The sequence below is a fragment of the Oryza glaberrima genome, chromosome 2, assembly GCF_000147395.1.
Source record: "Oryza glaberrima chromosome 2, OglaRS2, whole genome shotgun sequence".
Classification (NCBI taxonomy): domain Eukaryota; kingdom Viridiplantae; phylum Streptophyta; class Magnoliopsida; order Poales; family Poaceae; genus Oryza; species Oryza glaberrima.
Genome location: NC_068327.1, coordinates 7580331 through 7723832, shown reverse-complemented (window position 1 = coordinate 7723832; position 143502 = coordinate 7580331). Strand labels below are relative to the sequence as shown.

At 43.0% G+C, this 143502-nt stretch overlaps 10 protein-coding genes across 10 annotated transcripts; 4 read left to right on the top strand and 6 right to left on the bottom strand.

The window, feature by feature from the left end:
- Window positions 1-31864: 31864 nt before the first annotated feature.
- On the top strand, window positions 31865-35742 carry LOC127761668 (thermospermine synthase ACAULIS5). The gene is made up of 10 exons (XM_052285993.1): window positions 31865-32243; window positions 32770-32836; window positions 33089-33183; window positions 33352-33454; window positions 33693-33781; window positions 34166-34322; window positions 34429-34504; window positions 34617-34675; window positions 34820-34956; window positions 35125-35742. The coding sequence occupies exons 1-10, from the start codon at window positions 32071-32073 to the stop codon at window positions 35201-35203; spliced, it is 1035 nt and encodes a 344-aa protein (XP_052141953.1). The 5' UTR covers window positions 31865-32070; the 3' UTR covers window positions 35204-35742.
- Window positions 35743-36737: 995 nt separating this feature from the next.
- LOC127762886 (peroxidase P7-like) lies at window positions 36738-37880 on the bottom strand. Its single transcript, XM_052287414.1, has one exon. The coding sequence runs from the start codon at window positions 37853-37855 to the stop codon at window positions 36839-36841; it is 1017 nt and encodes a 338-aa protein (XP_052143374.1). The 5' UTR covers window positions 37856-37880; the 3' UTR covers window positions 36738-36838.
- An 8204-nt stretch (window positions 37881-46084) lies between these two features.
- Window positions 46085-47538, bottom strand: LOC127762887 (peroxidase P7-like). The gene is made up of 3 exons (XM_052287415.1): window positions 47167-47538; window positions 46872-47066; window positions 46085-46779 (listed from the first exon to the last, which is right to left on the bottom strand). The coding sequence occupies exons 1-3, from the start codon at window positions 47395-47397 to the stop codon at window positions 46225-46227; spliced, it is 981 nt and encodes a 326-aa protein (XP_052143375.1). The 5' UTR covers window positions 47398-47538; the 3' UTR covers window positions 46085-46224.
- A 7532-nt stretch (window positions 47539-55070) lies between these two features.
- On the bottom strand, window positions 55071-57506 carry LOC127762888 (peroxidase P7-like). The gene is made up of 3 exons (XM_052287416.1): window positions 57169-57506; window positions 56850-57041; window positions 55071-56117 (listed from the first exon to the last, which is right to left on the bottom strand). The coding sequence occupies exons 1-3, from the start codon at window positions 57388-57390 to the stop codon at window positions 55566-55568; spliced, it is 966 nt and encodes a 321-aa protein (XP_052143376.1). The 5' UTR covers window positions 57391-57506; the 3' UTR covers window positions 55071-55565.
- A 17583-nt stretch (window positions 57507-75089) lies between these two features.
- LOC127761154 (uncharacterized) lies at window positions 75090-75636 on the top strand. The gene has a single exon (XM_052285396.1). The coding sequence runs from the start codon at window positions 75280-75282 to the stop codon at window positions 75634-75636; it is 357 nt and encodes a 118-aa protein (XP_052141356.1). The 5' UTR covers window positions 75090-75279.
- A 9282-nt stretch (window positions 75637-84918) lies between these two features.
- Window positions 84919-89391, top strand: LOC127762796 (shaggy-related protein kinase GSK4-like). Its single transcript, XM_052287288.1, has 12 exons — window positions 84919-85191; window positions 86091-86180; window positions 86270-86329; window positions 86406-86678; window positions 86773-86847; window positions 86938-86994; window positions 87399-87539; window positions 87636-87686; window positions 87786-87881; window positions 87976-88059; window positions 88688-88789; window positions 88883-89391. Exons 1-12 carry the CDS (start codon window positions 85072-85074, stop codon window positions 88976-88978), a joined length of 1245 nt encoding a protein of 414 aa, XP_052143248.1. The 5' UTR covers window positions 84919-85071; the 3' UTR covers window positions 88979-89391.
- Window positions 89392-92889: 3498 nt separating this feature from the next.
- On the top strand, window positions 92890-97494 carry LOC127762342 (probable LRR receptor-like serine/threonine-protein kinase At5g45780). The gene is made up of 11 exons (XM_052286821.1): window positions 92890-93148; window positions 93238-93370; window positions 93484-93555; window positions 94792-94935; window positions 95023-95094; window positions 95194-95253; window positions 95454-95527; window positions 95596-95748; window positions 95841-96176; window positions 96419-96810; window positions 96913-97494. Exons 1-11 carry the CDS (start codon window positions 93040-93042, stop codon window positions 97228-97230), a joined length of 1863 nt encoding a protein of 620 aa, XP_052142781.1. The 5' UTR covers window positions 92890-93039; the 3' UTR covers window positions 97231-97494.
- A 219-nt stretch (window positions 97495-97713) lies between these two features.
- LOC127762344 (aspartate aminotransferase, mitochondrial-like) lies at window positions 97714-101948 on the bottom strand. The gene is made up of 10 exons (XM_052286822.1): window positions 101610-101948; window positions 101440-101525; window positions 100670-100876; window positions 100348-100453; window positions 99982-100086; window positions 99727-99899; window positions 99124-99283; window positions 98940-99035; window positions 98190-98284; window positions 97714-98103 (listed from the first exon to the last, which is right to left on the bottom strand). The coding sequence occupies exons 1-10, from the start codon at window positions 101805-101807 to the stop codon at window positions 98031-98033; spliced, it is 1299 nt and encodes a 432-aa protein (XP_052142782.1). The 5' UTR covers window positions 101808-101948; the 3' UTR covers window positions 97714-98030.
- A 14427-nt stretch (window positions 101949-116375) lies between these two features.
- On the bottom strand, window positions 116376-118304 carry LOC127764776 (berberine bridge enzyme-like Cyn d 4). The gene has a single exon (XM_052289689.1). It carries the CDS (start codon window positions 118191-118193, stop codon window positions 116493-116495), a length of 1701 nt encoding a protein of 566 aa, XP_052145649.1. The 5' UTR covers window positions 118194-118304; the 3' UTR covers window positions 116376-116492.
- Window positions 118305-121110: 2806 nt separating this feature from the next.
- LOC127762972 (60S ribosomal protein L11-like) lies at window positions 121111-131580 on the bottom strand. The gene is made up of 5 exons (XM_052287517.1): window positions 131458-131580; window positions 131256-131363; window positions 131125-131167; window positions 130830-131025; window positions 121111-121461 (listed from the first exon to the last, which is right to left on the bottom strand). The coding sequence occupies exons 1-5, from the start codon at window positions 131458-131460 to the stop codon at window positions 121263-121265; spliced, it is 549 nt and encodes a 182-aa protein (XP_052143477.1). The 5' UTR covers window positions 131461-131580; the 3' UTR covers window positions 121111-121262.
- Between the last annotated feature and the right edge of the window lie 11922 nt (window positions 131581-143502).

The following is a 143502-nucleotide window of genomic DNA, read 5'->3' as shown; positions in this document are numbered from 1 at the left end:
CCAACTCTGAACAGAATTATAAGGTAACGAAGAAAACCATCTAAATGCCGATCCAGATAAAGATAAAGGAAATAATCTAACCCTCAAAGCATCAACAGCCAACGCCTCACCACACTGAGCCAAAAATCGGCTAACGTGCTCATAAGTTGATACATTATCCTGTCCTGAAAACTTTGAAAAATCTAGAACTTTGTACCGATTTGGTAATGGAACCCTCTCGAACCACTCAGGATATGGATGCCGACACAAGTTTCTAGTATCCTTTTCTAAGACCAAACTGGTCCTTCATTACATCTGCAATCATATCGGCCCATGGCTTCTGTTGAGGCATTCCCTGCATCTGTTGCTGGACTTGCTCAAACTGATTGTACTGGGGCAGGATCTGAGGCTGTGGTGATCCTCCTGGCCGATATTGTATTTGAGGTGAATGAGGCTGATATTGAAAATTAATATTACCACCAGGATATTGCTGAGGAGATTGATACACATTATGAATTGGTTGTTCAGGAACCAATTGAGTACCAATCGGCTAATGTTGCTGGTTGATAGGAGTTTGCTGCCCAAGTGGTATCTGCTGAACTGGCTCAACAACCGGCTGAGTTGGTTTACTAAACATTGCTGCGATTTGCTCTTGAGTCAGCCGATTAATGTTCTGCCCCGTATGTTGAGGTTGCTCTCTGCTCAACATATAAGGATTAACTGGTTGCTATTGAGCCGATGACGATGCACCTGGTTTCCCAAAAACTGAAGTAGATGCCATCGGTTGTTCTGGAATTATACCGGAAACAGGCTGTTGCTTACCGGTTACCAAATTCCTATATTGTGGAAATACTCCCTTAGGAAGGATAATTGGTCCTTTAGCTTGATGCTCAGCAATTGTACCATCAACCACAGACTTGATCATATTAGTCAAAGTATTATTGACTTGCACTCCTGATTGGTTAATCAAAGCATGATAGATAGCATAGTCAATCTGATCTTGCAGATTCTTGGCCTCTTGAGAATCTCCCCCTTCTGATTTGTCATCCTTAGGTTCATCATCCTTGGCCTTATCACCTTTAGCTTTACCATCTTTAGACGTGCCTGATTCCGAATCATTACTAGGAACAACCTTTAATTTATACCTCTGGATAACTGTGCCGGAACGCGTTTGCTTGAACGAATGTAAGTGCTGACTCTTCAAATTGTTCATCATCTGCTCGTACTCTAACATCTGCTCTGGTGTCAGCTTATCCAGTGTTACTGGGATGATGTTTTCAGGGTTAACGTCAGATGGTGGCTTAGATGTCTGCTTATTGTCCACCATGATGAAAAATGTCACAACTCGGTCCCACCGGGCGTGCCAAAAGCGTGTTGATGCGAAAAACACACACTGGCCTGGGAGATCTGCTTAACTCTAGTGCAGGTCCTAAGTCTTGCTCTTGGGTTCAAAGCCGTGCCAGTTGATTTAATCCTGTAACCAACAAGAAACAAAAAAAGAAATAAACAAGGTTAAATCCATAAACGATAGCCGATCGGCTAGTAACCGATGACATATCGTTTATCCTTGAGCCGATATCATCTTGAGATCGATCGGCAATGAATAATAAAAGCAAAATAAGATTAAATCTATCTGATCGGCTGTAGATAACAGTAATATATAATCTATATCTTGAAGTATGTTTAAATCAAATGATTGGGATAGATCGGACAGCATGCCGAGACAGTATAAATCACTTAATATCTAAAAGTATCTCAAGATAAAGATTATATATACTCATAGCTTAGCCGATGAAACTAGATCTAATATGTATTGGCTAGTACTCCGATACCACTTTATATTAAGATATTAAAACAAGCAAAATATACTAAACAGTAAGCTTAATATATTTTAACGCACTAAGATCTTAATATAAAGGGCAGATTTAATATATCAAGTAAATATAAAGATAACAAGATAACTAAATCAGGTAAGATCGGCTAAAACCCCGATACTATCTCTATCGATAATCATAAAACAGGTTAGATATTAAGGTTCTAAATATTACTTAATAGATCGAACGTAACCGATGCAGCATTAAGCATAAAGAGTAACAAAAGATCTAAACAAGCCAGTGAAAACCTCTTAGAGATGACGGATATGCTATATAACCTAGATCAACGTTGGCATCTAACCCTATCGGCTACTTTCTAATAGTAGATGGCAACCGATTCAGGGTTACATGAAAATATTGATAGAGATTATATAACATATATGATAACTTGACGATTTACATAAACAAGATTAGAGTGTCATGAAGATGTAAGCACTAATCCCAAGAACACAAGTCGCCATAACAAGTTTTATCTCTTACTGGAGATCGAAACCGATGCAGCCCAACTCGAAGCAAGAACTCGTCGAAAGTAGCGAAAAGAGAAAAGGTGGCGATGCGCCGAAAGTGTTATTGAACTGTGTGTGTCTAATTACATAGGATCGGGTTATATTTATACTCAAGATACATGACTAGTCCTTGCCGGACACGACTCTAAAATGGTTACAATCGTTAAGATACAAACAAGTCTTTTAGGCAGACTCTTGCCGAAACATATCTTTAAAGAAACTATTTAAAATACCCTAATTAATATATACAATTGCCTATCCGTGAGCTTATCTCTATCATGGCAATCCTTGCACAGCACGTCGATCAATTCCGGACACGATTATATAACCATCTTCGCGATATCGGCTACATCAGCTATCTTCTATCCGATCCATCTCAGCCGATGCAGTCTCCAGCCGATTCCCTCGTAGCCGATGCGCACTCTGTTTTCTTTGAAGATGATTTCCTGCTAAATCTGTTTCGATTCCGATGTTGAACCTAGTTCATAGCTTACCAAATATGGTCGCTAACAATATTAATATTAGGTCACTTGGTTGACTACAATTATAAAAACCACTTGGTTGGTTGGATTATTTATTCCTTGACTATATACTTAGTTTGTTCAACTAACCACATAGTCGGGGGGCTACACCTATTAGGTGCATCTAGTCGATGCACCTAACTTTATTTTTCAGCGCTCCACAGTCTTCTGATTTGGTAAAAGTAGTTGGAAGATCAGGCAAAGATGATTGAAGCACTTGGCTTTGGAGTAATCTAGTTTGAGAGAAGATTATTTTATCGACTGTGAAGGTCTCAGGGGCTACTGTGGAGATTATGGGTACTCCATACCCACACGGCATAGTTATCCGACTAGTTACAGAGAATAACTTATATCTATGAAATATATAATGGATCATGACTTGGGTATTACGTTTCCTTGTATATTACGGAACGGCCTAAAGTCCTGGTTTGATAATATTTTAAAGTAGATTTAGGAAACCGATACCGTATTGTTAAGGTCTCCATATTGTAATCCTGCCCCCATCCTATATAAGGTAGGCAGGAGGCCCTCTAGGGGGCATATGATTCACAACTAGATTGACAGATCAATATACGCTTGGTGGATTCAAATCCCTAAACAGGAGTAGGGTATTACCTCTCATTGAGAGGGCCTGCATCTGTCTAAATCCTTGTCTCCACATCCATCCACTTTTAAATCTCGTGCACTACCCCTCTATATTGCCGAATTCTTGTTTCGACAAACATCACACAAATTATTGAAAAAATAAAGATGTTTACATTAGAGTAATCATAAACATCCCTAATCATATTTCTAACCCAGTTAAATAAGATTCCCGCGTATATGCGCGGGCTACCTTCCTAGTTAATTAAACTGGAGTGCAGTTATACGGGCTTGATCGATCGACCAACGAAATACTTAGCTTCTGACGTGATTCAGGCTGGAAAATAGTGGGGCAGCTGGTGCTGATGGTGATCGATTTTGTGTTTGGTCGTTGACGCTTTATTAATACAAAACATGCATGCATATATAGCAGGGAAACTATATGTCAAATTGTCAATCGTTCCTACTACGAGCACATGCATAACTCGCGCAATATGTGCAATAATTAATACTCCCTCCCTCCATCTATTTTTGATAGTCATATTTCATCTTGACACATAGACCAAAAATAAGTAATTTCACTTATCATCCATTTAAACATGCTCCTAATTATTTCTCGTAAACAAGCGATTCATTAATATTTATATTTCTCGATGCCCATGCAACCAATCTTATGTGGAAGAATAGAGAGTCATACATTAAATCTGAAAAAGTCATTAAGATGATAGGTTATTGGATTAAAATATACCTATCAAAAATAGATTTTTTATATTTGAAAATATGACTATCGTAAGTACTACCAACCACTTCTTCAGACGTTTAGGCGTACTGATAACTGAACCCCCAACTGAATTATATACGCATATATCGTCTTCGACGGCGCCCATTGCAGAGTGCCAAGTCCAAGCTAGCTAGCCAGCCAGCCAGATCAGTGACACTGACACAGCCAGAGACGCATACGGAACTATTTTGATTTCTCGAGGCAATGTTTCGTCGTTTAATTGCTTAAAAATCATCTAAACGGTTATAAAATACTCTAGAAAATTTTAATAGGACTTATGCAACATATCTATACAACTTTATAAAATCTTAGATTCAAACTCAATTCATATGTTGAGATATAAAAAAGATAAATTTATATATAAACAGTAGCGCACGCGGCTCACATTTGAATTGGTCAAATTTGAACTTGATTTTTAAGTAGATCGATAGAAATCACTGTACTCTATTATTTTCTTTTTAAATTTATCACATACTACTATTTGTATCGAATTTAGAAAAAGAAAAGTACACTAGGAGACATCCCCGAGTGATTAAAATCACTCCCCACGCAGATATTATATATGTCATGCATGTACAGATACAAACAGAACGAGTATATGGACAGATATGCAGGTCCTACTCTCCGTCGTCAGAGCTACACCCTCCGTCTCAAAAAAAAATTCAATTTAAGGGTTTCCGTGCCTAACGTTTAACCGTTCGTCTTATTTGAAAAGTTATAAAAAAATTTAAAAAGATAAGTCATGCATAAAGTATTATTTATGTTTTATCATCTAACAATAATAAAAATACTAATCATAAAAAAAATTATATAAGACAGACGGTTAAACGTTGAACACCAAAACCTAGAAATTCAGTCTTTATAGGACGGAGGAAGTTTATAGGACGGAGGGAGTAGTTGCCATCGATCAATGGATTATCTCAGCTACAAGTAGCTAGCTAGGGTTTTGTCGTCGTTCACGGCCTTCCGCGAACGAGCTTATTTCTGGTCGATCGGCCAGCCGCCGCCGCTCGTCGATCGCCTCGTTTCCTACTAGCACATACGCATGCCGGCTGCAAATATATCAGCATAAAATTGGGTGGGGCATATGCCGCTCTGCAAAACGGTCGCTTTGGCCATTTAATTGCATGTCACCTTCCGAGTCCGACGATGGTTGTCTGTTGCTTTGCAGAGAGGTAGCTCTCCTTCCAGCTGGATGCCACGTCGACTAGTTCTAGCTAGCTACTACTAGTTCGTCTTGCTTCTCACCTTCGTATATGTAGTACTAGCCTGTATTGCTCTTATTTTCAAATGTATACCCTACATTCTAAATTAAACCAACGCTACTACGAAGTGATTTTTTTTAGACGGATAAACCGACCGCCTAGATACGATTGACAAGCCACATCATTTTTTTTCCACAAAATACACATGAGTATGATGTGGAGGATTTAAACTCTAGATCGGTCTCATAGTCCACACGCATCCATTATTACCGTCACACTATTAAGTACTCGTTGTTTAGAGTTAGGATATGCTATTTTTTTGAACATCACATCTCTGAAACTTAAAGTGCTTATTTGCTCCTCTAAACAATCTTAAACGAAGTGGTCATCAATTACAAGAGGTTGTAGATTTCATTGAGCTCTAAAACATTGACGTAGAGCATGTTTTAATCATGGATCGTTTGAAACATAAATCTGAGATGTTGTAATAAGTGGGCAGCATAAGCTAGCGAGCGCATGTGAAAATCGACCTTCATATACGGACCGTGACCGGTGACTCCCCCGGTATTTTCACATGAGGGTCTTCTTTTGACCCACTTATAAATATAAATAGGGTGTTCACAAAAATTATTTTTTACAGTGTAACTTTTGTACACATTAATATAAACAACTATGTAAAAAGTCACTTCTAGAGAAATGATTTTGGCAGACGACCAAAACATTTTTTTTTCAGGTCGCCATCTACTATGTCTATAGTTCAAGGCCTGCAAAAATACACGGTCAAAATGGTTTTCGCAGATGCTACATTCACCCTCTTGTGAAAATATTCACGGCGGACGAAAAAAATAAATCACCCCCACCCCACCCCACCCCATCCACACCGCCACCATCCTACCACCACCCATCCCAACCCGTTCAGACCCCTTGCTAATAACAAATCACAAGTTCTTCATTCATTCAACAAATTCATGTTATCTAGTGTTTAATACTATGAACCGGTTTTTGCAAGCCGGACCTCATCATGCAGGGGTAGCATTATGGGGTATGCCTGCGATAATATATGTATCTTCGCAGCCATCCGAGAAAATGTATTTTCGCAGGAGGACAGCCATCATATCCCCCGTCCACAACAATGCAGGCGGCATTTTTGGTACGAAAATTTGATCTGCCTATATATAGTGAAATGGGTGTTGCCTACGTGATGTGACCATCAAGTATATGCATACAACGAAACATAAGAAATATAAAATATTGCCAAAGAATACATCGAGTGAATGGAGTATCTATAACATATTAAAGTCCAATAAGTTTTGGAATACAGTTCGGCCTCCGGAGACAGCACTGACTTTAAACGGACCTAGCGTCTTCACGCCAACTCCGATTTGGGTGATCTTGGACTTCATGGAAATCTTATCTCGCTACCTTTCAAACGCATCTAGTCCCATATCCAAATTAATTTCAAGTCAACAGGAATCGTCAAAACAAGGCAGTGTTGTTGCTGAAACCGAACTTGGGCCTTGGACCTTGTAATAGACTAGGCCCATCTCGGAAGTGTCTTCCCTCCACCTCCACGACTTAACACTTAACCCTAGATTTATTTTCCTCTATAAATGTCTATATACACCCTCTAGAACAATTGGGTTTTGTTTAATTGAATTTTGCTAAGTACCATTCACCTTGTCTCTAGTCCTCGCTCGATTAGCCGGCGACTATAGATTCAAAGCCCCCAATAGTTGGTGTGTTGATTTGCCAGGTCGATTAGATCTACCACTTCAATCGCAACTATTACTTTATGCTTCATCACCTATTCGCAATATTTATATTGCATTTATCTTGTTCTTACAGTGTTCTCTCGTTTGTATTGCAGGGATCATCAACCGCGCGTCACGGTTGGTACAATATCATTTGTGGTGTAGCGATTGCACGGTGTCCTGGACTTGTTCTAGTTAGTAGCCACGTCTCAAACGTCACACTCGATCAAAGCGAGAGTTATTCTCCTCACCAGAAGATCGGGCCACGAGAGAGAGCGTCATCACTGCGAAAATTGTTTTTTATAGTAGTTTGTTAAAAGTTGATTTATTTTGGGATGTAAAGAGTATAACATTATTAACTTTTAAAATTTATCTTATTAAAGAAAAATATATAAATATTATTTGTTTTTTTTCAGATGAAAGTTTTTTTAATTATTTTGATGTGACTTAATGGTACTATAAGTCTACTTTAACTATGCCATGCACATTTGCACTAAATCTTAGAGAAGATGTACGAATATTTTAATGTTATGTTTAAAAGTCAAAATTGTTGTACTCCCTCCGTTTCGTTTTGTTTGTCGCTGTAGCTCATTTCAAAAAGAGTCAAAATGTTTGACGTCGTAGTACACCGGCCGATACCGTTTCCATCTTTACCCCTCAGTCGGCGGCGCGGAGAAGCAGGAGGAGCTCCTCCGCCGGCGGTCCTCCTGCCCCTGCCACGGCGAGGCCCTCCACGCATGGCGCTCAAGTCCGGCGCCGCCTCCCACGCGCATAGTCCCCTTCCGCCGACGAAGCGCCGCCGCGGCACCATGGCCGGAGGAGGAGCCACGCTGGCGGCGGCGGCGTGGGAGATCGCTGTCGTCTTCCGTCCTCCGGCCGCTCCTCGCCTTCGCCTTCGTCCTCTCCATCATCGCCCTCAGTACGGCTGCCCTCTCCTCCTCTCGATTCGGCTTTGGCTCGAGGGCTTTTCCCTGATTCTTTCGTTCGCTGCTCGCGGCGGCGGCTGGTTCGCAGGCTGATACATAGCGTGGAGGACGGTGCTGGTGCACGTCTCGTTGGTGCAGGAGATCGCCGGGCTTCGAAAAGCTCCATTGCCACAAGTCTCCTCCTTTCTTTTTTCTTTCTTCAGCTGGATGTCCAGAATTTACCTGATTATTTCATCCGGTTAAGATAGCTGTGCACTTGATTGCAGATTAAGCTACTGAACGGCCTGCAGATTGTCTGATTTGGTTAGCCGTATGTTGATTGTTGATGTTCGTTTTTTAGAGAATGCACATTGCATTTGCTTGGCTATTTGATGTTCATCGAAGGGGAAATTTTTCTGTTTCTGGGAAATTCTGGTCGTGTTCACTGGGGACTGATTGTTGTGTATTTGATTAGATGATTAGTGCTTAGTACTGTCAGTGATGTAATATGCGTGGGAATTTTGGATGTTATAATGAGAAATTGGAAACAAAAATTGGAACTTGAGATACAGATTCAGAGTAGACAGAAATGGGATACTGTTTTGCTGTAAACAGAGTAAACAGAAATGGAGTACTTTATTTTGGATAATGCACTAGTGATCTTTATTGGTTCAATATTATGATTTCGTAATGACATGATTTGCCTATTATCCTGCTCAAGTGCTTTAATTGAATATGACCCTGTTTCATCTAGAAAAAGAATATGGTTCATCCTAAAGGTAATATGGCTTCTGTTATTCATCTATTGTGCATGCATTTGGTCATAACACCTGGTTTTCTTCATTGCTACAGGAAACTTTTTGACATTTACAATTGCCAAGTTGATTTTGATACAAGTTTGAATCTGTAGTCTGCTACTTGAAAGTAACAATGCCTGGTGCTGGTGCTGCTTGCAAAAAGACTAACCTGATTTCTCCTAGGCGATCTCCTAGGCTCAAGAATATCCATGTTACTGAAACGAACCGAACAATGGACAAACCAACATCTCTAAATGATGTAAAATTGCAAGATACTCCCACTTGAGAGTAAAGTGGCTGCTGCCATCCCAGCTGCTGTTTATAAAACCTGTCCAGAAGACATCCAGGAGAAGTATGTATGCTTCAAAGATGCACACCAAGCTTGTAAAGTGGCTGCTGCCATCCCAGCTGATGTTTCTTGTAAATTGAGATAGCTAGTCTGTAAACAGAGTATTCAAACACAGAGCTTGTAAAGTGGCTGCTGCCATCCCAGCTGATGTTTCTTGTAAATTGAGATAGCTAGTCTGTAATTATATCAAAGGACCATTGACAGTTCACACCATTGATCTTAGATAAGCTTAGCTAATGTGTTCATGTGAAATAAAAATACTAATAAAAAATCAGACATATTCAGGTCCATATATCCTCCTGCTTTCTCAAAAATCAAAGGACATGTTCTGCACAGAATGACTGCACACATGGACTACTTTCTAGAAAAAGAGAGAAAAAAAAGAAAGCCTCCAATTCATTCTGTTCAGATCAACAACAGCACCAACAATTTCAGATATCAGCAACAGCAGTAACACCAACAATTTCAGATATCAACAACAGCAGCAACAGCAACAGCAGCAACACCAAAAATTTCAGATTAGCTTAGCAGCAATTTCATATCAGCACCCTGCTGCAGCAACAAACAAATTCATATCAGGTATCTGCCATGGTCCTGAAAAGGAGTAAAAAGAATGCCACTAATTAGCACACATCAAACTAGTTAGGCACATGAAGCGATTTTCATGAAAATAAAATATAACCAAAGTAGTTTACCTGAGATAATTGTTAGCATTATTTACTGACTTAGCATCACACCTTAGTTGCAAAGGAAGGCGACCTTGCCTTTCAAGCACTCCTTTTTTGATGTGTGGAAGATCATAGGAGTTGTCACCGAGTACTTCTATGACTTCCCTCATGCATGCGTGAAGAGACAAGAAAATCCTGTTTGATAGCCTCACTGGATAATCTTCAAATGCTCGATCGATGGCGGCTACAAGTTCTTCTGTTGTTGCTGAGGCTGATTTGTACTGGATGGATTGAATGGAGTTGAAGAAACCCAGATCCAAGACATTCAAATCTGGGGAATTTGCCGGCTGGCAAACAAGTTTGATGTTAAAGCCGTCTTGCTTCGCGGCCTCACAAAACATTCTGTCGTCCGGTGCAATATGAGGCCGAGCATTATCCTGCTGGATGTATATAGGTTTGCCAGCGTCTTCACGAGGCCACTTAGCCCGAACAGCTGGCAATGCCTTTTCTATCATGAAGCTTCGGATTACCTCCTTTGTGATTGACTCAATGGGCTTCATCTCGATTGTCCCTGCAGGACGGTTCACACTTGACCTCTTTGCAGCTGTGTATGTCACAAAAGGAAAACATCCAATTTTTCCATCAAAGATGCAGTTTCCATTTGAGTCAAACCTTGGTCTGGCGAGAGCTGTTAAGATCATTATTTTTGGGATGAAGTTTTTGTTTTGAATTGTCCTGATGCGACGCGAGGCAGTTGAAGCTGCGTAATATCGCACAGTCTTCCTCGTAATGTTGAACCACTTCTCATCTATGAAAATGAAATCAAACAATGGTTTGAAGACAAGATTGTGAGGCACACTCCTTGGGTCAAGCATTTCAATACACCACTTCAGCCGATCAATTTTGTTTTGGTCTGTCAAGTGGGGATCCAATGAGCTAGATACACGCTTTATAGCACCCTCTTTTTTCATTCTGTAGACCTTACTTGTGCTAACACCAAGTTGAGTAGCTACATCCTGTATTGTGGTGTGGCTCAATATTGAAATATCTTCGAGACGGGACACATCCACCACCTTCTTCTTTCTGCCACACCTAGATCTTCCACTCGCAACATCAACTGAAATACCTTGATCCAAACAGCTTTTGCCTTTTTTCCATATCCGCTGTACTGTCCTGATAGGCACCGAGAATTTAGCTGAAACCTCCTTGCTCTCATGGCCCTTCAAATATCCTTTTCTTGCCTTTACAAGCATGGCGTCAAAGATTGCTCTCCGTTTGTCATTATCAAGCACGACATTCTTGTGTGTATTCTCCTGAGGAACTAGGATAGCATCATCAACATCAGAATCAAAGAAAGGATCAAACTGAGGCTGTACATTCTCCTGGCCAGGGTCAACACCTATCTCCTCTAGAGTGACTAGGACATCATCATCAGCATTTGAATCGAAGGGATCAAATCTAGCCTCTCCATTGCCTTGAGCATCTGTGGCAGCACTGTGATCGAATCCAGCCTCTCCATTGCCTTGAGCATATGTGGCAGCACTGTGATCGAATCCAGCCTCTCCATTGCCTTGAGCATCTGTGGCAGCACTGTGATCAAATCCAGCCTCTCCGGGATCTGTGGCAGAATATGTATCTCCCGGTTCCAAATTTAAATTAATATCCATTGTTCTTTGCTCTCGACCTTGACAAATTCCATGGGTTGTAGCAGAAGGTGATGTTCGTTGTTGTATAGAAGGAGACCTTATCCGTATGCTAGGGGACAGTAACATTCTGCTCAACGGGGTTCTAAAGAATGGCATTGCCACGCAGGGAGACTTCCTTTTTTTGCCTCTTTTCCCTCCAACATTGGACCCATCTAGTGTAACCCTGCAAAAGGTGTTGCAACGAAGTTGTCATGAATGCACATTTTGGATTATAAGTTGCATCAAATGTTAAGAGTGAAAAGCATAGTAAGGTTCTGAGAAAAGGTAAAAGCATCCATTCTGTAAGACATCTAGTACTGGTTGTATAGCATAACTGGACAGACAACCATGTGATCTAACAAGAAATTATACAATAACAAGAACTCCAATTTATGAAGCAATAAGATAAGGAAAAGACTTATGCTAAATGTTTGCATAAACTAGAACAACCAGCAACAGCTCCCTGTAAATAGAAATACAGTGCTATTTCCTTGCTATAATTAATCGAATTTTGCACAAGCAGTAGCCATGAACTGAACTATGTGAGGTTAGATGTGAAAATTCATTTAACCTCGCAATAGTGAGCATCTATAGAGTTTTCCTGAAAATAACACATTTTAGGAACACAAAATACATCATTGAAAAAAAATCGAATACGAACCTTGGAGAGAGAGCAGTTGAGGACGAAGCCGCGGCGGCAAGGCGCTCGACACGATCCTCTGCACCGCCGTCGCCGACCTCCTGAGCCGCTTTCTTCCATGGTGTGACAAATTTACGACGTCTACCTACCCTGCCCTCCTCCTTCGTCATGACCAACAGCGTCCAGGAAGAACACCCAGTATCTTCCATACAAAATCAAGAACGGACAAGAAATGAACAACCAAATAAACATGGTAAAAAATACCAGAATACAAGAAACACATGGTAAACAACAACCGATCAATTCAAAGAAACTACTCCGTAAACCATACACTGTTGTCCAGGAATCAGATAGAATTTATCATTTTAATTTAGTTCTGCTGGTGTAGCTCAACTATAGTGTCAGCATTACATTAGGCACAAATAATATTCAGATAATATCTACTTTATCCACTGATCTAGCTCAACTGTGGTGTCAGCATTGCATTAGTCACAGATTACCTAGGTAAACTGCTAATTACAAGTGAAATATTGGTGCCATGATGGTCATTGTCACACTAAGCATTTTATTAGAAGCAAATCGTTCCTGCAAAATGAAGAATTATCTGCAACACACCTTGCAAAAATTCAGAGCAAATCTACAAGTTATATTGCGAATAATCAAAAGATCAAAAGCTACTGCCACATGAACAATTCAAGATCAAACCTTAATCACCACCCACTAAAACCTTATTAAACCAACGTCAATTCATTATCATCATCATCATCATCTTGAACGTGATCAGCATCATCTAAACCCAATATGCTAAACCTCCAACGAGCCGCCGGACTTGGCAGTGCCGCAGTGTGAGTACTACCCTGACCAAAATCTCAGTACGCCAGCTTCTTGCTGGGCTCCGGCGATGGCGAGCCGGCGGCGCTGCCCGGTGGTGGCAAATCGCAAAGAACGCCACCTGCCACTTAGCCACTACACTACTCTACAGCTTCGGAGGAGAGGATGCGTCGGCCAGATACCCCTAGTAGCCGGAGAGCGGCGGCGGGATGCGGTGGCCGGCGACTTCGCCGGCGGCGGTGGGCGCGGGCTCACGAAGAGACGGGAGGGAGGTGAGAGAAGGTGTGGGAAGAGGGGAAAGAGAAGGGTGTGCTCACCGGTGGGGGGAAGCAGGATGCCGGCGCCGCTGCCCGTGGGAAGGGGAAGCCGCGACAAGGGTGGTGGGGAAGAGCACCGCCGTCCCCACCGTCGGCCCTGCCACGACGCTCGGGATCGGGATGGGGCGCCGCCGCCATCACGCGTAGAAGGGAAGGGGAATGAATCAGTGGAGAGGAAGGGCAAAAGGGTAAATTCACGTCAACCTTAATCTCGCCGAAGCTGTCGGAAACGACAAACAAAACGAAACGGAGGGAGTATATGCATTCAAAAACGGATGGAGCTTGTCTATCTGTCAAGCTTGCCCGGTGTCCAGGATCGGTCGCTCCCCCCCCCCTTCCCACGTATCCATGTCCACCTGTTTGTCGCCACCACATACTCCATTGTAACAAATCACTCATATATTTTGGAAACCCTCTATTAAGAAATTCGTTTTATTTTTTTCCACAAAAAAGTTTTACCTAATGTAGTCATAATGTTTCACTATGTATAGATCTAATGTTGCAGTGAATTGAAACATTCTTTTGCAACAAATCACCCACGTATTTTGGAAACCCACTATTAAGGAAATTCATTTCATTTTTTTTGTTCCACCAAAAATATTTCACTTAGTATACTCACAATGTTTCACTATGTATGGATCTAATATTGTAGTGAATTGAAACATTCTTTCGCTATTTGCTGAAACATTGTTTTTATATAAGGTGAAACAGTGTCCGATTTAAACGATTGAAACATTTACGATCTACTTAGTGAAACAATTCCGATATACTTGGTAGAGAACAACGTGTAATATTTAAAAATAATTTAATAATAAGCTAAATTTTTTTTCATCGGAATATATCCATGTGTGATCTTGTTTTAAAGATTTAATTGCAACGAATTTAATAATGCAATCAGATCATGATTTGGATAAATAATTTAAGAGAAAAAATAGTTTAAAGCGGTTCATGCATACTGACATCAGCGGCCTATTTTTCCACGGCTGATCGAGCGCCCATCGGTAGTATCGTCCGTATATATGTCGCCACAAGGTAACAACAATGTTAATGTGTGGATAGTTAGCTATACGTGCACGTGTACTAAATATACAGTATTACTATACTTGCCTCAATTAGTGGCATTTATATACATACACCAGTATATACGTATGCATCAAATGAATGCGTATATATCGAACTAATCTACGTACCAATTTTAAATCGTCCTAGCTATATTCATTTTTTTTTTTTGGAAACCTCACCGGGGGCAAGGTGCAGCTATATTCGTATATTAAATATGTGGATGTGACTGTGCGTGGTCTACATTAGCGAATTTTGTTCCTTGCCACCGCGTATATTCCAACGCGATGTGCCGTTGAATTTGCGAATTCATATGTGATATTCTTTTTCCGCAAACACGGAAAAAAAGAATTATACATTAATATATTAAAAAAATCATATTTTCAGTTACACAACACAAATGACAAGAGAACCATTGCCGGAGGACAAAGAAAGAAAAAACCAGCAAATAAACCGAAATGCAAAATATAGGACTTCTAAGGTAAAAAAAATGTTGCTCCTATATAGAGGGAGGGTGATGGCATAAGAACCTCCCTACACTTCCAATAGGCCCCCAAAAGCAACAGTGCCAGTAGAAGAAAAGCTGAAAAGCTTTGTAATAGATACAATCGCAAACACAAAGTGACCCTGCGTTAGGTGCAACATGTAAGGATGAAAACTGGTAGAGAAACAAATATTATTTTTTAGAAGATCATTATTGGTTGGTCAAAAATTTACATACTTATCTATTTATTTATTTAATGTTGACTGTAATACAATGTTAAAAGAAATTAGAAAGCTCAAAATTTATATTTAGATAAATAAAAACGACGATAGGTCGATTAGGAATTTCGCTGTTTTCACGTTTGTAGGAGGCCTTGACCTGAGCAAGTTGAGCTTGAGCCCTTCACAGCAGAGAGGAGGAGCAGCGCATTCCTGGTGGGCCTACTCATGGGCCTACTGGCCAACCTCCTATGGACCACAAACTGAAAAGACCGGCCCATCATCTCCGCTACGGATCGTCCCAAACTCATCCCGGCCCGTAAACTCAAACCCCTCCCTTTTAAAGGGAATAAGTTCACTTTAGGTCCCTCTATTTGTCGGTCAGTCTGATTTTCATCCCTCGACCGCAAAACCGGGTATGACCCGTCCCCCAACTTATGAAAACCGGGCAAACGAGGTCCCTCGGCAGTATGAAGGGCGCTATTGGCCGACGTGGCGCCTAAGTGGCTCCTTTGACTAGGCCTTCGTCCCACGTGGCATTGACGTGGCACTTTCGTAGCAATTTTATCCGAAAAAATAATAAAAATAGTGGGACCCATATGTCAGCTAAAAAATAATTAAAACAAGGTGGGGCCTATGTGGTCCTACCTGTCAGCCTCCCTCCTCTCTATCCCCCTCTTTGTCCCTTATACTACACGAAGGCGAGCGGCGGCGGCGCAGAGGGGGTGACGGGCAGCGGGCGGTGGACGGAGCGACGGCGGGCGGAGCAGAGGAGTGGCGGGAGCGGTGGCGAGCGGTGGGCGGAGCGGTGACGGGCGGAGCGGTGGCAGGCGTGCTCACCGGCCGAGGTCGCCGCCTGCCTCGCTCGCTCGTTCTCGACATGAACTCGAGGAGGATCAACGTCAAGGCAGCGGAAGAGGGGCGGAGCAAGCGTCCGCGGGTAGTGGTCGGCGAGGACGGGCGGGTAGGATGGCGAGCTCGAGCTCGCCGGCTCCCCTCCCCTCTCCCTCTCCACTCTCGGATCTTCCTCTTCTTCCTCTCGGCTCTCCCTCGTCCTCGCGGCGGAGCGGCGGCGGCGGCAGGCCGCGGGCAGAGTGGAGGGGCGGACGCGACCTCGCCAAGGACGCCGCGCGCACCTTTGACGCGAGAGGAGCGGCGGTGCGCACCGGCCGACGGGAGAGAGGGAGAGGAGCGGCGGTGTGTTTGGATCGGCGGCCGGCGGGAGGGCGAGAAAGGAACAGCGGCGCGCGGCTGCCGGCGGGAGAGGGTCGGCGGCGCAAGCCGGCTGACGTGTGAGAGGGAGAGAAGCGGCGGCACGCGCAGCGCCGGCGGAGAAGGCAGCCAATGGGAGGGTGGAAGAGGAGCGGTGGCTCGCCGGCCTCTCCAGTCTCCACCCTTGTTGCTCTGTCCACCACCCTTGTAGGGGAGAGAGAGAGGGGGATAGAGAGGAGGGAGGCTGACAGGTGGGACCACATGGGCCCCACCTTTTTTTAATTATTTTTTTGTGTAGCTGACATATGGGTCCCACTATTTTTATTATTTTTTCGGATAAAATTGCCACGAAAGCGCCACGTCAATGCCACGTAATCACCACATCAATGCCACGTGGGACGAAGACCTAGTCAAAGGAGCCACGTAGGCGCCACGTCGGCTAAAACCGCCCTCCATACTGCCGAGGGACCTCGTTTGCCCGGTTTTCGTAAGTTGGGGATGGGTCATACCCGGTTTTGCGGTCAAGAGACGAAAATCAGACTGACCGACAAATAGAGGGACCTAAAGTGAACTTATTACCTTTTAAAGAGGACGCCGCTGCAGCGACACTGTTCTAGGGCTCTCCCCTTTCTCTCCTGCTCCTCGCATCCGCGGCGGCCAGCTGCGGCGACGGCGGCTTGGATGGGTCGCCTTCCTCCCTTGCTGCTCGGATGAACCCTCGCCGCATGCATCGCGATCTTGATATTCTTGGCATGGAATTAATAGCGTCTCTTTTTTATCCCCCTTACGGTTCTTGATCTCCAGCGCTTCTCTGAATTCTCTGGTTCTTCTTGCTCGCTCAATTTACTTGTTTTGTTTTCTCGATTGATTGGTTGCCTGATCAGCTGTGCTGTGGATGCATGCGATGTTGCAAAACCGAGCGCGCTGTTGATTAATCTTATCTCCCTCGGGCACGGTTGATCATGTGCTTGGAGGGGGCACGATGGAGCTCGGATATGAACCCTTCCATGGAGTTTGTCAGGCTTCCTGCGTCCTCCCTTGTACGCTTGGAGTTTGGAATACTCTCCAACATTTCTTCCTCCCTTTATTTCTATGTTTTTTATTCTCCTTTCAAATGTATTATTATATTGTGTGTTTGAGGAAGTAAGAACACTGCCTCGATCAGGGAGGAGCAGATCTTCAGGTTAACAGATTACTGAATGAGTTAGGTTTGTGAACATATTTGGTTTCAGCTAAATTTTATCCAAAACCATGCAAGTTCAATCGAATATTAGTACCTCGCAATGTTCTTTGTCCACGATGTCGTTATCTTGATCAACAAATCTGATAACATTGCAAGAAAATAGCTTTACACTTTTTGCAGAAGAACTGAACGATGGATGCACGTCCGTGGACTGAAATAGACATTCAGTTTCAGTATGCTGAATGTAAGATGGCATGTTTAGTCAGTTTCCACTGTCAAATTAACCGATCGATCGAGCAGACTTGATTCGATTTTAAGCGATTCCGTTTCGAGCTGGACAACCCATCGCTCTCGCTTTTGGCGATCTGCACTTTTGCAGTTCTTGCACAGCTTCGCTTTGCCTTTGGTGATCTGCAGCTCTGCACGTTTATTTATTTCTTACAGATTATTGCTAGTCAAGCAGCATATTTCAGCACCGAATTTTAAGCGAGGCACCATTCTTTTTCTTTCCTGCGTTGATTCCCGCCACCTTCTCGTTGCACACAAATTGTACATGTGACATGTCCATCAGTCCATGTCTCCAACTCTGAATGCAACTCATATATGTGGCCCAAAGAGACCATGAACATGCTTAATAATCTAGGAAAGCATTTGGCACTGCATATGGCACGTTCTAAACAGCTAATGGAAGGTATGGATTATTCATGGCCTGTTTTCAGAGTACTTTCTCAAAAAACTTTTTATGTCAGTATTGCTTAGTTTTTTTTTGGGGGGGGTAAGCTGTCGGCAGCTTTATATATTTATTCTACATATATGCCATTTAACAGAACAAATACTTTGGAATCTTACAAATTTTAGATCGGCCGATAGCTTTAAGATTCGTGCCAACACCAAACCCATTCTTCCTCTCTCCCTAGTCTGGTGCCACCAGTAGACCAGCCGCGAGTCACAATTGATCCTTGCCTCCTTCGTCGCCACTGCGTCATTGCCTGGCCTCAACAGTTGGCCAAACAGCGCCAACGAGCCCCCTGCTGGCTTCCTCCCCCTTCTCCCCCCCCCCCCCCCACACCCTCCCCCCTTCACTTTCCCAAGCTGGTGCTAGCAAGTGCCCCGCTCGCCAACTTCTCCGTCTTTGGTAGCCCCCCGCTATTGGATCTACCACCACCGACCGGTACATCCTAACCACAAGCCTTGACTTTGCCCTCGTTGCCAGCACCCGCCCACCACCCTCCTCCATCTCCATAGCTCTGGCACCACCACCGCCTCACCGCCCGCCCATGTCCACCACCTATCATGGGGCCACCTATATCTCTAAGCCCGACGATCTCCCCTCTATTCCAGCTCTCCTCACCCCCACCACAACTTAGCACTCTAAACTGTAAATCGTCGGACCGCCCTTAGTTGCTAGAACTGGAGGAGGAGAAAAAGCTAGGATTATCGAATCACGAAACAAAGCTTAAGGTCAGAAATTTACAAGATTTTGGACTTAATATTTTGTTGAATGTGATTTATCAATTCCAATATTTATTAATTCATTCATCATTTTCTTTGTCTGTAATTGTCGGAGATATGGGCCCGGGGGTATGTGAGGTAGAGGAGAATTACTCTTCCTCCGGCCACGTGGCTTGGCCAGATAGGCCCACTCACACGCCACGCGTATCATAGAAGCAGCGGGGGGGGGTGTCCTCGGGGTACGACGTCACCCCCTCGGGGTATGATATCGCCTCCTCGGGGTATGGCATCGCCCCCTCGAGCCCTACCGCACCTTCGCCCCGAGGCCCTCGCCTGGCCGCCACGCGGCAGAGGGGAGCACAGGCTGAACAGCCGTAAATGCGCAGCGCCTCAACTGTCCCTCGCTGCATTTAATGCAGCGAGGGCAGACGTGCGGCGCGTCTGGCTAACCCCTGCCAGTCGGATGTGACCGGTCTGTAACCGGCCAGTTTCCGTCACATCCGACGGATAGGGTAATCATATCATCACGTCACCCTTGAACCCGGCGGAGTAGGGGTAGGTGTGACCCGTCACGTCCGGGTGATGCTCGAGGAAGGGCTATTGCATGTCTTCGATCATTTATGAGGGAATGACTAGGCTGACCACCGTGTCAGGCGAGGGACGACGTCGGGTTCCGCTCAAGGATCGGTTATGGCTTAGCTTCCGAGAGAAGGCACGTCTTGAAGGCCAAAAAGGTGAAGTGGGGTCTTTTGCCCCCCTTTCCCCGGTGGAGAGTAGGTAGAATCGGCGCGTGTGGTATCCTCTTAAAACTATAAAAGGAGGACCCTGCCCACAGTGCAAGGGTGTGGAACCAGAGAAAACCCAAACTTCGGAAGAGAGGAGGCAAGAGTGCTCCCCGAAGAAAAGGAACTCTTGTAACTTCATCCATAATCCCAAACACAGGAGTAGGGTGTTATGCTCTATTGCGGCCCGAACCTGTATAATCCGTTTGTGTACTAGCTCACTGAGAGTCTTAGGGACGAGCAAACGAATTCCGAGGGACGAGCCTCCGCCCCCGGCCGAACTCACGAAAGGGGGGTCTCACGACTCCCTGTTATTGAGGGTTCTCCCTCGACAGCTGGCGCGCCAGGTAGGGGGCGGTTGTGCGTCCCGGGAGAAAGTTGTTTTCTTCCGTCCTAAGTTTTTCCAGGACTTGGCCGAATATGGTCGAGGTCCTGGAAATGGAGGAGGAGGTGGTGGCATTCACCCCCACCCCATCGGGGAGTGAGGATTCCGGCGAGAGCCGAGGTCCTCGTCACCATCGCCATGTCTTCGTGTCCGGCGACAGCCTCCTCGCGTCTCGCGAGTTGCTCGCTCAGCCAGCGCGAGGCTATCTCGCGGCGGCTCACTTCAGCTTCACGCTCGGCAAGCGCGGCATCTCGTTCCCGGAATGCCTCCTCCCGCAGCCGTAGTTCTTCCGCGCGGCGATCCGCGGAAGCTTTCGCGGCAAGGGTGATCTGGTCACGCTCGGCCGCAGCCTCTTCACGGAGGTGAAGGGAAGCCTCGACCTCCGCCGCTGTTCTCTCGTGAGCGGCCAGGGTGGACTCCCGCTGGTCTAGCAGGCGTGCTCGCTCCTCCATCTCCTGGGCCCGCCGTGCCTGTTCTTCACCGCGCGCATTTTGCTCGCGCTGATTTCGATCGAGAACTTCGATCCGCCGACGGATCGTGGCTTCAAACTACTGCGCGGAGTGAGCACGATCATCCAAGGCTTTGCGCTCAGCCTCGAGCGCCGTCGTCCGAGCCTGCAGAGAGGCATTAGCCTCTGACGCCCGCCGCTCTTGGGCGGCAGCTTCGTCGAGGATGCCACGGGCATCCCGAATCCTCTTCTCCAGGTCCTCGGCGTGAGCCTCATATTGGAGGCGGATGTCGCCCAGCGCCTCGTCCAGGACGCTCGAGGCGATCAGTGCCGCCTGCCGCTCTTCTTCCGTGTCCCGCATGATGGAGTCCAGGACTTTCTCGCGCGCCTGGATTTTGGCGAGTTGAGCTTGGCGCATTTTACGCCCCACCCTCACCATGTCATCCACAGCGTGTCGCCCCTCTTCGACCCACATGCGGTCCGTGGCAAGTTGGGCTCATTCTACGTCCAGGGCCGTCCGCTCTTTCGCTAGGGCCTGAACTTGGGTGTTCAGCCCCTCTCATACAGTGGAGTCGGCGGCGGCGAGTACCAGCAGAAGCGGCTCCATGCTCGCCGGAGTCGGGGAGGAAAAGTCCGCGGTCCGCCCCCGGGACGACGGGGTACTGCTAGATCCTCCACGAGACCGGGGGCTGCTCTCGGCCCCCCTTCCGCGAGACCAGCCCCGAGGGTGCCCCAAGCGCTAGGAGGAACGGCTGTTCCTCTTACCCCCCACTTCGGGGCCTCGGGTGAATTCGGCCTCGGCCTCAGCCTCTGGTTCCGGGCCGCCCTCGGCCTCAGCCTCGGCCTCGGACTCAGGACCGCCCTCGGCCTCAGCCTCGGGCTCGAGGCCACTCCTGGTTTCAGCGCTTGGGCTGCGTCCTCCTTCGCCCCCTGATTTTGGGGGACGCTCCGCGTGGGCTCCGGTCCCAGGGCCGCCCTCGGGAGGAGCGTCGCCACCCCTGTCGCCCGCGATAGATTGGGTCCCGCCTGAGGGCCGCTCGGGGTCGGGCCCAGGGTGTGACTTCTGGGCCCCACCGCGAGGCTGTGAAGACCCCGCGGCCTTAGATTGGCCGAGCCCAGACTGTCCGTGCGAGGGGTCAGACCCTGGGATTCTCTGGGAAGGAATCTCGCTACAAAGGAACCCAGATCATGTTAGCAAAAGAAAATGAAGAGACAAGAGCACCAAGGTGAGCGCCAACGTTCGTACCTACGGCGCTGCCACCGGCACCGCCTCGGCTGGACCGGCTCCAGCCGGCACCAATGACGGACATCACGGCCAGGAGGCTCTCCCGGTCGCGGTCGCAGCAGAGGGGAAGAATCCCGTCAGGGATTAGTGTTGGCTCGGCGGAGTCCAGGCCCAGCACCCACCGAATCACCCTCTTTGCGTCTTCCTCGCCCCAGTCCCAGCACTCGCCCACATGGGTCCGCATGGGGTCGTTGGGACCGGTGTATTCCCACGCTCCACGGGATCGTTCCTGAAGAGGTGCGATGCGGCGACGGAAGTAATCGCCAAAGACCATCGCCCCTGTGAGGCCCAGGCTCCGCAAGCCCCTAAGGCGATCCCACACTGCGTCATATTCCTCGCCTAGCTCCGACGTCGCCAGCCATGCGGCAGACCTTTCGGGAGGGCCAGCGGGAACACGAAGTCGCGGATGGTCCGGCAAGGCGGTGTAGAACCAGTCCTTCTTCCAATCCTCCCATTTCTTGCGGAGGTGGCTCTTGATGTATTGGCCCGCTGTGCCCGGTCGGGGCTGGAAGTAGCATCCCCCCACCACTGCGCCTTGCAGCAGCTGCGGGATGAAGAAGGCTTGGAACAGCCGCATCGTCGGTCGCACCCCAATGAACATCTCGCACAAATGCGCGAAGATGGCCAGCATCATCACGGCATTAGGCGCGAGATGCAAGGCGTGAATCTCGTAGAAATCCAGGACTTCATGGAAGAATCTGGAGAACGGCGGGATCAAGCCCACCATGGCAAAGGACAAGAGGTATACGGATCGCTCTGGATATCGCGGCCATGGCAGCGACTCTCCCGCCCGCACGACGGCCCCTTCCAGCATAATCTTGCGAGGAAGGCTAAGGTGCCTGTCTGCCATGATGCGGGAGGAAGGGAGCACTGCGTCGCCGGCGTCTTGGGCCATAGCAACTGGCGGAGAGATGGCACAGGATGAGGGGTCTGAGACAATGTGAGGAGGCGGGAGTGTTAGGGCTCGAGAGGCGAAAGGATGAGTGAGCGATTGGCGAAAGGAAGAAGGCAGAGTTTCCTTCTCCGCCCCCTTCTATCCTCGCCTCATCCGCGTTCGCCTCCTCGTTTCGCGCCCCCATAACTGCCCTCATGATCTTCGCGCCCGCGTCTGCCTCTCCGCATCTCGCGCCCAATCATTGCGTCGCCCGTTGCGTCCGCCTCCGCCTTTTGTGCGCCTGTCAGTGACACGCTCGAGGTGGAGTGTGCAACGGCCATAAGCGCAAGTTGGACAAACTGTCGCCGCTTCCGTCGCGGGTGTAGCGGGCGAGAGAATCGAGGCGCGGTTTGAGTGATCCCCCAGTTATCGCGCCCCAAGCATCTTTGTCATGAGCGCAGTCTAAGGCGGTCAAATTACTGCCATGGTAAGTGCGCTAACCTAGCCACGCGACGATATCCTTTTAGATTCCCTGCCGGGCCCACAACCCCAGTTTGAGGAGTCATGAGGCGCCATGTCAGGACAATCCTAGGAGATCAACACCTGATACGGCGCCGGGGGCTACTGTCGGAGATATGGGCCCGGGGGTATATGAGGTAGAGGAGAATTACTCTTCCTCCGGCCACGTGGCTTGGCCGGATAGCCCCACTCACACGCCACGCGTATCATAGAAGCAGCGCGGGGGGGGGGGGGGCCTCGGGGTACGATGTCACCCCCTCAGGGTATGACATCGCCCCCTCGGGGTATGGCATCGCCCCCTCGAGCCCTACCGCACTTTCGCCCCGAGGCCCTCGCCTGGCCGCCACGCGGCAGAGGGGAGCACAGGCTGAACAGCCGTAAATGCACAGCGCCCCAACTGTCCCTCGCTGCATTAAATGGGCAGACGTGCGGCGCGTGTGGCTAACCCCTGCCAGTCGGATGTGACCGGTCTGTAACCGACCCGTTTCCGTCACATCCGATGGATAGGGTAATCATATCATCACGTCACCCTTGACCCCGGCGGAGTGGGGGTAGGTGTGACCCGTCACATCCGGGTGATGCTCGAGGAAGGGCTGTTGCATGTCTTCGATCATTTATGAGGGAATGACCGGGCTGACCACCGTGTCAGGCGGGGGACGGCGCCGGGTTCCGCTCAAGGATCGGTTATGGCTTAGCTTCCGAGAGAAGGCACGTCTTGAAGGCCAAAAAGGTGAAGTGGGGTCTTTCCCCCCCCCCCCTTTCCCCGGTGGAGAGTAGGTAGAACCGGCGCGTGTGGTATCCCCTTAAAACTATAAAAGGAGGACCCTGCCCACAGTGCAAGGGTGTGGAACCAGAGAAAACCCAAACTTCGGAAGAGAGGAGGCAAGAGTGCTCTCCGAAGAAAAGGAACCCTTGTAACTTCATCCATAATCCCAAACACAGGAGTAGGGTGTTACGTTCTATTGCGGCCCAAACCTGTATAATCCGTTTGTGTACTAGCTCACTGAGAGTCTTAGGGACGAGCAAACGAATTCCGAGGGACGAGCCTCCGCCCCCGGCCGAACTCACGAAAGGGGGTCTCACGACTCCCTGTTATTGAGGGTTCTCCCTCGACAGTAATCTATCCATTCAACCAGTTAAAAACCTCTAAATTTTTCTATTAAGCACGGCTTTTTATCCTCTATTTTTTTTCTATTAAGCATTGACTTTGATGTATGACAGTATGAGGTGGTGACGGATCAACTCAATTCCATTCTACAAACCAAATAAAACCAATATACAATCGAGCAATCAATTCACCCATCCTATTTCTCAACCCAAACATAATCTATAAGTGATAATGTCCTAAGATCAAGAATGCATTTCAGTTGCAGACTTTCAGTACACCACAAAGTGCTGCGAAAATAATGGGGCCAGCACTGGGGGCATGTACAATACAACTACCTTCATGTATATATGCAGAGAGATCTGAAGTGGTGTGGAGTAATGTGTGGGTTAAAAGTGGCGGCCGGGCGCATATATCATACCGGGCGTGCATGCGCAAAACTGAAAGTATGCATACTCTTGCATATATGCTGCACCTTCTTCCCAATTGCTGCCAAATTGCATGCATGCCGACATCGAGCAATTCTTTCTCTTTTCTTTTCTTTTCTTTTTTCCCTCTCTGCATCTTCCTCTTTCCAATACGCCGAGGATTGTCTTTCTAGGCGTGCACTAGTGCGTCCATGGAAGCACTATCTACTGTGCCTAGTATATACTAGTACAATAATGTGCTACCACAGGAGATCCAACTCCAACTACAACTGGTGGAACTTTCATTCATTCATATCTGCATGCATCTTCATGCTTAGCTTTCTTGTGAATTTTTGAGCATATATATTCAGGCATTTATCCATTGCTTGGGCATGCAATTGGCAATTGGGATAGAAGGTGGTTGCTTGATGCTAATTGGCATCATAGCCCAGTGCCCCCAGTGGTGCCAGCCATGGTGGTGGTGGTGCCCATCGATTAGGAGAGAAAAGAAAATGGAAGAGACAGGATACATAGTTGTTTTTGTTTGTTGCAAGTACCTGACAGGCAGGGCACAATGAGTACTGATGAGCCCATGATGCAGGGCCTGGATTGGCCAGTTCCTGCAAAATCAACATAGAAAAATGCAACATCCAACAGCATAGGCCGTGTTTATTTCCTTCTCCAAAATTTTTTTATGTATACGGACACATATTTTAAGTATTAAACATAGACTAATAACAAAACAAATTATAAATTCCTCCTGTAAACTGCGCAGATGAATTTATTAAGCCTAATTAATCCGTCATTAGCAAATGTTAACTGTAGCATCACATTGTTAAATCATGGTGTAATTAGGCTCAAAAGATTCCTCTCACAATTTACATGTAAACTGTACAATTAATTTTTTTTCATATTTAATGCTCTATGCATGTGTCTAAATATTTTATGTGACGAAATTTTTAGAAGTTTGAAGGGAACACAGCCATAGTAGCGCCTCTCGGCAACAATCTCTGCATGCGAACTTTCAAAGGCAGGAGACGTGCTCACCTGCCATTATGCTACGAGACAAACTCAACAAGCAGAGCAGGAGAGGATAGCTAGGTTAGGTGCCCACTAGATAGATTTTCGATCGAAAAGGCGATGGATGCATGATTGCGGCGAGTGGCAGCGACTGTTGGTGCCTCTGCCATCTGGAGCGGCAAGGCGGCGACACAGGGGTGAGGCGGCGATCATTGTGGCTCTCCCCGGAGGGGGCAGCCCACGCATAATCCAAAATCCTCTCTTGATCTCATGTCACTAGCTAACCTAAGTTTTTTTTTGGATTTGCACAACCCCCCTAGTGCTAGTTATCTCCTTTCTTTGGAGAAAAAATGAAAAGAAGGTTGCACGGCACTAGATACATTTTGAGGTGCTGTTTGGAACATAGTCATCCAATCCATATCTTCAATATAGATGTTCTTAGAGATTGAAAACTGGTGCATACATTGCGTTGTTCTTGTCTTCGATGAGATTTTAAGTGAAATTGTTGCTATGGCTATAATGACTCAGGTCATGATATTAATGGGTTCTGATGAAAAAAATATGACCAAACAACTGCATGGTGATCAATACAAAGAGTCAATCTAACTTACAGTGCTGCGGCATATGTAGCACAAGCCATTAAATGGTTTTGTCCGATATCATGGATGTTTTGTCCTTTTAAAGTATTAATTACTATACGCATGAGAATCGATTAAAATATGAGCATCATTGATTTTTTTTTTTTGTTTGTGATGTTAATATGGTATTTTACTGAAGCACTCGATGTGGGTTGTTTCAGTTGGGGTGACTCACCATCATGATGCTAAGAGGAAAATGCTTTGACCTGATTGGGGGTTAATGATGGCTATTATTAAAGAGATAATAAGGTCTTGGTCAGAAGGGCTTAGTGGAAATGGGAAGCCAATGGATAGGGGTTAACTCAGAAGTGGGAGCTGTGCCCAAGTTTGGCTCTGCCAATGTGGCCAAGAACGGCTATATGTGCTATAACATTGCTTTTTCACTTTAATTTCTTTTAGTTGACACGAGATCATGGGCTGTAGGGTAGTCTCATGGAAAGAGCTAGTGTATGTCTTTATTTCACTGAACAATTTGGCATGTGCACTTATATGTAATCTTAACTTTAGAACAAAATCAAATGGCATATATAACCTGTTACACAACACACGCAACCCATCAGTATGGTCTTTTGACTAGTCATTGGATGAATATTACAGGTGACAGATGCAATAGCCACAATAATGCAATTAATATGTCCAAGAATTGCCTATATCTAACAAATTCTACTTTGGGTTAAGCCAATAATTATTCATATTAGCGATATTAAGATCCATAGCATATACAAATAAATGTAATAGAGGGCTTGGATATTTCAATACAGGGCATATGTTGTGTGGTGTGTTTTGTTTTGACGATGATAAACTGCCTATGGAAAATGCACTATCAATTTCAGAAAGTATGTTTTCTACACCTAGCTATATGCATGTGATTCAAATTATTGCATAGAAATTCGACCAAATTTCTGGTAAGAAATGAAAACCCAAAACTATTATCAGGTGCATATATTATCTTAAAAGCTTCCTGTATATTCTGACATACTATTCTTTTTCTTTTGCAATAGCTTTGTTATATATCTAGAAATAAAAATATATGTATATATGATTGATTGTACCTTAAAAAGAGACAATCTGTTTTCTACAGTACTCTCCTAGTCTCCTCCATATACTCTCTTTGAACTAATATATGGCGCCATTGATTTTTTAACAAACATTTGACTATTCATCTTATTTAATTTTTTTGCAAATATAAAAATATTTAAGTCATGCTTGAAAAATATTTAATGATAAATCAAGCCAAAATAAAATAAATAATAATTACATATTTTTTTAATAAGAGAAATGGTTAGAAAAACAGAGTATGTTCAGGGAAGGAGGCAGTGTATATACCTTCACCTGGAGATAGAGATGAAGAGCTAGTAGGAGCGTATAGTACGGATCTTTTTGCATGTGTATACATGGTGATGTGTTAATTAATCGAAAGAAAAACCACACGTTGGGAGTGGATTGGCCTTGTGTGCACATTCCATTCGCAGAGACGGCAGCGGCCGGTGCAGCACTGGGATGGATGGATCGACCTGGTGGTGGCTGCTGGGTGCTTCTGTTATGCGCGCGCGTGCTCAAGTGCATAAAACCCCCGCACTCGCGCCGCGATCGACTTGGATTTACACAACATCTGCACGCGCGCGCGGAGGTGCTCATCCAGCCGGTGATACTCTGCGACCTGCCCTGCATGTGTTCCCTAGCTGTCACTACTAGAAAAATCATTTTACCACGGTCAAAAACAGTTTTCACAAGTGAAGGAAAGGACTGCCTAGACGCAAAGGCCTGTGAAAATAGTTGAATTTTGCAGGCGGCATCACCATCTTCGCAGACGGTAGATTCACCCGCCATCAAAAACACATTTCAGCGAATAAAAAAAAGCCGTACCACCCACGAGCGCCGCCGCGGGCCTCCCCCTCCGACCGATGGCTCTCCTCCATCCGCCACCGCCCCTACAGGTGTCGTCCTTGTCGCAGCAGTTTTCGTTGTCGTCGTCGCGTCGACGCCATCATCGCGGCGGTTGTTGTCGTCATTGTCGTCGCGTCGGCGCCACCGCCGTCGCGCGTCTCCTCCCCTACCCACAGGCGGCGCCGTCGTCGTCACACGTCGCCGGGAGAGGAAGGAGCCAAGTCGCCGTCGCTGAGAGAGGCCGGATCCGCGTGCCCGGGCTAGCTGGCGGTGGATCCACAGGCGTCGGTGCCATCCGTTACAGCTGGTGGCGGAGGCGGCGAGCTGCGGGGGATCCGCACTCCTAGGGCGAGCCAGCGGCGGATCCCCAGGCATCGGCGCCGTCATGGACGGCGGCGGAGGCGGCGCCGCGGCCGGCAGCTGAGGCAGCGACGAGCTGAGCCTGCGGTGGATTTGTGCTATGAACAAATGAGAGAGAGATAGAGAGGATGGGGAGGGAAATGAGTGGTGGGGAGAGGATAAGGATGGTGGAGAAAAAGATAAGGATGAAACTTAGATATTTTTCTTGGTAGCATGATTTTTGCAGGCGCACTATATAAGGTAATCCCTCATGTCATAAATATTTAACATTTAGGGTAAAATTTCTGTCAAGCTTTCGAGGCTTTATCTGTTAATTTTATGTAAGAACAAATTTAAAAAAAATAGTAAGTTTACGATATTATCACCTCGGATGTTGTGGAACTTGACTCCCATGTCACTCTCTGGAGAGATTTAGGAGAGGCAACTGCCCCTAAACTCCCACACTCCACCCCAAGACCTCCACAACTTGACACTTCTAGTGATGGGCGATGGTGCCTTCCACCCTCCTCCATCTTCACCTTATTGTTTTCTCTTTCCTCCTCCATTTCCCTTCCTCATTTTTTACCCGGATCTAGAATCAAGTAGGGTGTTGGCGGTCAAAATACAATTCGTTGCACAAGGGCTTCCCAGCAAAGCTACATGAAGAGGTTGGACAAACGATGCTTGTTCGGCGGTACTGACAGTACTACGCGGAATCACAGAAACACTCTGTGTGGGATAACACCATGTGGTGGCATGGGCTAGTGGGATGACACTCTATGCCGGGGTTGTTGCCACTCTTCGCTCATTCCACTTCCTCCATGAAGCTCTTCCTCTTCTAAGGTTGGTCTGCTTCCAGCAGGGTTGGAAATTTCTGTCATTTCGGTCCCCTCCGATACGATATTACTTCGGCCAAAATTTTTCAATTTTTTCATGAATTTGGGTAATATTTGTTCAAATTCAACTAAATTTTGTTCAAAATTTCAAAAATTTTGGACCGAAATTTTCAAAATTTCGGGATTTCGGTGACCCCCGATCAAAAGCCCTAAGCCGATACAGTGAACCCTGGCTTCCAGATCCGGATGTGGGGAGCTCCGTGACATGGTACGGTGGTGGATGTCAACTTGGACAAGAATAGTCAAACATTTACATCAGTGGTTTAGCGACTAGTGGCTAGGAACAAACCTGACCCCTAGTGCGCAAATAGTGTCAAGTGGTGTGGCTACACAACAATTAGTAAGGGATATGTTGTTTCATTCTATGATTGTGCATGGTTGCAAATGATGCCTTGTGTTGGGTGTGACCTGCTACGAGGAGTCGGAGTTGTTGCATTGGTCATTGAGCTTAGCAACAATGACATTTGTGAAGCCAATGTTGTTGTGGTGATATAGAAGCTGTGGTCGTGGTTGTTAATGCTCTTCTAGCGTGGTGTTGACAGTGGTGGCCATGTTAACCAACATGGGGTGTGAGACAAAAAATTGGTGACTTTCCTCATGGGTTTGGTGGTTGGGTAAGCGTCTTAGACAAAAGCATTGTTTGGCTTGTTGGTACCAGTATGATTTTTGTGGGCACTGTTCATCTCATTGGACACGTTGCTATGGCGTTTTTACCTCCTTCCGACTTAGGGGAGTTGTTTGGGTGTGTACCTAGATCTATTTTAGATCACAAAATGTCATTTTGTTGGAGTTTTCTACTTACATGTATCACCTTGGCCCATCCTAATTCGCTTGCTTAGGGTATTTGGTGATGTGCGGGAGAAACCCGTGACATCTTTTGATGGAGTTGGTGTTTTCATTTGTTGGTGGAGGTTTTCGTTAATTAATCATGCTACTAGTAAGTTTTTTTTCCTAATTTTCCTTATGAACTCTATAATGAAATGCATTAACTTTCTGCCCTTTTATAAAAGATTCTTTGATAAAGATAATAACTTTCGAGGCAAATATATGCATGATGTTTTTGTTTTATGAAAAATTAGCATTTGAGAGGCTACTGATGGTCAAAGGCTTGAAAAGTTTAACCGAATCATTTGTGAACGCCAAATATTTACGACCAAGGAGATCAGCAGTTACCAAAAGTTAAGAAACAATTTGAGAGAGTGTATATATATATATATAGGACACCTATTTCCTACTACCGGGAGTAGTTACTCCCTCCTCTTAATGGGTCAGGTTATGATCCAATAACCAGTTCTTAGCTTGGTTATTTTATTTAAACAATTAACTAAATTGTTTATTTGTTGAAATTATTTATTATTCGTTAGTTGCATGCAAACGAACTTAGTTAGTTGACATTAACATGCTAGCAAAAGAAACATACAAGTGATATACTAATTTTAGTTAGTTGATGGTGACATCTTCTGCTCGTTTTTAATTAGCTAGTTTAAGTAGCATGCATTCAAAAAGATTTGTATCCCACGAAAATACCGGACGGCACCTAAACTCTGAATTAGTGAGCTGGATAAGGTGGGAGTAGTTACTCCCGGTAGTAGCATATAATTTTCCTATATATATATATATATATATATATTATATATATATATATATATATATATATATATATATATATATATATATAAAGATTGTCCAAGACAATCTTTCATCTGATGTTAATGCCATAATGTAGCTAAGAGCAAGGTTAACAGTATAGCCAACTGCTAGCTCCAAACCATTTATAGCCAATTTAATAGCCAACTCATACAATAGTTGTTTACTATACTATTAATACATGGTCCCACCTGTCATACACACATTACGTCTTAGAGTCCGTGCTGCAGCTGACTACAGATCTGTAGCCTGCTGCTCTTCTCTCTTTTATTTTAACTCTTTAAAATATGTTTATAGCTGGCTTATAGTCTGCTTATTGTACCTGCTCTAAGGAGCTCTTCAGTTAATCCGAGATGCAGAAGCAGAAGCTGGTCAGGTCAGAAAAGAAGCTCTATGGGACTGTGGCTACTCAACCTGGAGTAAGCTAGGAGGATTTCGAGGCAGAGGATCTGAGCACTGCCGTCGCCATCATGCCGCATGCGACTCCTTTATTAGTATTTGTTTCTGTCATCACTGTGCTTCCCCAGCCGGATTTGTTTTTGTCGCCTCCTGTGTCCACTTCCTCCACAGCAGCTTGCCGGCCTCCTTGCTTTGCATTGCATTGCATTGCCCCTATATATATACTCCTATGAACCATTGAGCCTCACTGCCACACATATCGCTATCTCTGCTAGATACCAAGTGCAACTGTGCAAGTGCAAGTCCAAGTTCAGAGAGAGAGAGATCGAGCTAGCCTGACTAAACTTGAAAATATTGCATTTGCGTCTTTGATCTTAGCTATAGCTTGCTGCTGCTGCTGCTGATAGTTTAGCTTGAGAGAGCTAGCGGCAAGAGCAAAGATGGTTGGGGCCGTGCAGGAAGGGATAGTGCGTGAGATGAACGGAGGATTCGAGGTTATGAGCGGGTATAACAGGTCGTCCATGGCGCCGAAGCAGCAGCAGAGGGAGGAGGAGAGCAAGTGGTACGAGGAGGAGATCGACGACGACCTCAAGCTCTGCTACGCTCTCAACAGGTAAATTAATTTATACTACTCCCTCCGTTTTATATTATAAATCGTTTTGATTTTTATCAAAGTCAAACTGCTTCAACTTTAATTAAGTTTATAGAAAAAAGTAGTAACATTTTTAACTCAAGACAAGTATATTATGAAAATATATTTAATTGTTGATTTAATGAAACTAATTTGATATTGTAAATATTACTATATTTGTCTACAAACCTAGTTAAACTTGAAGTAGCTTGATTTTAACCAAAGTTGAAATGACTTATAATCTAAAACGATGGAGTACCTGTATATTAATTATTACTATCATGCATGCATCACAAAGAGTTTGTGTTATCGTTGACTGTCAAAATAAAGCAAAAATTTCAGATAGAGGTCCCAGGACAATGCCTACAAATGTAGAAACTTATAATTTCAGTAATCGGAGTACTAAATTGAGTAATTAACGAGATATATAGGTGTCTCTTTCAATCTATGCATTTTGTTGCCATGTGAGAGATGATGTGCTTTGCCTAATTTTCTGGTGATGTGAAAGTGTGTTGCACCGGGGAGCAAGCAAGTACCAGGAGATCGCTCTCATTGATACAAAGCATTTTGGCAAGGTATCTGTCCATTTCTGCCTCTCTTTTTTCTTTCTTTTTTTTTAAAAAAAAGAAACACAGAAGTCCTATATATATCATTTCTATTCTTGTTTCGTAACATCAACTTGTGTGGTGTAATTTAGTACTCCCTTCGTTTTAAAATATATTAACCTAGTACTAGTTAGAAAAATATATTTTAGTACTAGTTTGCTATTTTTAAAAATGGAGAGAGTATGTAACTAGAACACTGATATGACACCCTTTTTCTACCAGGCTCTAATAATCGATGGGAAGATGCAGAGCACAGAGGTGGACGAGTTCATCTACCATGAGTCCCTCATACACCCTCCCCTCCTCTTCCATCCCAAGTACGTCAAATTACCATTGCGCAATCAATGATCTCACAGCTACTTCCTTCATCTCGAAATATATTAACGACTACCTCCGATTCTAGTCAAACACTAATCCAGATTCTTTAGACATGCAAGTATATATAATAAAATGGATTCTAATCTCTCGAAGGTGCGTACGTGCAGCCCAAAGACGGTGTTCATCATGGGAGGCGGCGAGGGTTCCGCGGCGAGGGAGGTGCTCCGGCACAACACCGTCCACAGGGTCGTCATGTGCGACATCGACCAGGTACTCGATGATCGATCTAGATTGCACCGTTGATTGATATATATGCAGTACTATTTCCGTTTCAGATTATAAGACTTTATATGTCTAGATTCGTTAATATATATATAAATATTGACAATGCTAAAAAGTCTTATAATATGAATATGGAGGAAGTAATAGATTCATAAATTAAACTGTTGTTTTGTTTCTCTGAATGAACGCATATGCGTGGGTGCGTGATGATAATTATATTAAGCAGGAGGTGGTGGACTTCTGCCGGACGTACCTGACCGTCAACTGGGACGCCTTCGCCAGCGACAAGCTCTGCCTCATCATCAACGACGCCAGGTATGTACCAAATCATATATAGAAGGTGGTCAGGTGGTGGACATACTAGTGTTCTCTATTAAAGATGACGATAAAATTAGAGTATGAAACAAACTATATTAACATTAACATGTGATTACTTGAGTTTTAAATATTATAAAGTTAGAAAATAGATTTATCTGATATTTTAAAATAATTTCTACGTATAAAGTTTTCGTACAAAATATAGCAGTTAACAATTTAAAAGCGTGTTAATGAAAATCGAGATAAAATCTGTATCTTAATCTGAAAAAAAAAAAAAGAACGACCATATTAATGCTGCAAACTGAAAATGAATCAGCATCATGTATTCATGTGTATGTATGTTTTCTTGATCGGTGTGTGCTTATATGCATTTGCATGCAGGGCGGAGCTGGAGAAGAGTAGGGAGAAGTTCGACGTGATAGTGGGAGACTTGGCTGACCCAGTGGAGGGGGGCCCCTGCTACCAGCTCTACACCAAGTCATTCTACCAACACATCGTCAAGCCCAAGCTCAACGACCGCGGCGTCTTCGTCACCCAGGTACGTATATAATTTTTCATCAACTCTTTGCCTAGTTATTTGACTGAACTCTGAACTTCTCTGAATTTTTAGCGTTTTTACTGACAGTTGTTTTGGCTGTTGACAGGCAGGGCCAGCCGGCGTTCTGACCCACAAGGAGGTCTTCTCCTCCATCTACAACACCCTCAGGCATGTCTTCAAGTGTGAGTAGCCCAGCAATTAAAGACTCCCTTAATTATATTTTTTGCTATATGCATGGGGTGATTTTGTTTTTGTGATTCTGATGATGCATTTGTTAATCATATCATACCACAGATGTCAAAGCATACACTGCTCATGTGCCATCCTTTGCTGACACCTGGGGCTGGGTCATGGTATGTAGCTAGCCACCTTATTACAATATTACTTACTGAAAAGTTCAGTTCCCTTTCTATTCTTTTTAGATGGTTTTCCTTTCTGCTAGCATCAATTAATTAATCCGTTGCTATTCTTCTTCCTATTATTCCTTTTGTATGTAGGCATCAGATTATCCATTTAGCATGAATGCTCAGCAAATCAATGAGAGGATCAAGGAGAGGATAGATGGGGAGCTGGTGTACTTGAGTGGGGAGTCCCTCATTTCCTCTACCATATTGAACAAGAGCGTTTACCAGTCGTAAGTAACTATCAGTAAAGATCACTGTAAAAAAAACTACTATACTTATTTTCAGCAACACGTGAAAGATGCAGGTGGCATCGATGCTTAAGTGAAAAGATATTCAGAACATTGCACTGACTGAACTGTAATTTCTTTTCTTTTTCCTTGTAAAAATAATACTCGCAGGCTGTTGAATGAGACGCATGTGTACACCGAGGATGATGCAAGGTTCATCTACGGACATGGAAGGGCACGTTGTGCTTGAATCCCATATCTTACACGCATAAACACCTGAGCAAAATGGTGATAAATTAGTAGCTATTTTCCAACTTAAGAGGTCGAGATGCACAAGTGTGGATAGCAAGTCTGAGATTGATCAGTTAGCTACTAGATCTCCAGATCAACCGATCGAGAACAGAAAAAAGAACAAGTGATCGATGCAACTTTGTGAAGAACTTTTTTCGCCTTTGTTTTCCTACGTGAGGCGAGGAAAGAACTGAAAAAGAACTAGAATGGAATAAAAACTATATAATGCTCTCCATGCATGTGCATGTTTCACTCTTTTTGTTCAGCGTAAATGAATGGTAGCTCTCTTGACAAGCAGACCGCATATATCTATCTGGTGGCATGATTGTTAACTTTTGGGAATTGGGAGAAGAGATGACTTTTTGGAGATTGAACTTGTTCACTGCTAGGCTGTACAAGAGGGTAAGAAAAGACTGAAAAGGTCTTGATACATTAACACACATATATATTAGGCTGCGTTTGGCAGGGCAGAGAGAAATGGAGCCATCGTTTCGCTTATTCTATTTGCAAACGAAAAATAATTTGTGAATAAAACTTTTATATACGTGTTCTTAGCGATCTAAAAGCGAACGCTGAAAAATAAACTTCGATAAAAAAAAAACCTCAAAATCAGCTTCGTATTTAAGGTTGAAAATTCAAGATTTGGCTGATAAGTATAAGCATAAGCGAAAATATGAGGCCCAAAAACTCTTTTGTATTTCACGCACACACTACCTGAACTGTTAAATGATATTTTTAAAAAATATATACATATAAAAGATGTTTTGAGAAATCACATTAATCTATTTTTCAAGTTAAAAATAGTTAATACTCAATTAATCACAATAATGGTTCATCTTGTTTTACCTATCTTCTCAAGCTTCTTCTTTCCCCCACTCTCAAACACACACACCCAAATACAATGTACTTAAATACAATGTGTGTACAGTAACATTGCATTTGAAGCTACAACTATATAAATCCAAACTCGTTCCTTTTGCACGATTTTAATAGTGAATCAGATTTGGCTCCTATATGAATTCAAAATGGACTTTTTCTTCCAGGCAAGAAACTCCCTGACCGGGCCGTAATCTCCCGGCCCATGGACAAACCCCAACCTATTTTGATCCAGCCGCGCGCGTACTCCCCCTTCACGCGGTTTTCCCTTGCCGTGGCCGACCGACCTCAACCCCTCCCACCGCCCAGCCGCCCGCACCCGCGACAGCCGTGTGATGCGATGCGATGCGCTGCGAGCCTGCGACACGGGCCACGACGTACGTGTGGTGTCTCCGTGATGCCATGCAGATCGATGCATTCCCCCGTACGCCGCCGACATTAGCTGTCCGCGAGCCGCAACGCGCGACCCTGTAGTAGTGGTACGTGTCTAATTGCAGAATGCAGACCCAAGCTTTGGCCCCCCACGCGACCGACGCGTCCCGATCAAAAGTTGATGTCAAGTACAAACAACAAATCAACAGAATATATATAAATTTACGTATACAAATTAACGACGAACTATATGTTTGTAGTGTATATATATATATATATATGATGGTTTAATTTAATCGTAACCATGTCCTAGTGTACTGTTTAGTAACATGTAATTAGTGTGTGTCTAGTTGGGCTTCCGGCAGTTGAGCCTGACCTCCACCGGCGTCCCGGCGGCCGGCGCGAGGTTCCCCATCTTAACCATCGCCTTGGCGAAGTCCCTCGCGAACTCCGCCCCGTTGCCGGCGTACTTCCGCACCAGCGCGTCCTGCGACGACGACCTGCCGCCGCCGCCGGCGGCGAACAGCTCCTGGTCCGAGTGCAGCAGCCCGCGCTGCTTCGTCAGCTCGCGGAAGTAGCCGTTGTCGAACACGTTGGGCGTCTCGGCGTCCAGCGGCGCGAGGTTGCCGTCGCCGCCGGTGCCCGCGGGGCACAGGCGCCGGAGCTGGGCGGCGAAGGTGGCGTTCACGTTGGCGTCGCCGCCGTTGACGCGGCCGCGGAACGTGGCGCACCGGGCGCGCCCCACCGTGTGCGCACCCGACAGCGCCGTCATGTCGCGCGCCGAAAGGCCCTTGGCGGCGAACGTGGCGAGCAGCGAGGTGAGGCTTGACACCGGACCGGGGAGGTTGCCGTTCGCCGCGGCCTGGCTCGCCGTGCGGGCGTCCTTCCGTCCCAGCCTCACGGGCCACGTCGGCCCGCCGAGGAGCGCCACGGCGTCGCGCGCGGCGAGCGCGAGCACGTCGGCGCACGACACGGTGGCGCGGCACGCCGCCTCCACCCGCGCCTTCGCCGCGTCCACCACCTCGAACCCGCGCGCGGAGCCGGCGTTCGCGCCGGCGCCCTTCTCCCCGGTGAACCCCGGCGGCGCGTCGTCGAGCAGGACGGACCCGTCGCAGCCGTTCACGAAGCAGTCGTGGAAGAAGAGCCTGAGCACGGACGCGCCCATGCGCCGGTCCGCCGCCACCGCCCGCGCCATCACCGACCGAACGACGGACTCCACGGCGGGGCACGTCTTAGCATAGTACCTCGTCGACAAACCCTCCGCCACGCCGACGCCGCCAAAGCCGCCATGGCAAGAGACGGCGACGAGCAGAAGGGCACCGAGCAAGAAGACCCTCCGGCCCGAAGCAGACATTGCCGCCATTGTCGCGGAGAACTTGGCGTGCCGCGTCGGGGTGGCGCGCGGCGGCGACGATCGAGGTGGTGGTATTTGTAGTGGCGGGAAAGCATTTATTGTAGGGAGGGATGGGAGGAGGGAAGGAGGCAGCGGGCCATGGCTGCGGTCGGTTGACCGCACGCGGAATGGGTCGCGTCGTGGGCTGCTCTTGTGCTCGGTTGATCGATGGATGGATCGATCTGGCGTCCGACGCGAGCGAGCCAAGCTGCTGACCTACATAGGAGTGTACATGTTGATGAGGTGTGGTGTAGTAATAACTTGGGGTTGGGACGTGAACGTGACGAGCTGAGCTAAGGCTAAGAGATCGAGTGGTGTTTTCTTTGCTTCTACTCCATTTCCGGCTCTATCTGCTTTTGTCGTAGTAGTAACAAGTTAGCACTAGTGCTGCTGTTGCGTTTTCCATGTGGCGACTCATCAAGTGTAGGTTCGAGAGAACACATGCCGTGTGCCAGTGCCAATCAACTATGTTTGAGCATCTCCATCTGACTTCTTCAAATATCTATTTAACTAGCTCGCTAAAAAATAGAGAGTTAAATTTACCTTTCACGTCAACAACCTTTCTATTACACTTCTCAATTTAACAACATCTATATGCTTCTTCCTCCTTCTCTCCCTACCCATCCCACCCACCTCTCTCCACGTTTGGACAGGCACAGCGACGACGACAGACACTAGGGTACTAGCCAGGAGGTGGGGCGATTGCAACACCGGCGAGCCGACTAATGGGGATCACCACCGTTGGTGGATGGGCCATCCTCATCAAACAGTTAGATCCTCGTTTCCCCCCCCCCTAGGGTTGCCGATTTGGCACCTTGCGCCAACTGCTACTCCGTTATCGCCCTTTGCTCCGCATTTGAATATGGGCACCGCATCAATGGGAAGGTGAGGCAGACGCGCCAGAGAGTGAGGTGTAGTTGATGAATGGCGCTAGAGGTATGTTGGTCGATGCTAAAGGTCAACAACAATGAAGGATTCTGGAGGAGAGAGAGAAGGAATTAGGAACGAAGATGTATGGGGCCACCTGTTACTCAGCGAGTGTGCAATTGTCAGATTTGGCCAGCCGAATGGCTTGGCCAACCGGTTGGAGGGGCTGTTAAAGGATTTTTTTTGTACTTATTAAAATTTAGCTTAGAGAGCTATTTAACTACTCTTTTGAAGATACTCTAACCTCCAAGGCAACCTCATTTCAAAAAAAAAAAACATCCAAGGCAACCATGGTCTCTTGCACTAGAGATGAGGCTTAGAGCCTATTTGAGAAGCTTAAGATTATGAGATGTGAGATGCAGCTGGTTGGTAGCCACCTTCTGAGAATCAGCTTATGAGAATATGAAAAAGCTGGGTTTCCCAGCTTCTGTCTTCTAATTTATTTTCTGGATTTTATAACTACAGCTTCTTAAAATTTGGACCAAAAGCTAAACCGTTTACGGGAGCTTTTGATTTTTAGGAGAAGCTGCACCGGCTAAAAGCTCTCAAAAGGCCCTTAAATATGGTCATGGCATCGTCACGCCATGTCCAGGTAAAGTGGGCTTGTTTGGACCATAAAACTCGATCAGTATTTGGGCCTTTGGTCACGGCCTCATGGAGTTACGTCATGGGTCAGCCGGTGCAGAACGGCAACATATGTAGTTGGCAGTTTGGCATTCACAATTGCACAAGCCCCTGATAATGTAGGCGCAAACAGAGGGTTTGTTTGTTTGTTGCAGCAGCCTGTGACCGTGACGATCCATCTCATATTCTCATTATTGCGTTGCGCATGGGATTCGCTCATGAACGAACCGATGAACCGTCGTGGCTGGCTGCGCAGCCGCAGCGCGAGCAAGTTCCGGCACGTACGACGCGCCGACGTCGCGAGAGGCTGCGCGCGAGCGAAGGTTTCCTCCTCATCCACCGATCCACGACGACGACTGTGCGGCTGTGCGCGCACGAGACGAGATGGCCGGAAGGCGGCCGATCGAGCTGTGGCTACGCGCCGCGCAGGGGGATGGATGGATGGATGCCTGGATGGTGGCGTTGGCGCGCCGAGGCGGAGATATCCCAAGAGTTGATCATGGCGTCCGTATTCCGTTGGGGCTCGCTCGGTAGTCGAGACGCGGTTTACGCGCGCGAAGCTGTTGCGCCAACCGCCAATATGCATCAATCCGGGCAGCCGCATACCCGCGCCGGTTTTGCTATCCCGGCCCACAAGGCCCACGCGCGCGCTAGAATTTTTTTTCCGCTGGCGCCAGTTTTTCCGTTTTCTCTTCTGTGTTTTTTCTTTTCGTGTTTTCTTTTCTTTTTTTTTGCGCTTTTTTCATATTACTTTTTTTAATCTTTTAGCACACGTGTTTTTTATATGTTTTGAGTTGAAAGTTTTTAAATATTGACTTGAAAATTTTCAAATCTAGCAAATTTTCAAATCTCGAGTGAAAATTTTCGAATCTAAGTTGAAAATTTTCATTTTTTTTCAAATCTAGACTTGAAAGTTTTCGAATCTCGAGTTGAAAGTTTTCAAATCTCGAGTTGAAAATTTTCAAATCTCAAGTTGAAAGTTTTCAAAATTTTCAAATCCGGACTTGAAAGTTTTCGAATCTCGAGTTGAAAGTTTTCAAATCTCGAGTTGAAAATTTTCAAATCTCAAGTTCAAAGTTTTCAAAATTTTCAAATCCGGATTTGAAAGTTTTCAAATATCGATTCTCGAGTTAAAAGTTTTCAAATCTCAAGTTGAAGTTTTCGAATCTGAGTTGAAAGTTTTTAAAATTTGACTTTAAAATTTGAAACTTAAATCGAAAGTTTTCAAATCTAACTTCAAAAATTTTCAATTTGTTAGTAAAAAAATCTTCCAAAAAAATTTTCAGAATCTTTTCTAATTACTATATAAGTATATTAACTAATATAATTACTTAAGACTAACAAGAGGGAGTGCTCGCCAGCTCTTTTTCCTTGGCGCGTACGCCGCTGTAGCAATTCCCCACCCGCGCGTGCAGATCAGCATATGGACATGGGCTTTGCTTGGTCGACTGCCCGATCTGCTCATACCTCTCTGATTCTCAGTTTGGGTTTGCCCTGGCTAGCTCGATACAATTGGGTCTGTTTGGCTGTCCGTACCTAGATCAACCAAGACCAGACTGAATAGCATGAGACGTCCGTTGGCTGGTATAGCGTAAATTTTATTTAGATAATAGAAATATATAAAACCCGGCTTCTACACCGTGTATACAGCCACAGTGGTATAGTGTAAATGCTCCTATGTATATAAGGTATTATTTGGTTGGTTCTGAATCATATGTGTAGTTACTTTTTCATTTGATTGTGAGGTTACCTCTTTGACGTATAAAACTATTGTTAAGTTTTAAGCATTTTAAATTATAGTAACCAGTATAGTGGCCTGCGCTAGCATCATTATATTTTCTCTTATATAATAAGATATATGTTTTCTCAACGTATTATTCAAATATATTAAATGACAACATAATTTTAAATTTTGTACTAACTTTACGAAACTACTAATGTGTAATATTCATATTGTATTTTATATACGTGTTAGTTATTAATTATTTTTAATATCAAATTTTAGTTATTTGTAAATTATATTCCTATATGGACTCGGACTCGTCATTCAATATTTCTTTTTTTAATTCCAAATTTTTGTTAGCTGTAAATTGTATTTCTATATAGACTCTAGGCTCTTCTTCCAATATTATTTATTTTTAATTCTGAATTTTTATTATTTCTAATTGGATTTCTATGTAGAATCCAAACTCATCTTTCAATATTCTTTAATTTTTAATTTCGAATTTCAGTTACTTCTAAATTGTATTCCTATATTGACTTTAGACACTTCTTTCCATGTATTTTTTTAATTTCAAATTTTAGTTATTTGTAAATTGTATTTTTATACGAACTCTAAACTTTACTTTTAATTTTATTATGTTTATTCCGAATTTTAGTTAGTTTTAAATTCATATATAGACTCTATACTCTACTTCTAATATTTCTTATTTTTAATTTCGAATTTCTATTAATTCTTAATTGTATTTCTATATGGACTCTATACTCTACTTCTAATATTCCTTAATTTTAATTCCGAATTTCTATATGGACTCTATACTCTACTTCTAATGTTCCTTATTTTTAATTTCGAATTTCTATTATTTCTTAATTGTATTTCTATATGGACTATGTTTTTCTTTTTCTTCGATTAATATGAGAATTTTAGGCCGTGCGAGCGAACGCGGAGACTCCTTTTTACTCTAATTCTAATATTCCTTATTTTTAATTCTGAATTTCTATTAATTCTTAATTGTATTTCTATATGGACACTATACTCTACTTCTAATATTCCTTATTTTTAATTCCGAATTTCTATTATTTCTTAATTGTATTTCTATATGGACACTATACTCTACTTCTAATATTCCTTATTTTTAATTCTGAATTTCTATTATTTCTTAATTGTATTTCTATATGGACTCTATACTCTACTTGTAATATTCCTTATTTTTAATTTCGAATTTCTATTATTTCTTAATTGTATTTCTATATGGACACTATACTCTACTTCTAATATTTCTTATTTTTAATTCCGAATTTCTATTATTTTTTAATTGTATTTCTATATGGACTCTATACTATACTTCTAATATTCCTTATTTTTAATTACGAATTTCTATTATTTCTTAATTGTATTTCTATATGGACTCTATACTCTGCTTCTAATATTCCTTATTTTTATTTCCAAATTTCTATTATTTGTTAATTGTATTTTTATATGGACTTCTCCTCTTCCAATATTCCTTGTTTTTTAATTCCGAATTTCAACTATTTCTAAATTGTATTTCTATATGGACTCTGTTTTTCTTTTTCTCCGATTAATATGAGAATTTCTAAACCGTGAGAACGAACATGGAGGTTCTTTTTTCTATTCCATTAATAAGTTAATAGATTTTATATTACTAGAAAGAGTGCCCGTGCTTTTGTAACGAAAAAAACTACTACTTAGTTACAATCGTGACATTTTGTATGTTTAATCTTTGAGCGTTATGGCTCGTGACATTGGTTGCTATTACATCACGATCGCCTCACCCCGATTTCTAGAATCGCATAACACTAAATGGTGGAATTAAGGGAATATACATTGGAATCCTAGAAACAAAACAGACACGGTCTCATAAAAAACATAATAGCACTTGTCGTGCAGGAAGCGCGAACAAAATAGGATTCCGAATTCACAAACGATAGTACTAACTGGGATAAGAACGGGCCCACGTGTGTTTATGCAGTGGCCTTTGAAATAATGTTGGGGTTGAACCAAATAAATTTCAATGTTCAAAACAACAATTCACCAACTGATAAATATATTTCACACAATCAACCTTTCATCTTGCCACGAACTTTGAGGATATATAGTTTCAACTAGCAAATCAGTAGCGAAACAACAATAAACACATGTACACAAAACACGATGATTTACGAGGAAAAAACTCCTCGATGTGAGGAGTAAAACACCATGGAACCAACGATCCACTCTAGGCTTCTACTATAATAAACAATGGGTACAAATGAAGTCTTCTGTAAAACATCTAGAGGCAAATCATAACAACAGTTGTATCATCAAATTACATACTTGGCATCACCAATATCAACCATGACAACTAATAAGAGGTATAACAGCAGGAAGAAGAGAAATAATGGATTATGTCCCCTTCGGTTCTCAGCTGATATCTTCCAAACCATAGAAGCAAATTGCATGAAACATGGCAAAAATGAGCTGTCCTAAACTTAGCCCAATCGAACATCGTTTGACCCCTCAAACTTACATTCTACCAAATGCAGCACAAGCTGAAACTGCAGGCACTCGACCTGACAAGCCACTACTCAAATCAGGTGCTCCAAGTTAGGAACAAACTCACCAAGTTTGGTGCAAATCCGACCACATTTGAGCCTCTAATCGTTGACTCAACGAAGATAGGGTAAAAGCAGAACAAAATGCAACTCTTCATCTCAAGTCTCCTCTTCCTCTCTTGTGTTTTGCTAGTTGCTTCTCATATCCAATGGATGTTGCAGCTCACACACACTCTCTTGGGTTTTTCTTTCCATCACAAAAGGATGAGATCTCCACCATTGATCAACTCATTGTTCAATGGCTCACATTTGTTAGACTTTTGAGCTGTAATAGGCTGGGAATAATGGTACATGAGGAGGGAACTTAGCCCAACAAATAAAGATGTTTCTTCTAGTCTGTATTTCAATTGGTTGTTATAATTCTTCTACACGTATAAATCCAATTTGGTCGTGCATGCTAAAAGAAATCGGGGAGATAACATAAGCTGTGGTTTTTCTAACCATTTACCTCTTGTTCTACTTTTCGTGATGCATGGTCAATTGAAAATTTTGGAACGGATTATTCGTAGAATTATTACCGCTGATTTTCTGATTGTATGGATAAATCAAATATTTTAAGAAATAAAGTGAACTAATAGTCTAAACAATTCGATAGAAGAAAGTAGTTAAGAAAAATATATTTTTAGAGGTGTGGACCCAATAATTCGATAAAGTAGTTGAAAAGAATTGTACCAAAATTTGGTTAATTGGGTAACTAGTAATTCAGTAATTTATTTTGCAAATGCAAGTGTTGGTAGTGGTTGCACATTGTTTACTTTGATTCGATTGGTCATATAATAATATCAGTGTTTTTTATAAAGTAAAAGTTAATAAGTAATATGTTGATGTGATGTACCTGACTTTGGTATTTGTAATGTAGTGGGGACATTGGTATGAAGGCATACATGAGATTGCGACAAAAAGACGGGAAACAGGGATTTAACGGGTAATAGCCCAACTCCTATTGATTAAAACCGGTGTTATCATTATATAATCAATCTCTCATAAGTACAATAGAGAGGAGAATCTAATCGAGTCTCTGTAGCTGCGTAAAGCTCGAGTAGGTGGTCGATGGCTAGCTAGTAGCCATTGGCTTTCTCAAATAAGAACTCGACGAGATTGAGAGGCTGTTATAGATCCCTATTGGCTTTTTTTTGGCACTTGTGGATCGTGTAGGCTTTGTTTGGGTTTGTCTTGGTATATCTTTTGGTATTTGCTTGCGGGTCTTTTATATCCTCAGATGTTTTCTTATCCAAGTAGAATTAGGGAGATAAATATAGAGATGATCCCTTGTAATGCTTGAGTAGAAATTTGCTGATCTTTTCTTATCCAGGATTTTTTTTTTGCCATACCGGACTTGGTACATGATGGATCCTACCAAATCTTAGTATATAATTATACGACATCTCATATGAACATCGACATAATCCATCGTAGGCCAACTTCATGTGCTCCAATTGTCTGCAATTTTGGTCATTGCTTTAGCAATTAGCAGAGGGGCTTTCGATTTTATCCGTTGGTAGGAGCCACTCTTTAGAGCAAGTGGTATCATGGAGCTCTTCAACGCATATATATGGATAACAACTAGCTTTTTTTTTTATCATTGAGGTCATCTTCTATTTTATAAAATAATATCATAAGCTGCAACTGAAAATATTGTAAAGAAGGATACATGCGCACCACCGATAAGTTGAGCGCAGAGAATGTTCTTCAACTATTAAAATGGAAAAGAACATGTTCAAAATTCAGATGCATTAGAGAAACCACTTTATGAGAAACAGGTCATGCCTCCTCATGATTTCGAAAATTTTTCTTTCTCCAATCAAGCCCAGGTAAGCTACACAGACAAGCTCACCAAGTTGGTTGGTTGATTAGTCCCTTTCGTAACATCTTCAGATCCATCCACAAAACCACATCGTTCCGGACGGAGTCGACGTATGCATTTTTGCCGGATTTTTTGGTCGCTCTTGCTATTGTATCCATCGAATTCCTTTCTGTATCTTCCCAAAACGACATATAGTAGGCCAATATTCTTCCATCACGAGCAGAAACTGATCACTCACGAGTCACGACCACACCGCTCACTATTCAGGACTACACAAAACACATCATGTGAATTTTTTTCCAGTGATTTGTTGCTACGCATTTGTCAAGTCTACTGATACTACTGTGATAGTGATCAGCAGTAGTACTATCACAGTAACATCACTACTAGTAACAATCGGGTAAAGTTCTTGTGTTCATTGCAAAAATCATAGCCGTCGCAATAGTTACATGGTAGCTGAATTAAGCAAGGTTTAAATTAATTGAACAAACTGAAGAATTATCCACTAGTGATTGATGTCTAAAATTGGGACATTTCTATTGCATTCTTATGTCATAATTCACTTAATACATGAAATTGACAGCTGATTATATAACTTTAAACTTTGTACTATGAACAATTTGCGCGCGGCAATGCTATCTAGTAGTATCGATCAGGAATTCACTTTCCTGCAGTTGAGCCTGACCTCGCCGGTTGACCCGGTCAACGGGCCGATGTTCCCGAGCCTGATCATGGACGCGGCGAAGTCCGACGAGAAGGCGGCGGCGTTGGAGCTGTACAGCTGCACCACCGAGTCCACCGGCCCGTTGTTGAACAGCTCCTGGTCGGAGTGCAGCAGCCCGGCGCCGGCGACGAGGTTGCGGTAGTAGCCATTGTCGAACGCGTCGGGGGTCAGGGAGTCCAGCGGCGCCAGCGCGGCGTCGCCGCCGGACGCCGGGCAGGACTGCCGCTGGTGCGACGCGAACGCCGGGCTCACGTTGGCGTCGCAGTAGACGCGGGTGCGGAAGTTGACGCAGCTGGCGCGGCCGACGGTGTGCGCGCCGGACAGCGCGGCGAGGTCGCGCGAGCTCAGGCCCTTGGCGGCGAAGGCGGAGACGAGCGCGGAGATGTCGGCCTCGGGGCCCGGGAGGTCGGTCGACACCGCGCTCCGACTCGGCGACAGCGCGTCGCGGCGGCCGAGCGGCACCGCCCAGCTCGGCCCGCCGAGCTGCACACGTGCGCACAACAGGGTTTGCGTCATTGCGTCGAACACATGGCGCGCGCGCGCGCGCGTGTGTGTGTGGAGTGTGTGTGACTGACCAGGTTGACGCTGTCGCGCGCGGCGATGGCGAGGACGTCGGCGCAGGAGACGGTGGCGGGGCAGACGGCCTCGACCTGGGCCTTGATGGTGTCGACGAGGTCGAAGACGGTCGTCGAGCCGACGGCGTTGGGGCCGACGCCCTTCTCGCCGGGCGCCGCGGGGGTGTCGTCGAGGAGCACCGACGCGTCGCAGCCCTGTGAACCCCAACCCCACAACACAAAATCAAAGCTTAGCAGTGCGCGGAGCAGAGGCAGCATGTGTTCGTCCGGACGGCGGCGAGGGCGCGGTCCTTACGCCGACGAAGCAGTCGTGGTAGAAGAGGCGGAGGACGGCGGCGCCGGCGCGCGTGTCGTTCATGACGGCCTGCGACATGACCTGCCGCACGACGCCGTGCACGGTGGGGCAGCTCGCCGAGTAGAACCCCGGCGACAGCTGCGCCCGCGCGCGCGCCGCCAGCGCCAGCGCCACGGCGAGGAGGAGCAGGAGCAGGAGCAGCGGCCGTCTCCCTCTCCCGCCGACAGCCATGGCGCAGGCTCAAACTCCACCGACCGACGAACCAGCAAGAGAAGCAAGCAGAAGGAACCAAAGACGATAAGGGTGATTAATCGATACCGTTGATAGAGGCTCAAAAGCCGGTGTGTGCCGGTTGCTGCCAAGGGGCTCCTGTTCCTGGCAAAAATTTTGGCAATATTGTTTGGTTTTTCGGCAAAAGATTCCCTATCCTTTGTACTAATGTTTTTTGCCCAAGCCACATGTTGCTAATTAGTTTATCTATTAGGTGCAATTATTTCGCTTTACGAACTTTTAAGGCCCCTTTGATTTGGAGGAAAATCATAGGAATTTTGAAGGATTTCAATTCTATAGGAAAATTTCCTATGAAGCCCTTTGAAACAAAGGATTGAATCCAATCCAATCCTCTGAAATTCCTATGGAATGGACAATCCTATAGAGATTTTGGAGGAAATTTAGCAAGAGCTTCAACCTCTTGGAAACTTTCCTTTGAGTCTATCTCTCATCCAATTCCTGCGTTTTTCCTGTGGTTCAATCAAACGTTCATTCCTATGTTTTTCCTGCATTTTGCAATCCTCTGTTTTACACTTGCATTCCTATCAAAATCCTGTGTTTTTCCTATTCCTACGTTTTCTCACGATTCAAAGGAGCCCTTAAGCATCGAAACAAGTTGTGAACTTGTGAAACAGTAACCAATCAATCTATATCACCCGACTCCGTCGGGTCCAGCGTCAGCGTCGTGTGCCCTCCGAGGGCCGTGGTGGATGGACGAACGCTCGTCCGTAGTCTTGGCGGGCCGGCGTTGGGTTGTGCGCCGTGCGCAGGTGTTGGGAGAATTTAACCGCGAGAGCTGCGCGCGGCGCGCCCACCGGTTGTTGCATCGCATGGTGGTGTGGTGGAAGTGGGCGGCGAATTCGGCGCGCGTGGCGGTGGCGGTGGCGATGATGGGTGCGGGAGGGAGCCCACGATGGGGTGGCAGCGGCATGGTGGTGGGGTTCGGCGGAGAGTGGCTGTCAGTCAAGTGCGTGCGAGATGGTTGCGCGCACGCTCTACAGTTGCGCTACGCGCCACATTGGGTTAGCTGGATTCTTTCGCGGTGGGTTATGGTTACGCTGAAAAAGGAGGATTTGCTTGGGCCCATTTTGGCCCATATAACAATTGGATCTAACAGGGTCTTCGATGGGCTGGACGGAGATAGCAGTCAATAACATTCAGATTAAGTCTATTATTTCTCCTCAGTCTTGGTCATGACTGAATCGCCTCCGTCTAACACAAAACCAGGTATAACACCTCCCCGTGTTTAAACATCGGTGCAAATCATCTCCTTAGATGTTTTAGAAGGTGGTTTTAGCTGACGTGATATATTGACCGCAATTGACTAGCTAAGTCAGCGGGTGGGATCCACGTATCATCCAAATCTTATCTTCTTCCTCACCTCGCCTCCCTCCCCACTCTCTCCCCTCTCTCTCACCAGGATGCACCAATGACGACATGTCCCACGGCAGCGATAAACTGGTCACCTGGATGTCATTGTCGAATGCGCGCACACACCCACACATACTTGGACCAAGTCAACGTGCTACGTCAACAAAAACCACTTTTAAAACTACCAAAGAAATTAATTTGTACCTTGTTTTACGGTTGAGGGATATGATTTGACCAACAACAAGACATGAGGGAGGCCAAATAGACTTATTCCATTACATTCATGCATTCTGTACAATATACGTACATGAGTCCGTGACGCCGACAACAATATGAAAAGTGTGGCAGAGTTTGCCACACTTCAGAACGACCTTTGTGAGTGTTTGTTTGTTAACCATATTTTACCATAGTTTGATAAGTTTGATCACCTTGTTGGCTGTTTAGTTGTACTTATAGTTATCACAAGATTATCTTTCCAATAAATTAGATCTCACATATTAATGAATTTAAAAAAATATGACAAGATTTTCTTAGTCTTTGTAAGGTATGGCTAATAATATTTATAACAAATAATGATCAGGTATGACCAGAAAACGTACATACTCCAAGTACAGGGCTACAGCTAAGATTACGCGAAGATATGCAAAATGCGATGGAATGGATCCACCAAACGCCTGTCCGGCCAGCGTTCCGGCGATCGGGAGTTCGCCACCAACCTTGGAATTCATGGAACTGCACTGCTATTCGATCGCTGCAGCCTACGGTGCGGGTGCTACTGCATGTGTGTGTTCGCGTACTGCTGCTTCGCAACCTAATGCTGTCCTGGGCGAGGGAATTATGCGCATGAGCTGTACCGATCTCTCTTCGTGTCGATCGCAGGAGAAGCGGCTGCTTCATTGGTTTGGTGCGTGTCTGTACTTCCTTTCTGCTGTTTGGGTGCTCTGTTCCGCTGTTTGCAGAGAGGAATCTGTTCCAAGTGCTTTAGTTTTGCAAGGCAGACTGGCAGAGTTATGTAGATGGAGTATTATTCTTCCGGAAAGAGGCCGAAAGATAATTAAGGGGCTGTTCACTTTAATGTCTAAATCAATGTTATCAACTATTGATATTGTATTTGGTAAAGTTGAGAAGTGGAAGTTATGTTTAGTTTGTTACCATTATTAAGATTTTGTGAGAGGAACTTTTAGAATTATCAAAACTTGATAATGGAGGTAAATTTTGGCAATGTTTTAGATTACCTCGTCAAATTTTGATAAAGTCATTACTTAATTGATAGGGTTAGTTTTGAAACAAAGTTTACCATTTCCCGGATCGTGTCGGCTGGGAAGCCCTGTACGGCTGCAGCCTGCAGCTGGGACATTGGGTGCAGCCGTGCATGCTGTACCGCCAGTACGTGTCCAGACCCTAGAACCTGCACTACCTAGCTAGAGTAGTAGCTAGTGCTGGTTCATTTTGATTTTCATAATAAGAGGGTGTTTACATTCAGGGTTAAGGTTTTGGCAAATCCACTAGGATGGGTTTTGTTTATTTTAATACCTAAAAATACAAAAATTGTCATATCGAGTACTATATAGGGTGTTATATGGGGTTTCGGGCTCTAACAAAAAACTAATTACATAATCTGTGAGAAAACCGCGAGACGAATTTATTGAACCTAATTAGTCCGTTATTAGCAAATATTTACTGTAGCACCACATTATCAAATCATGGAGCAATTAGGCTTAAAAGATTCGTCTCGCAAAATAATCGCAAACTGTGCAATTAGTTATTTTTAGCCTATATTTAATACTTCATGAAGATGTTCAAACGTTTGATGTGACAGGGTGAAAAATTTTAGGGTTGGATCTAAACAGGGGCATAGATCTATGGGTGTAAAGTTTTGGCGTGTCACATCGGACATAAAAAATACATTTGAAGGATTAAACATAGACTAATAACATAACAAATTACATATTCCGCCTGTGAACCGCGAGACGAATTTATTAAGCCTAGTTAATCCGTCACTAGCAAATGTTTACTATAGCACCACATTGTCAAATCATGACGCAATTAGACTTAAAAGATTCGTATCGCAATTTATACGCAATCTGTGTAATTAATTATTTTATTCGTTTAATTTAATACTCCATGCATGCGTCCAAATATTCAATGTGACAGGGTGAAAAATTTTGCCGAGGGATCTAAACACACCCTAAGACGTCGATCACTGGATTTAATTTGCAAATATCGGTCAAAAACACGTGCAGCCACAGTATTGGACAGCTTGCAATCTAGCCCCGTTCATTATTTTTTATTAAATTAATATATATATTTTATCATAATTTTCGTTAGCACACTTTTCAAACTGGTAAACGGTGTGTTTCATTTGAAAACTTTCTATATAAAAATTATTTAGAATAATAAATAAACCTATTTTCTAAAATTATAATAATTAGAACTCATTTAATAATACACTATTACTTTTCCGTTTTGTGTGCTTTATTTTTTTAAGTTTAGTCTTGATCTTTATCTATCTCAAACGAGAGAAGGTTTGCCATATATATATATGCATGGATTGAAGTCACTGTTAAGGTGCCCATTTGGCACCTCTCCAATGTACGGTGGTTTTAAAGGGCCCTCGTAATATTATATTTCAACCCTCTTTTCTTCTGCCTATCATCAATTAATAAAAGCTCTACTCCTACCGATTTTTTTAGAATTTTGAATTTTTTTTGCTCCTCGGGATGGCTGCCACGTTGTCCTTTTATGCATAGGGGTTTCTCGATTGGGTGAGGGAAACCGGCAACACGCTCTTCCCCAGGCGGCATTGTTTTAATGCTTGCATATTTTTCTAATCTGTTATACTTCAGATTTTACAAAGCAAATTAACCCTAAATAATAAACTAAAACACATATATGCCCTTACCTGCATTGGATTCAATTCATCCTCTTTCACTTGATTTTCATCTTAATCGACCTCATTGCCACAATGCCATGTACCGCTCGGCGCGCGCTCTCCCTCTCTCTCACATCATCATCACTAGATGCTGCCTTCTGCTCCCTCCTCACTTGATACCACCACTACACCCTCCTCCCCATCTCCGACCACTGTCATGGTTGGTCTGTCATCCCTCGCATTGTTGCCTTCGATCTGCGATCGATGTCCTTCTGTCTATCGTCACTATCCGTGTGTTATCTTATATTAGGTCGTATTTATATATGTCTTTCGCCATTATCCGTGTGTTATCTGATATAATTAGGTGGTCTCGCAATGTTGCAAATTACAATCCGGATGGAGCATTGTAAATTTCTTTCTCTATAACTAGGTTGGGCTTTATCACAGCTTCCTTACCCATGTCTTAGGTTTACTGTGATTAAACGAATGTAGATATGTACTCTCTCTGATTTCAAATAACTATCGATATTGATAAGTATAATTTGAACATTGACCATCAATAAACTCTAATTGGTTAGCTTATGATGTACGAAAATTTCTTTGAAAAAAAAAATACATGCAAGATATTGTGCCAATTTCATTAAATAAGGAGAGTTTGAGTACAACACTAGAGACAAGTGTATCTATACAAGACTATACATTCATGTGGGCTAACTAGTTGAAGAGCTTTGCCCCTTATGAGTGACCATAACGTCCCTCTTCTTTGAATCTAGCAATAGGCTTATTGCTAAGAGCTTATTTTACTGAAAGACTTTTTGGTTTCACTCCCTCCAAATCTCCCAAGCCATTGTGCACTCTCCTTTTGGGTGTTCCTGGGCTGTTGGCTAACATTTCCCACCATTCATGCGTTGTGGCACTTGTCTTCCATTCGGCAGGGTTGAGTTGGTTCAGTTACACCCATATCATAAATAGGCTCCATATTCTTTTTTTATCTACAACTAACAAGGAGATGGAATGATGATTCATGCATATGGCGGTAGAGTGAGCATTAGAGGTTGTTTAGCCATCATGTACGGCGTCTAATCAATCTGCTATTCGATCGCACTTTGTGTTCCATCACCAACGAAGCTAAGAATTAATTTGTGTTTCCTTGAGTCCAAGGCTTCTAAATCATGTGCATGTGGTGTGTGCTGGTTGAACCTAGGAATTGAGCTTCAAGATATAATCTAGTCTAGCTAGGCCAGTTGAATGGATTGTACCGGCCGGGCTCCATAACATCAGAAAGTTTTATGACTACATATATAGGATGCAACATTCCTTCACTAATACGGAATACTTTGAAGTATTTATATGTTTTCTTTAAAAAAAAAAAGCAGTCAAAGTTTGAAAATGAACAGTACCCGGTGAAACTTATTAAAAACAGAGACAGACGACATGCACTATATTATCTATTATATTATTAAGACAGGTTTGAAAGAATGCACCATGTTCATTGTGGGTGCTAAAAATTCCCACATTAATAAAAGAAAAAGAAAAGAAGAATCTAAGTAGAAATACAGTTCAAAAATAGCTGAAATTCGGAATTAAAAATAAGCACTATTGAAAGAAGAGATCATATAAGAATTTAATATGAGATTAATTAATATTCAAAATAAAAAATAAAATAAAATATGAAATTAGCAAAAAAAAGAAGAGTTCAAGTAGAAATACAATTAAAAATAACTGAAATTCAGAATTAAAATTAAGAAATATTGAAATAAAAGTCTATATAAAAACCCAATACGAGATTAATTAAAATTTAAAATTAGAAAAAGAAAATAAAAAAAGTTCAAGTAGGAATACAATTTTGAAACAAGTGAAACTGAAAATAAAAAATAAAAAATAAAAATATTAAAAGAACACAATGCAATATTAATTAAAATTCAAAATAAAAAATAAAATAAATTCTGAAATTAGAAAAGAAAAATAAGATTTCAACTAGGAATACAATTTATAAATAACTAAAATCGGTGATAAGATAATAAAGACCATTGAAAGAAAGGACCATCTAAAACACATGATGAGAATAATTACTCCCTCCGTTTCACAATGTAAGTCATTCTAACATTTTCCACATTCATATTGATATTAATGAATCTAAATAGATATATATGTCTAGATTCATTAACATCAATACGGATGTAGGAAATGCTAGAATGACTTACATTGTAAAACGGAGGAAGTAAGTAATAGGCCTATAAAGGAGTAGAGTAGTGGTGGGACATCTAAAAACTATTGATAAAACACTAAATAGAATCCTAATTACAATTAAAATCCTAATTACAATTAAAAGGAGGAACGACAGGCAAGACGTGAAGCAACCAGTCAAGGCGGTTGGCGGGACTTCTAAAAAGTAAAAAAAACACTCATGATAATCATATTCGTTTTTAAAATTTCAAAGACAATAAAAAGCGGGCGTGTTGTACAGGGGTATAGTGGCAGAGCCGCCGACGGTTGGCGGGACATATAGAAAGTAAAAAATGAATTCCAACGATAGTTATGTTCGACTTTTAGAATCTCAATGATAATAAAGAGTAGACGACGGATAAGCCGTAGAGGAGTATAGTGGCAGCGTTTGAAGTGACTTCGAAATTTTATAGAAAAATGAAACCCCACGATACAATAAACTCTAAAAATTACAAGGTCCAATTTTTAAAGGTTCGAGACATCTAAAAATAAAAAAAAATCCCAATGATAATCATGTTTGATTTTAAATTCAATGATAATAAAGAAGGGAGACACCGGGCAAGCCGTAGAGGAGTATAATGGCAAAGCCGCTGACGGTTTGACGGGACTTTTAGAAAGTATAAAAAAACCCAAACAATAATTATGTCCGATTTTTAAAATCCCAATGACACGAAATAGAAGAGACAGTGGATAAGCCGTATAGAAGTATAAAAACTATAAAATTAGAAACATGGGGATGATAAGGTTTGGTCTTTCAAAGTCTTAAGACAACAAGATACCTATTTAATAAACTTTAAGTAAAACCATATTAAAAACTATATAATTTTGTATGGGTGCTAGCCACGCAGTTGCGCGGGCCACCCAGGCACCTAGCTAGTTTATATGATACACTAAAAGAATAATGGATCTTTGTATTTGAGTATACGTGTATATGATAAACGGTTAATTGGTCTAATAATTATGCACATGCGTTCGTTTTAGATTGAGTATAATTATTCAATATTACCTCTTCGTCCCGATATTAGGAAGGTAATAGCATTTTCCCCTAGTTACAGTAACATATTTGTCCCATATATAAGCGCATGCATGGATGATCATTATATACGACTTGTCTGCATCCTGAGGAAAACACACCACATGCACGATGCATGCATGAACTAGTGTCTCCATTATTCATATCTGCATGCCTTGCAAACTAATCAGTCATCTTCTCAATCATCATCATGGGTAGTACATATACAAAAAAAAAATTACAGCTCAAATTATTACCAAATGCATCGATCGATCGATCACCACCAATATTATGATACAGGAAAAGAATGCAATAATTAACCCCAAACCAAAATAACAAAAAAAAAAGGCAATGCATGCAGCCCTTTGTGTCACTGCAGCGTGGGCCCCACCTCCCTCTTGATCCTCCCCTTTTGACAGCGCCACTCCACCTAATTATTTCGGTCCCTTGGATTCTCGATCGCTTCCTTCCCACGCCAAAAAAAGCCACACGTCTCACTGATCCCTGGGCCCCACCTCCTCCATCCCCTAGTCCTAGCTGGCTGTTGACTAGCCATCCATCCAGACCGTCCGATCGATCGATCTCCGCACGAATCTCAAAGATCGATCGATCGATCGACCGGGCACGAATCTCAAAGATCGCCGGAGCTTAGTTGGGCTTCCGGCAGTTGGAGCGGACCTCGCCGCTGGAGCCGGTGAGCGGGCTGATGTTGCCCATCTTGACGACGGCGGTGACGAAGTCGCGGGAGAAGGCGGCGCCATTGGCGGCGTACTGCTGCGCGATGGAGTCGACGGGCCCGCCATTGAAGAGCTCCTGGTCAGAGTGGAGGAGGCCGAAGCGGCCCATGAGGTTGCGGAAGTAGCCGTTGTCGAAGCGGACGGAGCTGAGCGCGTCGAGCGGCGCCAGGTTGCCGTCGCCGCCGCTCGCCGGGCACACCTGCCGCCGGCGGACGGCGAACCCGGGGCTGATGTTGGTGTCGTTGTAGACGCGGGCGCGGAAGGTGGCGCACCGGGCGGCGCCGATGGTGTGGGCGCCCGACAGCGCCACCATGTCGCGGGAGTCGAGCCCCTTGGACGCGAACGCCGACACCAGCGCCGCCGCGCTCGACGACGGCGACGGCAGGTTGCTGTTCGCCGCCGACTGGCTCGCCGTCCGCGTGTCGCGCCGCCCCAGCTGCACCGCCCACGTCGGCCCACCCAACTGCAGCAAATCAAATTTACGCACCAAATTAGTTTTACTTCTCTCGAGTTGATTACCGCTGTAAAATTAGTTTAGTTACAATTTGGTGTGGTGATTAGGCAGGTCTTGACACCCCATGCACGACAAGATTGACAGGCTAAGGCGATCGGTCGATCCATCCATCAGCGTCAATCATTTTTCGTCATGCATGCAGCCGCAAGTAAAATCAACGCAAATCAACTGTACATGGACGTGGGAGGGGATGGCCCACATGGCAGTGAGATATTGGACAGGAAATTATTCTAAACTCTTGAGGGTATGTCCTTTCTTATTTACACATCACTCAAATAGTTCTAAAAAAATTAAAAAAAATTAAGCAGATGTATTAATATATGATATATCATCCCCACAAATATGTAAATCCAAATTTAACTTTTGCATTTCGCAATGAAAATATTTAGAGTTAAATTTTTTTATAACTATTTGAATTACATGTAAACAATATTTTGAGACTGAGGGGTACGGCATGTGCGGATGGCTCTAGATTGTAATTTGTCGCGCGGCGCGAGCATGCGTGCGTCATTAAAAATGTAGGTGGCTTTTTGACACGGGCATGATGCAGTGCGTTGCATTTGCAGCTTGAGTTGGCTGTACGGCCTGTCGGCGAGCGGCCGCACGGTAAAAAAAAAATTGACATGCATGCAGGTGTAAAAGTAATTATTAATTAAATTGGTTGGTTAATTGATTAATTACCAGGTTGACGCCGTCGCGGGCGGCGACGGCGAGGATGTCGGCGCAGGAGACGGTGCCGGGGCAGGCGGCCTCGACCTGCGACTTGATGGAGTCGATGACCTCGAATCCGCGCAGCGAGTTGGCGTTCGGCCCGGCGTTCTTCTCGCCGGTGATCGTCGACGAGTCGTCCAGCAGCACCGACGCGTCGCACCCCTGCAATCATATATAATCGCCATGAACGCCGGCGAGCGACCATCAACTCGATCCCCATCCGCCGTCATTCTCAGAGCCGCCATGGCTGGCCACTCTCGAGCTAGCTAGCTAGCTATGGTGTACTTACATTGACGAAGCAGTCGTGGAAGAAGAGGCGGAGGATGGAGGCGCCCATGCGGGGCTCTTGCTGCACGGCGGCCGCCATGGCCGACCTCACGATGGACTGCAGGCTCGGGCAGCTGCCGTCGTAGTACGTCGGCGTCAGCTGCGCCGCCACCTCGCCGGGCGCCACCAAGGCGGCAATGGCAACCACCACCACCATTCTCCTCACCAACACGGCTCCAGCCATTGCTATGACTATGAGCTTAGCTAATTAAGCTAGCCACTCACTGGCCCTTTTGGCCTTGTTGACCTGGGAGTACTTGAGTTGCTGCTGCTTTGCTATAACCTTCTCTCTTCCACTGACCTATATAGTGGCTTGGTTGTTGCATGCATGGACAATTAGTGAATAGATTAAGAGGTTAATAATTCAGCAAATTGTTGTAGTTAACTAACTAATTTGCATGTAACCTATGGGCTGGGGTTTTGAGTTGTTTGATCCAACTTAACAACATTATTTTATCAACCCCCAGATATTGGATTTTTCTTGTAATTAACCCAACCACTCAATCTGCATAACAATGTTTACTATATGTGTCTTGCCTTTGGATACTCTTAATTAATTATCATGTTAGGAGCTATAGCTAAATGTGTACTGCATGCATGCATGATAGTTCAGTAATTAGTAGCTGTATGTACTAGGAGATGCTGCTGCCATCAGTACAACAGTGCAACGTGCTGGTCAGTGTTTGTTACCGGTATATGTGGTGTTTGGTAGCACTACAGATGGATTGGTTGGTGATCACAAACCTCGTGGGACCCGGACAACACATGCATGCATGAGTTACCAGACAGAAGATTATTAATTAATTATTATTAGCTTGCAGAGACTCATGTCAATGTCGCCTATACTTATACTATCTTTGGACGCATGCCCAAACAAACAGCCAAATCTCATACTACTTGCGTATGTATGTATGTACCATGAATTGTTGAATACTAAAAACATATACATATATACACATCACCTACGTACGAGAGCCACATGCATTGGTACATACATGAACACACCAAACTAACTCACTGTTTGTTGTTCTGATCAATTGATCATGTCCATGATTAAATTCATGCCGTGCAAGCTAGTACGTACGTCTTTCTTAACAAGGGGATTTTCACGAGAGAAGGCGTACGAGCAGCAACTGTCTCGATCTGAAAAGGAATTGGTATATATGATGATTAAGCAAGCCAGCAAGCAAGCCGGCATGCAATTTGGATTTATTCCAAATAATGTGTGCTTAATTAGCTGTGATCAGCTATGTATGGGCTGTGAAGGAGACATCCCTAGCGTATTAATTGTGATACTGTGTTCATGTGACGCATTCCCCATACGTTCTAGCTATTTGCAATTTTGGTAGTTTTCAGGATCAATTAAGGAACGATTGCAATTTGATGAAAGAAAACTGATCGAAGAACTGAAAAACTAGCTAGAAATACAATTGTAGTACTATCTCTTAAGCAAATAAAACAACATTAACAAACGAAGATGGATATTTGTCGCTCAAGGTGATGTCCCCCTCATTTCATACATATCACTCCAAAAATCATCAAAAAAAATTTTGACATGATGAACAATATATGATGTTTTACTCCACAAATACACAAGTTCGTATCCGATTTACAAGTTTATTTTCTTAGAATTTTTAAAACTTTTTCAACGACATGCAAAATAAGAGGGCATTCCCTTAAGAGACGAATAAACTTTTCTCTCTGACCATATATATATACCTACTTATTAATCTACATGTTATAATGTAGATGTAGCATGAACGTAAACATGCATATAGATCCTTTAATTTTTAGCACTTAACATAGTGAACATGGAATCTCCTCTTTCATCCTCTGTTTAACAATAGGATATATGCATATATCGATAAATTAATTATATAGAGGTTGTGAATCAGGCTTGATTCGCGGAGTCGATTCTTCGCCCAACAAGTCAATAACAGACAGACTAATTTGTTTTACTCTGACTAATCTTTTCTCCAAAACCTGCAGCTTTCCCGTCCTACAAATGGACAAGATTCACGTGTGGTGTGATCAGTAAACACAAACAATATTCCCCGACCGACAATCGCCGGGAGATAACTCAGAGAAAAGGTGATAGAAATTAATAATTCCACGACAATAATTCATCATCGACTCTCTTCAATATCGACTTAATCAGGATACATATCGATATTGTCGGACAGAAAGAAGAAGGAATAAAGGTAGTAATAAAAAAACTAATCTATAAACTTGTAAAAGAAAAAAGAGAGGAGAACTTTAATCATTCCAACGGAGGAAAAGCTATAGCTGGGGCATGCATCGATCGATTATCGATTGAGTTGGCTATTGGTAGAGCTTGAGAAAAATCACAATCATTCAAAAATTTAATCATTGCTTGATGCGCAGGACGATGCATCGAGCTGACCGAAATGTCTCTGCAGCTCTGCTCGATCTGCATGCTTAACTGGATCAGATCGGCCGGTCGATGCGCTGAACCGATCAAGCTATGCATGGGGTGAGAAGAAAAAAATTAGTGATATAATCGCAAGGTTCTGGAACAGCAGCAACAGTTGATAGTACGTACTGATCGTAATCTTGGGCCCTCGTAAGTTGTCGTGCTCCTCTCTCCTTTGCTGGAAAGATGCGATTCCTAATTTGAGAGAGAGAGAGAGAGAGAGAGAGAGAGAGAGAGAGAGAGAGAGAGTAACATATCCATCCAAAATGAAGCATCAGACGAAGTTAAAAAAAGTGAAGCATCAGCCGTACTCTGGTACCCCTTTAACTAACTTCAGAGTTCGTTGAGAATATTTTCTCCCAATTGTACTGCTTAACCTCATAAAATTTTTACAGTGATCACTGCCTTAATATCTTTTGTTTTTTTAACTAAACCACCCAACTATCATATGGGACTCGATCAAAAATAGCAAGATAAAGAGAAAATTCAAGAAATATCATCAACAAGTGCCCCAATACAAGAAATGCTATCGATAAACTCAACTTCTTGAAAATGCCATCGTACAAACTTTTTTTTCCAGAAATGCTATCATTGTTAGGTTTTCGTTAGCAACCCTCCGTTAACTACTATAAAAAGACCATTTCACCCCTATGAATTGTTGAAAGTTGATTAAAATGTTTGTTCTTTCTGTCAACTTACAATAATTTAGTATGGAAAGCAACCTACAAATTAGCGTAAGCTGGTAGAAAGAGCAAAAGTTTTAATCAGCTCTTAACAGTTACTAGGGGTAAAATAGTCTTTTTATAAGACTTAACGGAAACCTAACGGCGATAGTATATTTCTGGGACAAAGGCACTTGTATGATGGTATTTCAATGAAGTTGGGTCTATCGATGACATTTCTTATATTAGGGCGTTTGCCGATGATATTTTCTGGATTTTCTTATGATAAAACTTTGTCTAGCTCACACCTCTAATCAGTAGGCAAATGACAAGAAAAGTAGCATGTTGATATTATATTAGCAACCCAATAAGCTGTAGCAATCGTTTGGGCCAGTACGACCATACCAGCAATGGAGTTGTCAATGAAAATAGATTTCTGTTACCAGTAAAGTCACCTATCATGATCTCTCTTCGCCTTTAGATGAAAAATAATGACTAATGCTTCACTATAGCATCACAAGCTCTAACTTTGATTTTCGACTATATTTCATCTGACAAAAAATAAAGTGACAATTAGCTCGGATGATAATGGTGTTTATCCTAGCTAGAAAGGACATGCATGGTGCATGTGAGTGTCCACGTATTGACAAATGATTTGGAATTGGAACCGGTTACAGCCTTACAGATGAGGAAGAAACTTATGCCCTAGGAACTTCCCTTTTTTTCCCCTACACCGCACTATGGAGTCACAGGTTTCTAATTAATCACAACATGTTCTTGTTTTATTTGGCCTTCCATTCGCTTTCGATCCCATGAATGATAGACGTGTAGGATCCATTCGACAAAGCTCCAAGTCATAGACTATCGCAGAATATGCAGTTTGTTGGCTAAAAACAAAGTGGTTTCATTAGTTCTCCATCAATAGTCTAAAATGTGAACACGTTTAACTCACTAAAACATCCCAAATCTATCCTCAGCTCCCCTAGTTCAAAATTACGAGCATCTCTAGAAGTTTTAGCAGTAATTAAGATATATGGTTATGATTGATTGAGATAAAGAAGTAGATGAAAATAATTGAATAAGAGATTTGTACAGTTGTGATCGAATGAGATGAGAAAATAAGCAAATAAATAATTATATTATAGCAATATGATAAAATGCATTTTTGTAAGCGGTCAAAATGGGTTTGCACAGACGGTTCGGTCGACCATCTCTAATTAAATGCCCACAATAGTATTGCATTTCCACATGCATAACCGCAGCCGTATGTGCAAACATATTGTCACAATTTGTCCACGTAAAGATCTGCTTGCGTGTTAATAATCGTTTAATAAACACTAAAAAACCAAAGCCGCCGCCATCATCGTTGTGCCTCGCAAGTCCCCCCAACGTATTTTTACACGCGGGTTATAATTCTTTCGGGCTTTCTATGAAGTAAAATATGGCATGTTAAAAATAGGTTTTTAGTGTAGTATAATTTTAAATAAAAAAACACTTACTCCATATTTTAAAACCTAGGGACAGTATGACAGGAGGAGTACATGCATTCCTGGAGATGATCAGTGTGATCTTTCTATCGCTAGCTAAGGTAGCTATAGTGCTGAAGTAGGCAGGCAGGTTGGTAGCTAGGTAGGTAGGTGGGTGTGTGCTTGGCCTACTCCAAATGTTCACTTTTGGATACTTCCCTGCCTGACTGCATGATGCTGCCGATGGATGGGGGATACAAGAGAGAAAAAGAGCTGGCTGACCAAGGTACTCGTCGGGGACCGTAGTAGACCCCCGCATCCATCGGCGCATGATTGGCACACAATACGATTCTTCTCCTCCTTCTTCTTCTTCCTTCGCTCTACGGCCGGGACGGCGCCGGTAGAGGTTGAGCTGGCGCTATCATCCTCTCCCATATCCCCCATGTGAGCTGTTGTTATTAGGAGCAAGAGATCAATCTAGCTTAATTCTAGTACTGCTAAATCATCGTCATCATCAGGCGCATCTCTCCCGCTTTATTAGGCTAGCTTTGCTGCTTTAATTTACCACCTTTCCGGTGATTAGCACTGCTAGTTTCTCGATCGATCGCCGGCTTTTCTTTTTTCGGATATATGCATATCGGTTTAAGCTTAACTATGATTGATAAAGCTTTTACGGTGGTCTCTGCTGATATAGGCATATAGGCATGTTTAATGTGTACGTCTAATATGAAGTTGACTCTTATCACACCAAATGTGATAGATAACCAACTTGCACATGCATGCGTGTGTGGTGTCCGTCGAGGCTGCCAAGCACTCCCTTTCAAGTTAATTTTGAGGGTGTGTGTTCACCTTAATTTTTTTTTGGAATTACACAGTCAGGGCCAGCTCTGGGCCACGGCAAGAAGTGCGATGGCCTAGGGCCCAGAAAAAGTAGGGGCCTAGACCTAGGTATGTATTAGGTATACCATATGCACGTATACAAGTTTCTGATCGAATCATCGGGCATACACGACCGTCCAAGTTCCAAACTTTTGTCTTCTCGTCTCCTCTCCTCTACCGGCGGCAGTCTCCGCCAATCCACCTCCAGCGCCCTCCACGGCACCTGCGCAAGTTCGCCCCACGCCGGGCCGCCGGCGATCCCTTCAGCATTCAGCCCTTCATAGCTTTGTGCCTTTGTCTGTCGACTGTTCGCCTTGGACACCAGCCGACCGGCGACCGCCGACACAACACAACGTGAATCTGCCTCAACTTCCAGGAGTGTCTACAGGTTTCAATTTACAGGTACTTGCATACTGCTGTGCTGCAACCATATTGTCCATTGAATTGAACTAGTGAAGTACTAATCACTTAATCAGTCATTAGTAATTAGTAAATACTAAAGATCAGTTTCCTTTGTACGTTTAGGTTTGCAATGTTATCTAAAAAGCATTTATCTGGTGCTGAGAAAAGGAAAAAAAGAAAACGAGGAGATCAGTTTATTGAATCACAGAAGGGTGCTATACATAAGTTCTTTTCGGCATCAAGTAGTGCTGTTCCTGATGAAAATCCTGAGGCAGATTATCCTAGTACTGAAGAACAAGAGCAGCAACTTGTTCTTTTTGTAAATACTGAAGATGACGCTAATCATGATGATTCAGAACATGAAAATTTGCAGTGTTCACCTTGTACTGAGAATGCAAATGTTGATGTACATGAGAATATCTATGATCCTAGGACTTGGGAAAATCTTGACAACAGGGGGAGAGATATATTAATTGAAAAGGGGCCAATCAGAGAATTCAATCTACTGTTCCCTTCAGATAGTAGTGGTAGACATTTTTCGTATGCTTACTACTCTAGAAAGCTGAGCAATGGTGAGGTGATTGATAGAAAATGGTTGGTTTACTCTAAGCATGTGGACAGAGTATATTGTTTTTGCTGTAAATTGTTCAAATCAAATCAGAGCAAAAGTTTGTTAGCTTCTGATGGATTGAAGGACTGGAAGCGTCTCAGTGGAAGACTCAAACAGCATGAGAACAGTGTGGAGCATATAAAAAACATGAATACTTGGAATGAACTTAGGTTGAGGTTAAGCCAAAATCAGACAATTGATGATGATTTGCAACGGGGAATTTCAAAGGAGAAAGAGCGTTGGAGACAAGTTTTGATAAGAATAGTTGCTGCAGTGAAGTTTCTTGCTAAACATAATTTGGCCTTTCGAGGATCCAATGAGAAACTTTATCAAGATAACAATGGCAATTTTCTGGGCACAATTGAAATGGTTGCTGAGTTTGATTCTGTGATGCAAGACCACATTAGACGCATTCAAAATCATGAAGTTCACCATCACTATCTCGGCCACAATATTCAGAACGAGCTAATTTCCCTTCTTGCTCAGGTTGTGAAAGTTTATATTATGAGGGTCATCAAGGATGCTAAGTATTTCTCTATAATATTAGATTGTACCCCGGATGTCAGCCATGAAGAACAAATGACTTTAATTGTGCATTGTGTCAATTTATCGAGTAATATTCCAAGAGTCGAGGAGTTCTTTCTAGAGTTTTTGAAGGTGGATGATACATCGGGATTGGGGCTTTTTAATGAACTGATGAAGGCATTGGACTCCCTTGAATTGAATGTCAGTGATGTGAGAGGACAAGGTTATGACAATGGTTCTAATATGAAGGGAAAACACCAAGGAGTTCAGAAACGTTTGCTTGAAATTAATCCAAGAGCATTATACATGACATGTGCATGTCATAGTCTAAATTTAACTCTATGTGATATGGCAAAATCGTGCAATAAAGCTATTTCGTTCTTTGGTGTTATACAACAAATATATACACTATTTTCATGCTCGACAAAAAGATGGAAGATTTTTCTTGAGAATGTTCCACACTTGACTGTCAAATCAGTGTGTAATACACGATGGGAGAGTCGAATAAAAAGTGTCCAAGCTATTAGATACCAAACTCCCCAAATAAGGTCAGCTTTGTTGGAACTAGAGAAAGCTTCTACCGATGACCCAAAAGCTGTGAGTGATGCTCAATCTTTGGTCACTGCACTAGAGAATTTTGAATATTTAGTTCGAATGGTTATTTGGCATGATATATTATTTTCTATAAATATGGTCAGCAAGAAGTTGTAGTCTGAGATTGTGCGCATGGATGCTACTCTCAAGCAAATCGAAGGTGTCATATCATTTTTCCAGAGGTACAGAAATGAAGGCTTCACTTCTAGTATAGATATTGCAAAAGTCATTGCATCTGACATGGATATATAACCAAAATTTCCTACAAAACGTCAAGCTAAAAGAAAGAAACATTTTGATGAACAAAATGACCAAAATGAAGAACAACAATCAGTTGTGGAGTCCTTTAGAGTTAATTACTTCCTAGTCATGATTGATGTTGCAATTGCCTCATTGACTAGTCGATTTGAGCAGTTGAAGGCATTTGAAAATGTGTTTGGTTTCTTGTTCACCTCAAAGAATTTGAAATCCTTGGATGATACTGATCTATGGCAGTGCTGCACTAATTTTGTAGAGACTTTTTCACATAATAACTCATCCGATGTTGAGCTAAATGACTTCTTTTCTGAATTAAAAGTGTTGCAAGCGACTTTGCCAGATGCTTTGAAGTCAGCACCTGAGATTCTTGAATTCATTACAGCTGCAGATTGCTATCCAAATGTTTTAGTTGCCTATCGAATCCTCTTAACTGTGCCTGTGACAGTAGCCTCAGCTGAAAGAAGCTTCTCAAAATTAAAGTTATTGAAAAACTATTTGAGATCAACCATGTCACAAGAAAGATTAAATGGCTTGGCTATGTGCTGCATTGAGAAGAATGTCTTGGAAAATATTGATCTCGATACCGTCATTAATGATTTTGCATCAAGAAATGCCCGAAGGAGTATTTTTTTTATGAGAAGCAAATGGATGTCTGTCATTTTATCTTTTGTCAAGTATTATTAATGAAGTCCCTAGAGCTTGATCCTAAGTCAAGAATTCAAGGTAACCATAGTAATTCCATTTTAATGCTCTTTTGGTATTTTTAGCAACATATATAGAGGATATTATCAATATTTATTTTCAGCATGATTAGCGGATGAATGCTTTAAAAGTATACTTTAAAAATCCAAAGTGCATATGTGTATATAGAGAGAGAGTGTATGCCTAAGGGCCCATGTCATGGAGTTGGCCTAGGGCCCTAAAATATGTAGAGCTGGCCCTGTACACAGTATAACGCAGACACTCACCGCACGGCAAATCCTCGAGATTGATGAAGTCACCACAGGCGCCTCGCTGACGCAGACACTCACAACGCACGTGCACTCACCCTTATCAACGCACGCACACAAACCCTACCCTATAAGTATCTTCGAAGACTGGGCTGGCAAATCCTCGAGATTGACAAAGTCACCACAGGCGCCTCGTTGTTGACGGGTACGTCGTCTACCACTGAAAGCACAACGCCGTTAAATCCTGAAAAAGTCGCTCTCATGAGGAGTCAAACCCAGGACCTTATGTGCTACTGAGGCTCTTGTAACCACTAGGCTACAGGCCCTTTCACATGTGTTCACCTTAATTGATCAATTGTATTGTTGTTTTACCTGTCACCTAGGATATTACGGAGGCAGTTTGCTTCAGATTTTACCCTACTAATTGCTTACTGCATCCTAGCTAGATACTCCCTCCGTCCCATTTTAAGTGTAGCCATAATTTTCCGTGCCCAATTTTAATCGTCCGTCTTATTTAAAAAAATTTAAAAACATAAGTCATGAATAAAGTATTGTTCATATTTTATCATCTCATAACAACAAAAATACTAATTATAAAAAAAATTCAAATAAAACGGACGATCAAAGTTGGACATGGAAACTCATGGTTGCACTTAAAATGGGACAGAGTGAGTAATTAAATTGAAGCAAAGTTTTCTCCATATCAATGCAGTTGAAGCACCTCAACTGTAAAATAAAAAGAGAGGAAAAAAAAATCTAATTTACCACCTAAACTTTTGGCATAGTACAGTTTAAACAAAACCCCCACCCCTCCAATATGCACACTCACTCTAACACCATACACCATACATTTGTTATCATATACTCTTCATTCATTCCCAATGAATTATCCCTTAACTAAATCCAGAGCGACTTTGGTGCCACGTGGCAGTAGTTTGACTGATATGTGATAGTCATGTTAGCTAATGCTCCTTCCATTTCATAATGCAAGACATTATAGCATTTCCCGCATTCATATAGATATTAATGAATCTAGAAACACATATGTGTCTAGATTCATTAACATATATATAAATATGGGCAACGCTATAAAGTCTTACATTATGAAATAGAAGAAGTAATAACAATAAAATTGGTAGGGCTCGCCTATCAGTGTACATATTATCCCCTCTTCCTCTTTTCTCTCCCTCGTCCTTAATCTCCAATCGAACAACAGCTACATTGATAGCCACCCACCACTAACATCTCTCGCTTGGCCCTAGGCTCGACCTCAGTGGTAGAGATCAACACCGTTGTTGTCACGCCCCGAACTAGCCCCGAGCGGAACTAGCCCGTGACGTTCCAAATTAACCTGTTAATCGATACCAGTCCCAGGATACAGTGCTGGTATCACAGGAAGACAGAATATCACAGCAACAGAGGTCTCTTTATTATAGAGTAGGAGTACAGTCATGTTGGGCTGCGGACAGATCCCGAGCTCACAACTGCATTACAAAAGGGAAGCGGAAGCCAAGACTTGGACCAAACATCATAGGCGTGACTTGGGAACTAGGCCGAAACCCTAAACCTCATCGTAGCCGACTTGCTCCTGGAAGATCTCCTCGTCAGCGGGATCCACTTCATCTTCTTCAGCAACTGGGGGGGATTATTTATATAGAGCAAGGGTGAGTACAGGAGTACTCAGCAAGCCATGGGAATTATGCGTTTAATGCAGGCTTTAACGGGAAGGCTGTTGTTTTTGCAATTGATTTTTATTTAAACTCCTTTTTGAAACGACTAAGTGAGTGCTTCTCAAACGACACGGATGAGACAGTGCGTCTCGTCCGGTCGGAGTATGTGCAATGTATCAGTCTTTTGATTTGATCAAGGTTGGCACCCGGCCAACAGCTTTTAAACGGCCACCCGGGCCTGGCTGATCCCATCAGCCGCAGATTTTCCAAACATCGAACCCAATCCACAACAGCAAATTTCACAAAGCAGTAGTCAAACAAAACTACGCTAGGAATCACCTCACATCCGCCCATGACCGTGGGCACGGCTGTTCGAACAGTTTAATAACCTCTGCAGAGGGGGTTACACTTTACCCACACGACATTACTAACCCGGATCATCCAGCCCGTGCAGAACGGCCACGACTAGAGACCTTAAGGCTTTCATGACAAGGCATTTCGAAAGCCGACACAGGTTCACCATATGCTAACGAGAGGGGTCCCAGACCAACACCAGATTAGGTCCCAGACCATACTGTGCCAGGAAACCCAGGGGTTCTCCCCGACACCACCCCGTTGAATCCACATGTCTCTTGGCATCATGGCTCCCTCGATTAGCTAGTTACTTAGCCAGGGGTGTCCCATTCCACCCATGTGGTCGCACTTGTCTTATGTTCGGATGAAATTCCAAGGAAACGGTCCTTAAGTGCAAGAGCGGGAAACCGTACACCCGGTACGTTCCCCGGTCCGCGATTTTTTTGGAAATTCATTTAGTTCGCAAGCACCGACCCAGGTGTCGGGTTTTCCAAGTCTTTTGTAAAACCCAAGTTTTACCCATGGTTGGATATTTTATATTTTGAGGGGGGTGTTCCGATGCGCGTACCCGAAGGCCCGTGCATCGAAGCACAACAATTAACAAAGGAGGTTTAAGTGTTCAATAATTCAGGGAGGGTAATTGCAGCAATTAGAATTGGGGGCCGGCAGGCCGTCTCGCAAGCCGCGGCCGAATTACTTGTGTAAATCCTATTCATGCAATATTTCCGGAAAAGAAATACATAGATTTAAATTATAGGTGCAAGATGATCAAAGGTGACTTGCCTTGCTCGAGATCTTGAACTTGACCTTCGAAATCCTCGCACTGCGGGTCTTCGGGCTCCGAAACTACACGTGAAACGGGACAACTCAACAAACGGCGAAAATAAAGCCCTATTAATGACCTCTAAGCGTGCCATTAGATAGATCTCGAAATTTGAGGAATTTTGGAAGTTGAATGGAGTCAAACGGTCTTACGGTTGGGTAGATATTGAATTTCTAAGATTATTGGATTTTTGGTCTAAAGAAAAAAGGATTTATTTAAATCCTTTTTGAAAAGAAAAGAAAAGAAACGAAGGAGGGAGGGGAATTAGACTTCCCTCGGGTGGCTAGGGCGCGGCCCGAGAGAAAGGGGCGGCTCGGTCGAGCTTAATGGGCCGGCCGGCCCAAGAAGGCGGCCCAAGGCGTGCGCGCGGGCGGGGAAGAGAGAGAGAGAGAGAGCCGGTGGGCCAGGTCCACCTTGCGTGGTCCCGGGTGGGACCCGCTTGTCAGCGGCTCGGCTCACCGTGCGGAGGGAGCACGCGGCGCGGCGCTAGGGTGTGGAGCGGGGCGCGGTGCATGCGCGCGGCTCGCGGGGGGTGCAGATGCAGCGGGCCCACGCGCAGCCTCACGGCTCGCGGTGAACCGCGAGCGCGAGCGGGGCGGAGGGAAGCGGCGGACCGGGGTCAGCTTGACCCGGTAGCGGCCGAGGTGGCGCCGACGTGGCGCCTACATGGCTGCCACGCGGGCCGGCGGGAGGTAGACGACGACATCGGCCGGAACGGACGGTGGACGGCAGCGGCGAGCGGCGGAGCGAACCACGGCGATACAGGCGAAAGCGAGCACACCGGGAGGTTGCACGGGACGAGGGGAGACGAGCCAACGGCTCGGATTCGCCGGGGAATGCTCGACGGCGGCGGATTGCGGCGGCGGCAACCGGCGGCGAGGGAAGGGGGAAACGGCGACGAGGCGACGGGAGACCGATTCGGGCGAGCTAAAGCATCTACGCGACTCCGGAAATCCGTTGCTAGCATCGGATTGGGCGGAGCTACGCCGAGCGAGGCCGGCGACGAGCGGGCGCTACGGAGCACGGGCGGTGACGGCGGCGAGCACACAGCGAGCGGCGGCAACGGTCGGGGCGGCGCCAGCTAGCTACGGGGAGGCTACTCGTGCTACTACCTGAGTCTAAGGGAAGGAGATGGAACGAGGAGGGAGAACGGAGGGAGGCACTACCGTGCGGAGTGATGGGGCGCAGTGACGAGGGGCCGACGGCACGGGAGTGATCTCTCCAGCCTCGGGCCGGGGAAGAGGAAGAAGACGAGCGCCCGGAGTCCCCTTCCGCGTCCTAGCGAGCACCGGCTCCTCCGGCACACGCGACGGCGGCGGTCGTCGAGAGAGACAGAGGGACGGCAATGGCGCGGGCGAAAAACGGGGAAGATTGGGAGGGAAAAAGGAAGGGAGGGCGCCTGGGTTTATAGGGCGGCAATGTCGGTTTGGAAACCGACCTTGGGCGGTCAAGGCGCGAGCTGGCGCTCGGCGCTCGCGGCCAAAACGGCGACAGAGGCGGATGACGCCAGCGGGGAAGAGAAAAGGAAAAAGGAAGGGAGAAAGGGGGCTTGCCCCTTGCCTCTTTGGGAAAGGAAGGAGGGAGAGAGGGTGATGAGGAGGAGCCCTGCCTCCTTTCCTTGGAAGCACGCGCGGGGAGAGGCGGGGCCGAGTCGATGATGACGGCGATGACGGCCGGGCGGTGTGGAGCGGAGCGGCGACACAGGCGGCAGGCGCGGACAGGCGCGGCAGAGGCTGACGGCGGCGACGACCAGGCGGTCAGCCACCACGGCGTGGGCGCGCGGGAAGCAACGGGCGGCGCGGCGATTTGGGCGGCGTCGGCGGGAAGCGGCAGCGAGGGCGGAGGGCGCTCGGCTCGGCGCGGCTCACGCGCACGCGCGCGCGGTGCACGGGCAGAGCAGGGGAGAGAGGGAGAGAGAGAGAGAGAGAGAGATGGGGAGAGAGGGAGAGATAGGCCGAGAGGAATTCGGCCCATCGAACCTGAGGGAGGCAAAATAGACTTTTGCGGAGGGATTTGATTTGGGAAGGATTTGGATTCGGGATTTGAATTTGACGATAGATCGGGGATTCGAGATCTGAGATGGCACGGTCACTAGACAACAAGCAAAGAAACAGATTTCGCAATTAGGGTTTTTAGAAATTACATTTTCCCGCTGGGCGCCACGACGGAACGGGCGCTACAGTTGTCTCCAGCACCAAGCTCCACCTCCTCCGTGACCTTGCCTGCCAGCGTCTCACCTCCTCCTCCCTATCTTGCTGGATAGAAGATGCAGCAGCATCGCCTCGAGTTTCATATCCACGTCATGTCACTATTGTCAGTTGCATTGTCCTGAGCGTTGGGTCCCTGCCCTGCGGCAAGATCTACCTCCATGTGGGTCTCACCGTGCTCTACCTCCATCATCATCTCCTCGAGGTCCCTGCATCCTCCTTCTTCTCCGGCCGACGAGAGAGGTGTCGAAGTGAGAGAGTGGACATCGCCAGATCTACCACCTCCACCCTTGTCGCCGCTTTGCCTCCCTCTCTATAACTCCATCCCCCGCCTCCCTCATCATTCACAGAGAATGGCTGCCAGTAAGCTCGTTGATGGTGGTGGAGGGGAGAGCTAATGTAGGCCCCTCCATTCTCTTCGACAAGTAACACAAGGCGAACATGTGACATGTAAGGCAACGACATGTGGCAATGGCATGGGAGAGAGAAAGATGGGAGGGTAAGAGATAAGATGTATAGAGGATGATAAGTGGGGCTGAAATTATTTTTAAAATTTATTTTCTCAAATGCTAGCTAGATTAATATGTGGCCAAACTGCCGCCACACGTACGCCATGTAGGACTAATACCACCTTAATGTAGGTTAGAGAGGGTAATTTGTCTAGTTTGAAGAGTTTGGTAGTAGAAAATATCTATACTAAAATTGAGGGATGTAAATCGAACTACCTCAAAAGATCACGGGGAGGGGTGTTATTTTGGACTTTTTCCTTAAAGATATGTATAGTGTCAAAACTTACTTTAAGCTTTGATACTACCAAAATTTTTGTTGTGCACTAATTCAAATTGGCCCGTGCTACACCATTTGGATTTTCTTTTTGATTCACTATTCTGATCGTAAGAATGTTTTTTTGGGTGAATAACCAATAAGATCGTTGAACTTTCGCTTCATGATAAATTTAGTTCTTGAAGGTTCATATTGCCAAAGAAGTCCCCAAGATTAGTTGTGTTATTAATATAGTCCTTAGACCTACTTAAAAAAACCGCATGAACATGCCATATCATCTATGCATACAAAGTCAACATTTAAATGTACATTCTACTCTTACATTTTCATAGTAAATCAAAAAGAACGATTGAGAAAATAACAAAAAATAGTATGGCAATTAACCATTAGCAAAAAAAAACTATTAGTAACTAAAGAATTAACATTTTCCTTTGTTTTATGATATCTTTCTTCCTTTTTTCTATTTCCTTTTTTTATAAAAATGTAAGGATAAAATGGATATTTAAATGTTGACTTTGGCTGCAAGACTTCATGGCATTTTCAGTGGGTCAAAGCCGCATGACAATGTTTAGGGGCTTATTTGAAATTTGGATAATATATAACAACGAACACTGATTCAACCCCTGAATAAAAGTTCAAGGACCGAATTTACTATTCACCCCAGTTTTAAAATTTCTAGCCGAAATGATCTATCATTTGTACCTATCGCCCACCACCCTTAGAAATAGACGTTTCTAAGACATAAAACCCTACTGTAGATTAATTAATATTATTCACTAAGCTGGCAATCTGCAGCTATGCACGCACGCTAGATGGACAAAATTAAGAACAAAGAGAGAAAAATTAAGGAGGGGGATATATAAAAACGACGAACTCTAAACCCTAAACCGTCAACTAGTAGCTATGCGGAAACGAAAAACGCCAAGGCCGGCCGCAGGGTGCGCTGGCTGAACAGAACAACACACATGCGGATCGAGATCGATTCGGGTGTAAGTGGTACACGTACGTTGATGCGGACACGGACGAGGGACGATCCATCGATGGATCGATGTGGACTGACTGATCGACTCGCCTCGCTGCCCTGTTAAATTAGCTGGTGCTCGCTTGGAACCTACCTAGCTCTCGGTCTAATCAGCCAAAGAAAAAGCTAAATTTTAAATTTTCAAGCTTAATTTTGAGATATTTTCAACGTAGTTTCTTTTTCAACATTGGCTTTTAAGTCACAAAAACACATTTATAAAAGTTTCACCTGCAAATTCATTTTTATTTTCTAATAAGCCTTTTTCTTATTAGAGCATCTCCAGTAGAGGTTCTAAACACAGCCCCTATACTAATTTTGAGAGTTGAGACTTAAAAAATCAGGTCCAACAAGGCCCCTACTAAAGCCTCTAAAATAGGAAGGCCTCCAAATTATCCCCTCAGGCCCCCAGTCCCAGGGGCTTTCTCCGCAGCCCCCATCCGCGGCAGAGACGCGCGGGCACTTCTTTTTTCACGTGAAATATCCCGCTAGCGGCGCCTCCACGGATCTACGCCGCTCCTCCTGGCCGGCGCCCTCCTCCCCTGCCGACGCCCTCATCCCGGGTGGCGCCCTCCTCCCTACCCGTCACACTCCTCCCCGGTAGGCCTCCTCCTTCCCAACATCCTCCTCCTGGCCGGCGCGGCGGCACCCTCTCCCCTGCAGGCGTCCTCCCTGGTGCCCTCCTTCCTGGCCGGCCACCTGCCCACCCGGCAATATCCTCCTGGATCCTGACACCCTTCTCCCTGGCGCTAGTTGAAGGTATCATGTTTTCATTTTTCCAGTGGATTTGTGGATTGAGTTATATGGTAGCACCTAGCGTGTTCGAGAGAAAAGTTGTCAGTACGAAAATGTATATTTGGAGAAGAAATGGGTAGGAACTAACCTTCCACGATGAGATGGTTTTGTTGTTTTATTATGTGATTTTGTTTTCCTCAAATGTTTGACTGTTAATTAATACAATAATTAATCTCATAATCCATATGTAATTATACTTTCTTTGGAATGATCTGATTGATTTTTTCCTGAATAATCTAATTTATTGAAAGTAGGTTCCTAATCTTGTAGTTTCAGAAATATGAAAAGTAGCCATGCATACGCGTATAGGAAACATAGTTTGGATAGTAACTCCTTCATTGACAAATGAAAATCTGAATCCATGTATAATATGGTCAGGTGAGCTCATGTAATGATGATTGATTTCAAGTAGTTAAACAATTGCATTAGTAATAAGGTCAGCACAAAAAAAACTGTAACTGAAATTAGCAGGGGGAAAGATAAATTGGATCGAGCTAATATGGTTTTGGGAATTGTAAGTTTTGGATAGTGCTATATGGTTTTCAGTGTGATTTTCAATATGCATGACTTTGAGACACTGTGCCAGCTGAAATCTTGTGATCATATTCTAGAGGGTATGGGTGTAGTGCTGCTTAATTTCCTGAGCTACACAATTTTATTTGTACCGATGTTAGTTATATGCAGGTTCTTCGAGTAGACTGTTAAAAAAGAGAAAAAATAAGCTGCTTTGGGGTGCTATATGGTTTTCTTTTTAATTCAATTTTTTAGAGCTCTAGCATAACCTGTTCTAAATTCTAATGATTGGAAAATTTTGCTACCATTATGCATTCTACCAACATATATTAGCTAGTATCTGCCATTTTTCCTGAGATTGATTGGAGAAGTTGTCAATTTATCTACTTATTGCAGTGACTAGATTGTGATGGCAAATGAATGTGATTCCTTTGTGTGCATGATGTCCGAAGAGACCCATGTTGAGGCATATTCCTTGCCAATGCAAAATGAAGACCTTCATACTTCAACAAATGGTGCAAAAGGAAGAGCCAAAAGATCAAGCAACTTTAATCGTAAGGAGGACATTCAACTGTGCATTTCATGGCAAAGCATTAGCTCGGATCCTATTATTGACAATGAGCAACCAGGGAAGGCATATTGGCAAAGGATTGCAGAGCACTACCATGCTAACTGTGATTTTGAGTCTGATAGGAATGCAAACTCTCTTGAGCACTTTGGGATAACATTCAGAAGGAAGTAAGCAAGTTTCAGGGCTGCTACGAGCAAATTGAGCGTCGACATCCAAGTGGCATACCACATCAAGAGCTTGTAAGTTAAATTGTTTATTCATTATTATTAATAACAATCTTGTATGTATGTGAACTAACACTTGAATTTTGCTTCAGGTTCTTGAAGCTGAGGCATTGTACTCATCCAATGCATCGAAGAATAGGGCATTTCAGTTTAATCATTGTTGGCTCAAGTTGAGGAATTCTCCAAAGTTTCAAACTCTAGAATCCCACAAGAGGCCAAGGTCTAGGAAGTCTTCCACCCCAATTGAGAGTGCTGGTGAAGAAGATGAAGAAGGAGATGATGCTAGGAAGAGTACAACTCCTGATTTATTATAGCCAAGTGCTAAAAAAAGACCAATGGGTAGGAAGCAAGCAAAGGAGAAGATGAAGAATGGAGAAGATGGACCATACAAGGAGGCGATGAAAGATTTGCTTGACGCCAAAGAGAAAGAAGCTAAAGTGAAAGAAGAGAGATGGAAGGAAACTAAGGAGATTCAAGAGCGCAAGCTCTTATTTGCTGAGCGTAAGTTAGTGTGGGATCAAGAACAGAAGATCATGTTTTGTGATGTTTCCACATTGGAACCAGATGTGAGAATATACGTGTTGGCTATGAGGACACAAATTGCAGCTTCAAAGGTGGCTGCCCTCAATGGTGGATTTGATGGTAGTAGTGGCTTTGGAGGTGAGTTTGGTGACGGTAATGGAGAAGTTTGAGCACTTCGATGGAATAAGTTGGATCGTTTTGGATGATCCACGTGTCCTTTGCTAGTAGGATATGTCATTTCCACGATTGGTTCTTGGAGTCCTTTTGTGTTAATTTCTGCAATTATCTAAGTGTCATTTGCTAGTAGGATATGTACTACTTTTAGATTTGTTATTTTTATGATCGAACCATTCATTCTTGTAGGGTGTGTTATTTTTAAATTATATAGTGCATCTCCGCAAAAAAAAAATAATGCATCACTGGGTTCACATAACCTATTGTGGTGATATGGAGACATACAATGACATGTTGGTGAGCAATTTTCGTTTTCATTGGTGAACTATAAATTTTGGTTGCATGTTGTTGTATATGGCATTCTGCCCACACCATATTTACATGTTTGAAAATTTTGATTTTGGATTTGAATTGTGGCGTTTGAAATTGTAAATTTAACTATGGTTCAATTATACGCGTTAGAAATATTTATGTTTAATTATTGTGGTGTTAAACATAGTGTAAACAAGGATTGCATGTTAAAATAAAGAGAAACATGAGTAGGGGCTAAGAAATATGGGCTATTGCTAAAGTTGGAGGTATTTTTTTGGATCCTTGAAAGATGGGGGCAGCCCTCATTTAACTTTTAGGGGCTTTAAAATAAAGCCTATTGCTGAAGATGCTCTTAGAAAATAAGACAAACGATGGGGACCTTACTGTGATGGCCGGCGATGGGTAGGGAGACACACACGTACTAATCTCACTAGCTTCTTCTTTCACGACCTAGCAGTGTCGGAGTCAGAAAATTATTAAAGGCTAGCGTTAGTTAAGATAGAGCTCAATTGATAGTATTGAATCTACACGATGATTTAACAAAATTTAAACTAGATTCTGGAAACATGTATAAGGCTCAAGCCCCCCTGTCTATTGAAGTGGGATTGAGATTTATATGGTTTAGGAGTTTTTATCCGGATCAAAATTTTGGTGTTTTAGTTTTTTTATCTGGCTTTTCGATTTGATTTTCGTATCAAAATTTTGGGTGGGTGGTATTTGAAGGTGGTTATGAACTACTGCTGTGAGAAATGAGGAGTTAGGAGTACGAGTTTGTTTTTAAAGTAGCGGAGATAAGCACTTATAAGGATGGAGTTTGCCGAAGATTGATACGATCGGTCCATCACTACAATCCTATTTAGGGCCTGTTTATTTCACAAACAAAATTTTTCACGCTGTCGTATCGAATGTTTGGATACATATATAGAGTATTAAATATATAAAAAAAAACTAATTACACCGTTTGCCGGGAAATTGCGAGACGAATCTTTTAAACCTAATTGCGTCATGATTTGACAATGTGGTGCTACACTAAACATTTGCTAATGACAGATTAATTAAGTTTAATAAATTTGTCTCGCGGTTTCTTGGAGGAATGCAATTTGTTTTGTTATTAAACTACATTTAATACTTCAAATGTGTGTCCGTATATCCGATGTGATATGCAGAGGTAAATTTTTTTGCCAACTAAACAAACCCTTAGCTTTGTAGCTCGATTGATCCTATATACTACTGGGTAGGGGGCAGATCCAATATGGTTGGCTCAAGCCCTGCCCCCAACCTCATTGGATCTCCATCTCCATGGTGAGAAGGAGAAAGGGAAGGGAAAAGAAGAGTAGAGGAGGATGGAGGAAAAAGAAGAGAAGATAAGCCTCCCTCCATTCAATCCTAAGGCCCATCCCTTCATCACGGGCGTATAGCTTCGTCTTGTTGGCTAGCAGCAATGGATAATTGTATATGCATGGACCAACAAACGAGTAACTCATGCCTCCTTTGCATGGTAGACGACCGATCCTCCCTCAAAACTTCCCATGGCGATCGAATTAAACCAGCTGGGAGCAGAGCATTGGCACATGCAACATATTTGGAAGGTTGTGAATGATCGGTAGTAGGGACTAGCAGGGAGACGACATAAGACAGAAAGATCTGTAGATCCTGTAAAGAGTATATATATCAGGATATGCATGTGTGCTACTTTTGGCTGATTTGCTAGAAAACTTTCGCAAGTTTTTTTTTTCTTCCAAAACTTTTAGATTTGTCACCATTTAATCGTTTCGAGATTTGTGCATGAAGAAAAAAAATGCTAGAAAAAGAAATTTTCACACATGTCACGTGTAAGATCCCAGTGATAGCTAACTAAATAATAATTGAATGCAAGTTTTATATATTATAGTTACAGTGTAGATGTAGTTACAGTGCAGTTAAAATATAGTTATATTTGAAAGTTCTCGACTCAAAAAAAAACTTGCTGCGATTTTTTAATACTCCCATATCTGGACTATGCTGCTCCATCATGCATGCGCCTAATTACCATGCCGAGAGATTGATCGGATTATAACTGAGAAAATTAAAGATTGAACTGCTGTCATATTGAAGCTAATAGGGCTCCTTTGGACTAAAGGATTCTCATAGGATTTTGAAGGATTCAAGTCCATAGGATTTTTTCCTACTTGGTTGTTTCGTTTGGATTGTTTTCCCATAGTTCAATTCTATTAGAATTTTTCACTTGAGCTCACACCTCATTTTATTTTTCCTTTGAAAAGTACAATGCATCTTCTCTTTATCTCTCTTCTCTCTAAAAAGCTATTGAATTCCCGAGATATTTTCCTGTGAAACATCCAAACACATTATCTTTCTAATATCAGTGTTTTGGATTCCTATGGAATTCATCTATATATATGATATTTCAATCCTGTGTTTTCTTTTCTATTTTCGTGTTTCTAAAATCATGTGTTACAAAACGAGACAAATAAAAAACACATGATTAATTAAGTATTAACTACTATAATTAAAAGAATGAATTTGTTTGATTTCTTAAGAGTTTTTGATACGAAACCCTAGCAAACGCCAATGTAGTTGCTGGCAAAAACAGCTACAACCTGCAAAGGCTATCATTGTTGCATTGGTCTTGTACTACGAATTTGGATAAACTCTTGGTCTAAATTTATAGTATTATGATGTGTCACATCTAATAGTAGCTTCTTATATTTTGAGACAATGTTAGTTTTTTTAAGGAATTAGTACTGGTTATTGGTTATCATCCTAGGTGTTTCACACTTGCAAACCCTAGCAAACGCCAGTGTAGTGGCAGAATAAGTTCACCGGAGGTCCCTCAACTTAACCACGAGATTTTTTGAGGTCCCTTAACCACAAAACCAGAAATGTGCACCCCTAAACTTACACAAACCGTGCACTTAAGGTACTATGGCATTATATATGAGTGGTTTCGCTGACGTGGCATCCTAGTTAGCAAAAAGAATAAAAAAATACGTGGGACCCACATGTCAGTTGCACATTTGGGTCCCACGTATTTTTAAAATTCTTTTTACTGACTAGGATGCCACGTCAGCGAAACCACCTATATATACTGCTATAGGATCTTGAGTGCACGGTTTGTGTAAGTTTAGAGGTACACATTTCTGGTTTTGTGGTTAAGAGACCTCAAAAAATCTTGTTGTTAAGTTGAGGTACCTCCGATGAACTTATTCCTGTAGTGGCCGGCGTGGCGAAATCCAAGTCTCAGCACCATCAGCATGAGCCTCGTTACCTCTTTGATGGGCTGACCAAATTTGTTTGGGCAAATGGGCCTAATTGTCGTCCCAAGTTTTCTTCATTGGGCCGTGCAAGTTTCAGAAAGGGCCAGTTAAACTTGGATCCAGTTCTTCTCCAACTAGATGGGCCCTTCTAACCTTAAAGGCCTAAACCCACCCATCCAGATGGAGTCCATTTCTGCTTAGAATTTTCTTTTTCATTCTGAGAGGCAGAGACGCATGCAGAGTCTCTTGCCAATATCTATCTATCTATTATATACTTAAAAGTCCTTTAATCTTTCTATAAACACTACTAAGTTACCATGTGGCGCTCCTACAAACACTCCTATATAACAGAATCCGTTTATACTTACCTAATAAAAAGAGTCTGCATACCGGGAAAACGTACGATGGGGCCGGAAAAAATATACCTTTACGTACTATATTCATTTGAAAAACAAAACAAAGGGTACGTACCGTTTACCGATGGAAAAAATACATTTACCTACTGTTCATTTGAAAAAAAAAGGACGTACGTTAAAAAAGCTATAAAACCCTAAAGAAAAATATATGTACATGTCAGAATCATCATTAAAAAATAGACGATCTTTTTAAAATAGGATTTTCTATAAAAAAAATAAAATTTATTACTTCACAAATATGGTCACGTGATGCTTCTACAAGCACTCTTAGACCGTCATTTGGCACTGTGTAATCTCGCCATCGATTTTTATTTAAATTGATAGACATGTTATGAACAATAGGTGACGAAAATAAACTAGACGCTAAAATATATATCTTTATCAAAATATAAATATTGATATGATACTCTAAAGATTGTTACGGTTGTATGTATATTTAGCGATACATTTCTTAATGATCAATCTCACTCATTTCAAAAGAGAATATTTTATATATTCCATAAAAATTTAAGCAGTACTGATTAACACTATAAACAAATTGTCTCTACTCAAAACGTAAAAAAAATTATGGAAAGAATTATTTTCATCACATCTATCTTCTCTTTCTTTCCTAAAGGGCATCGAGCAGTTAGCTAGTTAACACAACTATAGGAGGGACGCAAATATGATTGAGTTGAGACAGACTCAATGGAGGCCACCGTTGACAATAGTACTCAACTTCCTACATACTAATGCAATAATCTTTGAGGGTGCTGATAGTGAAATAAGACTTAGAATTATGCTCCACACTGGCTTTGAGAGGCACAAGTACGTCGCTGCGAAACCCATGTTTGAAGGCACTAGAGAAATAAATCCTTGGTAGCTCCACCCATTAGAGGGTATATTCATGTCTAATTTTTAACAGTGTTATCCCTTTAACCAATAGAAGCGGTATTTTTAGAATATTTTTTTATAGATTTAGAAATAAGAGTTGACAAACATTTAGGTATGTAGTGGAGATTAATGTTTTATGTATTAATGATTAATAGGCTTACTTTGGTGATACATATGTAGTTCCATTTATTAAAAAGGCATCAAGCAACAATGATAATTAGTAATGGTGATAATAGGCGAATTTACGTGTAATCTAGACAAAAGTGATTTTTGCTTGAATATAAGAAACATTCTTATCGTTTATCAAAGTCTAGGGTCAATTTAGCGACAAAGACTTTTTTTAATTATAAGTTGAAATCTACCATTTATAATATGCATGGTGAAATATGACTTAATTCTATTAACATTATTTCTATAGATAATAAATAAGGTGCCCGCTCATATGCGTGGGCTTTCTTTCTAGTTTACATAATAATACAATAAAAAATTTGAGCAAACCCGTGGAACTCATCGAAAAGGTTTTTTTTTTTACCTTCTGATTAACCTCTGGTAAAACCTCTGTAAGGAAAGGTTGAATTATACATACCATTTAGAATTAATTTCTTGGACTGAATATCATACTATTTTATAAAATTTGCATGTTAGTATGTTACTCTAAAAAATCCTGCTAGTCAAGGGTCTGTTCGGTACCCATAGGTATGGTTGGCGCTGCAACAGCTGCTACAATGAATCGATCGTTCATTTGTATGGCGCTGCACGGCAGCGGCAGCTCTGGCCTTCGAACATAGCCCCTCTCCCTTTGTTCATGTAGTTTTAGCTAGTGGAAGACACGTTAAGAAAATGTTAAAAGATTTCTATGTCCTCGTTAATATAGCAATCTAGTACTATATTTGTATCAAAAATATAAGAATCAAATAGAATATTCTTAGTACAATATATCTAGATAGGGAGTAGGTAACATCACATCCGATCATAAGTTCTTATATTGTGAGATGGAGGTAGGTGATAGATGAAATTAGTATTAATATAACTATGATGTAAGTATCAGTTTTTTTGGACGGAGAGAGTAATAAGACAAAGGGAGCGTTGTCTTTTGAGACAGAGATAGGCCCTGTTTAGATCCCACCCTAAAATTTTTCACCATGCCATATCAAACGTTTAAACACCTACATGAAGTATTAAATATAGGGTAAAAAATAACTAATTGCACAGATTGCGACTAATTTGCAAGACGAATCTTTTTAAGCCTAATTGTGCCATGATCTGACAATGTGGTGCTACAGTAAACATTTACTAATGACGGATTAATTATGCTTAATAAATTTGTCTCGTAGTTTACTGACAGATTCTGTAATTAGTTTTTTTTTATTAGTGCATGAACACCCTATGCGACACCCTATATAATACTCCCTCAGTTCAATAATAATAATATAAGGGATTTTGACTTTTTTTTCTTGTACTGTTTGATCATTCGTCTTATTAAAAAAATAGAATTATTATTTATTTTATTTGTGACTTACTTTATTATCCAAAGTACTTTAATCATAACTTTTCGTTTTTTATATTTATACAAATTTTTTAATAAAACGAGTGATCAAACAGTGTAAGCAAAAGATCAAAATCCCTTATATTATGGGACGGGAGAGTACTTGACGTGATATGCCGAAACTTTACACCGTATATAGTGTGAAACAAATGGCGGTTGGAAAAAAAAACTCTGGAATAGTATTGGCGACATACTGAAAACAAAGTCTAGTGGGAATCAATCAATAATATCAGCTGTCCAATCAATTGCTGACTTTGAAGTACAGTAGTATTTGTGTAAAAACTTGTCTACGTTACCTATGAGACGTTGACATGCAATACACCGAGTACTAGACTACTCCTACTCACATGAATTAGTAAAGTAATTGTAGATATTTAGTAGTAGTAAAGTAGATTTCGTAGGATATTGTTCTCACATGAATTTATCTCTTTTAAAAAAAATTCAAATGCAAATCGTAGACCATGCAGCTGTTTTCTTCCCAAACAGGACCACGCAATTCACTGTACTTGTATTGAAATCGACCGATCCTTAGAAAAAACACTAAAAAGGATTCAAATGAAAACGTGCGCGACTTCTCTATATTCGAAAAAAAAAAAACAGGAGTACGGAGTAGATAACAGTGGGAAGAATTTTCTTAAAGACCACGAATATTTCATTAAGCAGATAGAAACATCCGGCTAATGTAAAATGGTAGGGAGATTCTAATTAGAATAGTAGTAAAATTTAGCCCGATAAAATACCTGCAAAAGGACCTTTTTGAATTATAAGAATGAAAAAACATAAGAATAAAAAAAATATAGGATTCTGATAGAAAATGCAAGTGCAAAACAAATGATTGCAAACTACAGGAAAAATGTAGAAAACCCGTTTGATTGGACCATAAGAAGAACACAAGAATCAGATAAGAGAGATAGACTCAAAGAAAATTTTCCAAAAGATTGTAGCTCTTGCTAAGTTTTCTTTAAGATCTTTATAAGATTGTCCATTCCGTACGTATTTCAAAGGATAGGGTAGGATTCAACCCTCTATTTCAAAGGCTTTCATAAAAAAAATCCTTGAAAATTAAAATCCTTGAAAATTTCTATGTTTTTTCCTACAGAGGAAAGGGTCCTTACTTTTATTCACATAGTTGTCCATATTCATGTTCATTTTTTCTTCCTGTCGGCGGGGATACCCATAGACCGAATAGTATGGGTATTGGGGTACGTTGCTACGATGATCTATACGATTCTACATCGAGCAAACAAAAAGACAAGAATTATACTGGTTCAGACCCCTCGTAAGATAATAGTCCTAATCTAGTTTATATGAGATTGATATGAAAATCCACATAGTACAATAGAGAACAACTGATTCTGAGGCTACCAGCGAGATCCTTGTCAAGAGAGTCTCGACGTGATCTACTGGCGAGTAGGCTTCAAGTACTCTGGATTGCTTCTATGGTGGCGGGTTGGCTGGTGCTATTATTCGATACCCTGGACCCTTAGCGGGTATGTATTTATACCGTGAATCCCCTTAGTCTCCAAGTAGAACTCGGAAACCTCGGACCCTACATGATATAGTATAATCCTAACCCTTTTCTATCCGTGAGGATTATTTCTATAATCTCTTGTCGATTTTCTTATCGTATACGGAAGTCTATCACGCATACGAAGGTGTGACGTATCTGTATATTTCATAAATCATTGAATTAATATAAGGTACCTTATCCGTAACCATGACACCTTCCTACACTGTTTTCGCCTTTCAGACAAGGAGGATCCTTTTTAACACGGCTTTTGAAACTTCTAAGGTGTATTCGCTAATCCTCTTTCTTATCTTTTACTCTCTCATTTTTCGCGCACTACTTCCCAAAATACCAAGCAATATTATTTTTTTACAAAAAAATTCTATAAAATATTGTTTCAAAAATCATAATAATAATATTAGAGTCAATTGTATTGGTGGTACGCAAACTTGTTAGATGTGTGTAATTTAGTATATAAACTTGTGAAATACCCGTTTCAGTACGTGAACTTGTCTAGTTCGTGCAAACGAGGACCAAAATATCATTGGCATTGCTTGGTTTTTCTTCATCTTTTTCTACTATCACTATATCATATTCTATTTTTTTTATTGAAGATGTGCATGTCTAATTGCAACCTTCTCAGATATATGTTTAATCAACCTCTAAATCAATAAGATTAGTCATGTAGCGTCCTTTTCGCCTTCCTCCGCACGCACCAGACAAGTTTATGCACCAAAACGAGCATTTTACAAGTTCGTGCACTAGATTGCACCTACCTGACAAATTCGTGTACTGATGATGCAATTTACTTTATATTTATCAAGCATTTTAACAAGTACTCCCTCCATAAAAAAACTTCTAATATAATAAATCTGTACATACTAGACGGGTACATCATTTCGTAGGTTACTTTTTTTTTTTGATAGAGGGATTACGTACTTAATTGTGCGCTAACTCGTTTTTCACACGGGAGGAAATGAGTTAGTACGAACAAAGTACGTTCGAACTAAACCTATGCCTAGAGTAACGGAAAGCTACAAATAATCTACAGGGCATAATATCCAATTTCCAAATTCCTAAAGGGGTAAACCAGAAAAAAAGGAAAAGATGACGGAATTCTCAATCCCGCATGGGAGATTCCAAGCGCCAGACTGACAGATTGACCTTGTCCCCCCCTCACAAACTTACACAAAACCCTTAAAACATTCAAAATTCACAAATAGCTCCCTCTAGGGGCTGAAATGTAAGACCTCGCTTCGGACAAGCCGACCCCGCCTGCTATTTCCCAAAACTCCAAGCCCTTGTATGAAAAAACGCCGTCTTCCTGTAGTGGGTGGTGGAAGAAGGGAATAAAAAAACAAAGAGGAAAAAAAAGGAAGGTCTCATCTCATGGTCGCCTAGCCAAGCCAAGCCAAGCCAACCTCCTCGCCGAGGAGAGAGAAGAGAGGACAGGAGACGAGAGGAGAGAGAAGCCGAGGAGGAGGAGGAGAGAGAGAGAGGAGGCCGCTCCATTTGCCCCCCCCATGGCCACGCTGCCGGGCGGGCCCCACCCCACCGGAGGCGGCGCCGCGGCGGACCCGATGCAGGTCGACCAGCCGCGCTCCGCCGCGGCCGCCGCAGCGGTCGCCCCCGCCGGTGAAAAGGTGAGCGGAGAAACTTGCGGTTGGTTTGCTCTGGGGGGGGGGGGGGGGGGGTTCCAGATCTGCGGTTTTGCTTGCTGCTGCCGTCTCTTCGTCTTCGTCTTCGTCTTCCGCGGCGCGTTAGGTGGTTTTGGTCTCCGCGGTTGGTTTGGTCCGCGTCGTAGATCTGTGGGTGTTCCGCTTCCCTGGTTTGCGCGCCGGCTCGTGCTCGGAGGTCGGAGGCGAGCTGAATTGGGCGGTGGGGGTTGACGCAGCATGGCGCGTTTGCTTGGCGGGGAGGGGAGGGGAGGGGATGCGCTGCCCTCCTCCGGGGTTGGCCTTTGCGTGTGCGCCATGCAAGCGCTTCTCCATCCCATCACCAGCTGCGTCCAAACTTGGACGGCTTGATGATACTAGTTTCCTAGTACTTATTTATGGTTGTTTATGGTTTAATTTGTTCTAGTGAGGGGGCAATTAGTTGGTTAGCGCCTTGGTGGTGAGCATTCAGTTGAGTTGAGCCCTTGAATGAGCGCGCGATGCGATGTTTGGTGTTGGGGCGATTAGCAAGGTTTGTAAGTCATCTGATTAGTCTTGTTGGGACTCTTGCTAGCTTATTGTTATGAATTCGTAGGGTAAATGCCGGTATGCAGTTAGTCTTGCAGTAATCAGCCGTGCCAAGTCAGCACATTTGTGTCACCTGTTTGGTCCAAGCTCCTTGAAATGAAGCAATCCAGGAGATTGTCGATAGTATGTATCGCTTGGATTTATAGTTCTAGTGCTATGGGATGGAATCATTAGTGATGTGCTGCCGCTTTAGATAATTGAGGCAGTAGATGTCATGAACCTGTTTGTTTTAGTGGTTTTTCTTTCTTTGTTGATTGTTGATGTTCTGCCTTGCCTCACTGGTTGTTGCTACATGACAGCACGGTGCTTCTCTTATGGAAGGGAGTGATCCTGTCACCGGCCACATAATCTCCACAACGATTGGAGGGAAGAATGGAGAACCTAAAAGGGTAAATTATAACATAAATGGAAGCCACAATATGTTATTCAATCTTATGTGTAAGGTTATCTAACTTGGGTTGATTTTTGTGCTCTGTAGACGATTAGCTACATGGCAGAACGAGTTGTGGGAACTGGATCATTTGGAATCGTCTTTCAGGTAAACTTCTGCAGTGTAACATTGTCCTCCTTTAAAGTTTATTTGTCTCTTATTTGGTATTTCTTTTATCATTCAGGCAAAATGTTTGGAGACTGGTGAGACTGTCGCCATTAAGAAGGTTTTACAGGACAAGCGTTACAAGAACAGGGAGTTGCAGATTATGCGATCAATGGATCATTGCAATGTTGTTTCTTTGAAGCATTGCTTCTTCTCTACAACAAGCAGAGATGAACTTTTCCTTAACCTGGTCATGGAATTTGTTCCTGAGTCACTGTATCGTGTGTTGAAGCATTATAGCAACATGAACCAAAGGATGCCACTTATATATGTCAAATTGTATGTTTACCAGGTAAGATGTTATTGACAATACAGTTGCTTACTACTTTTTGTTAGTTTCCATAGTTGTATTCATGATATTGATATTGCTTGTCTGTTCTGTATAGATATTCCGTGGTTTGGCTTACATTCATACTGTACCTGGAGTTTGCCACAGGGATGTGAAGCCTCAGAATCTTTTGGTATGTTCATTTCACGCTTGATATTTTAATAACCCGTGGTTAACAGTATCTGAATATAAGCTGATTCTTACTTTATATTGGTTTTAATAGGTCGATCCTCTTACTCACCAAGTCAAAATATGTGATTTTGGGAGCGCAAAAATGTTGGTGAGTTAATGCACATTTTAGTGTTGATTACAGATATTTATATTGGAGTGGTTCTTTATGATTTGGAGAGGGTTTAGTTTAGCAGTTTAATTCGCATGATTTAAATACTGAAGTAGCTCATTTTATTTTATTTTATTTTTGTATAGCACAATTCTTTCTGGTTTTCAAGAGGGTATATTTAGCAGTTTGATTTACATAATTTAAATTACTGGATTAGATCTTTTGTTCGTTTTGTTGCAAGAATATCTTCTTGCTGTTTTCATGTGGACAAATTAGAAACTGGGGAAAAACAGTGCATTTCTGGATCAACCTCACATTGCTGTATTTCTTTTTTCTTTTATATTGCTGTAATGCAACTCTACTGTCCTCATTTTGATCTGCTTTTCCATTCAATCGCTGGGCAGGTTAAAGGTGAAGCAAACATATCGTATATATGTTCACGTTATTACCGTGCTCCAGAACTGATATTTGGGGCAACCGAATACACGACATCAATTGATATATGGTCAGCTGGGTGTGTTCTTGCTGAGTTGCTCCTTGGCCAGGTTATTTCCTGTTTGTGGCTTCTTTGACTGTTTTTTTTTTATCAGGTTGACTATAGCAAACTTTGAACTAAACATCTTTTTTGTCCATTTTTCCAGCCTCTCTTTCCTGGTGAAAGTGCAGTGGATCAGCTTGTCGAGATTATAAAGGTAGTATGTTAGGCACTGCTCTACAGTACATGCGGTCTAAAGAAAATTTCTTAATGTTTTTCTATTTTCATAAACTGAATGAATTTTCTTTGTTGGTAGGTTCTTGGTACTCCAACACGTGAGGAAATCCGCTGCATGAATCCCAACTACACAGAATTCAGATTTCCTCAGATTAAAGCTCACCCATGGCACAAGGTATTAGAATTGTTTTGTTTACTTTAGCATTCAATTTTTTTAATTGATGTTATGATACTAGTGCATATTACAACCTGCAAATCCTATGCTGCAGATTTTCCACAAGCGGATGCCTCCAGAAGCAATTGACCTTGCATCACGTCTTCTCCAGTATTCACCAAATCTACGATGCACTGCCGTGAGTTTTCCATCTCATTTTGTTTGACTGATTCAAGTCAACTGTTGAAGCCATCTACCTATTAATGATTGCTCCAAATTATTAATGGCATTAGTTGTTTCGTTCAACTTGATTGGTCATGTTCCGCCCATCACTTTCAGTTTTCGTCTGTTAACATCTTCTATCAATAATCAATATATTTTATTTGTTCACGCATCCTTTATTTTGTGGGTATAAAACTAGTGTCAATCATTGGATTTGGGTTGGATAACACCAGTATGTCATTGTTAATTCTCTCCTAAAGGTGTACAGCATTTAATCGGATATTCTTGCAAAAGGAAAGATTATGTTTAACCCTTTATTTTGGATGTGCGTGGATGTTTTCGAGGAGGAACAGAAAAAAAATAATCAATATATTCGTTTATCTTTCTAGTTTCTACCAGTTTATTGATTTCAGTTTTTTGAACAAGAGGTTTATGGATTTCTCATGTTCACTATGTTCTTGTGAATATGGAGTCCACAACAATCTTACTTTTCATTCCTATAATGCTGCCATTCTCTGCCCTTGAATTTATATGATCAGTGTTTTCGAATTCATACCAGTGTAACTTCATGCAATATGCTGATTAATCACCATTACAATTTACAGCTCGAAGCATGTGCACATTCATTCTTTGATGAATTGCGAGAACCCCACGCAAGGTTGCCAAATGGACGTCCATTCCCCCCACTGTTCAACTTTAAGCAAGAAGTAAGTAATTTCTAGGCAGATATACCTTTCATGAACAAAAATACTAAGTTAAGATGAAAAGACCGACTTATGTGCCTGCTTGTTCATTTGCAGCTAGCGAATTTATCGCCAGAGCTCATCAACAGGTTGATACCAGAGCATGCTCGGCGACATTGTGGGTTCAATTTCTTGCCTGCTGCCGGACCATAGGACGGCTGGATGGTATTTTTACTTTGCGAAGCCGATGCTTGTTTGTGCCGAAGGGCAACTTGCATGTTCTCACATTTAAGGTGTAGAATCTGACCATTATTGGGAAGCTGAACATGAGCTGGCGCCAATGTGTTATATGAGGGGGGTGTGCTAGGCACAGCCAACCCATGTTAATTTAATGCTTCTCCTCCATTATTAGGAGGCCATGGTGGTCAGGATTAGCCAAGTACTGTGGGGATAGCTGGAGGGAATGGGGATGGTGTATTGTTAAGCTATTGAAAGGGATCAGATCCCAAGTACTGTACTACTTTCTCCCACGATTAATGTTGTAGTGCCCTGTAAGTGTTTCTCATGCCCTATTGTCGATGTAATTGTGTAAATGTTCCTAATGGAAAAAATCTCTTGTTATGATACCCCATGCCCAAACTTGTTTACCCCCCCCCCCCCCCCCTACTGGTTTCCTCTACCATATGGTTCAGAGAACTTTCCTCATCTGTTGGCTGCAAAGATGAATGTTGTGATTATCATTGTCACTGGAATACTAGGATAAAATTGTTGATAAATGAGTAATATATTTGAGGTCTGCATTTGTGAGTTGTGTAAGGATTTAGGGCAGGTGTCAGCACCAATCCTATATTGAGAGAATAAAAGCAACAGTTGAGAACCAATTGGTTGTGTCGGCTGGTCCTTTCATCAATAGAGATGCTGTCTGTTTAGTGTGGTTGAGCAGAACACTATTTATTTGCTTTATTATCATCATGCTGACACACCTGCTCTATTAATCTTTTATAGCTATTTTTTTTTCCAGTTGCTGTTGACTATGGGAAGGCTACAAACTTATAGAAGTCTGTAAACAAAGCATATACATACTGTGTTGTTTTATTTTTGCTGCTTTGATGACTTCTTCATTTCACACCGTCCCCAGATTTCATTGTCTACCTGCATGATTTCAAAGTTCTTTGGTCAATAATCACGATTCTGACAACTGACAAGTTGGAATTAGAACAAAACAGTGCTGCAAATTTCTAAGGTGAGCAGGTGGAGTCAGATTTTGTAGGGCCTAATCTGAATTTTCTGAAGGCCGTTGATTGAGCTGGTCTCACAGTCGCAGGAATCGGCATCCTAACGATGCAGCAGATTGTTTTTGCACTACAATTGTGGACATATACAAGCCGAAATGAAAGTACTGACGATGGTTCATGGTTTCCCTGGTTTGGCTTGGCAGTTGGTACTACCATCAGGCAGGATAGACCATACACATGCAAAAGCAGTTTGTGCTTGTGCTCTCGTCTTCGTCTTGGGCAACATTTACCGGAGATTAGTATGCTTGGACTAATGCGCATCCCAGGCTACATTGCATCTAAATTAATCTATTAACATACCATACATTAATCCCACTAACCAAGACATTACTCCCACTCCCATATTTAGCTCTGTTTGAAGAGCTTGAGTGTTTTGAGAAGCTAACCGGTGAGAATCCGAAAATGCTAATTTTTTTCCTTCTAATTCATTTACTATATTCTACAACTACATATTTTCACAATCTGAACAAAAGTCTAGACTGTTTGAAGAGCTATAGATTCTAGAAGAAATGGCCATGTTTGAGAGGAGCCTCTCAAGTCTTTAACTCTCCTAAGCAATCTATATTCTCACCTAGATTCTGATAATATGTAGTTCTATAAATTATAATCCAGTCTTTAACTCCCCTAAGCAATCTATATTCTCACCTAGATTCTGATAATATGTAGTTCTATAAATTATAATCTAAATATTAGTTAAAGTTGAAAAACTCACATTTTTTATCCTCTCCCAGGTCGGCCCGCTTACATATGATAGCTTTTATAGGTCATAAACTGTCCTCACAGACCAACACAAGTTGGCACACTTTGTCCTCACTCGTGCGCACCCGGGAGTTCTTTGGAGATCGGCTTCCGGAAAAGAAGTTGCAACTTGTTGATATGGGTATTCTATTAATCCTATTAAGCCCTGGGCCGGGATGTCACAACACGTTTAACATATCATCTCTAATTCATAAACCATAATATTATGGTATAATTTTATTTATTTTGTTTGCTCTCACACTGGCTGTATTTGAGAGGAGGGGAAAAGAGAAGAGTGAGAAGATACACAAAACGAGATGAGCCATTAACACATGATTAATTAAGTATTAATTATTTTCAACTTAAAAAATAAATTAATATTATTTTTTTCAAACAACTTTCGTATAGAATGTTGTTTGCAAAAAAAGTAACATTTAGCATTTTGGGAAACATGCACACGGAAAATGATAAATCTCTTTAGCACTTTGTTTTTCACTTTTTTAAAGATTAATAGATGTTGTATTTGCATAAGAAACAGCTTATCCTCTCTGCCTTATCAGTTCCCTTCTCCACCACAACCTAATCGGTACTTTTAGAAGAAGCAGCCAAATCTTAGTGCACTTGTTCTAACTGCGGAGAACAAACGGTAAAGTAAGCAATAAGGATGGCAAGGTGCTTGTGGTGATGTGTGGTGGCTGACATGGCACAAATCACATCTGTTTATAACAGGTGAAGGATGAAAGTGAACTTTTTAAAGATGTAAAATATGTTTTTTCCTTATAAACTTTTGATTCCAAGGACACATTTTCTCCATTTACATGTTCGTGTTTTTTCAAGATAAAGTGCCTTACAGAAAATTTCAGGGGACAATGAAATGCAGAGGAAAAGATTTTGTGATTAACTCCATCGTACTGATGAGTGATGACGAAATGTATTTGGATCTAAATACAGGTGTTGTTAGTCTCCTTGTGGATAGCACCTAAATCTAGTTGCAATCACATGAGATGGTCCTCTATGGCTCCATCTTTGTTGACATCGAAGCTATGATAGGACCGTAGGAGTGGTTAGCTGTTGCTACCCAGATTGTTTATCGCCCAATATATAAGATATCTAAGTCCGTTGTGTACAGAATAATAGCTAAGATTTTTCACGAATCTAGATACAATTAAAAATTGACTAATTATGGCATTAAATTTATTTGATATGCGCAATATGCTGCTGACATCTATTGATGCCTCGCCCACCTATAATAATATTGTAATATAGGCCAGCCTCGTAACGAGTATAATATATGGATATACATTAAGCTCGGGGCAAGTCATAGATTTAATGAAAAAATGTACTAGAACATTGAGCTATAAAATATCGAGAAAATGAAAACACAATTAACCTTACCACCCTCTGTAGCTTCAATATCCAAACCAAATTGCACTATGGGACTCGATACCAATCTGGCATTTCTCTGCATGCTCAATTTTCTCAACAACCAATACTGTTGTCTAGGACCAGTGCCATCATTTGTTTGTTTCTTCCCTCCTTCCCTACAAAAAAAAAGAAAAAAACTGTGTTTTAATGGCCCTCTTGTCCACACATACAGTAATGTTAAATTGTCTAGAAACTGTCACAAGGAAACAAATGTTTAGTGTTCCCAAAGAGAACAAACAATTGTGTTGTGTCAGAGCTAGCTCAATCAGGAGCAGTAAAAAAACAAGCAGCAAAACAACAGGAGGGCTCAAGTAATTGGCAGACCGGAAGCGCCAATTCCCTAGCTACTTATAATTTCGAGGACCTATTTACAATTTCACATTTCTCACCGACCCAAATAACAAAAAAGAATCCCAAAAAAAAACAAAATGAAAATAAATAAAAATCGGGAGCCTTTTTTGGGAGCGCGATTCCCGAGGCAGGGAGAGAGCCACCCGCCTCCACTCGCGATAAACGTAATTAAGGCCCAATTAGCGATCGCTTTCGTAATTAAGATGCCCAATTCCCAACCAAATTGCGCTAATTTAATCTTAACTCTAATCTAATCACACCCCCCGCCTAAGCTAAGCACCCCCGTCGCTTAGCTCGATACAGTGGCAGTATTATACTCGCGCAGGCGCCCACGGCCGCCAAGCCCGAGCTCCTGCTGCAGCGTAGCCCACCTCAAGCCACCGCCTCCGCCTCCGCCGCCGCTGCTGCGCTGCGCCCGCGCGGCCTCCTCCTCGCCCTCCCCGGCGTCGCCGTCGGACTCCTCTCATGGCGGGGCCCCGCGCCCTCGCCGTGGCGGCGGCGGTGGTGGTCGCCGCGTGGGCCGTCGCCGCCGCCGGGGACCCGCCGCTGTCGCCCAAGGGGCTCAACTACGAAGGTGCGTGGGTTGGGTAGCGTGGGTTTTGGTTGGGGAACGGGAACCCTAGGTGGGTTAGGGTTTTGATATGATGTGGGGGGTTTTTGCAGTGGCGGCGCTGATGGCGGTGAAGAGCAGGATGCGGGACGAGAAGGGGGTGATGGGAGGGTGGGACATCAACTCCGTCGACCCGTGCACCTGGTCCATGGTCGCCTGCTCCCCCGACGGATTCGTCGTCTCGCTGTGAGGATTCCCCTCTCCTGATTCGTTCGTGGGATTTTGTTATTGCTGCTGCTACTGCTCGTGGTGGTGGTGTTGATTATGGCGGTTTTGGTTGGATTGCTGTGCTGCTGCAGGCAGATGGCGAACAACGGATTGGCCGGGACGCTGTCGCCGAGCATCGGGAACCTCAGCCACCTGCAGACAATGTAAGGGGTTCTTGAACGAATTCATTCGAACCTTATCAAATGCAAAGGTTTTGTTCTTGTTCCATTAATGCATTTATTAGTGAGCACGGATTGTCTCATAGTCGTAGCACTGCAAAATTAGTTGAGCTGGGTTGGTAGGATCAGTTTTCCCCAACTGTTGTTTTGGATTTGGTACCATCCGATTGGTGATTGATCGATTGATACCTCCATAGTTAAAGAGCTGGAAAGTGAGGGCATTACCCTATGGGCTATGTCTCTTGTAGTTGAACTTAGGAGAACTCCATGTAGGGTCCGTGAACACTGAACATTTACTCTCCAGAGCCAGGCCAAGACAGATGTGTAAAATACATCACTTGAGAGATGACAGCTGACATAGCATGGCACCTCTGAATAAAATTTCATTTTCTTCATCTGAAAAGAGTGGGGGACAGATGCCATGCCATGGCATCTCCATTTTTAATATTTTTTATAGACCTTCATGTGGGCAAATGACACTTTTCGTACAACTGAAGCATTTCCAATGCTAGCATTGGAGCACCATTTTCATGTGAGCAAGTCACACTTCCTATTAGTTATAATAAATGACATTCTCAGGATTCAAGGCCTGGTAATAATGAATGTGTGGCTCACCTTGTTTGGTCTAAGTATCATTGAAATAGATCCATATAAAGAGTTGAGATAATCATGACTCACTAATTAGTGCATTTTCTGTTCTATAAACATTTTTCTGAACCTTGCAGCACTAGAATTCATAACCAAAGTTTGTCTACAGACCCAAACGTGAAAATTATATGCAGATTCTATAGCAATTATTATTTTTAGTATATAAATAGTCTGGAAGTATATTGTCACCTAAACTGACTGCTTTAGTAGAAATGTATCTTAATCTGTAGAGAGATTCATGTTTCTTTTGGCTAACCCTACAAATCAGAATGATCAACTGTGCTGCATATGTGGATTGAAGGCTATTACTATGTGACCACTATAGAATATTCATTTGATTCATATTTGAATATAACATTGAAATGTTTATGAGTATGGTTTGTCCAACATTTGATTGTCTTCATCCTATTTGTAAGGACATGAGCATATTACATCTTGCAGTGTCATATACTTAAGTTGATCGTGTATTCATACTGATTCCCATGAACTTGTTTGCTTGACTCTGTCTGTCCTCATAAAATGAAACAAAATACCATTACTTGATTACTCAACATTTTTATTGTCTTCATTCAGGTTACTACAGAATAACATGATATCAGGTGGCATTCCTCCAGAGATTGGGAAGTTGACCAATCTGAAAGCTCTTGATCTTTCTGGTAACCAGTTTGTTGGTGAAATCCCAAGTTCTCTAGGGCGGCTGACTGAATTAAACTATCTGTGAGCAGATGCCAAAATATTGCTTCAAATTTTGTGCCACATATTTTGCTTGTCCCAAAATATGACTTCTGTTTGTGAATCCTTCAGGCGCCTAGATAAGAACAACTTGTCTGGACAGATCCCTGAAGATGTCGCAAAGCTTCCAGGTCTCACATTCCTGTATGTCTCTTTTCACCACTTTATATTCTCTCTTCTGTTATAAATGTTGTGTATAAATGTAATTATTGATTTTTACCCAACATGGGAAAATTGTTTCAGTGATTTATCATCCAATAATTTGAGCGGCCCGGTTCCAAAAATCTATGCACATGACTACAGGTAAGTTGGTGAGAGTGCGTACGATAAGCTCTGCTTATTTCCTTCCATTTGCTTAACCAAAGTGTTTGGCACCTGCATATTTTCTGTGTTCTTATGCTAAACTAAGCGTAGGCACATAATTCCTTCCCAAAGCATATGCACATAGTTCCTTCTCATCAGTTTTAATACCCTCCTGATGATCACTTTCCTCTGATTTCCAGTCTTGCAGGAAACAGGTTCCTTTGCAATTCATCAATTATGCATGGTTGCAAAGATCTCACAGTATTAACTAATGGTAATTGTTTGCCTGATGTCATATGCTTGCATATTTATCTGTTGGACCTAATTTGCCTTCCTTTGCAGAATCAACAATTTCTAGCCCGTCGAAAAAAACAAACAGCCATCATCAACTAGCTCTGGCAATTTCATTAAGCATCATCTGTGCCACAGTATTTGTTCTGTTTGTCATTTGTTGGCTAAAATATTGCAGATGGCGCTTGCCTTTTGCTTCTGCTGGTAATTTTCAAAGGGTTAAGCATCTACTCTCTTATTGCAGAGTTCAGAATATATAGCATCTGATAAACATTCTTTTCTTTTGTTACTTCTAGACCAAGATCTTGAAATTGAATTGGGCCATCTAAAGCACTTCTCATTTCACGAGCTTCAGAGTGCAACTGACAATTTCAACTCAAAGAACATATTAGGTCAAGGTGGCTTTGGTGTTGTTTATAAAGGCTGTCTGAGAAATGGAGCTTTGGTGGCTGTAAAGAGACTAAAAGATCCTGATATTACTGGTGAAGTTCAATTTCAGACAGAAGTGGAGTTGATTGGTCTAGCTGTGCACAGGAACCTTTTGCGGTTATATGGATTCTGCATGACCTCAAAAGAAAGGTTGCTTGTATATCCATATATGCCAAATGGCAGTGTTGCTGATCGCTTGAGAGGTAATTACAATCGTCCAAAACAAATTTTGATTTTATGTTTTAATATAGCTGGGCCAGTTTCCAGTTGTAGTTCTTATTGAAGGTAGACTGTTGTTGATCCAAAAGCTAAAATGATGATTATGTAAAACTATGATAGCTTCCTTACAAAGATGTGTGTTGTGATCCTGTGTTGGTTGATTTTGCATCATTCTCCTATCATTTCTTTTCCATTTCACTCTCTTACTAACACAGTTAATTTGTAGATTACCATCATGGAAAACCATCTCTTGATTGGAGCAAGCGTATGCGGATTGCTGTTGGGGCAGCCAGGGGACTGCTGTATCTTCACGAACAATGCAATCCTAAAATCATTCACAGGGATGTTAAAGCAGCTAACATTTTGCTTGATGAAAGTTTTGAAGCAATTGTTGGGGATTTTGGATTGGCAAAACTTCTTGACCGACAAGAATCACATGTTACTACTGCAGTTAGGGGCACTATTGGACATATTGCTCCAGAGTATTTATCAACAGGACAGTCTTCAGAAAAGACCGATGTTTATGGGTTTGGTATTCTCTTGTTGGAACTGATCACTGGGCCTAAAACCTTGAGCAATGGGCACGCGCAATCTCAGAAGGGAATGATTCTAGATTGGGTATCTCCTTTTAGTTCAATCTTTATCTAATTACCTAACTACTGTCATTTGATGCCCATATCCTTGTATACTTTCTTACCACCTAATCTTAATTCTCTGCAGGTTAGAGAAGTCAAGGAAGAAAATAAATTGGATAAACTGGTTGACAGGGATCTGAAAGATTCATTTGATTTCGCCGAGTTGGAGTGTTCTGTTGACGTAATTCTGCAATGCACTCAGACCAATCCCATTTTGCGTCCCAAGATGTCAGAAGTCCTTAATGCCCTTGAAGCTAATGTCACCCTGCCAGAGAACGGCATCGACTTGAATAGAGAAGTGCCTCCCTATGGAGGATCTTGCAGTTTCTCAGTAAGGCATGAGGATCCTCATGATTCATCATCCTTCATAATAGAGCCAATTGAGCTATCTGGTCCCAGATGATCACAATTGTACATCAGGGGGGAGAACCACAAACAAAAGGATGACAATTGTACAAAAACGTGTATAGTCTGGATGTAGTTTTACTTGGAATCTGCAAGGAGTTTGCTGGTGTTGCAAATGCCTCACGATCCAATCTCTAACTGCTAGGTAGATCGGTCATTTCTGGTCGTGTTGGCGTATGCACTGTACAGTGCAAATCAGTATGCTACCCATCCTACAATATGTTCTCGAGAAAATTACATTGCATCTTGCATGTTTTTCTCAGTTACAAGAATCAGTATGAAAGAGCCCAAAAGCACGAATCAATATGAAATGTTCTTCGCTGAGACGGCTTATTCCTGCGAGTCTACATGCTAAACGCTCATGCTACGTTTACCAAAAAATATTCAGCAGAATACGCCTGCCTCGTCTTGATATCACATACAAAAAAAGCAGCAAATTTTATCTAAATTCTCATGGTCGGTCGGCAGGGCCACACATGACTTGTCAAAATGCTCAGCTCATTTGCATTTATTCTCTTTCACATATCTCTGTTTCTGAGGTGACCTGCCAGGCTGCCACAGGCATAACATCTGACGATTGAAATAACAGGATCGGCATCTATAGCTCTCAAAATTGGGTAGGTTTCTAGTTCTCTCCTCCATACAGGGAAAATCCGAAGTTGGAGAAACACCAGCATGTTCACTGGATTATTTCTCTAGTACAACCATCTTAAAGGTCAATAGACCACCCCCCAAAAAAAAAAACGCCGCCGCTTGCAAGCCTCATTTCATTGGCCGAAGAGGGAAGAGGAAGTAGCTTCATTTCGTTTTAGTGACCTCATGAATAGCATTAGCCAAATACGCCACATTTCCTGTTGTTACACCAGCCATGCTGAAAGAAATGACAGAAAGTTAGATTTTTATTCGATTAAAACAAAGATTCAGCAACATGAAAAACTAAAAGTACTGTTATTGTACCTTATTCTGCCATTACGGGTCATGTAAATATGGTATTCATTGGTTAAGCGATCCACCTGTTCAGGTGTCATCCCACTGTAGCAGAACATTCCAATCTGCAAATATGCTTACGTTTTTAATATTCACCATATAACTAACAATAATATTAGGCTGAATGTGGAATATCAATCTCCATAGAGACTGAGTGAACATAACACACAATGATATCAAGTTGAATACATGGTGAAAATTTGAACCAAGTATGGGTAAATGGACATTTAAGTTGCACATAATTCTTGCCCAACATATATCAATCGTACAAAATGGATATGTCTGTACTTGTAAGCTTACAAGGAGAACGAGTGAAGCTAGTGGTTCTTACTAGTTTTTGACTGACACTGTTACTTACCGAATCAACTATACCCAGACAAGACTTAATAGCTATTGTACAATTATCCATTTCTAATTGATTAGTTGGGACTCAAGACAACCACTTTGACAAGGCCTCGAGTTAGAACACAATATTTATGATACAAAATCCACTTTGACTAGTTTGCAATTATGCTGGAAGTTCAAGCAACAGGACCAGCACTAGAGTACATCAGTCCACATGAACTAATACCTCAATGAACCAAACTCCAACAAGTTTATGGTACAACCTGACTATATCTATTGTGGGCCTTGGAGATGCTGGCAACTACTTTGAACTGGTATAATTTGCATGTCACTGAATTCATATTCAGAAATGGTACATTTTCATGATTTCTTTACCTGATTGGTGATGTGATCCCATGACAATGGTGAACCTAGGCCTTCGAGATTTTCCCAGAGTGCCTTCCGCATTCCAATGATTCGATCAGCCATACCCTGAGACAACCCAGTGGCGATATTAAACTCCTTTCCATGCTTCACATAGATTAATCTATTAGGAACTTACGTAGTTAAGACTTCTTACCTTGACCTCTTTCAACCATAAACTCTTTAATTCTGGATCATTAAGGATTATGGAGACAACCAGTGCACCATGAACAGGTGGGTTGCTGTACATTGGCCTTGCAATCTGTTGCAATTGGCTCTTAACAGAAACTGCTTGCATCTCATCCTCACACAGAATACTGAAACAGCAATACAAAATCAGTTTTATGATCATTAGAGTATGATCATTGTTTAAAGAAAAGATAACAAATTGGATCACTCAATTCTATTTGATGTTATATACTCTTCCCCTTAATGGAACAGGAGAGCTTCCTGAAGGGAAAATATTTCAGTCTCGCTAGATATGAGTTCCACTTGCAAATTCCTTTTTTTTTTTTTTGAGAAATCAAATAACTAACGCTCTAAGACACGTTTCATTTTCAAGGACCATGCATGGAATTAGTCATGCAATACAGAGAGTAGCTTTGCTATGCTCTCCCTGAAGAAAACAGTACAAATCCTGAATCAACAGTAGTTAACATGATGTAAATTTTGTGCCTCTTAATTATATCCAGAGCATAGGAGCACTGCATTGCACAACTATATAACTTTCAAGCATAAATGACACTAGGCGAGTGAATACCTCAAGCACCCTGCCCTTTGCCCATACAGTCCCATGTTCTTTGCATATGACTGAGCACATCCAATTTGATGCCCATCTTCAAGGAAGATTCGGATTGCCTTAGCATCTCTCTCTGGATCACCGCTGGCAAATCCTTGGTATGCCATGTCAAAGAATGGGAAATGATTCTTTATCTGTCAAAACACATAAGGAAAATGTGATATCTGTCGTTGGTGATAACACCAACAAAAAGCCAGTCCTTTTCACTTCCGCTACCTTGAATTGGTAGGATATCTCTCTCCATTGTTCTTCTGTAGGATCAACTCCAGTAGGATTATGGGCACAAGCATGAAGCAAAAAGAATGAACCATTTGGAGCGTTCTGCAGATGAGAGGAACAAAAATAAATTAAAAGGAGCTATAGGAAACCCATCAACAGGTCAGAAGCACCTATAAGAAAGTGAGAAAAACTAAGTGTACCTAAAACTTATCATTTATCAATGAGAAAGAAAGCTAAATCAGTATTGACTCTACAAATATCTATTTTCAAACAATATCCATGATCTTGCTACAGATACCAGCAACAATGTAATAATTCCTAAAAGTAAGATATCTTTCTAACAATACTGGAGAAATGAATCACCTTAATATCATCCATCAGTCCTGCGAAATCAAGCCCTCTTGACTCTGGATGGTAATAGGTGAATGTCCTTTGAGGTACTTGAGCATCCCTCCAAATGTTATGATGACTGGAGAAGTTACACACACTGAGGTTAGAATGTTAGATACTGATGATGTTAACAATATTGGAGAGCAAGAATCACAGGTGCCTACCATATCATGTAGAGACAGTAATACACACCATCTACATCTATGTTTTCTCTTCCTATTTCTTTCTTTAAGAGATTTTTCTTAGATGTAAAGAAAACAACAACAATTCATGTCTCAGCAGGATTCCAACTCACTTGGACCATGTAGGTGTAGGTATGTAGATCTGTGAATTTGGCAAGAAACGCCTCTGGAAATCGGCAAAGAGCCGGCATGCACCTGTGCCTGAAAGAGCCTGCACCGCAGCAATCCTCTTATCTTTGATGAAATCAGAATCCTCACCATATGCCAGCTTTAGTGACTCTTCAATCATCTTTATACTTCCTCCCATTGGAAGGTACTCCCTGTTTTACAAAATTAGTGGAAATTAGAACTTAAGGCAACCTCCAACGGTCCAGCACTAAAACAGGTGTAGCATCAACTGCAAGACAGTATTATGCTTTAGTTGATCATTTTTTTCAGGACAAAAAAAAAAAAGGATTGGAGTGTCTAATCTGTACTGCAATGATGTTTACTTCCACACCACAAAAGAGCATAAAGAAGCATCTGGAAACCATTTTACCACAGAATGCCTACAGGAGGTCTAAACCGCGGCAGGATGGGACAACAATAATTTTTTTTTCGCATCAAGCGTACATACATTGCGTGATTGAAGAAGGAAAAGGAAGCTTTACACATGATCCAGATCATGTTTGAAAACAAAATACTAGTGATAGATCACGCTTCAGAACGAACCAGCGGTATCAGCATGCTTTTATTTCAGAATGGAACTAAAAATGAATCAAGAACCAAAGATTATTGAAGCTCATATCTACAAAACACAGCAGGTATAGCTCAGATCCGCACATGCACAAGTAATCAAGCATTGAAGCTAACTGGAAGAGACAGGGAGGGATCTCGTTCTGACATGTTGAGGTTGCCGGCGATCCGGCGCTCGGCCTCGCGCACGCACTCGAGCACGACGGGCTTGCCGTTGTCGTCCCGGTAGGCGCCCTGCAGTTTCAGCATCCCCGCCCAACATCTCCGTCAGAATCAAGCGAGATCGGGGATCCAAATGAGAGAGAGAGAGAGACGTACGACGCCGACGTTGACTTTGTCGGGGGAGGGGTCGGCGAGGAAGGCCTCGGTGACGCCGAGGATGGGGTCCTTGGGAGCCGGCTCGACGTGGCCGAACAGCGACGCCATCGCCCTCGTCGCGTGCCTCCTCGCCCTCGCCAGCGCCCCGACCCGCCGCCCCCGGATCGCGGCCGCCGAGCGGGACGACGACATCGCCATGGCTGGCGGATGGGCGGCGCGGCAGCGAGGAGGAGGAGGTGGAGACTGGAGAGCAAAGCAGTGAGGGGGAGAAAAGCTGTGGGTGTGTGGGTTTTGGTTTGGTGGTTTTCGCGAGGAAGGAGGCCAAAAGAAAAGGTGTCTCGCTTTGATGATTCCTTGCGTCGTCCTCCGGAGCTTTTTGATGGGTGCGTGCGTGATGAGTGACGCTGACACGGATGGACGGATGGCTGCGAATACCAGTCGGCGCGGACGCAACTCTTTTTTTTCTTTTCTTTTTCTTTTACCGTTTTACTGCTAGTTCCACAGTGTGGGAGCACCTCGCGAGGAATTAAATTTAAAATATACCATTCACTTTTTTTTTATTTCTCAGAAATATACTTGATGTAATTTTATTCGCATAAAATTAGCATTGGTCTCGCACGCTCAATGAGCGAGGCCGTCACACTTGCCGCTAATCAACAATTAATTAGTGATTAAATAATAAGATAATTAATCACTAATCATCATTAATTGATCGCTAATCTTTTAGTTTTGGCAAAATTTGCTACATGACACTCAAAGAAAGCGGTCCTGACTAGGGGACATCTCGAAAACGTGAATTTGCACTATGACACTGAAAAAACATAGTAATTTGCCACAGGACACCACGACCATTAAAATACAATATTCAATTAGTTGAGGAGAGAGAAATCACATAAAATGTCTATTCTACCCTCATCTTCTTCTTCCTTTTCCGTTTCTTCCTCCTACACAGGTTGTGCGAAGCAGCCGTGAGCAACGATGAGGGGCAACCGCGACGGGCGGTGACGAGGGGCAGCGTCACGACCGTCGACGAGGACTGCAGATCCACGACGAGCCGCGACCGAGACGGATGGTTGGATCTCGCGGCAGAGGACAACGGCTGAGAACCGACGAGGTTTGATGGCTTACCGCTGCTCTTTGTTTGCTGCGAGCTTGAAGTTAGCTTGCTGCTGCTGCTGTTGTGAGCCTTTGAACAAACGGATGGGGTTGCCGCCGGCGAGGATGTTGGCTTCGCAGCTGCTGTTGCTTCATAAACAGAGACAAAAATGCTACTGCTGTTGCTGTTGCTTCACAGGCTGGCGACGGCTCGTGGCATTGGACATCGAGGATGGGTCGCGGACGAATGATTGAAGGACGAGGCGCCGAGCGGCGGTGGCAAGGACGCCGTCGCGATGGGCAGACGGACGACTTTCCACTTGCTGCTGCTCTTTGTTGTGAATGAATGGATGGAGTTGTCGCCCGCGGGGAGAACACACCGTGACGAACTGCTGTGGAAGATGGCGGGGGTGGACAAAGCGACGGGCAGCGAGGCCGGTTTTGGTGCCTGAGTCGACCGGATTTGATCCCCATCGACGAAGATTGGTCTCAGGGGCAAAAGTGTCATTTTGTGAAAATTCTCTCTCCGTAATAGCGAAAAATTATAAAATAATACGTATAAGTATCTATCAACAAATTACCATGTTTTTAAGTGTCCTCAAGCAAATACACGTTCTTATGGTGTTCCTCAGCAAAGACCATATTTTTCGAGTGTCCTAGAGCAAATTTTGCCTTTAATTTTCGAAACACTTTCGTAGACTTCTTGCACAAGAATGCTCGCGGTTTGACGCGCTCGTCGCTCGACACCGCGCGGTCTCACGCCGCCCCTCTACAAGACTGTCTATATTTTCATCCCACGTCAATTTTGCACAACGGTTCAGCAAGACCAACGGTATATTTGTGTCAAAAGATTTGCATCTAGGATATTTTTAAGAAAAAAAAGATATGAACGGTATATTTTCAAATTTAATTTCCTCATGAGTACCATCACGGTGTAAAATTTTAAACGGGAAGGCTAAAGGACAGACCCTAACTCCTCGCTCGTGTGTAGGCACCCACATTGACGTTGCCTCACTCTTGATGCGGCAGACTAGCACGTCATATAGATGGCCATAAGGCCCGAAGCTAGGCTAGACGGTCCGGCCCATAGCATGGCTATTTGGCCCGGTCTAAGCACGGCATGCCATGACTGGTGTTGAGCCCGTGCCGGCCCAGCCCGATAGTTGGGCCGTGTCTGGGTTGATGCCTTGGCATGGTGGACTGGCCCGGCACGACACGAACCAATGAGCACAAAAGAAAAATGGTCGAGGGATTCAAAACAGACTTAATTCAGGGCATGATCAAAGAGAATAGGGATGCAGAATAGACTTATTCTAGAAATATAAGATGGCCCAAAGAGATGAGCGAGAGAACAGACTTATGGAAAAAGTATACTTCGACTCCCTCGACTATGGTCCAAGTATGACTTAAAACCTCCAACCAAAAAACCGGGTATATCGACTCTTCCAACTATTAAAACCAGTGCAAAATATATTTCTTAGTGGTTTTGGAAGCGGTTTTGGCTGACGTGGCGCCTAGGTGGGAGTGTTGACCCGGTCTTCGTCCCACGTGTCATTAACATGTCGCTTATGTCGCATTTTAGTGTAAAAACAAACAAACAAAAATACATGGGATAGAGATTTTTATAATACCGGCAAACAAACAAACAACCAAACAAAGTACCAGCAAAAACATCTTCAATTTTTATAATAGTGGAGATAGAGATTGCTCGGTTTTTGGCATTAACTTGTGATTAATCATTTCACTATGATTTTGTTCAAATTAATCCATCCAAAACTTTTCTAATACTTTAATTCTACATACTATTTGGCGCATGGTGATTTTGCCTACATGAGATATTTTGGTGATTGATAATTTTTATGCTATAAGAGAAAATTCGTCTCAAGGTAGCGATTGTTAAACATGTGATCCGAATTTAGGCCTACAATATATTCAGATTAATTTTCGAGTAGGACTTAATGCCTTTTCCTGTTAGTTATTTTTTCTTTTATCTGTAAACCGTATAGGAAGGTGACGTTCACTGCTATTTCCCGACGTTTGTAATTAAACTCAACGATAGTGATCATTTGCCGGTCGATTGCCGGTGGAATTGATTCAGGGTCCGTTCTTTTCAGATTTTCGGATGACGACTCTAGCTGCAGCCGTGGCAGCTTGACTACCGTTCAGAGTGTTGAGCCTAGGATCGATTGATCACCTTGCACCCACTGGCACTAGTACTGCAAGCCACGGCCTCTGCTTGCCCGGAAACATTGGCCTAATCGCTTGTGTTTTTCATCGCGGTACTAGCTTGCCCGGAAACCTTGCCTTAATGGCTTGTGTACCGTACGCTAATTGCAGGCTCGGCAGATGTGTGCATTTGTCCACCTCAAAAAGATGTGTGCGTGTGTACCATACGCATGATATGTACGCTGTTTTCTTATGTTCCGTGGAAGAAAAAGTTGGATACCTCGTACGGTGCCACCGCCACAGAACAAGTACTCCCTTAGTTTTATTCACATAAAAAGTCTTTTTAATTTTTTTTCTAATTAAAGTTTAAGTTAGACTAAATCTTTACAATTATAAAAATTGAAGATGTTTCCGCTAGTCATATGTGGCTGCATTTACTTCACGCCAAAATTAAAAGTTTGGTTAAAATTAGAACGATGTGACAGGAAAAGTTGGAAGTTTGTGTGTGTAGGAAACCTTTGATGTAATGGAAAATTTGGAAGTTGGAAGAAAAATTTTGTAACTAAACATGGCCTGTGTTTGAATCGGTTTTAGTTTTATGTTTCGGTTTTAATTTTATGTTTTTGTCAAGTAAACATCTAAGTAGTTCCTAAACATAATTTTTTACGCTGTCACAATCGAATGTTTGGACACATGCATAGAATATTAAATGTAGAAAAAAACCAATTACACAGTTCGCCAGGAAATTGCGAGACGAATCTTTTAAGCCTAATTGCGCCACGATTTGATAATGTGGTGCTAATGACGGATTAATTAGGCTTAATAAATTCGTCTCGCAGTTTTCTGGCGGAATCTATAATTTATTTTGTTACTAGACTACGTTTAATACTCCAAATATGTGTCTAGTATATCTAATGTAACAACCAAACCTAAAAATTTTCCTCAACTAAACAAGGCTTAAGTAGAACCACGTATCTCTAGTTGCCTACGGTGCGCCGTCTCTTCATTGGGCCAACATAATTTTTTCATTTCAGCCCTTGTTATATATAATTTGTTTTACTGGTTAGATCTTTTACGGAAAGAACCACTGCGTTTTTAAGTGACTACGTATGAATAGACTTCCCTCTATTCTATGCTAGGGAATTCTATGCTATAGCAGTAGATAGTTGGTTTTAATATTATATTTCTTACTATTAAATTTGAGTTTTAACATTCGGGTTGACTAAATGTATTTAAGAAAAATATAGATCACACATATTATAGGAAGCGAGGTCTAGAATATATCTACTCTATTTTTATTGATTGATAGGTAAGTACGTATAACAAATTGCGTCAGATGTGAACCAATTAAAACAAGGAATAAAACACATCTATTAGCAGTAACCTTTATTTAGATTTGTTAAAAATAAGAGCCCAAAACATTCAATTAAAAAGAAAAACAATATCTTACTTTTTAATTTAGACTTAAAATTTAAACCTAAAGATTTACGTCTTCTTAAATGATTTTTTTTACGTGAAACAGCAGGAGAGGCTCCTACTGCGCTATATTAATAGTAAATAAAAGGTTTACAATATTTACAAAAATACAAAACAATTAAGAGAGAGAGAGTCAATCCATGATTGCAGGATGGGTTTGTCTGCTTTTTTACTCTGTGCATATGCAGAGCAAAATCTTTCTTGAAGTCTGATTTCCACTTGACTAAACTGATAGTCACATTGTTGAAAATAAAATCATTCCTTCTACACCAGATGTGCCAACAACCAATCGCCTGAGCTTCAAAGAAGAAGTTGAGATGAAAAGATACTTAGCTGTTGTAATCATGTTCATGAGCTCCAGCGCTAGATTTCACTGAATGCCTATTTGCTGCCAGCATTGTTGTGCAAATGTGCAGGAGAAGAATAGATGGGTCATGCTCTCTACAATCATTGCTTAAATATTTGATATATCTTACTATTAAATTGTTAGTTTATAATATGTAATATTTAATTCATCTATATAATCACCTATCTATAAAGTTAAGCTTCTTCGTCTTCTTAAATGATGAAGAAGCTTAACTTTATAGATAGGTGATTATATAGATGAAGTAAATATTACATATTATAAACTAACAATTTAATAGTAAGATATATCAAATATTTAAGCAATGATTCATGAATGCCCACGCGAATGTGTGGGCTCCCTTCCTAATTGGATCCTAACAGGAGGACGAGGGGCTCACAAGAGACACATTGGGCCTGTTTGGTAGAGCTCCAACTTCTAAATATAGCTCCAGAGTTGGGTCTGGAGTAGAGTTGTGGAGCAGCCCTGTCGGAGGATGAACTCCTCGAGCGGGGGACCGTGAGGCACCTCCTTTGTTGGTTCGGCCGGGGGCTACTGTCGATGATATGGGCTCGGGGGTATCGTGCTTAAAGGGGAGAGGTCGCCCTCGATGTCCACGTGGCACTTCCCCCGAGGGGTTGGGCCCATGGACGAGCGGTAGCCGCCCCTCTCCGCCCCTACCCCTTGGGACGGTCACCACGCGGCCATCATGCAAGGGTAGTGCAGACGGAGCGGACGTGCCACGCCTCATTTAATGCGGCGTGCTGCACGCTTGACCGAATCGTGACCGGTGCATGACCGGTTGAGTGACAGACGAGATGGCGGCAAGCCACGCGCACCCCGGCCGGGTGTCAGACAGCGTGCGGTGCGGTAGGTATGCCCTATCCCGTCAAAATGATGAGGGGCACAGTGACTTGCAACCATTCAGAGTCGGCTTGACCGACCTGGACACACTCGGGACGGCGTTCCCGGCACATTCACACCCAAAATCCTCCCCGTGTCGGCCTGCATCGACCGGCATGATTTGATGGGCCCCGCACGACAGCCGATACTCAGAGGACTTCCACGTTGTGGCGCAAGACACACATTTAATATAGGGAATATTTACTCCCTTCACTGGGCGGCACACTCGGTGCATGTGAGTTCCCCTGGGAGTATAAAAGGAGGTTCATATCCAATGAACAAGGGGGATCGAAGAACAAAGAGTTGGATCGTTTAGACCTAGTTTGTACACCAGAGATTCAGAGACTTGGAAAGCTCAGAAAAATCATCATACACATGAGTAGGGTATTACGCTTGTTAGTGGCCCGAACCTGTATAATTATCTTTGTCTCATCCTCTTTGAGGGACCCGACCCCCTTGATAGCTTCCAATCTTCCTAGCTGCTTAGCTTTCACTCGCTGCCCCCAGCCGAAACAACAAAGGAGGGGCCTCACGGTCCCCTACTCGAGGAGTTCATCCTCCAACAGCTGGCGCGCTAAGTAGGGGGCGCGTTCGTGTTCACCTGAGGAGCACTCATCTTCGTGCGCCCCAAGTTTCGTCCGGTACATCCATGACGGGAGTCACGGACGGCAAGCTGGTGGTGTGAGGCTGACGAGGAGGATCTTGACCCTCGTCACCAAGCACGACCTACTTCGACTCCCCCTCGCCGCAATCCTAGGCGAGGGGAGGGCCGGGATAAGTCTGGGGACTCGGCCATCTCACTGCCGGCAGGCAGGGGAGGACGCCGAGAAAGAGTGTGCTGCCACCTCACGACGACGGTGGCACGCCTTAGGGCACACTTCTGCGCCACCCCCTGTCGATCCAGAGCCAGAGACCTCGGTCCAGTGCTGGCTGGACGATGTGGCCAACCTGATCACCACCGCACAGCGGCAGCTTGCCGCTGGCGGCCGGACAACGGCGGCTGGTATATCACGTAGTACGATTGCCCTCTCTTTGTCGGCAAGATGGAGAGCACGCCGGGTGGCAGAAGCTTCCCGCCACTCGTCCTCACGCCCCTCGTCGATGCCCGCGGGGAGCTGTGGGCGCCACGAGAGTATCTACGGAGAACCGGACGCTCGGCTTGACATCGAGCGCTGGCTGGATGTGCATTGAGCCACCCGTGCGCCGAGAGTAAAGAGGGTGGCGATGCGCCGAGAGTAGTTGTATTGATCGATAGATTGATAGATTACAATGACCCAGGGTGTACATATTTATACCCATAGGGAGATACTAGTCCTTGTCGGACAGGAAAGAAACTAAAGATAAAAGGAAAAGATAAAGTCCTTATCAGACACTAAACACACTTTTCTAAAGATAAAAGGAAACTAACAAACTATTCCTAATTAATAGATAAACTGCCATGCCGCATCCTTCTTGAACTCGGACTCTTCTGGATAAATTCCCTTTAGTTGATCCGACTCCATCGAGAACACGGTTGCTGGCGATTTGATGACTCCCATCGGCTGATTCCATAACTCTGAAGCCGATACTGACTCTAAGCCGATGATGACTTTGGGCTTACCAAATTTCGTCGTTAACACATGTCCCCCAGTTTTGGAGTGTGAGGACCCATGCTCCAAAATTCTCTTCTATCTGATCTTGTTAACTCCAAAATTGATCTTCCCTTGCTTCTTGCAATCGGCTTTCTGTCTGCATTAAATGAGCTAGACTGTCAAACTCGTGGCAGAAGAATCTCTCTCTGATAGGTGCTGACAATCCTTGGAATGCAAGATCTGCGAGCTGCTCATCACTTAGACTCAACCTATAACATCGACCGCGGACATTACGAAATCTCTGAATATATTCCATAGCCGATTCTCCTTCTTGCTGCTCAACCGATATTAAATCTGAAAGCTTCAACTCTTTGATTCCAACAAAGAAATAGTCATGAAATTGCTTCTCAAGATCGGCCCATCCTTGGATAAAATCTGATGGTAGCGATGAAAACCATGTGAAGCTGATCCAGTTAAAGACAATGGAAAAAATCTAACTTTCAGAGCTTCTTCAGCCGATACCTCCCCACATTGTGCTAAGAATTGACTGATATGTTCCATTGTAGATGTATCATCTTGCCCTAAAAACTGGGAGAAATCTGGAACTTTGTATCGGTGTGGCAATGGCACCCTATTAAACCACTCAGGATATGGCAGCCGATACACAGAAGTATGTTCCTTAGGTTTGATTCCAAACTGCTCCTCTATTATCTTTGCAATTCTATCGGGCAAATCATTGTTATATTGATATTCTTCATCATGCCCATATTGACGAAGTTCTTCCGGCCGATATTGATATGCTTGCCCCTCGAGCTGATTCTTTTGAACAATTATTTCAGGAACTATCTTCTTGATCACATCTTGTAGTCTACTCATCAAAACTCCAGACTGATCAAACAATGTGTGATGAACTGCTTCATCAACTGTATCTTGAAGTATTTCAACTATCGGCTTGGGGAATCGAGTCTTCTGAGTTGGCTCTTCTGGTGTCATGATGAAACATTGAAGACAATGCGTTTGAAAATCAGCTACAAACTGCTCCATCTGTTGCCTTTGTTCCTCCGTTAAATCCTCCACTATGACCATGATCTTGGCATTGACTTCTTCTTCAGACATGTGGATATAAAATCATGGTCCCACCGGGCGTGCCAAAAGCGTGTTGATGCGAAAAACACGAGGCCTGGGAGATCTGCTTAACTCCAGTGCAGGTCCAAAAATCTTGATGAGATGCGGGTGTGCCAGTCAGTTTGACCCTACAACTGACAAGATATATAAACAGCAGATCAAACAGCCGATCGGTTGACAAGCCGATGGAGTAGTTCCAGCCTATGCCGATACCAGCCGATAACGATAGGGTTCTGAACTATCGGCTTTATGTCCAATGTAGAGTCTGACACTTGACTTAAATAATGATATAAAGGCAATCGACTGATGATAATATAGTATAACAATAATATAATACAGTATAAACCAATCGGCTAGCAATGAGATGATAGAATAAACACTGATCCGAAGGTTAAAGCATACATCGGATGGAGGTCCAATGTTATAAAATCCACAAGATTAGATAAACAGTAAAACTTTTGTTGTGATCGGCTAAGTCCAACTTATATGTATATGCAATCCTTGTAAGCCCATGCAACGTCCAGATAACTCATCGGCTGAAACCCCGATGAAACCCTTATTGGCAATCAAGAAGCATGCTAGAGATTATGGTTCTAAACATGACTTAGTAGATCAAACTCAACTGATGCAGCACTAAGTATGAAAAGAAACATAATATCTAGACAATCAAGCCGTTGACTGATTTTTAGGGTGGTAAATGTCTAAGCTAATCTAATCTAGCAACACGATTTAGCCAATACCGGCAGAAACCCTAAAGCGAGAAGCAGCCGATAGAGGTAAATTGATATGCTAAGACTAGATTAACAGAGACATATGATAAATAGGTAGACAAATATATCATCCAAACCGGAGCAATTCAAGAGGTCGAATGTACTGATGCAGCCTTGAACAACGCTGATGTAGATGAGACAATTGCCTGCGCCGACGGAACGTAGGACTTACCCCTTCGCTGGAGATCGAAAGCCGATGCAGCCCCGCGTCAGGTGCTAAGTTCCGTCGGATGATAAGTAAAAACCTCGATAAAGAGGGTGGCGATGCGCCGAGAGTAGTTGTATTGATCGATAGATTGATAGATTACAATGACCCAGGGTGTACATATTTATACCCATAGGGAGATACTAGTCCTTGTTGGACAGGAAAGAAACTAAAGATAAAAGGAAAAGATAAAGTCCTTATCGGACACTAAACACACTTTCCTAAAGATAAAAGGAAACTAACAAACTATTCATAATTAATAGATAAACTGCCATGCCGTATCCTTCTTGAACTCGGACTCTTTTGGATAAATTCCCTTTAGTTGATCCAACTCCATCGAGAACACGGTTGCTGGTGATTTGATGACTCCCATCGGCTGATTCCATAACTCTGAAGCCGATACTGACTCTAAGCCGATGATGACTTTGGGCTTACCAAATTTCGTCGTTAACAGCGTGCGGTACAACGGAAGGACGATGAGTCCCTCCACTCATACATCTAGCGGTTTTGTCAGGTCCGCAACACCATCCCATGCATCCCTCCTCATGCGGTCATCTACGCATTTAGGGGGGCGTGCGGCATAACCGCGTGCTGGAGAAGGTCGCCTCCAAGGAGCACAAGACATATGCGGAGCTTTTTCAACTCGCGGATCACGTGGCCCGCAAAGAGGAGGCGTGGGCTTGGAACTCCTCCAGCTCTGGCGCGGCGGCTGCGGCTGCCCCTGAGTCCTCCTCCCGCTCCAAGCGGCGAGAGAAGAGGAAGAAGAAGAGATCGGTCCGATCCAGCGACAAGGGCCACGTCCTCACCGCCGAAGGCACCTTGCGGCCCCCGCACAAAGAGAAGGCCGCGAGCATCAAACAGAAGGACAACGCCGCCCCTGGTGAGAGCCGCTCGCTAGATAAGTGGTGCATCGTCCACAATACCTCCACCCACAGCCTTGCTGACTGTCGCACGATCAAGTCCTTGGCCGAGCGCGTCAAGAAGTCGCATCAGGAGAAGCGGCAGTGTCACCGGGAGGGCAAAGCCCCGACGACCTCGGCCGACAAGCGGCGAGAGGAGGCCAAGAAGAAGGCCCCCGTCGACAATGGTGATGAGGACCTGGAGTTCTAGGAGCTTGACACCACTGTCGCCACCGTCGACTGTGGAACATGCACCCACGCATCCGACCGTAGCTTTAAGGCCATGAAGCACGAGCTTCTGGCCGCTGTCCCTACCCATGAGGCGACACGGCGAGCACGCTGGTCGGAGGTGAAGCTCACCTTCGACCAAACCGACCACCCGCCAGTGGTTGCCCGGGGAGGGCAGTTGGCGCTGGTGGTATCGCAAACCATCTGCAACGATAAGATGAAGCGCGTCCTAATCAACGGCGGGGTCGCACTAAACATCATCTCCCCCGCGGCCTTCGACGCTATCAAGGCCCCAGTGATGAAGCTTAAGACGTCGCTACCCATCATAGGAGTGACCCCGGGACACACGTGGCCGTCCGGTCATATTGTGCTCCTGGTCACCTTTGGTGATCCCACCAACTTCCGCACCGAACGGCTCGACTTTGATGTGGCGGATCTCAATCTGCCCTACAACGCGGTCCTTGGTAGGCCCGCATTGGTGAAGTTCATGGCGGTCACCCATTACGCCTACCTCCAGATGAAGATGCTGAGCCCCGGCGGCCCCATCACCATTAGTGGCGATGTCAAGATCGCCCTGACTTGCACGAAGCAACGTGCAAGCAACCTCGCAGCCGGAGAACGGCGGCGGGGGGCCTAAGACTTCCACCTCTCGTCTCTTGAAGAAGCGGATGACTTCGGGTGACGAGGTGTCCGTTAAGAAGATTATCCTTGGCAATGATCCGTCCAAGACCGAAGATTGGCGGTAACTTGGACGACAAATAGGAAGACGCGCTCGTCTCCTTCCTGCGGGCAAACGCCGACGTCTTTGCCTAAAAGCCGTCGGACATGCCTAGGGTCCACAGGGAGGTGATTGTTGACAAAAAAATCGAACACACCGGCCTGGGAGATCTGCTTAACTCCAGTGCAGGTCCAAAGATTGGTGAAATGCGAGCGTGCCAGTCAGTTTGATCCTGCAACTGACAAGATATACAAATAGTAGATCAAAACAGCCGATCGGCTGACAAGCCGATGGAGTAGTTCCAGCCGATAGCGATAATAGCCGATGCCGATACCAGCTGATAGCGATAGGGTTTAAGCAATCGGTTATATGTCCAATGTAGATAATAATATAAATGCAATCGGCTGATGATGATGTAATAAAATAACAATATAATCCAGTATAAACCAATCGGCTAGCAATGATATGATAAATAAGCATGGATCCGAAGGTTAAAGCACACATCGGCTGGAGGTCCGATGTCATGAAATCCACAAGATTAGATTAAACAGTGAAACCTTTGTTGTCATCGACTAAATCCAACTTATATGTATGTGCAATCCTTATGAACCGATGCAACGTCCAGACAACTCATCGGCTGAAACCCCGATGAAACCCTTATTGACAATCAAGAAGCAGGCTAGAGATTATGGTTCTAAGCACGACTTAGTAGATCAAACTTAACTGATGCAGCACTAAGTATGAAAAGAAACATAATATCTAGACAATCAAGCCATTGACTGAATTTTTAGGGTGGTAGATGTCTAAGCTAATCTAATCTAACAACACGATTTAGCCGATACCGGCAGAAACCCTAAAGCGAGAAGCAGCCGATAGAGGTAAATTGATATGCTAAGACTAGATTAACAGAGACATATGATAAATAGGTAGGCAAATATATCATCCAAACCAGAGCAATCCAAGAGGTCGAATGTGCTGATGCAGCCTTGAACGACGCCGATGTAGATGAGACAATTGCCTGGGCCGACGGAACATTGGACTTACCCCTTAGCCGATGATCGAACACCGATGCAGCCCCGCGTCAAGCGCCATGTCCCGTCGGACGATAAAATAAAGTAGAAAAGGTAAAAGATGGCGATGCGCCAAATTGTATTGATCGTAGAGATAGATTACATAGACCCCGGGTGTACATGTTTATACACATGGGTTGATACAAGTCCTTGTCAGACAAGAAAGAAACTTTCCTAAAGATAAAAGGAAAAGATAAAGTCCTTATAGGACACTAAACACACTTTCCTATAGATAAAAGGAAACTAACAAACTATTCCTAATTAATAGATAACTTGTCATGCCGCATTCTCTTTGAACTCGATCTCTTCTGAATAAGCTTCCTTTAGTAGATCAATTTCCTTAACCGAATATAGCAATAATTCGACAACTGAAGACTTGACAACTCTCATCAGCTAATCTTAGGACTTCGAAGCCGATGACTACTCCGGGCTTACCAAATTTCACTGTTAACAGTGATCGAGCACCATCTAGCCGTGCGGCCGGACGCGAGACCCGTCCGACAGAAGGTGCGGCGGTAGGCCCCGGAGCGACAAGCTTTTATCCGCGAGGAGGTGGCGCATCTCCTAGAGGCCGAGTTCATCCGAGAGGTCATCCATTTGGAGTGGTTGGCGAACCTGGTGGTCGTCCCCAAGGCGAACGGCAAGCTCTGGATGTGCATCGACTACACCGACCTTAACAAGGCATGCCCTAAGGATCCCTTCCCTTTGCCACGCATAGATCAGATAGTTGACTCCACCGTGGGGTGCGACTTTTTGTGTTTCCTAGATGCTTATTCAGGTTACCATTAAATCTGCATGGCTAGGAAGGATGAGGAAAAAACTGCTTTCATTACTCCTGTAGGCACATTTTGTTATACAACTATGTCTTTTGGTTTAAAGAATGTGTTGGTATTTCTTAACGACATTACTAGAAATATAATTCCCAGCAATGATTTACAAAGTCTATCAGGGTTATGGATACCACATACCTAATAGTAGTTGACTAAATCTCAGCAGGACCCACCACATACCATGTCTTATACGGAAACAACCTTCGGATATGGATGGAGTTCCGGATAAGGAAAGACAACCAGAGTTACACACCAGGGATGGTGTTCCTGGTGCATTCGCACCCAAAATCCACTTCCATTAAATGGTGAATGAGGGGGATCCTTCCCGTGTCAGCCTGCGTCAGCCGACATGATTTGATGGGCCACGCACAACAGCCGATACTCAGAGGACTTCCACGTTGTGGTGCAAGACACATATTTAATATAGGGAATATATACTCCCTTCACTGGGCGGCACACCCCCCGCGCATGTGAGAGAACCCCTTGGAGTATAAAAGGAGGTTCATGTCCAGTGAAGAGGAGGCAGGTCGAAGAACAAAGAGTTGGATCGCTTAGCCCTAGTTTGTACACCAGAGGTTCAGAGACTTGGAAAGCTCAGAAAAATCATCATACACAGGAGTAGGGTATTACACTTTTTAGCGGCCCGAACCTGTATAATTCCCTTTGTCTCATCCTTTTTGAGGGGCCCGATCCCCTCGACAGCTTCCAATCTTCCCAGCTCCTTAGCTTTCACTCGCTGCCCTCGGCCGAACCAACAAAGGAGGGGCCTCACGGTCCCCCGCTCGAGGAGTTCGTCCTCCGACAAACCCAAACCCAGCTCCACATCTCTAGTTTATTTTATGACAGTGCTCCAATCAGCTCTGTACCCATTTTAAGTGGAGCTGAAATTATTTGGCTGAGCTCTGGAGCTGTGTCAAACGGACCTATCATCTTCGTACGTGGAGAAGAATCTCCATCGTGACGTACCTAACACCACCTCACTGTACCGTGAATAGCCTAAGGCTGGGTTCGGAGGAGGGGTTGGACCCGGCACGCAAAACGATGTTCGCATTAACGTGTGATTAATTAAGTATTAGTTTTTTTTTTCAAAAATCGATCAATATGATTTTTTTCAAGCAACTTTCGTATAGAAACTTTTTGCAAAAAAACACATCGTTTAGTAGTTTGAAAAGCGTGCACGTGGAAAACGAGTGTGGGGGAGTTGGGAACTCCCGGCAAAGAACGCAGCCTACATGAGGTTACAAGTCTCCATTTTTCAAAAACATGTGCTATAGGACACACCCTCGTTGGTGTTGGCGCACGTGATCTTGGTGTGCACGCTTGAGTGCATCTGTGCATCCAAATTGTACTCGGGATAAAAAAAAAGATTTGTCTACTCGATGAACTAGGAGTATTTGATTTTCTAGCACACATTATTGGAGAAATATATGCTGAAGAAAAGGCACAGATTCTTACTATACATTAAGCTGCAGACTGAACCATCATCAGCTATCTGAAACCAATCCAGCATCCCTTGTGCTCACAACCAGAGGAGGGATGCTCTGCTCACTCCAGAACAGCTGATCAGGATCCACCTCACCCTTCACCATTGCCAGCCTCCTGAAGTTTCCCCTGAAGTACTTCTCCCCCCACACCCTGGCCTCCTCATAGCTTGTGTTTCCCTCCACATTCTGCCCCAAATCCAGGTCCCTGTAGTTGATGTATGCAGCCCTGGGGTTCTTGCTCACATAGGGTGTCATCAGCTCATGCAACCCCCTCACCCAGCTCAGATGATCATCCTCATAGGACACATTCTTGTCACCTCCCCACTTGACAAAGTATTGCAGGTTGTAGAGGTATCCGCTCCGGTGAGCGTACGGCGTGCCGGATTCCGGTATCCGGCTCATCTCGCCGCCTTGTGGGTCAATGTCGATGGAGCCGTCTTCGTCTTCGACGATCTTGGTGAGCAATTCGATCAGGCCGGGTGTCGGAATTGGTGAGGTTAGGTAGTCGAGCTTGATCTTGTAGTAGTCCTTGGGTTGCAGTGTCCTGTCAAGAAGCACCTCTGCTGGTTGGCCATTGGTGTAGCCGTAGGAGTACAGCATGGATTGCAGCCAGTTCATCTCCCTGCAATCGGTTGGTTTGATGCCGAGTTCGGGCAAATGGTGGTCGATTTGGGTGATCATGTCGCTGCAATTGCCAAGAAACAATGATTTGAACGTCACCAATGGATGACGAGTTGAGTCGTCGCCGTCGTTGATGGTCTTGGCCTCCATGGACATTTTGACGAACAGGTTGTCGGGGAGAGCGTGCGCCACGGCTTGCCATTTGGTGAGGAGGCGGAGGAGAGATTGCTCGTCGTGGCCACCTCGCCGGAGTAGGAGGCGGTGGACGGTGAAGGCGGAGACGACGGCCGGGACGGGGACGAGGTTGACGGTCCAGGAGACGACGATGCCGACGCTGCCGCCGCCGCCGCCCCTGATCGCCCAGAAGAGGCCCTCCCCCATGGCCGCCCTGTCCAGGAGCCTCCCCTCGGCGTCCACCACCTCCGCGTCCACCACGTTGTCGGCGGCGAGGCCGTACTTGCGCATCATCGGGCCGAACCCGCCGCCGCTGAGGTGCCCGCCGACGCAGACCGTCGGGCAGATTCCGGCGGGGAACCCGAGCCGCCCGCCGCTCCCCTCCGCCACCGTGTAGTAGAGCTCCCCGAGCGTGGCCCCCGCCTCGGCGCGCGCCACGCCCCTCGCCGCGTCCACCCGCACCGCCCGGAGCGCCGCGACATCGACGACGGCGAACCTCGGGGACCGGCCGAGCGAGCGGTACGAGAGGCCCTCGTAGTCGTGCCCGCCGCTGCGCGCGCGGACGGTGAGGCCGTGGGCGCGGCAGCAGACGACGCAGGCGCGCACCTCGTCGGCGGTCACGGGCGTGAGCACCAGCGCCGGGCGGGGCGTCCGCGGCGAGGCGAAGCGGAGGTTCTGGATGGTGGAGTCGAGCAGCGACGGGTAGGAGGCGTCGCCCGGCGCGTGCACGAGCCGCGACGGGTCGCCGGCGGTCGCCGGCGACCGCCGCGCGACGCACCGGAGGAAGCTCTCGCGCAGATCGCCAACGCCGCCGCCGTCTCGCCACCGCGCGGAACACGGCGAGGCGAGCAGCGAGAAGTGGAGGAGGAGGAGGAGAAGAGGGAGGCGCGGGCGGCTTGGCTCCATCGTCGTCTTGCTCGAGGTCGCGGCCGGAGCTTTGCTCAGCTCCGCTCCCACTGCGTCGAACGGGTCACCTACCTGCTCGATCTTTGGGTTTGGTGGCTACACGTAATGAGGCATCCATAACCAGAAAGAACCTCAATTATTGTGATTTATTTTTAAGGAACCTCCGATTTTAAGATAAAATATTTCAAAAAGCCTTATACTTTTCAAAAAAAACCTCATATTTTACTATTATACTCCCTTCATTTCTTAATAAATTACGCCGTTGATTTTTAGCATAACGTTTGACTAATTGTCTAACTGAAAAATTATATAAATGTCATTTTTTTTTGTTGCAACATATTTTATAATTAAAAAACTTTAAGTATGACTTATAATTTATCATATTTACATTATTTTTTTAATCTAATAAGATGATGGGTTAATTGGATCGATGCCACTGCAACTTTGCCAAATTAAAAAAAGCCACTACTATTCATCATATTAGCTGGGTGCCACTGCAATTTTAGAAAATTGGATCCATGCCACTCCCGTCACTTATTCCATCTCATCTCTCACACCGTCTCATCCTCATCCCCTCCACATCGTCTCATCCTCATCCCCTCCACACCGCACGACGGCCGGCACGAGCGGAAGACAAGCCGGCGCGGTCACGGCCGGGCCTGGTGGGGTCTCTCCGGCGCGGTCTCCAGTGCCGAGCTCCCTCACCAACGCCACCGAGCTCCTTCGCCACCACCGAGCTCCTTCGCCGCCACCCAGGTCGGCCTTGCCGTTGACGACGCTGACAACGAAAGCCACCTCACGGGTCGACTCGGCGACCATCGTGCTGTCGGGGCATGTGGTGAGGAAGCCGAGGCATCCAAGGAGAAGGCGGCAGAGTGGGCCGCGGCTGCGCCACCGTCTCCGGCCAGCAGCGTCAGCGTCCCTGGCCGAGGACGCGCACGACGAGATCCTTTTGGCAGCGAACGACCGGCGAGGCGACGAGGAGCAGCCGCATCGCTCCCTGCGGTGTCCTCAACCGCCGTCATGGCATGGGGGCTGCTCCGCACGGGATTCCGGCCTTCACTTGCGCCTGCGCCACCACGAGAACCCTAAGCCGCCGCCGCCGCCGCTTGCGCCTGCGTCGGTGTCATCGCCGAAGCCGGAGTCAGTGGTGGTGTCCTCTGGCACAGTCCTCGGACGGGGAAAGACGGTGTCAACGGGAGTGGATGGAAAACGCGACGGAGTGGTATGGATCCAATTTCCCGAAATTGTAGTGGCGCCCAGCCGATATGATGAATAGTAGTAGCATTTTTTTAATTTGGCAAAGTTGCGGTGGCATGGATCGAATTAACCCGATGATGAATGGTCAAACATTATTCTAAAGTTAACCGTGTCATCTATTAAAAAATAGAGGTACGATATGATTATTTTTTACATAAATTCATACTAGTTGACTCAAAATATGCATCCCTCTCGTGTATTTTATCTTCTTTTCCTCAATTCTGCACTGTGGTATTAAAAAACTTAACATAATTCATGACATGAGAATAAGCTAAATATACACATAAATTATCAAACCATCGATGATCAACGCTAGTTGCAAAGCAACTATATGTATATGGGCAATGCTAGAAAGTCTTACATTATGAAACGGAGGAAGAAAAAATATCTCATACAATTGTTTACAGTTTTAAAAGAAAAATATTAGCCAAAGTGGATGATTTAGGCTTGGACCTAAAGGTTATAAGAAATATTTTGCCCTAAAACGTAAGATTGCATGAAGCAAATTATAAAACTTGGGATTTTGAGTTAAGAATGCCCCCAAAACCAGAACATGATGTGGTTTTTTTTTTAAAAAAAAATACTCCTAATTATTCAGCCAGTAGGTGATGGTAATTGATGAAAGATAACTAGCCAAATTGTCCTGTTAAGCCCACAGCTAAATTTCAAGGCTTTTTTTTTAAAAAAAAACATTATAGAGTTTTTTTTTTTTAGTCTCAGGGCAGACCCAACCAAACGTTTTCAGTCCCAGTGGAAAGAAAGTGGAGCTGGTTGTGATGATCAAAAAATGAATAGAGAGGTGAAGTGGGGTTTGGGCCAATCCATAACTTGAAATTAGATTTATGAGTTTGAGAGCCCTACTAAATAGGTCCTTGGTCTCTCAAAGTTTAAATTTTGTGAACATAATTAGATTTAATTTTAGGGTTTTTTTAAGTCTGTTTTTTATCGTTGGCTTTTAAACCGTAATAACACAAATATTTATGTTTTATTTGTGAATTATTACTTTTTTTGCTTTGTTCATTTTTCTTAAATGATCAGAGCATATGTTTTAAAACTAGTGAGGATCACCTTAAAATCATTTTTCATCGCTTGGACCACGAGCATTTAATTTATAAACCGCATGGGAAGAAGAGGAAAAGGGGCCCGATTCATTCTTGAGACACAGCTCGATGTCTGTCGGATGCATCAAGCATTTCGACTGACCAACTGGAAGCAGGAGACAAAAGCGGTATATCAGAAAACGCCAATCTCTTGCAGCCGGTGACCGGCCAGAAAACAACTCCGTCTCGCCACCGCGCAGAACACGAGCTTTTGAGCTGTGCTACTCCGCTTGAAATTAAAACATAAAATTAACAGAGAGCGATGTAAAACCATTGGATTATCATAAAAAAAAAATAAGAAAAAAAGAGGCAGCTCGACGTCTCTGTCGGACGGCATCAAGCTTTCAACGATAACTCAGGTCACGAATGATTTCGACAGGCCAGCTAGAGCAGTAGGGAAAAAGAATGGTAGTATTTGAAAAAAAAAACGCCAATCTCTTGAAAATATCTAATCTAGAAGGGACTACCTTCCTGAACTTGCAATTGTAAGTAGGTGATCAGATTCAGAGGTAGTTACATGTTTCCATGCAAAAGCACAAGTGTGACATTGGACAAGATGATGTAAGATCAGATCATGCTCTTAGCTTTCAGGTAATTGACAAAAACATCTGGCCGGAAAATTCATCAAGTAACATAAAACTTGGAAGGTGAACTTCTGCCCAACAAGGGAAAAGCTTTTCTAACAGCTGAGCCTACAGGTGAAAATGTTTTAAGAGGTATTCGCCTGGGCCTTGTTGAGGATGACTCCTTCATACTTGACCTGGAACCACTTCATGGCATCCTCCTTGGTCACCCGGTGCTGGATCCCAACGCGAGACTTGCACCTCCGACGACGGGCAACACGGTAGCCAGCACGCTCAAGCACAACATAGAAGTCCATTCCATAGATACCTGTTGAGGGGTCGTACCTGCAGCACACAAGGGACGGTTTAGCGTGCAGAAAATTATAAATTAAAAACAAAAAAACACTTATTTCAATGTGCTTTTGGTGAATACCAAACATCGTATTGGTGCATTCTCTCCATCATCAGCTATGCACAGCTCAAGAGCAATGCAAACTACACATACGAAACTATTATGGTGCATATGTGGACAAACTTCGTGGACGGTCGAGATCAAAGATGGTGAGCGTGTAGATCATTTCTAAATTGGATTGTGAAGTTCCAAAGGGTTGCTCAGATCATTTGTTAGTATGAAACTTGCTAATTTGGTAGGCATTTCTATGATTCAAATAAGCAAGCATTTCCAGTCACTAAACAGTTGTTAATACGTCCATGATGGATAGAGGTAATTGGGTCCGTAAAAAGACAGTACTAACAAGTATCCAAAGGTGAAACAAGGGATAAATTGACAATTCAATTAGATAGTTTTTTTCTGCAAGTATAAAAAACAATCATCATGAGTAAACATGCTCTGATGCTGAATGCCAAGTGAACTGCTCAATTAGTAAACAAAATAGACAAATGACAAAATTGCACTGATGGTGAGAAGAGCTTCCCAGAGGTTCTAGAGTTCTAACTCACAGTACATTTACTAATAGGGTGATGTTTCTACCATAGAAATACGAAGTTTGTACTGTTTCGTGGTTCCAGACCTTCTAGATTTTTGACAATGTGGCTCTTTTACAAAACTTATTTTATAAATAGACCCCCAACTGTGAAACAAAGTGTGGTTTTGATTCATTGTGATGGGAAAATGGAGTGTCAAAAGTGAAGAAAATGTGTGTGTTGACTAACATAGGTCAGAATGTGATATTTGTGCCCGAAAAACGGTAGTTTTGTTACGTGTGTGCATGTGATCGAATTCAATCTTGGTCAATGGCAAGGACCAGAACTATGCTCAGGGAGGAGCAGTCCGGTGAGGTCATGAGGCCATGTGATAAGGTGGGATTGACGTCGGGATCCTTGGAGGTCAACCGGGGTCAACGACGGATCGGGACTAAACTCAGGGAGGAGTTGAGGTCCAGAACGATCAGGGATGCCGGTTGACAAGCTTGAATACAATGCGGTGCACGATGAACGGACACAATGTCGGGAGGACTTCGCAACGGGCTTCACAAGGTCAAGTGTGCAGGTGTCAGGATTCGCGAAGAGTAATGTACGATGCAAATGCAAGAATGCTCCCTCTATGTGCCTAACTCCCCTTTTCACCAAGATCTAAAGCAAAATTTTAAATTCTCAATGAGTGCATTTTGCTGAATATTTCTCCCCCTTAGGCAATGATGACATGCAAAATGCAAAAAATGAGACATTGCAAACTTTAATTTGAGTGAACTTTGGAGGTTACCAGCTAGACATGTACAAAAGAAGTATGAAACATGACAAGAGCAACAAGGTTATATCACTAGCAAGCTTTCATGCTATTTCTAGAAGAAGCTTAAGAGTAAGCAATCCAACGCATAAATATGCAAGATTGACATTATCAAAAACAAAAATGAACCCATGATACCGTGCTAATGCCCAGTTCAAGAGAGTATCAAGATGGTAATAAAACATAGAACATGGGCTTTTAGCTCTATCACATTTGCATTTTATTCCTTTTCAGATTTTTGAAGAAAACTATAGCACAATCGCGATGGCACGCCTAATCTTATCAGTCAGCGAGTGATGAGGGCGCCAAACACTGTCATCAAGTCTCAAACAAGTTTTCCAGTTAGAGCTCCTGTTACAGGTAGTCTCAGTGCTATCTTCAGCACTACTTATGCGTAAACACACTCAATAGCCTGGGACAAAAGCAGTGGTAAAACACATAAAGCATAGAAAGAACATAATTGATACACCCATGAACAATCAAGCGTGAGCATTCAAAAGGATGTACCGAAAGCTATTGCTAAGATGATATAAACATGGCATATCTATGAGAAGGATATTGCATCAAAAGCAAACTTCTAGAGCAAGTTGTGCACATTAATTAAGTTCAAGTGTAGATTCAATTTAAGCAAGTATCAATGCGCATGAAGAGCATAGCATGAACATACAAGCTACTTAAGCACGTGTAACCTAGACAAAAGATCTAGCTTGCATAAAAGTAAGAGATGAATATCAAAAGATGTCCAGTAAATTGTTAACAAAGCTCTTTAATGAAAAGATGTATAATACAATGCAAGAAAGTAAACATGATGCAAATGTCACAAATGCATGCAAAAGAAAAGAACTCCCTCTCAACGCAATCCACAGGGGTGGATCACCCCTAACTCACTTTGCAAGAACTCACATCATGCTCAATCAAGAGGTTTTGTAAAAATATCAGCATGTCGTTTCTCGGATTTAACAAACTCTAGCACAATGTGTTGACGAAAAATCCACGCCCAGCTAATGGTGCCAAATCTGTGTTGATGCGAACTATGTCGACAAACACAATGCCGGGAGATCTGCTTAGCTTCAGTGCAGGTCCAAAAATTTGGATTCGAATGCGGGCGTGCCAGTCAGTTTGATATTGCGACTGACAGGATAGATAAATTGATGATCACATAGTCGATCGACCAATAAGGTGATATGGCGATACCAGACGATGTTGATAGGATTTTGAACACATCGGCTATATGTCCGATATAGATTCTGACACTTAGATAAATAATGATATAAAGACAATCGACTGATGATAATATAATGAAATAAATATCCAATAAACCAATTAGCCAACAATAATATGATAGAATAAATATTAATCTGATGGTTAAAGCATACATCGGCTGGGAATCTGATGTCATTAGAATTTAAATCCAAAAGATTAGGCAATCAATAAAACCTTGCTGCAATTGGCTAAAACCAACTTGTATATAATCCTTATAAGCCGATGCAACATTTAAATAACTTATCAACTGAAAACCCAATGAAACAATGATTCATGTTTACAACTTAAATAAATCTAATACAACCACAACCCTACAGGGCGAACCCAACTGGATGTAGCATAAGGTTGATAATTACCTGATAGATTTAAGCAAGCCAATATGACACCAATCAAAGTGATCATGTACTAAATTTGACTAAGACAGTAAAATCATCAAAGAGAAATTTAACACATCAAATAAACCCCCCGATGAAACATTAGCACGAACCTATCGGCTTAACAAGACTTTGATTATCAATAACAATCTGAGTAGGTCGGACCTAACCGATGCAGCACGAGATTGCGTTTAATAATCTGATCTCAATGAGTCGATAAAACTTTCTAATGCGATGGATATAACAAATCTATTTAAAATAGCATTGTGATTGTAGAGATATGTCGGCTAAGACAAGATCAGACCTAACCAAGACAGTCCTAACTAAATTTATGCGTCTCTAAACACAATGCAATTAAAAATACAATTCAAATATCAGGTAGGTAAAATATACCAACCGAACCAGAGCAATCCAAGAGGTCAAAGCGATGGAGCCTTGAACAACACCAATATAACCAATACAACTACCGAGGCCAGCAGAACTTAGGGGTTACCCCTTCACCGAAGATCAAAGACATGCAGCCCCGCGTTAGGTGCCAAGTTCTGCAGGTAACAAAAACCTCGGAAAAGAGGGTGTTATGCGCCAATATTGATCCAGAGATAAATGGCAATGACCCCAAGTGTACATATTTATACCCTCGGGCTGATACGAGTCCTGATCGGACACGTTACAAGTTTCCTAAAGATAAAAAGAAAGATAGAAGTCTTGATCGGACACTATAGACAAAACTTAAGGAAAATTACTAAAAACTACCTAATTATTAGATAGAATTAAACTGTTATGCCATGGTCTTCACGATTCCTTCCTAAACTCGATCTCTTCTAGATAAAATTCCATCGGCTGCTTGACTTCTTTCCTTAACCAAATCCACTACAGAATCTTACCAAATTTTGGTAAATTTTGGCGTTAACATGGTACATTTCTAAACATATTTTCGGAGAAAGTGGTACCGTATCTCAATGTGCTTGGTCCTTGAATGTTGAACCGGATTCTTAACAACGTTAATTGCACTGTTGTCACAAAAAAAAACACTCAAAGACAAGCAACCATACACCTTCACTTGTGGTTTTGAATTTAAACTTTCAAAAGCCCAAAAGGACATCTCTCACAAAGAGGCACACACCCATGGGCAAATGGGCCGGCAAAGTGACTCTAAGGGACTACTCCAAAGGGCTCCAAAGGAAGCCTACTCACCCTAACATCCACCTCTCTATTTATAGCCCAAGATGGATGAAATCCCCCTAAGATAATGTCAAAATTGCCCTTGGGGCAAAACACATAGCTCAGATGAAATCTAGGCCATCTGTTATTCCTTCTCCTCAAAGGAAATATCTCAGATGTCCAAACGAGCCGAAGCTTCTCATGCGCACGCACTCCAGGGTGAACCCGTGATTCGCGCGAACGCCTCCTCGGCCAATCACCGTACGCACTTGCTTGCATTTGCATCCTTATCTGTCACTTGGTCTTGATTTTTCAATCTCTTCAAATAACCAAGTTTGACTTGCAATATTATTTGCTTTGTGGAGCAAAATCAAATTTTCAAAATTTTGCTTGAAGTTGCCAATGTTTCCATCAAGGGGGAGATTGTGAAACAAATTGTGGTTTTGATTTATTGTGATGGAAAATTGGCGAGTGCCGGAAGTGCAAGAAATGTGTGCTGACTAACACAAGTAAGGTTGTGATATCTATGCCCGAACAACGGGCGTTTTGTTTATGTGTGTGCAGGTGATCGAAGTCAACCTTGGTCAATGGCGAGGACCGGGACTATGCTCAGGGAGGAGCGGAGGTCCGACGCGGTCAAGAGGCCATGTGACAAGGTGGGACTGACGTCAGGATCCTTGGAGGTCTCTCTAGGTCAACGGCAGATCGGGACTAAACTCATGGAAGAGTTGAGGTCCAGAAGAGTAAAGGAGGCCAGTTGACAAGGTTGAGTACAAGGCGGTGCCCGATGAACGAACACCGTGTCAGTAGTACTTCGCAACGAGATTCACAAGGTCAAGTGTGCAAATGTCTGAGATTCGCGAAGAGTAATGTACAATGCTAGACGATACATGCACTTGGACAGCGTATGTGTACTGTACTCATGCAAGCAAGTGATTGGGTTGCGCATATGTGCACGTGGCCCAATGCCATGCACTTGTGCACGAGTCTGATCGACTTGGCTTGGAGGAGGTCAAGCCAATTAGGCTCTTGCTTGTTGACCCAAGACGGAGGCGGTAAGGCGTCCGGCTAGCAGCCTTGTTGGCAGGGAGGCCGAACCATGCTGGTCAAGGTGACGGTCCAAGACGACAGTTGCAGATGAGGCCTGGCTAGACGCAAGACGCAGCGAGGGCACAGAGGCGAAAGCCGTACGGGACATGCGGTTGTCTCATACTCGCCGCACAAGCGCATAAGGTCGCATAGGTGGAGCGCGCCTCCCAAAGACGCGTGGTGAACGGGTATTCGGCGAGCGGCAAAGACGTGGATCAACGACGACCAAGTACGTGCGGTGATTGAGCGTACGCGCGGATCGCAGGCCCCACCGTAGATTGCTCGTGCCGAAGAAGCTTCAGCCTTCAGCTCATCTCACTGGTAGGTGGGCCTAGCTAGCAAGTTGCGCGGGAGGAGTGGTTCGATGCATATTTTATGTGGAAAATGGGATCTGGAGCGGGCAACAACATGGAGGACATCCGAGCTATTTCCTTTGAGAAGGAACAACGGATGGCCTAGATTTCATCTAAGCTAGGGTTTCACCCTGAGGGCAATTTGAACATTTTCTTAGTGGGATTTCCGTCATCTTCGACTATAAATAGAGTGGATGTTAGGGAAAGTAGTGTCCCTTTAGAGCCCCTTGGAGTAGTCCCTTAAAATCTCTTTAGTGTCCCTTCTGCCCATGGATGTGTACTTCTTTATGAGAGATAGCCTTCAGGGCTTTTAAGAGTTTAAATTCAAAACAAGTGAAGGTGTATGACTGCTTGTCTCTTTAGTGTTTTCTTTTTAACACCTTTCGTATCAAAGATATTCTGGAGTTGAATTTAATTTCAGTTTTTGCGCTACGGTCTAAGGGAATTCTTCGCTAAAGATTTTTTATGGGTATTCAAGGAAGAATTTCGATACGCTATATACGACGACTTTGTCCAAAAATGCCATCGCCGTTATCGTCGTTAGGGTTCCGTCCATTCCGCGACATTAAGTGCTATAAGATGAACAGTGTACTTAACTCCGCGACATTAAGTGCTATAGGATGAACAGTGTACTTAACAGTGCAAAATAGACAGAACCCTAACGGCGATGGCATTTTGGGACAATCGTTTGTACGATGGTATTTCTTGGAACTCACACTTGCTAATGGCATTTTTTGGATTTGGACGCTTGTCAATAGCATTTCTTGGATTATCTCAAAGATGATGGCGCCAAGACCTTGTCACACGTTGTAAGCAATCCACGTCACTAGATGGTCAGCTCCAGGAACCTTGGCATTGATGGAATAAGCCTTGTGCTGTTAGTAGCCTTGTTGGTTTTTGGTCTTTGTCGTTCTGTTTTGCTTTTAGCATCTTAGGACAGCATCCTTTCAGTTTTGCTTTTAGCATCTTAGGACAACATCCTTTCGGTTTTGCTCTTTAGCATCTTAGGACAGCATCCCTTTTATGCTTTATGTTTTCCTTTCACCTTTAGACTAGCCCGCAGCCAGCAAGCTATGGCTATAAATATGTATCCAACCTCCCCCGGATAGTATGGCTTGGTACTAGAGCCACTCTATCCTGTAGTCTAGACATCTCTTGCTCATCCCCTTCACGAGCTCCCCTCTGTCCTCAACCGGCAGCTGGAACACCGGCTATTCCTGCTCATCCCTCTTCCCCTGCACTGACGAGCAGCAGCTCGTCAGAGGCAAACTCTTCCCCACACTGCAGGCCCCCAATAGCATGCCATGTCCGCAGGACAGTCTTAGCGCTCGGTCGCCTTGAGCGCGCGGCTCCGACAGGAGGCCGAGCTCGCCGCGGCCGAGGAACGCGAGCAAGTGGCAGCAGAGACTGCTGCGATGGCAGCGAGGGCGTCAAGGCTGCCGGCGGCGGAATTGGCGGCGGCAAGGGCGGAAGTGGAAGCAGCGGCAGCGGCGGATGCAGCGCAAGCGGCGGCGGCAGAGCTCAAGGCTCTGCGCGACAATAGCTCCAGCAGCTCTGTCTCCGCCTACGACATCCCTGCTGATGAGCTGACGAGGGAGGCAGCTCGTGAGCGGGCGGAGCAGCGGGCAGCCGCGCAACCCCACGCGCGCCGTAGCAGCAGCCCAGCCGGGCGTGGACGCGTCGGTGGCGTTCCTGGATGGAGCGCGCACAGCAGCGTTAGCCCAGAAGGGCTTGGACGTGTTGGCGGACCCCCTGGCAGGGGTGCGCATGACGGCGGTGCTCCCGGCGGCAACGGCTTGGTCAACGGAGATCGCGGCCGTGGCAGGCGGCTCGTCTCTCCCTCCCCGGACCGGTACCGTGGACACCACGGGATTTAGGCCGTCATCAGGGAAGTCAGCCCCGGCGGTGGTTGGCCTGCCTTCACCAAGACCAACTACATCGAGTGGGCTGCGGTCATGAGGGTGAGGCTCCAGGTGCGGCACATGTGGGAGGCAGTTCGGTACGGCGACGTCGACTACGACGAGGATCGACGGGCACTAAAAGGATGATGTCCTAAGATGCTAAAAGCAAAACTGAAAGAATGTTGTCCTAGGATCGCTAGGATGCTGTCCTAAGATGCTAAAAGCAAAACTGAAAGGATGTTGTCCTAAGATGCTAAAAACAAAACAGAACAACAAAGACCAAAGACCAACAAGGCTACTAACAGTACAAGGCTTATTCCATCAGGCATTGGGCTTATATACTTCTTAAAATATTAACACACCATTAGAACAATTATACATGTGGTGTGGTGATGAGATGCCTGCTCTTGCCTCCTAGCAAGCTTAGTTCGAACATTGGGTGGGAATCTTTTTTGTTTTCCTTTTTTTAAGTGGCATGCACACCTTGAATGGACCAGCAAAAGAAGACTAGACAGGAAAAAACACCCATCATGAAGATTTGATCACATGATTTCCAGGAACGTAAGAGTTCATTTAACCACTTTAAGCACTTGTCAACTTATTATAGATGATAGCCCATTAAATTCTTAATCTCATATGAGCTCATCGCCAACAAAATATTTTAGATACAATTTTTGTGCGTCAATATTGTGCCATGTTGTGTTACGCATTCCTGGTAATGCATATGTGAGCTCATATGACAGTTGATAATGAGCTATATTCTATAATAAGTTGATTAATATACCAATTGTTTAATGACATCACTAAAAAAATTGCACTGGCCAAGGATCGAACTCAACTAGGTGGCAAGTTTAGACATCTTACCACTACACCATTCATGTACCATTATGTGGATGGGTGTGTTAATATGTTAGAAACATATGAGCCCAGAACCAAAGTTATTGGCGCGGACCATCTAGTAATGTGGATTTTGTGCCACTCGTGCCATGGTATCAATGCTAGGATCTTTGGCGACAAGGTATTGAGGATGTTTGAATCCCAAGCAAGGAAAAGCATAGCCTAGCCTAGCAAGGAGAGTTGCTTAGTATTAGCAAAAGAAAAAAAAAGTATTGCTTAGTAAGGCCAACTAACTACCGAGAAAAGCTCACCCAAGACAAAAAGCCAAATCGGTTAGCATCCGATGGCAATTTGTCGGGCTAAACATCCAAGCATTGTACTTTTGCTTTTTTATGCCATAGCTTTCATGGGCTAGCTTGAGCTTGCTAGGCCAAGCAAAGGTAATTGCACAATCTATATAGACCATGAATATTGGTGCTAATGATCTTGGAGCCGAGATTCAGGTCCAATTATTTTATAAGTTTTGTCAAGGTCTATTTATAAAGTAAGTTTTCAAATGGACCAGATTATAAAAGATCTAGTCCATGGTCTGCTTCAAAATCGAGCTCAATGCTCTTTAGAAATCACAACACCACTTAAACAAAAGCATCAATGTTTATGCCTCAATCAAATAAACATCTATAGCATTAGCAGTATGCTAACAATTCCTAGGTACCAAATGAATTGTCAATGACCCGAGAACACTTAAAAAAACCATCTTCAGGTTTAGCAACTTACAACTAATAAAATTCTATCACTTGTAAACATCAATCCAAAACAAATCTATTGAATGAGGCAATTTCAAGCAAATATTGGAAGCGCTATCCTAGGTCACAAAAGGGAATGGAGACAATGAATGCTTTAAAATCTTCTAGGCACAGGACTAACATAAACAGGCAGATACGAAAAGCGAAATGTTTCATCCGAGAAAGAGTAACGGGGCCCTTACTTGATGCCAAGATCAATGTGCTCCTGGATACCGAAGCCGAAGCATCCGGTGTCACTGAAGTTCCTCCTGAGCAGCTCGTACTCCTTGACCTTGAGCCCGCTCTCCAGCAGCTGCATCGCCTTCTCCCCTCTCACCGTCACGTAGCACGCGATCTTCTCGTTACGCCTGATTCCGAACGACCGCACGGTGTACCTCGCTGCAAAGAAAGCGCCCCCCGCAAACTCTCGTCATCACCACAACGAAGCTAAGAGTAAACTAGAGTAGAGAGACGGCAATGGCGGAGAGCTTAACCTACCCTTGGAGAACACCGGGGTCTGCCCGCTGAGCTGCTCCAGCACCTGCAAGAAACCGGAGAGAGAGGGGGGTTGAAATGGAGGTTGGCGAGAGGAGGGTTGGGAGAATTTTGGGGGGAGGGGGGGTGGTGACCTTGGAGGCGCGGGTGAGGCGGTCGCCGCTCTCACCGACGGAGATGTTGAGGACGAGCTTCTGCACCTTGATCTCCCGCATCGGGTTCGACTGCTTCTTCTCCGACGCCTGCACCACAACTCACCACACGCACGCGGAAGAGGGGTGTTAGGTTGAGGAGATGAACAGCGATGAGTCGGGAAGGAGGGAGGGAGGAGGCGACCATGGCGGAGATGGCCGGGAGTTCGTCGGCGGCGAGGAGGAGGGAGGAGGGAAGGTGGCGTGGCGGCGCTGGGATAAAAGAGAGAGCGCAGCCCTAGGCGGTGGCTGCGACCAAGAGGTTTCTGGATGGGCCCAATTGTGGTAAGTGGCCTTTTGAACGACAGCGAAAAGAATGGCCCAATGCTTCGATGCAACCACAAAATGGGCCAAAAGCCCAAATTCTACCACGTACAAATGTGCCCGCTTGATGAGTTTTGGATTATTTTTGGGATTTTAAATGTTCTAATGGTAAGAACATTTTATTCGGTATTTTTGAGTAAATTTCATAAAACTATATGTACTTTGACAAACTATTATAAAACTATAGATTTAAAAAGGTGTATCACAAAACTACAGATTTAGGACTGAATTCATCAAAGAACTACATATTTAAGGTGGAAGATCACCAAACTATAAATTTAGTAATAAAATTATCACAACAGTTCATGTTTTGCATCATGTTAAGTACAAAACTACACATTTATCACTCTAACATTGCAGTAGTGGTAGGAATTTAAGCTGTAAAATATGTAGTTTTGTGATACTCTAGTATTAAATCTATAGTTTTGTGATAAATTTTGTGTTAAATATGTAGTTTTATAATACGACGCCTTAAATCTGTACTTTTATAATACTTCGATCAAAGTACTGTAGTTTTGTAAAATTTACTCGTAATTTTATTTGTATGAGCAATCATAAAAAGAGATATGACCAACAAAGAATAATCTCAAAATCAAAATCAAATTATATTATTATAGATTTTGATTGCAATCCAAATATTTGAGGGACCTAAGAGTTGTATCTCAAAATACAACTCAACCTTTTGAAATCTTGCTCTACGAAAAAATTACACGAAAATATCCGCTAGTTGTACTTACTGTAGCTCGAGTACATTTCAATCATATTAGCTTAACTAGTCGCAAGATAAATTTTAGATTTTCTCGCATCGCCGCCGCTAGTTATAACGGCATTTCATTCTAGAAACCAGACTAGAAAATCATTACAATGGAGAAAAACCTTCGATGTGGTGCATGACTTCACTCACAAGGTCTAAATTCTGATGTTCATAATTATGCATGTGTGGATACTTAACTGAGATTGTGGATGTATCAACAGGCTTTCATCTCTCCAGTTGTATGTTAAAAGGATGTACTCGTAGGTATGTGCATGTGCAGTGATGCATGTACGTGCATATATATTCCATATAATTGAGATCACCTCGATGCTTTCATGTGCATATACATACCTTTGGACAGGGGCAGACCCAGGCCACGGATCAATGCCTAGGATTTGGATTGAAATCTCACTACGTAGTACAAAATTCCATCATGTAAGTTCAATCTTAACCCAAAGTGCAATGGGCTAGCCTAGGCCTTGACCAAGGCTGGGTCAGCCCCTGCCTTTAAATCATAATGTAGAGCCTAAATATTCTTTCTCTTACACGGTTCCCACATAGAAAAAAAAACATGAGTAAGTGGGAGTTAATCGCCGGGCAAATCTCCTTTGGCAGATAGGGATGGGATCAAATGGAAGCATCAGCCATATCCATATCCAATCCATCCCTCTGCCAATGGAGTAGTTGCCCTGCAATGCACATCCACAGGCTCGATCTCAACCATTTTCCTCATCAGAATGCCTCAGATAGTAGTAGCAAGTAGTATTACATATTGTACATATTGTGGTTGCTCGAGATCGTGTTGGTGTGGTGATGAGCGAAGGGGCGACGGCGGTGGCAGTATTTATTTGCTGCCGGAAACGGCATATCCGGCAGCACAATGCTTTGCTGCTTCTCCAGCTGAATTCGAGAGCCCTTTCCCCTTTCGTCGTATTGATATTTGACGGCCGATGCGGCGATGCCATATTGCCATGGAAGAAAAAAAAGGGAAAAGAAAAGAGAGGGTGAAATGCCAAGAATCCGAGTTAGCTTTATTCCGATTTTGGAGATAGATCTCGCGTCTTTCCTGGACAGCCTACGTGGACCCTGTGTTACGCGACGAGAGGCCGCTGCTGCATGCGATGCCCAGCGTTTGTTCTCTTCTTGTCTGATTTTTTCTTTGTAAAAATATTTTGCAGTCCAGACAGCACATAGATAGAGAGAGAAAGGTAGGCTGCCATTTGTGCTGTGAACAGTTTTGCAGAATGCGATGCCATTGTTCTTTCGCACCAAAGAGGAATTGCCACTTGCGATCTCAGGATGCGATGCTGCCTATATATCTTTGTTATATTTAACTAGGAAGGTAGCCCGCGCATTCGCGCGGGCATGTATCGTAAACTGTATTTAAGATACTCATAAGTAATAGGCTGATTGTGTTAAAATGTCGTATTTGTTGTATAGTAAACTATAGGCATATGGATCTTATATCGTTGGTTTGATTATAAGCAGAGCAATAGTTAGATTAGAAATCAGACGTGAAACTTATAATTATAGATTATTTATATTTTAGTTAAATAGGAACGTAAGAGGAATGAAAAGTTTAGAGCTTGAGCCAGAGAGGGGAAGGAGCGGCTGTGTAGTGATGGGCGCATGTGGAGGGTATTTTTTTTTAATTTTTCTAAGTGATTAAGTGAAAACCAATTATTAGATGTAATTTTCCTAAGATTTGCAAGATTTTTTTAAAATATGTGACATGCCACTTATTAAGATATATTTTTCTAAAAGTAGATTAGATAGTTGAAAATAATGTTAATAGGTCATCGATCTAGGTGAAAACCGTTATCTAGATGTTTTATTTTTTTTTCTTTTAATATATAAGATTTTACTAATTTTTAAAATGTGACACTTGGTAATTTAGCATGTATCTAAAAGGTCATACATGGTGACTTTATATTTTTCTATTTTTTATTATGTAGAATGATTAAGATGACATAATACATATTGTCAAATTTTCAATGTTTCAGTGTTGTTTGCTTGTTGGTGTATGTTCAAATTACGTATTTTAAATTTTACATAGTAAAATATGAGTAACATAAATAAACAGTTCAAATAAATTAAAAATAGGATGTTATTTGGGTTGTCAGGTAAAGAATAGGTGGCAGTTCAAATAACATATTTTATTTTTTATAGTGAAATATTGGTAATATTGATTTTAAATTATTTAGCTGTCTAGTTATGAAACAACCGTTCAAACAAACTAAATAAAAACCGATATACTACATCCGTTTTATATTATAAGTCATTTTGACTTTTTTAAGTCAATTTTTAAGTTTGACCAAGTTTATAGAAAATATAATAAAATTTTCAAAAAAAACATATTATGGATATATATGGAACGTTATATCTAACAAAACAATTTTGTGTGATAGATGTTGTTAAATTTTTTTATATATTTGGTCAAATATAAAGAAATTTAATTAAGAAAAAAGTTAAAATGGCTTATAATATGATATAGAGGGAGTAACTTTTTAAAATTATGATTATTTTGCTATGTAACTATTATCTTTTTTCTAAATTGTTAGTTAAAAATAGATTTGTTATTTATAAAAGCATGCATCAAATCATTAATCATTTATATATTTAGGCATGGGACATGCAATCAAGAGTCCACATCCATTCTCGTGAGATAGAAGTGAAGAAATTAATTATTAAGTAATAAAACAAAAATCTTAACTACCATACAGAAAAAAGGAAAGAGATGAGGAGAAGGGATTGAGGGGAAGGAGATGAGAACGTACTGTAGTAGTTGAGGAAGGATTTTTTTTTTTATGAGATAAATCCAATTGGTCCACCAGTTCAAGTTATATATTTTTTCTAATTTATTAGAGTGCCACGTGATGGCTTATGAGTGTTTATAGGAGTCTCACGTGGCAACTTAAGAGGGTTTATAGGAAGTTTAATGGACTTTTAGGATATAATAATAGATAGATAGATAGATATATAATATATGTTGTTAATAAGTATTTAATTTATTTAGATGGCATGCAAACTTGCAAAATGCACAGTCTATACCACAATAACATATTGCTTATATATAGCAAAACATTGGATGTAAAATTGTCGATTTAATTATAAATAGAGCAACGTTTTAATAGAATATAAATTAGCTATGTACATTTAAATTATGGTCAACTTAACTCGTTTTTAATTTGATAACATAAAAGAATTAGGAAGAGAAAGAGATGGAGATATAAAAGAATAGGAAGAGGAAGAGACAGGGAGAGCGTACTAAGTTCTTATGTTTTTTCTTTTTCCGGCCCACGGTTATACGAAGCCACACGTATGTACGTACGTTTTTTTTCTTTTTCTGGCCCACAACAGAGGAAGGGATTACTTTATTGGGTCCACCAATTTAAGTAAAAATCGATGGTGAGATTATATAGTGGTATGTGGCGGTTTAGGAGTGTTTGTAGGAGTGACACGTGGCAGATTGAAAGCGTATGTAGGAAGTTTAATGGACTTTCTTATGCTTTTTTTCTTTTCCCGGCCCACGGTTATACGAAGCCACACGTACATACGTACGTTTTTTTTTCCTTTTTTTGGCCCACAGCAGAGGAAGGGATTACTTTCTTAAATAATAGATCTAATCCAATGGTCTAAAATATCGGGTCCACCAATTTAAGTGAAAATCGACGGTGAGTTTATATAGTGCCATGTGGCGGTCTAGGAGTGTTTGTAGGAGTGACACGTAGCGGATTGAGAGCGTTTGTAGGAAGTTTAATGGACTTTTAGTATATAATAGATGCGTTGCTGTTCGTTAGCAACAAACTAACTTTGATTTGTCATCGTGTTCTTTTTATTAAAATAAACGGTTTCATAATAAGTTTAATACTAGCAGTCACTACAACAAAAATAATAGAGTTAATTTCACTTTGGGCTATATTTTATTGCAGTTGCACTTTGAATAACCCTTTAAAATTTCACTTTGGATTAGGTAATTTTATCTTTACCGTACGATGGACCGCTCCAAATCATATCTTTAGCAGTTCAATGACTTCAAGCAAATCGTTAACGACATGCCGGCAATATTGCATATCTATACACATGCTATACCTTTACTAACGAGACACTAGCTAGACATGACTAGTGAAGAGAGTTAGGGTGGTCCGTTATGCAACAAAGATAAAGTTATCTAATCCAAAGTGAAAATATTAGGTATATAGTAGTCTAAAGTGAAACTTTGGTAATAAAACATAGACCAAAGTGCAATTATCTCTAAATAATATATGTTGTACTGAGAAGATAAATATATATTGTATTGATGATCATGAGTGCTAGTGAGTTGATGTGTGTATCTTAAATTTCTGGGACAAATTGCTTAAAATTGTGTTCATTGATTGTATTTCTTGGAATAGGATGTTTGTCAATGGTTATATTTTCTCTTTCAATTACTGAAATCAATTGTTTAAGTATAGGTGCATAGCCAGAAAGAGTTGCTTATCAATGCCCATGATAGCTGTTAGCTAGAGAGAGACATGGCTGTGTAAAAACAGTTGAAAGGGCCAACTAAATTTCAGAAAAAACAAACCACATGAATTACATGTAAGCAAAAACGACTGAGACTCTGAGAGCATCCATGATCTCAAAAGGTTATTTGGCTGCACTGCTGTTAAATCGGCCTTTCGAAGCCCCAGTACCAGTAGCTCTTCACCAGATGAACAGACGCCCCCGTAATTCATTCAGCTCTCTGAACACAGCAGCAGGAGGAGAAGAAGAAGATCCTTGAGAATGTCCAGCGACAAGGCACAGCGCCGCAATCTGTCGCCAATTCCATATTCCATCGACAAAGATGAGATGCGAATCACCACATGATGGAATTGCTAGGCTCAACTAGCAGAATTTATTAATTGATGAAGACCCTCTCACACATTCAGGTAAGCCGATCAGGTGATCAACGGTCCAATCCAAGCTTATTAAGATCTACTAACTTCTAACAGTTGCAATTCAACAAAAGTTTTTGGAGGAAAGAAACGAAGAATATTGGAAAGCACCGTCCCCTTTTTGCATGACCTTTCCTGCTTTCCATGCTTGTGCAATTGCAAGCTCAGAGAGAGAGAGAGAGAGAGAGAGGAGCTTCCCAAGAGGCCAAGAATGATCCTGATTGGTGGTAGCATATGCCATGGCATATCCAGAAACCTGGCCTTCTTGATCATCCTCTCTGATTTCCTTGCCATGCCAGGATATATATAGGTAGCTGGAATTGCAGAGTTCTCCCCAAGCTAGTACCAACTCAAGGCGAAGATGAAAGAAAGAAAGAAAGAAAGAAAGAAAGAAAGAAAGAAAGAAAGAAGCAGCTAGCAGCCAATGCAACAATGGCGTCAAAGAGCATGAACACAATTAGTTGCAGAAAGTGATACATGCATGCTCTGGCGCTCTGCCTGTGTTAGTGACTGTGTGATGACTGATGAGGGTGAGAATCACAGTGCGATTCTCCTCTGGCATGGCATGAGAGGCCTAAAAAAGAGACGCACTGCCGTGCCAAAGGAGAATTGCCCTGCCATTCAGAAAATCCTCTAGTGTCCCAACGTGCTGAAAGTTGAATTATATATATATGGAGGCTCATCTCTAGCTTTTCTCAACTCAAATTGCTACTGCTATACTTTTTGCCTGATTGTTGATTTGCATAACAAAGCATGCAGTGTGGCACTACTTTTGCCGAGGAAAATGACTGGAGAAAACCAGGGAGGAAGAGTGGTGTTGGGTTGGTGCAAATTGAAGATAGATGGTGGCATATGGTGCATTCTATCTTCTTTCTCTTATTTTCATTCCCTTTTTAAATTCTTGTGCCCATCCAAAATAATCCTTGCATCCTCTCGACTCATTCCAAATGCGTGTTCTTTTGGTCTCATTTTCCTTTTCATAAATGTAAGTGTTTTGAAACTTTTAGTAATTTTTTAAAATCTTTCATTCCATGTATGTCTTTGTTAAATAGTAAATGTATACCTCTTGCAAATAAATGGTCCACATTCCTATTTTTATATTTTAAAAAAGAGGAAAATATCAAATTCACATAATTTTGCAACAAAATTGCATGAAAGTTCCAAGCGGCTGAGGTGATTCCTTTATCAATGTGCCCTGATGATGCGTTTTTTTTTAAAAAAAAAAAGTCACGCATGGCACCTCCTTCTTCTTTGACCGGGAAAGCACTTTTGCATATCTACGTCGTCGCATCGACATACTTAAGTTGTCATACTTTAATACATCCTGCCGAATTATCAGATGGGCATGCTCAATTTTAAAACTAGAGTAAAGTACACGTTCGATCCTTGAACTTGTACGGTTATGCATATAAGTCTCTAAACTTTCAAAATATATATTCAGATTCTAAAACTTGTCAAAGTGTATTTTCTGATCTCCAATTACCACGGTCCCTCTGAGATCCTACATAGTGCTGACGTGGCATGCCACATAGACGCTGATGTGGCATATTCACCAATTTTACACGGACCGACCCATTGAAGCCCACTAAAAAAGTTCTCCTTTTTTTCTTTTTAGAGTAAATTACACGGACGGTACAACAAATTGACAGGTGATGATGCTATGTCAACGCCTATGTGATATGCCACATCAACGTCGCATAGGATCTAGCTTGGATGAGCTGTGGCAATTTAGGACCAAAATGACACAATTTGACAAGTTATAAAAAAATTGTATTTTGAGAGTTTAGAAATCTAAATAACACAACTACACAAGTTTTAGGACCGACCATGCACTTTACTCTTAAAACTATTATATCAAACATACTGATGTGCCAATTTCTTAGAACTAGTGCAATTTAAATACAATGATACTCTCTCTATTATGAAATATATAAGCACTTCTAGCTATCTATATAGACCAGGTCAGCTTTCTCTTAGAGCGAATTTTAGTTTTATGATGATTGCCATCATTAATCTTATCCATATGCTACTTATAAAAAAAAATAACATGTACAATATATGATGTACTAACACTAATAATATTATTTTGTTTGATTTACCATTTTTTTTCTATCTCCTTTATCTTAGAGTGTGTATGGATTGCCTCGCTGCACTGCATGAGTGCCTCCTCTTTCTCGTCTCCTCCACCTCAGGAGAAAAATTGAGGCTTTGGCCTTTTCAAAGCTTAGTTTAGAATTTAAAGATAGCTTTTTAGCTAATATAATTTATAAATCGGTGAATTTTAAGCTCTAAATTTAAGTGTAAAGCTATACCTTTACCTTAAATAAGCAAAAAAAAAAATCTCAAACCTAACTAACTTTTGGCTTAATACGGTAAGGATAACTTATGGATTTAAAAAAGTTAAACATAACTTTTACTTAATACAACAAGAGTGGCTTATGGATTTAAAAAAGTCAAATGGAAAAGCTACTTACTACTATTTGTTTAGGTTTAGATATTTTAGACTCATAAACTAACTTACGCTCTGTTCTTTCTCTCATACTTTTAGAGCATGCGAAACAAGAAAACTTATTAGCACATGATTAATTAACTATTAACTATCTAAAAATAAAATTGGATTTATTTGATTTTGTAAACAACTTCTACATAAACTATTTTTGCCAAAAAATATCATTTAACAGTTTTAGAACATGTTAACGAAAAATGAGAAAGTTGAAGTTTGAAGTTGAGAAAAAGAACTGGGCCATATAACCCCCAACAAAGAGAGTGGTCTAAACAAAATGTGGCCTGATTTGGTGAGTGCACCATATTTTCTTGCAAATGAAAACCTTGTAAGCTGGCTAGATTAGATTGTGCCCAATTTCATTGATATGGAGTAGCTTGAAAGCTTGAAGGAGAATGACCATATGGTGTATAGTTGACTGGGGAACCAAATGGATAGAAATTGTGTAAAAAATGTGGGTTGAAGTTGGGTAAACTGAGATTGGGAAAATTTATTGGGGAATGGTTGGGGAGGAGATTGTGGCTAGGCATTTATACATGGTTTGGAGAGTCTTGATTTAGAAGGTCTATGATTTTTTTGTTGGATAAATCCAGTTCCTGATAAAATCAAGAGCTAATAACAGGCCGCATGGAGAGCCAGCACCCAGTAGACAACGGCTACTTCAACGGATCCCTAGCACACCAACCGTTTTATATTTTATATATTCATTTGTACACAATTAACTCAAAAGTCATTATATTTTATTTTCTTACTAGAAAAGATGCATGTGCTTTGCAACGGGAGGAGCCAATTTAAATTGTACATATGTGTCGGTGGATAAATAATCATCGCGTATTGTTTTGTTTATTCATGTGCTTATCCGAGACACTTATTACCAAATAAAAGACTATTTATATGCAAATCTTTTATATATGTGTGTTGACGACTAAACATGTTCTAAGCGACTCAAAAGCAAATGATATAAAATAAGGTACGATAAAAAAAACCAAAAAGTTGAATTTAAAATTAAGTTCTAAAATTTAAAATTTGCCTTTAGGAATAAGCATAAGCTCGATTTGTCGTCTTCAATTTTTAATTTTTAAATCGCGGACAAGGGAGACGCGATCGGACATGTGGCAAGGGCAAACCGCGCGTGCGAGGGCGTCGTGGGCCTAATCAGGCATGCGGAAAATCGCGCGAGTGAGGGCGTTGTGGGCCCAATTGAGGCAGCGCGCAAGGGACATGTGAAAAGGTGTGGGCCCAATTAATTATCGCGCTTCTCGGATAAGGGGGACACTCTGGCGTAAGAAAAAAAAAGAAAGAATTTAACAGAAACATCAAATTAAAACCAATTCAAACACGGATGATATATCAAAATTTTGGCGAAAACATTTTCAAATTTTATAATAGAAGATATAGAGATGGGCAACCCATATAGCTAAGAACTACGTTAGCAATTAATATCATAAAAAATATCTCTACAATGTATATAGTCTGTCTTTATAGCTGTATTTATTGTACTCTCTCCGTCCCATAATATAAGGGATTTTGGCTTTTTGCTTGTACTGTTTGACCACTCATCTTATTCAAAAAAAATTTGTGCAAATATAAAAAACGAAAAGTTGTGCTTAAAGTACTTTGGATAATAAAGTACTCCCTCCGTCCCACAATATAAGGGATTTTGAGTTTTTGCTTGCAACGTTTGAACACTCGTCTTATTCAGAATTTTTTTGCAAATGTAAAAAAACGAAAAGTTGTAATAAAGTAAGTCACAAATAAAATAAATAATAATTTAAAATTTTTTTGAATAAGACGAGTGATCAAACGTTACAAGCAAAAACTTAAAATCCCTTATATTATGGGACGGAGGGAGTAAGTCACAAATATAATAAATAATAATTCCAAAATTTTTTGAATAAGACGAATGATCAAATAGTGCAAGTAAAAAAATCAAAATCTCTTATATTATACTTGTCAGGGTTATGGATACCACATACTTAATAGTAGTCGACTAAATCTCGGCAGGACCCACCACATACCATGTCTTATACGGAAACAACCTTCGGATATAGGAGGAGTTCCGCATAAGGAAGAATGACTAGAGTTCTACATGGAAACGACAAGGACTACTCGGATTGTATCCATACTGGTTTCCCTAGTTCTACTTGGACAAGGGAACACCTATGCGTATAAATACAAGGCCCCCTAGGATAAGAGGGGACACAACCAACAGACACGGACAACATAGACGCCACAAAGCCACAAGCCAATACAAGCCTACATAGGCCAAGACAAGCTGCCAGATATCGACATCAGAGATAAGCCTAGGAAAACCCGATATGGTACCTACGGGAACCAAAGAGAGGAATCTAGCGCTATCTCTGATCTCGCCGGATGCGGATTTGAGGAGGAAGGCTACCCTATTGTCGACTACGAGTCAGATCTTCAGACCACCACGTCGACAACAGTTAGATAGGCTACCCCAAATATTGTACTGGTGTGATTATGATGAATAAGATCAACGACCGGCTTCGGCCAACAGGATGTAGGGTTATTGTCAGATCTATAATTTATTATGTTTACCTAGAGCATGTCTTTTATACAATATCTATTATGCGAGTGTTTCCGGTGTTAGGCCGACTACAGTCTAACGCTGGGGGCTCACTCTATTTTCTTCTGTATAAATCATGCTTCTTTACGGTTTACATAATGCATGATGTTTACATCTGCTCGTTATATCCTGATAATACTAGAAGATCCATGCAGTTTTTTGAGTATATACTCGATATTTTTTGCTATATATCTTGCCTTCTAGAAAATATTTTTCAGGAATAAGTGAGCACTCGAGTAGGTTGTGGTCAAGCACATACATTATCGAGAACGTTCTCGGCAAATGCAGAGCTGTCGCACCCAACCTACCAACGAAGACCGACGACCTATCTCATAGCGCCGGCTTTGGCTGGGCTATTTGAGAAAAGGGTTGTTAACGGATAATTGCTCGCAAACGATGTCGGCTTGATCACCCGACATGATCGCAGGCGGACATCTGGATATGCTACGAGTTGGTATGTGAGTCATGCTGCCCACATGAGATGCACATGTAATAAACCAACTCTAGCGCCTCCATTGGTGTTCGAGAGATAATTCTACTCGCTCGCAGGTTCTCGAACCAGTAAACCGTAGCAATCTCTCGCACCGCAACTCCCATTGGTGTTCGAGAGATAATTCTACTCGCTCGCTGGTTCTCGAACCAGTAAACCGTAGCAATCTCTCGCACCGCAACTCCCATTGGTGTTCGAGAGATAATTCTACTCACTCGCTGGTTCTCGAACCAGTAAACCGTAGCAATCTCTCGCACCGCAACTCCCATTGGTGTTCGAGAGATAATTCTACTCGCTCGATGGTTCTCGAACCAGTAAACCGTAGCAATCTCTCGCACTGTAACCTCCGTTGGCGTTCGAGAGATAATTCTACTCGCTGCTTTTTGAACCAGTAAATTGTAGCAATCTCTCGCGCTTTAACTTCAGAGGGTCGAGGTACAACTACGGTAATAGCGTAGTGGTCCTCGCACCACGAATTCAAATGACTTCAGATGGTTGAGGAACAGCTACGACTGGTCTTCGACCGACAGCGTAGCGGTCCTCGTACCACAACTCCAAATGGTCGAGAGACACCTACTCACTGGTTCTCAACCAGTCAATCGTAGCGATC

What these genes read in the sequence shown, in the direction of transcription:
- LOC127761668 (XM_052285993.1), top strand. Translation starts at nt 32,071, where the DNA reads ATGGTTGGGGCCGTGCAGGAAGGGATAGTGCGTGAGATGAACGGAGGA. An exon ending in CCCCTCCTCTTCCATCCCAA is followed by an intron (nt 33,184 to 33,351) that starts GTACGTCAAATT and finishes GCGTACGTGCAG; the next exon opens with CCCAAAGACGGTGTTCATCA. An exon ending in ACACCTGGGGCTGGGTCATG is followed by an intron (nt 34,676 to 34,819) that starts GTATGTAGCTAG and finishes TTTTGTATGTAG; the next exon opens with GCATCAGATTATCCATTTAG.
- LOC127762886 (XM_052287414.1), bottom strand. Translation starts at nt 37,855, where the DNA reads ATGGCGGCAATGTCTGCTTCGGGCCGGAGGGTCTTCTTGCTCGGTGCC.
- LOC127762887 (XM_052287415.1), bottom strand. Translation starts at nt 47,397, where the DNA reads ATGGCTGTCGGCGGGAGAGGGAGACGGCCGCTGCTCCTGCTCCTGCTC. An exon ending in ACCACGACTGCTTCGTCGGC is followed by an intron (nt 47,067 to 47,166) that starts GTAAGGACCGCG and finishes TGGGGTTCACAG; the next exon opens with GGCTGCGACGCGTCGGTGCT. An exon ending in CGCGCGACAGCGTCAACCTG is followed by an intron (nt 46,780 to 46,871) that starts GTCAGTCACACA and finishes GCACGTGTGCAG; the next exon opens with CTCGGCGGGCCGAGCTGGGC.
- LOC127762888 (XM_052287416.1), bottom strand. Translation starts at nt 57,390, where the DNA reads ATGGCTGGAGCCGTGTTGGTGAGGAGAATGGTGGTGGTGGTTGCCATT. An exon ending in TCCACGACTGCTTCGTCAAT is followed by an intron (nt 57,042 to 57,168) that starts GTAAGTACACCA and finishes ATATGATTGCAG; the next exon opens with GGGTGCGACGCGTCGGTGCT. An exon ending in CCCGCGACGGCGTCAACCTG is followed by an intron (nt 56,118 to 56,849) that starts GTAATTAATCAA and finishes GATTTGCTGCAG; the next exon opens with TTGGGTGGGCCGACGTGGGC.
- LOC127761154 (XM_052285396.1), top strand. Translation starts at nt 75,280, where the DNA reads ATGGGTAGGAAGCAAGCAAAGGAGAAGATGAAGAATGGAGAAGATGGA.
- LOC127762796 (XM_052287288.1), top strand. Translation starts at nt 85,072, where the DNA reads ATGGCCACGCTGCCGGGCGGGCCCCACCCCACCGGAGGCGGCGCCGCG. An exon ending in TCAAATTGTATGTTTACCAG is followed by an intron (nt 86,679 to 86,772) that starts GTAAGATGTTAT and finishes TGTTCTGTATAG; the next exon opens with ATATTCCGTGGTTTGGCTTA. An exon ending in AGCTTGTCGAGATTATAAAG is followed by an intron (nt 87,687 to 87,785) that starts GTAGTATGTTAG and finishes CTTTGTTGGTAG; the next exon opens with GTTCTTGGTACTCCAACACG.
- LOC127762342 (XM_052286821.1), top strand. Translation starts at nt 93,040, where the DNA reads ATGGCGGGGCCCCGCGCCCTCGCCGTGGCGGCGGCGGTGGTGGTCGCC. An exon ending in GACGGATTCGTCGTCTCGCT is followed by an intron (nt 93,371 to 93,483) that starts GTGAGGATTCCC and finishes GTGCTGCTGCAG; the next exon opens with GCAGATGGCGAACAACGGAT. An exon ending in TGTTGCTGATCGCTTGAGAG is followed by an intron (nt 96,177 to 96,418) that starts GTAATTACAATC and finishes GTTAATTTGTAG; the next exon opens with ATTACCATCATGGAAAACCA.
- LOC127762344 (XM_052286822.1), bottom strand. Translation starts at nt 101,807, where the DNA reads ATGGCGATGTCGTCGTCCCGCTCGGCGGCCGCGATCCGGGGGCGGCGG. An exon ending in GACTGATGGATGATATTAAG is followed by an intron (nt 100,087 to 100,347) that starts GTGATTCATTTC and finishes TCTCATCTGCAG; the next exon opens with AACGCTCCAAATGGTTCATT. An exon ending in CAAAGGGCAGGGTGCTTGAG is followed by an intron (nt 99,284 to 99,726) that starts GTATTCACTCGC and finishes TTGCTGTTTCAG; the next exon opens with TATTCTGTGTGAGGATGAGA.
- LOC127764776 (XM_052289689.1), bottom strand. Translation starts at nt 118,193, where the DNA reads ATGGAGCCAAGCCGCCCGCGCCTCCCTCTTCTCCTCCTCCTCCTCCAC.
- LOC127762972 (XM_052287517.1), bottom strand. An exon ending in GCCTCACCCGCGCCTCCAAG is followed by an intron (nt 131,168 to 131,255) that starts GTCACCACCCCC and finishes GGTTTCTTGCAG; the next exon opens with GTGCTGGAGCAGCTCAGCGG. An exon ending in GACCCCGGTGTTCTCCAAGG is followed by an intron (nt 131,026 to 131,124) that starts GTAGGTTAAGCT and finishes CTTTCTTTGCAG; the next exon opens with CGAGGTACACCGTGCGGTCG.